Source organism: Pseudorasbora parva, chromosome 24, assembly GCF_024679245.1.
Source record: "Pseudorasbora parva isolate DD20220531a chromosome 24, ASM2467924v1, whole genome shotgun sequence".
NCBI classification, from domain to species: domain Eukaryota; kingdom Metazoa; phylum Chordata; class Actinopteri; order Cypriniformes; family Gobionidae; genus Pseudorasbora; species Pseudorasbora parva.
The window spans coordinates 4,279,632-4,399,799 of NC_090195.1; the positions used below are offsets into that span (position 1 = coordinate 4,279,632).

Consider the following 120,168-nt stretch of genomic DNA (forward strand, 5'->3'; position numbering starts at 1 on the left):
TTCATGCTGTATTGATTATTATTGAATAAGTATGGTTTCACTAATAATAAATGTACATTTGCATAAAGCATGCATATTTGTCCATGTTGATTAGAGTATTAAAAACTTAATTTAAACTTAATTTAAGACACATTTACAATTGCTAAAAAGGTGCGATTAAATTGCTGTTAATCGTGAGTTAACTCATGACAATCATGCAGTTAATCGCGATTCAATATTTTAATCGATTGACATCCCTACAGTGCCCTCCACAATTATTGGCACCCCTGTTTAAGATGTGGTCGCGGACTTCTAAAAATTCTCCTTTTTTTTTAAACAACATAGAACCAAAATGCAAAAAAAGAGAAAAATCCTACCTTTCGTTTAAGTACATTACTTAGGTGGTAAAAAAAAAATCACAGATTTGGAAAGGAAAAAAATATTTTGATATCGTATCGTGACGTATCGTATCGTATCGTAACCCTGGCATATCGAGGTGCATCGTATCGTGAGTTTAAGTGTATCTTCCCATCCCTAATTACTATATGTCGAAAAAATATTCAGACAACCTATAGTTACATGTTTATGACTTTTAGCTGTGTTTTATGTAATTTCAAAGGGTTTCCTGTAAAATGACACCAACATTTTGAACTTAGACCACTGTGTGTGTGTGTCGGGGGGGGGGGGGGGGGGGGGATTTCAATTTGGGTAGGACAAATGGTACCAGAGAAATTTAATGTAAATACATATTAATTTGTCTAAAAGAAATGCCAAAGTGATGCATATTTCCAGAAAGTAGAGACTCTAAGCTTTCAAATGGTAGCACATATCAGGTCAGAGCTGCTCCACAGACATTTAAAATTATCGCTCGTCTCTTTCTCTGCTGGAGTGTGTGTTCATTTGAGTGTGACGGAGGTTTTTGTACGACGCTTTCACTAGAATGAAGCACTGTGGTACACTTTCGGTGGAGGAACTAAACTGACGATCAGAAGTAAGTCGATCTTAAACTATCTGATATAAATGTGTGTGATCTGTGTGTGAAGCAGGTTTAAGAGCATTTGGAAACAATGTTCTGAATTTATTACAAACGTGTTATTGAAAAACTTTACTTACATTTCTTATTTATTGTCAAATTCTATTATATTTTACTCATCAATTGCATTAATTTGATCTGCTGTATTATGAATGTCATATCTGATGATATTCCATGTTTTTTTACATTCCAATCCATATTCATATTAATGTTTTACACACTGTAAAAAATTATATGTTCAATAAGTTATGACAACATATGATATTACATTTTTTTAACTCATCAATATAAGTTAAGAAATGTTAAACTTGTTTTTATTAGTTATACAATATGTAACTCATTTATAAAAGTCAGTTTAACATAATTTAAGTTGAAATAACTTAAACATCCAAGTTGATTGTACTGCAAAAGTTCAAAATTTGCCTTTTTTTACAGTGCATTAATAATGTCACACCTAATGTATGCTAATATTTAATTGTTTTTTAATCAATTGCAATATTTTCAACTATTTCTTAATATATTTGACACAAATGTTAGATAATGTATAACTAATAACTAAGTTTACTTATTTTTCTGTTTACAATGGCAGTGTCCTGTATAGGGATTATTTTAAAATACAAATAATATATTGAAATTATCAATTAAATTGGTTTCTTAAATCTTATAAAATATCACAATACAATGATCAAATCACGCTTGAGATGTTCTTGAGAATCAGTTTAAACACTTCATGCAGAACTGAACATCATCATTCTGAAGCTATATCACGATTGCTTCAGAGAACTGATGTATATTTATGCATATACCCTAAACTCAATACAATATACAAATGTGTAATTTTTATACGCCGAGAGAACAGCAGCTGTGTTTGCCTGTTCTTTTTACTTTAAATGTTACAGTATTTTACTGTAAAATGACATTACGTGTCCAGTTAGATCTATTACAGTTTTCACTGTATAGAGTAACAGAAAAAAAAGTTGACTAATTTACAGGTTTTTACCGTAGCATCTTTTCAGTATTTTACGTTAAACGTTTTTTTGTGCACTTGAATATTGATTTAATGGAGAATATTTTCAATCTAAACTCAGGATAGTGTGAAAGCAGTGAGGTGAAACTACAGTTAAGATGAAATGATTGTGCTTTTTACTGCATGACCATTTCTGACATCTAAATGATTCCTAAACTCTGAGCATCAGACAGACGTTAATGTTGTGTGTGTGTTGTGTGTGTGTGTTGTGTGTGTGTGTGTGTGTGTGTGTGTGTGTGCAGCCGGGCTCTCCGTGAAGCCCTCCGTGTCTCTGCTGCCTCCCTCTTCTCTGCAGATCTCTGGAGACTCAGCCGCTCTGCTCTGCCTGCTCAGCTCTTACTCTCCACAGGGGGCGACGGTGAGCTGGACGCTGGACGGGGGGGAGGTCACCGAGGGGGTTCAGACCAGCGCAGAGAGCGAGCGGGACGGACGCTACAGCCGCAGCAGCGTCCTGAGCCTCAGCAAAGCAAGCTGGGAAGCCACAAATGGCTTCGTCTGCAGAGTAACACATGACGGAGCTCATCACGAGGCCTCGTTCCTCAAGAGCTCCTGCTGATGTTTCTCCAGTGAAGACGAGCCGTATCTGAGCGTCCGGCAGGATTCACAGCAGTCATGTGATCTACAGCTCAATACTGAAGCCGTCTGTCAATGTGCTGCCATTGCTGTTCATTCAATAAAGCTTCTGAACGCCTTACATTTGTGTTGGACTGCATCATTGATCAGTGTGTGTCGTTCATTCAAAGTCCTGCGCTAAAGTTTCAGCTGCTTTTGATTGATTGTAATAGTTGAGAACAGCTGCATTTAGCAGGAAATGTCAAATGAAGCTCTTGGGGTTTGAACATGGTCACTGGAGACGGAGCTGCTCTATTCTGAGAGGATCACAATCACTAAACCTGCCAATGCAAATGAGATTTACACCTCAAACTCACAGTTTCACTCTTTGATTGGTTCAACGCTCTGAACTGGAACACTTTCACTTCTGCTCATGAGAAATGACTTATTATGAGATTAATAAATTCATAATCAGCTTGAGATGAAGGAGCTGCTTGAAAAACCTCTCAAAACATCTTTATGTTGCTGATACACAAAGCCGTTACTGTATAGTTTAATATCAAACAAAACAACATATGATACTATTATTGTTTGTTTGATTTCATATCAATTTAAATGTTACACCCTCTGTCTGATCTGATTCTGCAACATGACAGGACAGAGTCTAGAGCAGATTTCAGTCATAACTTAAGTCAGTTTTGAGATTGTGAAGCACCTGTGTGTGTGTGTGTGTGTGTGTGTGTGTGTGTGTGTGTGTGTGTGTGTGTGTGAGCATCTGCAGTTTCAGTTCAGTCACTGTGACTCTGACTGACGGAGGTTTTTGTACGACTCTTTATCACTGTGTGAACACATAGTTACTGTTGATGACGTGTAAACTCTGACAGTAATAATGTCCAGCATCTTCAGTCTGGACTCCACTGATGGTCAGAGTGAAATCACTGTTAGATCCACTGCCACTGAATCTAGATGGAGTTCCTGACTGGAGGCGGTTGGTCCAATAAATCAGGAGTTTAGGAGCTTCTCCAGGTTTCTGTGAGTACCAGCTGAGAAGGGGCTTTCCATCACCATAACAGCACTCTGGATCTCTGCTAGTTTTACAGCTCACAGCGACTGATTGTCCGGTTTGAGAGAGCAGATCTGAGGGTTGAGTCACTGTCACCTGCCCAACAGATTCTGACAAGAGAGAAAGATTAGAAATCACAAACACTTTTACAACCATAGATCTTCTCAACACACATAAAGATATCAAGTAAATAACGAATGTAATCTTGAGCGACACAAACCTCGACATAATACTGCCAGCGTCCAGATCAATATGGTGATGAAAGTCATGTTTGTTGGTTGTAGGTTCAGTTCTAGTGAAAAACAGTTGTTGATGATGTTTGATGTTTGACAGAGTTATAAACACACACACAGACTGAAGCGTGGCGCTCATGTAAAACACACTCTCTATGCAAATGTTCAGGCGACAGATTTAAGTTGGTTTAATGGGGGTCAAAATGACCATTTCCACCTGAGATTTGAAACTAAATTAGACAGGGTAAAATAACTTTACAAAGATGGCAGCATCATTTTATTTTTGCAGAGAGATTGGGTCTATTAGTTAAATCTTAGATTCTGGTTTTTAACAAACTTTCCTTTTAGCATCTTTATTTTAAATGCCCTCAAAGTTCAATCCCAGAGATATGGAGATCTTAACACGGCTCCACAAGTAAATTGTTCAAGTCAATAATAATGTGAAAACTAGAAATGTGTCTTTCTGTGTTTTTCTATTAACTGAATTTCATAGAACAACGGACCCGGCACATGACATGCAAGAAGAAAAGTTAAATAGTGCGCACAATTTACTATTTTATTCCCGCGATTTATAAATTGTGCGCACGATTTAGCAAATCGAGGGAACGAATTAGTAAAACTCGCGTGCTATTTATAAATCGAGGGAACGAATTAGTAAAACTCGCAAACTATTTATAAATCGAGGGAACGAATTAGTAAAACTCTCTCTATGCAAACGCTTCAGTCGACAGATTTAAGTTGGTTTAATGGGGGTCAAAATTAAAATTTCCACCTGAGATTTGAAACCAAATTAGACAGGGTAAAATAACTTTACAAAGATGGCAGCATCATTATTCAATTTTTACACAGATATTGTTAGGTCTATTAGTTAAATCTGTTGACTTTATCAATCTTTGTTTCATTATATGCCAACAGCGACAAAAAGCACATCTTGTGTTTTTTGCCCCAAGTTTGCACGCCTGTATTTCAAGAAGTGTTAAAGAGATCTTAATATCCTTTTAGATTCTGGTTTTTAATAAACTTTCCTTTGGCTTCTTTATTTTAAAGGCCCTCAAAGTTCAATCTCAGAGATGTGGAGATCTTAACACGGCTCCACAAGTAAATTGTTCAAGTCAAATTTAGGCCTACTACTATGGCCGTTCATGTCGAGTGCGACGAACTGCTTCCCGTTTAGAGCGTCTCTCTTCCAGAAATGACTTATAGGACTCCTGAGAGTCCCTACGGCCGTTGTTAATTGCTGCACGCCAGTTGGTTCTGTCAAATGCAAGTGCCTCCCAGTTGTCCAGGTTGATGGAGAAGGCCTGAAGATCCCTCTTAATGACGTCTTTGAAACGTAGATGGGGGCGACCACGTTTGCGGGGGGGCATTTGCCAGCTCGCCATACAGCATGATTTTTGGGAGGCGGGTGTCCTTCATTCGATAGATATGCCCAGTCCAACGGAGGTGACGTTCACGAAGGATGGTGTACAGGTCACTGGAGCCAGTTCTCTCAAGTATGACAGAGTTTGGCACTTGGTCTTTCCAGCATACACCCAGTATGGAGCGGAGGCAGCGAAAATGGAAGGCGTTGAGGCGATGTTCGTGCCTTCTGTAAGTTGTCCATGTCTCACTTGCATATAGCAAGGTGCTAAGTACACATGCATGATATACACGGACTTTGAGGAGCAATGAGAGGTTCTTGTTGTGCCAGACACGCTTGCTCACTTTTCCAAACACTGATGATGCCCTCCCAATGCGCATGTCAAGCTCTGCGTCAAGGTTATTGTTATTTGATACTGTGGAACCCAGGTAGGTGAATTTGTCTACCACAGATAGAGGTATGTTGTTAATGTATACTGTAGGGTTCAGGGTTGCAGGTTGGGCAAGGATAACTGTTTTTTTAAGACTGATCTGCAAACCAAACTCTAGATATGCAGCGGAAAAAGATGAGCAGAGTAGTTGTAGATCTGCCTCTGAGTGGGCAACAAAGGCAGCATCATCAGCATAAAGCAGCTCACGTACCAGAACATGGCGCACTTTAGTCTTCGCCCGCAATCTGGCCAGATTGAACAGTTTTCCTCAGCTGCGGGTGTGTAGCAGGATACCCGAGTCATCAGGGAAGGCACGGTGTAGTAGGGCAGAGAAGAAAATTCCAAAAAGAGTAGGAGCAAGGACACATCCCTGCTTTACTCCACACCTTATCTGGAACTCTTCAGAGCAAGTGCCTTCAGACTGTACAGTTGCCTTCATGCCCTCATGAAACTCCGTGATCACCTTCAGTAACTTTGGAGGGCAGCCAAGTCTTTGTAGGATGAGGAAAAGTCCAGATCGACTAACGTAGTCAAAAGCCTTGGTCAAGTCTACAAACACCAAGAACAGAGGTTTATGCTGTTCGATACACTTTTCCTGTAGTTGACGAACACAGAACACCATGTCTGCTATGGACCGGCCAGCACGGAAGCCGCACTGGCTTTCAGGGAGGATACGATCAGCAAGGATTTGTAGACGTGGTAAAATAGTGCGAGCAAATATCTTGCCAGCAAGACTGAGCAAAGATATTCCTCTGAAATTGTTACAATCTGCACGGTCCCCCTTGTTCTTGTAGATGGTGATGATGTTGGCATCTCTAAGGACATCTGGGAGATATCCACTCTTCCAGCACATCACAACCAGATGATGTAGAACAGAGGCAAGAACATCACCACCTGCCTTATAAGCCTCAGGGGGGAGGCCGTCAGCACCGGGAGACTTGTTATATTTCAATGCTTTAATTGCAGTTTTGACTTCCTCAATGGTAATATCTGCATCCAGATCAGAAATAGTAGGGAGCTCAGGAACAGCAGCATTTATTGCCAGTGTGTTGGCTGTGAGAGGCTGAGCATAGAGAAGGCTATAGTGCTCTGCCCATCTCGCCAATTGAGATTCCAAATCAGTCAGAAGGTCACCTGATAGGGAATAGAGTGGAGAAGATTTTTTAGGGACTGGGCCCAAGGCTTCTTTCAGGCCCTCAAAGACTCCTCGAATGTTTCCATTGGATGCACTTGACTCAATACGGTCACACAGTGTGGTCCAGTAAGCCTGCATGGCTGTGCGAGTGACCCGCTGGACATTGCGGCATGCCTGCTTCAAAGCTGCCTTACTTGAGCGAGTGTTATGCTGCAGGTAGGACAGTCTGGCTGAGCGCTTAGAGTCAATTTCAGGTAGGAGCAGGCTGGCATGGGTTTTGAACCAGTCAGGCTGGGATCTGGATTGCTTTCCAAAGATGGCAAATGCAGCCTTTGTGGTAGTAGAGTGGAAGTGCTGCCAGGCAGCCGTAATGTCTGCATGAGGAGGTGAGGAGTCAAAGCTGGAAGCAAGTAGTGCCTGGAACGCATGCTGCGATGCAGGCACATGGGTTGCAGAAACATCCAGACGAGGAGTAGGCTTTGGTTTGGCGTAATGAAACTTGTTTGGGACCATCCTTAGTTTGCAACGTAGGAGGGCGTGGTCAGTGTCACAATATGCTGAGTGTAGTGATCGGCAGTGTGTTACTTCCTTCAAGTGTTCACGCTTCACCAATACATGGTCAAGTTGGTGCCAGCGCTTAGAACGTGGATGACGCCAGGTGACCTTGGAGGAGCTTGAGCCCTGAAAGAATGAGGAGGGGACACAGAGTTTGTGGGTGCTACAAAATTCCAGTAAGCGCTGACCGTTGTCATTCATGTTGCCATATCCTTGGCTTCCCAGAATGTCAGGCCATGCACTAGAGTTGGCACCCACTCGGGCATTAAAGTCACCAAGGATCATCAAACGCTCAGTTGAGGGGATCTTCTGAACAATAGCGCTAAGTTGATTGTAGAAAGATTCCTTGACGTCTAGATCAGAAGTCAGTGTAGGGGCATAAGTGGCTATGATTGTAACTGGGCCACAGTTTGTGTGCAGGCTCAGTAAGGAGAGACGTGAGGAGATGGGCACAGGTTTTTCCACTGAGGAAAGTAGCTTGTTTTGGATTGCAAAGCCAACACCGTGCATTGGTCTTTCACCGTCTGGGTATCCATTCCAGAATAAAGTATAGTTTTTTCCCCGGACAGAACCAACACCGGTCAGCCAGGTTTCACTCAGGGCAGGGATGGAGATGTTAAGTCAGAGTAATTCTGCATCAATCAGGGCTGATTTACGAGGTGAGACGCAGTCCATGTCAGAACTAACACCAAGAGAGCGTACATTCCAGCATGCGATGGAGGTATATGCGACAGTTGCAGGATGACGGCCAGGTCGCGCCTGCCGTACACGCGAACCTTGCCGAGCAACGACAGCACTCTTAAGGACAGAGTGCTCCCGAGTTGCCAGTCGTGGAAGCTGAAAGTTTGCCGTCATAAAAGGAGAGATGAGATGCTCATAGTAGAGAGCGGCCGGTCAAAAATTTAAGTGAAAGCATGCATGCCCAGGTCAAACTTCCACCTCTGGACTCAGCACTACAAATTCCAACGGAACACAGGTGTGTGACGGTTGGTGTAGTTATGAGTTGCCCCGCAGTGACCTACTGACTAGGTCTATTGCCCCGTGACCTTTGGCGAGGTGCTCTTCTGCTTACCGGGCGACTGAGACAGACCGACTCAGGTGCTATGAAAGCAGACGCGCTCTGATACTCAGCATACCAGCCCCTGCTGCCGGGCTAGTAGGGTGGGGTGGACTGGGTTTCGTCTGGTCTCTCTTTGACCTGTCTGGCTTGCTTAAAGCTACCAGGGGTACAAATCCCCTGCCAGCTTAGCTCTCAGGGTCATTGGGACTCACAAGCTGTTCCGCCACGGCAAGGCACCAGTCCATGGAACAGAAAATTCCATGGACTAAATTTCAAATTTAGGCCTACATACTTCACAAACCAGATGTGGGTCCGTTTGCATACAGCAATACTTTTTTCTTTTAAAGAGGAATATCTAAAGAACAAATAATGTTAAAACTAGAAATGTGTCTTGAATTTTCTGTTAACTAAATTTCATAGAACATACCTGCCATATTCCTTTTCCAAAGCGTGCGTGTCTGTAACTCAGACGTATTTAATACAAAAATTTTAATACAAAAAGTATTCAAGATATCTAAATATCCTTCTTGATTCCCATTCTTACTAAACTTTCGTTTTAAAATATTAATTTTCAAGGCCCTACATAGTTCAGTCCCATAGATATGGGGATCTCAAAGCGGCTCCATGTTCAATTGTTGAATTGTACCCATATTCACAAAAAACAAAATTGGGTCACTTTGCACACAGCTGATACTTATTGCATTTAAAGAGGAATGTTTGAAGAATTAATAATGCTTAAGATAAAAATTGATCTTGTTTCACTCTTAAAAATAATTGCATTAAACCAACTCTCTGAGTACAAACTGAGTTCCACTGAAAAGAGTTAAATTGAGGCACATTAAGCTGCTCTCAAACATGTATAAGAATCTATAAGTTTCATAAGATTGACAATCTGAAATGACACTGAGATATCTTTAACACTTCTTGAATTAAAGACTTCAGAATTGTTTTTGTCAGCAGCTCCAGGCACTCCGATCTCATTGGTCGGCCAGTTTTTAACATGGCACATCAAACCAAGAAAACATGTATTACGCTTTTACACCTTCTGTTTTGCGTTTCGGTGTGCACACTCACATCAGTGACCTTAATTTAGTCACGGGGCGTTAAACGTCGGCGATAAACGTCCTGCTGTAAAAGTCAAAGTATCGGCTGTAGCTGTGCAAAGTGACCCACATTTGTTTTGTTTTCAAAATTAACCTTTTCTACGTGTTTTTATTCTTATTTTCAGTGTTTTCGGTAGGAAAATCATTGTAAAAATGCGTTCAGGAGCTTGTCCAGGTTTCTGTCAGACCAGCTGAATAAGTTTCTCCTGTTCCAGTTGCTCTCCATTAGATCAGAGGTTTGTTCATATTCATCAGTTTACACTGAGGTTTATCAGCTCATGTTATCGTCACACACCAGTTTGGACCTTCTCAGAGATTTATGAATACGTTTTTAATAAAAATTCAGTCAAAAGCACAAAATGTTTAATTCTTATCTTATCGGAGGCTTCTGATTGGTGCAGAGGGGGGAGAGGCGTGTCTAAACTGAACTGGTTGATCAGGGCTACAATTAAAACAAGCTAATATAAAACTCTTACTGTCTGCAGTCTATAGTACGAATACAGAGCATAGTATACAAAGGACATGTTAGGATGAGACACTCAGATGAAATAACCATGGAGTATTATGAGAATTATGGTATTATTAAAGGGGGGGTGAAATGCTGTTTCATGCATACTGAGCTTTTTACACCTTTAAAGACTTGGATTCCCATCCTAAACATAGACAAAGTTTCAAAAACTAATGTTGGACGTTTGATGGAGTATTTCTGTGTTAAAAATACTCCTTCCGGTTTCTCACAAGTTTCGGCGAGTTTTTTTCGAGTATGGGTCGACTTGACGTTAAATAGAGCGGAAGGTCCTTGTATGGGCTGTACGGGCTCTTCTCCCGGAAGGGTGCGCGCGCGCGTGACTAGAGGGAGAGAGAGGAAATGCACGCTGTAAACAGTCTCTCAGCTGCAGATCCAGTCGTCCGTGAACACTTATGTCGCGCCGCGCTCCACTTTATTCCTATGGGTGACGTCGAGCGACTTCAACGCTTCAGCACAGCATTCCGGGAAGGCAGCGCTGCATTTGAACCGATTTGAACGCAGAAATGACGGGAAGCTTCAAGGCATCGCTTCAGTCGCGTCGCAAAGTGGATTTCCACGGTCACTGCTGTCACAGGACTTCACCAAATCATACCAAAGAAGTGTGTTTTTGACAGAGCGGTCCTGCTTTGGAAGATGCCGGTGAGTAAATCAACTTCAAATGTCTCTGCTATTGGCTACCGTCGCATGAGTAAACATCAGTAAACGATACGATCGCGTGCTTCGTCATTCAAATGCGCTAACGGTTACTCCATTGTTGTTCTGTATAACGTTACACTATTCTGACTCTGACGTGCAAAACCGTTTTGCTTGCTACCTCTAAGGTCTAGTCACATACAATAGTCCATAAACCGAATCATGTCCTCATAAACTGCACACAAAGGCCTCTAAATACAGTACATACCACAGAGACGGACATCCTGATGTTGCCGTTTCTCCTGTTCAATTTATTTCAGCCTCAGATTTGATTGTGGATCATTATCTGTATTAGCTGAGATAGATGGGTTTCTCCACGCTTGAGGACGTCACCGCTTTGCGCGCTTGTCATTCTTTAGCTCCGCCCACACGATACGCCTCCAGGCGCTCGGTTTTTTCCGGAAAGACTCGGTACAGCCCATATTTCTTTTATAAATATGATAAAACTAAAGACTTTTCGGAGATTATAAAGGATGCAATACTACTCTATAGGTACTCAAGATTGACATGAGATTGACTGAAACTGAGTGTTTCACCCCCCCTTTAATAAAAGACGACAACTAGAGCAAACAGAAATCACTCAGATCTCAAACGTGTGACTGATCTATAAGAGCTCAAAATCTCTTTCTGACCTCTATAATTATTAAGAGTGGCAGCTTCATTTAGATGGTTTTATTTCAGATGCTCGTGTGACGATGATATTTCACATCCTCCTTTGAGCAGCTGCAGCTTCAGTTCAGTCACTGTGACTCTGACTGACAGAGGTTTTTGTACGACTCTTTATCACTGTGTGAACACTGGACCACTGTGGTAACTCTGACAGTAATAATGTCCAGCATCTTCAGTCTGGACTCCACTGATGGTCAGAGTGAAATCACTGTTAGATCCACTGCCACTGAATCTAGATGGAGTTCCTGACTGGAGAGTGCTTGCCAAATAAATCAGGAGTTTAGGAGCTTCTCCAGGTTTCTGTGAGTACCAGGCTAAAAGATGATAACCACTAGTGTAATACACATCTGTGCTGGTTTTACAGCTGATTTTGACAGTTTGTTCTGGTTGAGCTGTCATTGAGGGACTCTGAGTGACGCTGATCTGTCCTCTACACTCTGAAACACAACAAGAAGAAAATACACTCAAAACTTTGACAATATACTTGAAGAAATGAATTGATATCAAACTTGTGCTCCACAAACCTTGAGCAAACGCTGTGAGAGTCCAGATGAAGATGATGATGAAGGTCATGTTGATGAAGATTGTTGTGTGTGTCAGTGATGAAGTGTTAAACTCACAGCACTATAAACACTCTCACACACTGAAGCATCTGATCAATATGCAAACACACTCCAGATCATTTACCTGAAGACAGTCACTCATTAACACACACACACACACACACACACACACACACACACACACACACACACACACACACACACACACTATACTTACTGAAGTGAGAGTAAAATAATAATTTGATCTTCTAATAGTCAAAATGTTTTTAAAAAGGCATCATTTAATTGATTTGAATTCTGATTAAATTTCAAGACCAGCTTCAGTTTATTAATCTGAATCTCTGCTGTGAGATTTTGTGAATATGTTTTTCTGTAGTTGTGTGTGTGTGTGTGTGTGTGTGTGTGTGTGTGTGTGTGTGTGTGTGTGTGTGTGTGTCATTAGTCAGTTTGTTGTTAATCAGATGTCATGTTTATAAGAGTTCTGCCAGAAAGACTCGGGAGAATAAATACTGTGACAATAATCCATTTATTAACAATCCAGCAAGCAATAAAGTACTTTGGCATAGGCCCCGTCCGTAGCTCGCAATCAGAGGGTATGGACTCTGCATATCCTGCCTGAAGACGAAGGCAGAGGCGCAGCCGACCCCCCCGTGAGGTATGGAAGGGACCATCCTGGTGGTGGTGGTGGGGTGGAGTAGGGAAGGATTTGACTTGGAGGTGGTGGGGAGGATGGCGGTGAATTGGGGCGTCAGCATCTGCGAACTCAAACATGAGTAAGTACCGATCTTTTATACCCAAGTATTAGAATGTGATTGGATAGATAGAAGTTGAAGTGACGTAACAATTAAGTCTTCCTGGCAGAACTTATGCTAAAGCTTTCATTTCTGCCAGAAAGACTCGGGAGAATAAATACTGTGACAATAATCCATTTATTAACAATCCAGCAAGCAATAAAGTACTTTGGCATAGGCCCCGTCCGTAGCTCGCAATCAGAGGGTATGGACTCTGCATATCCTGCCTGAAGACGAAGGCAGAGGCGCAGCCGACCCCCAAAAATGAGGTGGAAGAATGCTTCCACCCGGACGGAGCCTATCCCCCAAAACAGTAAATAAAATAGACCCACCGGTCTTGTGTCCTGGAGTTCCTATAGAGAAGAAGAACAAGAGTTAACATGTGAAGCATGGACATGGAACGCCGTCTGCTGATGGTTAAACAGAACTTGAAATTATATTTTGTAGATGGGCCCTACACATGAGCAATAAATATCTGCTGCTGCGTAATTGTAACGTTTTTGGCCCTTGCTGATACTTCCAAAACTATTATTATATTTATTTATTTTATTTAATTTTTTAAAGCACACGTATAAACCACAGAGACAAGGCCGCAGGGCCACACGGAGACATGGCCGCAGGGCCACACGGAGACAAGGCCGCAGGGCCACACGGAGACTAGGCCGCAGGGCCACACGGAGACTAGGCCGCAGGGCCACACGGAGACTAGGCCGCAGGGCCACACGGAGACTAGGCCGCAGGGCCACACGGAGACTAGGCCGCAGGGCCACACGGAGACTAGGCCGCAGGGCCACACGGAGACTAGGCCGCAGGGCCACACGGAGACTAGGCCGCAGGGCCACACGGAGACTAGGCCGCAGGGCCACACGGCCTGTTAGACCACAGAGACAAGGCCGCAGGGCCACACGGCCTGTTAGGCCACAGAGACAAGGCCGCAGGGCCACACGGAGACAAGGCCGCAGGGCCACACGGTCTGCTAGACCACAGAGACAAGGCCGCAGGGCCACACGGAGACAAGGCCGCAGGGCCACACGGCCTGTTAGGCCACAGAGACAAGGCCGCAGGGCCACACGGAGACAAGGCCGCAGGGCCACACGGAGACAAGGCCGCAGGGCCACACGGCCTGTTAGGCCACAGAGACAAGGCCGCAGGGCCACACGGTCTGCTAGACCACAGAGACAAGGCCGCAGGGCCACACGGAGACAAGGCCGCAGGGCCACACGGCCTGTTAGGCCACAGAGACTAGGCCGCAGGGCCACACGGAGACTAGGCCGCAGGGCCACACGGAGACAAGGCCGCAGGGCCACACGGTCTGCTAGACCACAGAGACAAGGCCGCAGGGCCACACGGAGACAAGGCCGCAGGGCCACACGGCCTGTTAGGCCACAGAGACAAGGCCGCAGGGCCACACGGTCTGCTAGACCACAGAGACAAGGCCGCAGGGCCACACGGAGACAAGGCCGCAGGGCCACACGGCCTGTTAGGCCACAGAGACGAGGCCGCAGGGCCACACGGCCTGTTAGACCACAGAGACAAGGCCGCAGGGCCACACGGTCTGCTAGACCACAGAGACAAGGCCGCAGGGCCACACGGAGACAAGGCCGCAGGGCCACACGGTCTGCTAGACCACAGAGACAAGGCCGCAGGGCCACACGGAGACAAGGCCGCAGGGCCACACGGCCTGTTAGGCCACAGAGACAAGGCCGCAGGGCCACACGGTCTGCTAGACCACAGAGACAAGGCCGCAGGGCCACACGGTCTGCTAGACCACAGAGACAAGGCCGCAGGGCCACACGGAGACAAGGCCGCAGGGCCACACGGCCTGTTAGGCCACAGAGACGAGGCCGCAGGGCCACACGGTCTGCTAGACCACAGAGACGAGGCCGCAGGGCCACACGGTCTGCTAGACCACAGAGACAAGGCCGCAGGGCCACACGGTCTGCTAGACCACAGAGACAAGGCCGCAGGGCCACACGGCCTGTTAGGCCACTGAGACAAGGCCGCAGGGCCACACAGAGACAAGGCCGCAGGGCCACACAGAGACAAGGCCGCAGGGCCACACGGTCTGCTAGACCACAGAGACAAGGCCGCAGGGCCACATGGAGACAAGGCCGCAGGGCCACACGGTCTGCTAGACCACAGAGACAAGGCCGCAGGGCCACATGGAGACAAGGCCGCAGGGCCACACGGTCTGCTAGACCACAGAGACAAGGCTGCAGGGCCACACGGCCTGTTAGACCACAGAGACAAGGCCGCAGGGTCTTCTAGACCGCGTACACGTGTTTTTATTTTTATTTTTTATATACCACCACCACCAGTAGCGGCATAGGGATTTACCTGAACCATAACTGGAGCTTGCTGAGCTTCGAGGATGATTTTGGTCATCTTAAACGTGCAGTATGCAACTTTTGGCCACTAGGGGTCACTCATTCAAAATAATAACAACTGACGTACTTTGATGACGTCGGGAAAGTGCGTGGGCTCATGGGAGTTGTTGTCATTATTGCCACTGTCAACCAGCGAATCTGGCATCTCCAGCAGAAAACATGTTCACTGACAAGGTAATTGATTGTTATATTACATCTCTATTATTGTTAAGTTTAGTTACGGCTTTTCACTTTATGTAGTGTCAATCTAATGAAATAGCAGCAAGCTACCGTTACTTAACAAACTTATCAGTAACGTTAGATAATGTGCGAGACAGAATGTTGTGCGGGCGGTCGCTATGTCAACACTATGTATAAGACAACGCTATGTCGCTCCCCACGTTCATCAATCATTCTAATAAACATTTATTTTGGAACTCAGAGATATATGAATAAGTAGATCATTATTAAATCAATATTATATGTAGCTAGTATTAACATTTTAAGAGAGATTCAGCATCTCTCTGCAGTCCGAGCTTGTCACGAAGATTTCGCCATCTTTCAAAGGCTTCTCCAAGGTTTACACGTCTCTTGCTTCTTCTACTGTCCCAAAATCTTCTCGGGTCATTTTTTTTTCACCCTTACGTTTGCGCTTTGTTGAGCTGGCAAAACGTACAGGCAAAGAGTAGTCATGATCCATTATCATACAGACTTTTTTATACAGGGGTACCCCTTATACTGTCTGTCAGTGTTCCTCTTTGAGTTTGGCGGTTCCGCCGAGTTCCGCAGGAAGCAAGACGCAAACGTGGATATGACGTGAAAGACTGGCGACATAACGGAAATAAAGACACGGTCCGTGTCTTTGAATTAAAATATTAATTTCTCTGGATTTAGAAGTTAATTGGAACTGTCGGGATAATGTAAACACACAACTTTAAAAAATATATACATAGATATACTGCCGTGCAAAGGCAAAAGGCCGTAACTTCGTTTTTGGTCGAAAATGAGTTATTGACATTTTTGGGACTTTCAAGACCTCCTTTATCATGTGGATAAATATCGTTAGTCAATTATGTTGTTTTTTCGAGAAAATTATGGATTGTCTGAACAGTAACTTCCAAAAGCCCAGGAGAAACCAAGGCAGAACACCGTAACAGCAGTTACCGCTCTTTGCCTTGGTTTTAGAACGCTCAAACTGAGTTACGGTACTCTGCCTTTGTTTAGCCATGCGTCTAAATTAAGTTACGGTACCGACATGCAGTTATGGTGTCCCGCCTTTGTATTAATGTCTATTAAAGTTTGCCGCGTTTGAGTTACGGTGTAGCCTGTGTACTGTCATACATGTTTTCATAATGCAGAATATTCTCTCAGCGCGCTGTCAGGCAGTCTGGGGCTGCCCACTGCACGAGTGTGTGTAGGCTACTCGAATGCAGTGACAGCGTGCAATCACGCATACAATCAGTAGGCTAGTAACAGTTCGCAATTATATCCATATATCCTACCTTTTCTTGTAAACCCGATAAAATCCATGCCAATGAACGTCATCGGGGATGTTTAATCCACAAGCATTCTGAGAATTATTCCTGTCGTTCACATCAATCTAAAAGTTGTCCTTTTAGGCTTGGCGATTTTCATTCAAAGATGTAAAAGTATAAGCTATGTAGCCTATTGTATCTTTTTTTACTAGATAAAAACATTAAAAACATATTGCAATAAATAATTACTCTGTTTAGCCTATGAATGGGCAATCCGATCCAGTCAGCGCTGTCATTAGCCAAAATATAATAGCGTGATAGCCAAACTTAACCCTTGATTAACCAGCGGCACTGTTTGCTATTTGTCTTATTTATCACATGCATTTTTACAAGATTTTTTATTTGTTCTATTTTTTATATCTTTGCATTATATATGCAAATGTTTACTCATTAGAAATAATCTTATCTTGTTCATATAATTCAGTGTCACCTATCAACCTGTAAGTTTTGCTGCACACCAATGAAGATTCTCTTTACTAGAGGTATTGTGTCCTTAATAATAATAAGATGGCTATAATTAATTGTAAATCATCCAAAATAAATGCCATGATCATTAGATTTTCTAAAGGTGTTACTATATTGATTTTGCAAATGGTGATCAGCAACCAAATATTGATAATATGGAAGTTACTACCTTTTGCCTTGGCATGACTCCACATTTTTTGCAGACAATACAAAGGCAGAGTGCCGTAACTTCAAAATAGGGGTCAAAAGTCAAGTTTGAGTAAAAAAAAAGTGTATGTAGATAATTGTCATTACTAAAACATCTAAATGCCAGATTTCCAGTGTCCTACCTATAACTAATTTGGCTGGACAACAAAAAATCTTTAAAGTCATTTTTCTCAGTTCCACACTCCAGTGAGTTAAGGTCTTTTGCCTTTGTAGGGCAGTATAGTGATCTTTTATATTTTTAATGCTGAAACATTACATATTGTGCCTTTAAATGACATTTAGGTCTTATATAATTCTCCAATGCAGAAGAGAACAATCTGCCCAGGAACTTGATGGCTGCAGTAAAAATGCCACGTTCTGCAGCTGTGGGGGCTGCCCCGATCCTAAAGAAATGTCTGGTATAGAGGGAGGTGGAAAGACTGCATCTTATAGGACTGCAGGCAGACGAGAGGTGTGGGTCTGAACCCGCCTTAGAGAGAGGAGCGCCGTTGTGAAAAATAAATATAAGACTTAGCCAAACATTTAGATAATTAATCACGGAACTAAAGGTAGGATACATACCATATAAGATTAAAGGAGTTCACTGAAGTGTAGCTTACCTGACGCTTAAGAAACATGAGAATTCTTAGTATTACCTGTAGATTGGGCATACTATAGGATTAGAGTGCTGAAGATGATCATCTTGACCATCATAAAAACTTGTTTAGTAGTTGTTGTGGCTGAACATAATCCTGAAGAGTGTCCGTTATACAGATGAGCTGGTCAGCCGTACTGTAGGTCTTTCATAAGGTACATTTAAATTGCCTTCTTGATATGGGGACCCGTTAGAGAGTAGGAAAAGTGCAGAATGATTAGGGATACTGTGCTGAGAGATATTTCCTTTAACGAAAACAAAGCCCCACAGCTAACAGCAGTAGGCCTCATGGTGGAAAAGGCAAAAATAGAGATGGCGCACAATAGTCCACATTAGGCCATGGACAAGTTCATGAAAGCTCTAGATACTAATGAAAACAGGAACAATGAGCATTAGTAAAGACAAAGAGCATACCACCACCTGTGATTGCATGAAATTATGGCTTGAAGTTGAAGTGTTGAGCTATTTTGAGTCAGAACTTGCTTGTGCTAGAATACATATAGTGCCATGCACACAGCACCTTGATAGAGGAAGCAGATTCTGCGCATTTGAGCTGCATTTGTAGCAACCCGATCCATGAGAATGTCCTATACGTATACGAGTTGGAGAACTGCAGTTCTTTGCATCGGCAGTTGGAGAAGTTGAAACCATTGGTGTGACTTCTGCTTACAGCTTGATAAACTGCTAGCTATTGGACCCTGAAAAACATATGAAAAAGATAATTATGCAATTATCCTCGTTGATACCCTAATCCTGGTTCGTACTGTGCGATTGAGACAAATATCGGAATCCTGAAAACTCCTTTTACCCAAGCTAGCATGTCTTTGATAGTTATTTAGATTTTCTCACCGACAGCTGCTGGAGGTTTTTTTTTTTTTTTTTTTTTTTTGAGATTCGGAATGCAAAGTGCGTTATTAATAAAATATATTAATATTAATAAAGGGAGCACCATCCGCTCACTTACCGAATTTGTAAAAGATTTGAATATTGTTCCTGCACTGTGGTTTAGTTGCCATACAGGATGCAATCATTGTGAAGCAGTTAATTGAGCGCAGAATAAAATTAGTGCTGTATCACATATAGTTGAATGGTCCAGGTATCGTTCGTTCATTTGTTTTTGCTTTCACAAATGAAAACGAAAAAACGAGAAAACAACTCCTTTTTTCGTTTTTTCGTTTTTTTAGAAAAACGAAAAAACGACATTATGACTTGATTTTTGATTTTCCCGTTCTTGCACAGAAATCGGATTGGCAGGAAATGGATTCGTGTTTTTCAAAATAAGAGTTTTACCAAAACTGTATTTGTTTGCCTGTAAAATTAATGAGCTGAGCTGAGCTGTTTTGGGGCCCTTTAAAAGTTTTGCTCTGACATTTGTGCTTTTTATTACAATGTATTCAGCACAAACTGTGCTACCATAACTTGTGAACAATATGTAGCCTAAATGCTTGTATTTTTGAGAGAATAATGTTTGTGCATGGGTTTAAAAAAAAAAAAAAAAAAAAAAAAAATTAGGTCTCAAAACACACAATAGATATGCGGCCACAATACTTTAGTAGACTAATGGATGTGGTTGCCTATGTTTAATTAAAATCATAAGTTTAATTAATTTATACGCTACAAAACTAAGTAGGCTACATTACTACGTACCAATACATTACTTCGTTTGAATAGCCTAGTGGTCTTATATTAGCATCTGAGCAGACATTTGCAAACAAAAGCTTTATTGATATTTTACAATAAACAATAACTCCAAAACAGGGCAAATAAATCTTGTCTAAACCGTTGCGTCTATTACATTTCGTGTTACAGCTTTTTCTGAGGTAAATTATTCCACGATCATTCCTCACCGCGTCTCAAACTGATGTAAAGTGTTGATGTGTTTATTTGAGTTTATGTTGAGCTTATATCCCAGTAAACACAGAACGTTCCCCTAACGTTCCCATATGGTTCCTGTTTGGTTATTTTTGTGGGGCACCAAATACGAACGTTCTCTATTGGTTGTGTTTTTGTAACCTAAAGAGAACATTCCCAGAACGTTCCTTGCATGTTATTTTTGGGTTTTATTTTATAGCCTACAGAGAACCTTCACAGAACATTCCCCGCAGGTTATTATTTATTATTATTATTATTATTATTATTATTATTATTATTTTAATAATATATGTGCTGATCTGCACGCGCTTCTCCAGCACACTTTCTTCTGTCTTCTACCTTCTGCTCAGATTAGAAATATAAGACCACTAGGCTATTCAAACGAAATAATGTATTGGTACGTATAGTAATGTATACTTCGTTTTGTAGCGTATACATTAATTAAACTTATAATTTTAATTAAACATAGGCAACCACATCCATTAGTCTACTAAAATATTGTGGCCGCATAGGCTATTGTGTGTTTTGAGACCCACAATAAAAAGCAAAACTTTTAAAGGGCCCCAAAACAGCTCAGACTCCCGAGTGATAATTTTTTTAAATGGTTTCTAAATGTAAATTTGGCCCAAAGTAGGCTAATATGTGATAAACAGTAGCCATAGGCTATATGTTTCATCTGCTTTTATATTAGCCTAGACAAAATAATCCAACAATGATGTTTTTAGTAGGTATATCGATCGAATTCAAGATGTATAAGATCAATGAGGCTAATTTATGCCAGATAACCAGGAATTATAAAACGTATTTCCACTGTCTGGCCATGTGCGAGCGAGGTATAATCAGCCCAAAGTAGTGATTTGGCTATAGCCTTTGAGCGCTTAGAGTGCGCGGCTCCGCCGAACGCGTCTTTTCGCGATCACGGAGTAGTTTGAAAGCTAGTTTGAAAGGCGTAGGGGAGCACAGAATAAAAATACCCGGTCCTAAATATCCTCCGACTGAGCTTCAAGGCCATAATCAAACGGCGCAACCAGAATATTTCGCAAAGAATAGCACGCGTTGATCCGCATTAACTCCATCCGATCGGCTACTTTAAATCGCTTCAATTAGGCTTTTAGTCCAAAAGAGCGCACATTTAGAGAAATCTTAATAAATTCTCATATGTTCACGTCTCATTGCTTTACAGAGAATGATCATTTCTATAAATTTGTTCACTAAATTATGCTCTCAAGAGTTTTGAGCGCTCTCTCCACGGTCATCACAATATAGGAATAGGCATTGGCTACATGAAAAAAAGAAAGAAAGAAAAGAAAAAAAAACTTTTAGGCCTAACGAGTTCCCGTTTTATATGGTTATAACACGAACCTATGAGGCTGTGAGTTAGGCTATCACACCAGCAAGAGTGTTCCGAACATCTGCACAATCGCAAATGTGACATTATACAACAGTTCAATAAAGTTACTGAGTAGGCATTTTTTTTATAGATTAGCCTATCCAGAGTCGTTTGCTAGATTAAAAGATTTAGGATTTTTGAAAGACTCGTTTGAATAAAGGATTCAACTCTCTCTTTAAGATAGAGATTTGCTGCCACCTACTGGCGGTGTTAGTTTTATAGTTAAAAAAGTAGTCTCATTTCTAAATTACATTTTAAACATTCATCTCTTAACATAATTTATGCAATTATAATTTGTTGTGTAAATCCACATGCCATGTCAAAACAGCCTGTGTCAATCGAAAAAATTATTTTATTGATACCGACTTCCCTTTATTTGGTCATAATAGCCATACATGGTGTCTGGCTATTAGAGGACAGATAGCTATGACGATGATTTTAAAAATACAGTTTTCTCTTGGCTTTATTATTAGAGTTTGGATCTTCTCTCAACCGAGTGAGCACATCATGCATTATATTGTATTATAACGACGATGTAAATATTAGCCTGCCACCAAACTTTGACTAAAAGTATGTTGCATAGCCTTAATTGTTCTAGGAACCTGAAAGCATATTAATTATTTTTGTGTAAATTGTGCCACTCCATCATGATGTTTGTAGTGCAAACATAAACTGAAGCATTAACTTAATATTATATTATATTAATATAACAAAAAAAATATATTATTCATTGAAATTTAAGTTAATAAAAACATCTAAAACAAATAATAGGCTACATGTATTATTTACATTTTTATGATGACAACACTCAATGCTCAGTGAACATGTTTTACATTTAGGCTATTTCAATAGATTTTTTCAGTCAAAGAAGCCAAATAATTGGGTGACAAATAGCATGCATATAGACTATTAATTTTACAGGCAAACAAATACAGTTTTGGTAAAACTCTTATTTTGAAAAACACGAATCCATTTCCTGCCAATCCGATTTCTGTGCAAGAACGGGAAAATCAAAAATCAAGTCATAATGTCGTTTTTTCGTTTTTCTAAAAAAACGAAAAAACGAAAAAAGGAGTTGTTTTCTCGTTTTTTCGTTTTCATTTGTGAAAGCAAAAACAAATGAACGAACGATACCTGGACCTTGAATGCAAACCTGGCCAACCTTGGTGCTGTGAGTGAGCGAGAATTGCGTAGAGTTTAAATTGAAGCACTACCTCCAAGCACAGAAGGGCAGAGTGATACGCAACACTATAAAGTTTCTAAAAAAATAAATAATAATAATAGTATTGATAATACTAAAATACTCTACTACTACTAAAAAATACAGACATTTCCAGATATAGGTGAATAAAACGGAGCCAGAGTTAAATTACCAGAAGTAACAAAAGACAAAGCACGCAATTACAAATATGCGTGTTTGATTTGATTAACTAATTTATAATACATAATTAATAGATGCGCATGTTTAAGGCAATATGAAGCATCTTCAATGAGCACATTCGCAACACTTCTTCCTAGAAAGGAAGCCATGTAAATGATGAAGAGACGTTTTCAACACTGGGATCCACATAAATTTGATCAAAACATGTATGAATGAACTCTCCTGGATGACAGGCCCAAACTTTAAGCTCGATATTTTATCAGTTTAAATTATGTTGTATGGGGAACTCGCTGCTTGCAAAATAGCATTATTTAATGAGCCAACACACTGATGCTGGTGCTGTACTTTTAAGAACTACTCAGAGCACGTTAACATGTTAATTTACTTCAGCAATCTCATAATACTGAGCGGATCCGTGATTCAGCTTCGTTCAAGAGACGCCCCGATTAAAGGGTGCATGTTACTTTAAACCCCATGATTGCCTTGCATTCATGGGGAGAATGATAGAGGCAAATATGCTATACCGTCGGTTCTGTTCAAAACTATTGTCAGTGATAGCCCGTGCATAATATTTTCAAGGCATTGTGTGGTTACGACACAAACAAGCCACAAACAATGACTGATCGCTTTGCACGAGCAGGTGCTGCGTCCCAGACGCGTGCGACAGCTCTAAACACGCTTGCAAAGAAATGAGAGAAAAATACTACACCCAATCGTCATCGAAAAAGCATAACCATATCCATGCGATGAATGCTTGATGTAGTTATGACGCCAGATGGTGATGAAGAACGCAGCCGTACGTTTGATAATATGCCAGTCCTCCATTAAAGTGATTGACTGAATCTGAACTCGAGATTTTTTCGCACAAGCGACTTTTGCCGCGACAGCCCAAGGAACAAAATGATAGGCTGACATGGACTTAAACGCCACTGTATTGTACATTGTTACTTTATAGTAGGGCCGTCGATCAACCGCTACGAGACGTTAGGATCTTCAACTAACTGTAGCGTCAGCTCTGCACCGTGAGCGTCAGCATCTGCGAACTCAAATTATTGGCACTTATATTGATTTCGATTCAGTATGAACTGTAGCCTACATATAAGGAAAAAATATTTTGTTGAGTGTTAGCACCAGTGGCGGCTTGTGGAACATTTTCTAGTTGCAGCTGTTTTTAAGAAGAAAAAAAAGTTAACAGAGGGAAACCATATTAAGCCAGAACATATTTTGAAGGCTTGAAACGTATTTTAAATAAAGATTGTTGGATAATTGTTTAAGCTCAGGATTAAGTTTGATGATGATTCTCACACAACTGTATTTTCAGCAACCATTTTTTTTGGAGGTAAATTAAAAACATTTTTCATAGTTCACAATTAATGCATGCAGTGATCATGTACACAATTGATCATGTCTAAATATTTATTCAAATTCAAAACCTACAAACAAGTAAGCAGTTATGACCTGCAATAATCTTTTGAACAACCAGATTAGTAGACACATGAAGAGCCATTCAGGCACCTATAGTGGGTAAATCATGGCATCGCAAATAAAAAATGATTATTTTTGGTTCAAGGTTACCTCAGAATCGCCTCTTTGCATTGGAATACTAATGAAATTATAAAATGATTTAAAAAAAAATTGTGATCTAATGATTTCAAAAACAATTTAAAAACAGTACAAATATTAGAAGAAAAATATTTCAAGTGGCCATTAATGGACCATAATTATTGCACAAATAGTATTTAGTATCAAAAGATCTCCTCAAAATATTAAATTATTATTATTTAACTAAAATATAGAACAATAGGCCTAATTGAAAAATAGTCAAGGTACATGGTCACATTTGACCACAAGGAGTATGAGTGTGACCAAATAAGTAATATCTGAGGGTTTTAGATTCAAGAAAAGCATTAGCCTAACATTAATTGTAGACGCCATGTAAGGTGAAAGTCATGTGACCAAGAGGAGTGTCATTAATTAAGACACCTGTTGTGTTGTGTGAGAATGGAAGAATCCCCGGGTGAATGCAGGAGCACATCTGTGTTGACCGAGCAACCTGTAGAAATAAAACAAGATAAAAGCACTCAGCTCCTGCACTCAGCTCCTAGCGGTTTTGGATTGTGTTTATTGTGCCGCTACAATTTAGTCAACAGCATGTTTGTTCGTGAACGCTATGTTATGTATAAGTCAACTTTGGATTCAAGGAAGAGGCCCTCAAGCTTTAAACTAAAGGAAGCGCAGCGCTGACCAAGTATCGCCCTGCCGACGCTGGATTATTGCACAGTTGGACTTTCAAATCATCGGGACCGACGTCTTTGGATACGTTTGCTGTTGGTGAACCGGTAGGACATTGGGTTATGTCTTCACTTGTGTTTACCGGTGATTTGAAACGTGGTAAGGCTATTTGCTGTTTGTTTGCAGTTGGTGCAGCACAGCTGTTGTGTTTGGTGAATCGTTGTTTAGACCGCTGGGCTTTGGTGAAAGAAAGAACAAAATATTGGCGAGACGTGTCTGGGACATTCTACCAGAAACGTACATTATCTGTCCTTGAATTGTTTACAGGGAATTAAAAGTATTTTATCCAAAAATGTCTAAAACTGACTAATGGTTGATTTTCTGTGAATTGTTCTGTAAAGGAATATGTCATTCATTAGGTTTTCAGATGTTTTTTTCTTTATTAAAAACACTTTTTAAAATTACAAATCCTGTCCTTGTATTTGTCCTCAGCCGAATTGAAGCTGCAGCTTTCATAGTTTTGTTATGCAAAAAACTTTTGTTAGGAAAAAAACCTCCATCAATAAAAAGTTTTTATCAATCACATTAATTAATTAAAAACATTAAATTCTACATAAATTCTAAAAATAAATACTATTTTACAACTGTCCCCATGTTTTTGGTCAGTCCTGTCACGTTTACATAAAACTGGTGCTGCTGATATGCGGTATTTTGGATGGTGTTCTTTGTTTTGGGAAGTGTTTTAATTGCATGGTTGACGCGCTGAGGTGTGTGTGCTTCAGTCATGAGTGAGATTGAAGCTGGTGCTGATGTTGAACCTGAGCAGGACAACTGTAAAAGAAAAGTTCAACTCACAGCAAAGGCTTTGTTTTAATAAACTTGAGCAACTTCAGATAGAACAAAAAAATGACCGTAAACGTGATTAAAGACCGTATTCTGAAAAATGAGAACGTTTCAGCTGTACGTTTTGAACTTAAAACTTTGATACAACCTTGGAGACGGTCAAACTTCATGATTCTGTAATCCCATTATTGACTGCCGAGCAAATAAAACAGAACGAGTGGTTCTCAAACGTGTATAAAGTGATGCATTTATAAAAGCTAAAGCAATGGATAAATGGATTTGAGAGGTCAAGTGGTAATGACCAGGATCAACAGTTGAAAAAAGCAGCAGAATGTCCTTCAAATAATTCAAAGAACCAGAATTCTTTGAACCAACAAAACAACACGCTCACTAGTGTTTCTCAATAAGTCAATACTTTTCTACTTTTCACTGCTTGAAAAATATCTTTGTTTCTGGTAATACTACACAATGACTTTACAGTGTAGTTTAATGTACAAAAACAATACAGAATATGCAATTGTTGTTTATTGATTTGATTTACACTCTACTTTCTCTGATTCTTAGCATATTTGAGTCAAACCCGTCTGTCCCAGGACAGATCAAAGTCTAATAGAGCTGATTTCAGGTCAGTTTTTTTAGTGTGTGTGTGTGTGTGTGTGAGCAGCTGCAGCTTCAGTTCAGTCACTGTGACTCTGACTGACGGAGGTTTTTGTACGACTCTTTATCACTGTGTGAACACCCAGTTACTGTTGATGTAGTGGCAACTCTGACAGTAATAATGTCCAGCATCTTCAGTCTGGACTCCACTGATGGTCAGAGTGAAATCACTGTTAGATCCACTGCCACTGAATCTAGATGGAGTTCCTGACTGACGGTTGCCTACTCGATAAATGAGGAGTTTAGGAGCTTCTCCAGGTTTCTGGGAGTACCAGGCTAAAGAATAATATCTCCAATCAGGATTGTAATGCACATCTCTGCTGGTTTTACAGCTGATTTTGACAGTTTGTTCTGGTTGAGCTGTCATTTGAGGGACTCTGAGTGACGCTGATCTGTCCTCTACACTCTGAAACACAACAAGAAGAAAATCAGCAGAAGACATTAATGATCAAGTCCAAAGCAGTAAATGCAGTGAAAGTGAGTCTGACCGTTGAGGAGCAGCAGCAGAGAGCAGATGATCAGAGTGTGTCGTCATCTTTACTGGGAATGAGTGAAACTGAAGGACAGTGATGTTGGATTGACAGTCGGACTGACAGACGCTCTGATATTGAGCTCCGATCACAGGGGTGGGACACACATTCAAAGCCGTTTCCTCTCTAATGTGTCACAGTCACTCACAGCACAGCAGAAATATTAACAAATGAAATCTCTCATCAAATACTATTAGTGTGTTTCTCTGAGATATGAGTATTAGCAGCAAACTGTATGTTTACAAATAATTGTGACTTTTTTAGGCTTTTTTAATTGAAGGTGGAAACAGCTTGAATGTTTCTTTTGGACTGTTATTCATCTTTTCATCTGCTCTGTTTCATACAAGACTGTGCTTTATCATTCAGTCATGATTATATTATAATTCAGTCATATAGGCCTAAACAATATAAGGTAACTTTATGTCTTTGAGTCCTTCTGTGTCATTTTCATTTTAGTGATTAATTTCAGAGACACTTTTATTTCATAATTAAACTTCAGTCAATGGAGCATGAAAACACCTGCATCACGATGAAACAAGAACATGCGGTCAGATGATGATCACACATTTATAATGCTAGATTATTGAATATAAACATGGATAACAGACACGTATCACTCTTCTCTCGCTGTGTTTTATAGTATTGTAGTAAAGTTCGATATAAGGAGGAAGGAAGAGGACACGGGGTCGGCTGGACGGTTGATGCTGTCTCTTTATTTTCTCAATAACTTGTCAACACACACAGTAATGTGTGAAATCTCATAAACACGATCTCTCGATCACTTCCGGGTCGGCGCTTCCGGTTACTCAGTCTCTGAAAGGGGGGTTTCGCATCAACCGTCCGGGTTCTCTCTCTCCTCGATCTCCGGTTCCACTGCTGTTTTATCCCCTCTCCGCGCTCATTACTAGAACAAGAGACAGGTGTTATTAATCTGCTTCCAACCCACTCACGTACCGCTTGTCCCGCGGCTCTCTCTCCCGCTGCAGACCTCGCTGAACCACGCCCCCCTTGCCACATACCCCCACCGCCCGACTCAGGCCGGGGAGCCGTCCGGCCTGCAGCCCCCCCCCCCCCCCCCCCATTTCTGGAGAGGAAGTCGGCCACAGCCATCTGAGCACCCGGCCTGTGGACCACCTGGAACTTAAAAGGCTGAAGAGCTAGATACCAACGGGTGATCCGCGCGTTGGTATCCTTCATGCGGTGGAGCCACTGGAGAGGAGCGTGGTCCGAACAGAGGGTGAACTCCCGCCCCAGAAGGTAATAGCGGAGGGTGAGAACGGCCCACCTGATGGCAAGGCACGAATTGGTGCAATCCGAACGGCGTGGTGAAGGCTGTTTTTTCTTTGGACAATGGAGACAAGGGGATCTGCCAATAGCCCTTCGTTAAGTCCAATGTCGAATAAAATCGAGCCGTGCCCAGCCGATCAAGCAACTCGTCAACCCGCGGCATTGGATACGCGTCGAATTTCGACACTGCGTTCACCTTGCGGTAGTCCACACAGAACCTGACCGAGCCGTCGGTTTTAGGGACCAAAACGATCGGGCTCGCCCAGTCACTGTTGGACTCCTCTATTACTCCCATATCGAGCATTGCCCCTAATTCTTCCTGAACTACTTTTTTTTTGTGTTCAGGTAAACGATACGGCCGGCTGCGAACTACCACGCCCGGCTCGGTCTCGATATGGTGCTGAATTAAGTCGGTACGTCCCGGTAGGGGCGAGAACACGTCGGCGAATTCCGCCTGTAATTTTGAGAGATCAGTGAGTTGGGACGGTGAGAGGTGATCTCCCCCAGGGGCCAGTGCGACCGATTGTGCTTTGATGCTCGCCTCTGGCCCGAGATCATCCTCTCCCCCGATCACCGTCGCCAACAACACTGATTCGACCTCATTCCATTTCTTCAGGAGATTGAGGTGATATATTTGCCGTGCCCCGTTCCTATCGGACCGTATCACTTCATAATCGAGGTCTCCAACCTGTCGTGCGACCTCAAACGGCCCCTGCCACTTCGACATTAATTTAGAGCTCGATGTAGGGAGTAATACGAGCACTTTCTCTCCCGGTGTGAATTTGCGTAGTCTCGTACCCCTGTTATACGACCGGCTTTGGCGGTCCTGGGCTTGCAACAAATTCTCCCTAGATAGCCGCCCCAAGGTGTGGAGTTTTGTTCGCAAGTCCAGCACATATTGAATTTCGTTTTTGGCCAAAGAAGGCCCCTCCTCCCAAGTTTCTCATAGGACGTCCAGCACCCCCCGGGGCTGTCGTCCGTAGAGAAGCTCGAAGGGGGAAAACCCCGTGGAGGCTTGCGGGACCTCCCGCACAGCGAATAAGAGGGGTTCTAACCACCGATCCCAATTTTTGGCGTCTTCCTGTACGAATTTACGGATCATGGATTTAAGAGTGCGATTAAATCGTTCGACCAAGCCGTCTGTTTGTGGGTGATAGACGCTTGTCCGAATCGATTTGATGCCCAATAACCCGTATAATTCGCTTAACGTGCGTGACATAAACGCCGTGCCTTGATCAGTGAGGATTTCCTTCGGAATCCCCACTCGGGAGATTAAACGAAACAGTGCGTCCGCAACACTCTTCGCCGAGATGTTGCGGAGAGCCACTGCTTCCGGATATCGTGTTGCGTAGTCCACGATAACTAGCGCAAAACGATGTCCGCGTGCGGATCGCTCTAATGGCCCGATGAGGTCCATCGCAATTCTCTCGAAGGGGACCTGCATTAATGGAAGGGGGCGCAATGGCGCTTTTGGGGAGGCCAGGGGATTCACCAACTGACATTCAGGACAAGACGCGCACCACCTGCGCACATTGTCGTGAATGCCTGGCCAAAAAAATCTGGTCATTAAACGATTCAGCGTGGCCGCCTGTCCCAGGTGGCCCGCCATTGGGTTAGAGTGAGCCGCCTGGAAAAGCATTTCCCGGCGGCTCTTTGGTACTAACAACTGGGTTGTATCCACTTTTGTCTGAGCGTCTTGGGTCACTCGATACAACCTATCCTTAATTATGGCAAAATAAGGATACGTGACGGGCAAGGCGGGTTGAAGGGACTGACCGTCGATCGTGCGGACCTGTTGGAAAGCATGTTTTAGGGTATCGTCTTGAGACTGCTCCAGAGGGAAGTCATCGCGGTCCGAGAGAATCAGTCTCTCGACCCCGCTCGGTTCCTCTGAAGCAGTTCCCGAAGGTCCCGTATCAGTCTCGCCAACCTGCACTCGCACCGCCCCGTTCCTAGCCTTGTTCCCCCAAGCGGCATCCGCGCATATCGACCCCAATAACGCCGGAAAGGCGGGCCAATTCGTCCCCAGAATTAGCGGATGCCGGAGGTGGGGACTAACCGCCACCTCAACACTATGATTTTCTCCCCTAAACTGTATCGTGACTGGGACAACCGGATATTCCACCACATCCCCGTGCACACACCGCACCTTAACCATGCGGCTTGTATCCAATGCCCCAGGCTGCATCAGGCTTTGATGGATCGAGGTTTGGTTACAGCCCGAATCCACCAAGGCCTGATATGTACCCCCCTTGATACTCACAGGAACTTGGTACTCTCCTGCTTGATCAGGGGTGGTCCGCTGAACGTCCGGGACCCGGATCATTGTCCCGATGTCCATCATTGGACATCGGTCCACAAAATGGTCCGGGTCGCCGCACCGCCAGCAGGCCAGCCCGCCGCCCCTGCGGCGGGGAGTGGGTTGGAATATGAGCGTGGAGGGGGGGTGGAACCGGAACCGTTATCCCCGCCCGACCCCAGCAGCCCCGTCCCCCTGGGCGGGGCCCTCGAACTCCCGTACTGCCCTGGGCCCATTCCACCCCGACCTCTGGGGGGAATGCGAGGGGGCCCTGGAGGGCGGGACCTAGGGAGAGGGACAGGGTGAGAAGGAGAGACAGAGGGGGGAGAGAGAGAGGGAGAGGTTAGTCGGGGTTCGCCGACCCCCGGGCACGCCACCAGATGGTCCTCCGCCAGGTTGATGGCCGTCGTCAGCGACGTGGGCCGGTGGCACTGGACCCACTCGGCGGTCTTCTTAGGTAGCCGAGTGATGAACTGCTCCAGTACCACCAGATCGACGATGTGGTCCACGTCGCTTCCACCGGCCAATAGCCATTTGCGGCAGGCGTCCCGGAGCTGGTGGGCCATCGCGAAGGGCCGGCCGGTCTCCCCCCACTCCAGCGAGCGGAACCGCTGACGGTGCTGTTCGGGGGTCCGACCGACCCGCTGGATGATGGCCCTCTTCAGATCATCGTAATCCAGGAGGTTCGCCACCGGCAGTTGTTGGGCGGCCGCCTGGGCTTCTCCGGTGAGCAGTGGAATAAGGCGCACCGGCCACTGTGCCCGGGGCCACCCGCAGGCCTCCGCTGCTTTTTGAAACAGATCAATGAAGGCCTCGGGATCGTCTTGTGGCCCCATCTTGTGTAGGGGCACGTGGACCGGTGCGCTGGCGAGCCCGGCGGCTTCGGTGCGAACCTCCCGGTCTATCCAGCTCCGGAACCTCTCGCGGTCCTCTTGCTGGCCGCGGACGATGGCCTCGAATCGGCGCTCCTGGTCCGCCCGCAGCTCCAGCATGGACTGATGTTGTTCCTGGTGGAGGGCCGCGAGAGAGGTGATAATGTCCGCAAACGGCGTGGCGGAGGGCGTTGGTGTAGTCATGGCGGCGGCGCGGTCCTACTTCCTCCCGGGTTTCGGCACCACTGTAGTAAAGTTCGATATAAGGAGGAAGGAAGAGGACACGGGGTCGGCTGGACGGTTGATGCTGTCTCTTTATTTTCTCAATAACTTGTCAACACACACAGTAATGTGTGAAATCTCATAAACACGATCTCTCGATCACTTCCGGGTCGGCACTTCCGGCTTCCGGTTACTCAGTCTCTGAAAGGGGGGTTTCGCATCAACCGTCCGGGTTCTCTCTCTCCTCGATCTCCGGTTCCACTGCTGTTTTATCCCCTCTCCGCGCTCATTACTAGAACAAGAGACAGGTGTTATTAATCTGCTTCCAACCCACTCACGTACCGCTTGTCCCCCGGCTCTCTCTCCCGCTGCAGACCTCGCTGAACCACGCCCCCCTTGCCACAAGTATCTTCAGTGTTTCTGGTATTATAGGAAATACTACAGGACAAAGACCGTCTGCTCTATTCTAAAAGAAACACAATAACTGATGATGAAATATGAGTTAAACTCGCCAGTTTCTCTGTTTGACTGAAATGAGACGGTGGAGTTTGACTAATAGAGAAACAAGGTTTGTTCAGTTTCAGTAGTTTTACAGTTACTTCAGTTAACTTTAGTTAATACTTCAAAAATTCAGTTAAAGTGTAAATTAAAATTCTCATCTTGCTCATCAATTAAACTTAGTGTCAGTAAGTTAAATAAAACACAAAGTACATGCATGATTAAATCCATAAATAAAATTTAAAATAATTTATAGAATTATGCATAAATAACTGCACAAAAATCAAATCACAGAATAAAGGAATGAATAAATAAATGAATGCATAAATAAATAAAATATTCACTGCAGAAGTAGGCCTAACCTGTTCTCTGTGAATGTGTGAGACTTTGATTCATTATCCGCTATAGAGAAATAACCAGAAGAATAACAGAGAGAAGTGAACGGGAAAACTATCTGAGATACAAACCAGTGTGTTTATAAGTTAAGACTATACATTAAAATAATATGGTAAGATCCTAGTTTGCAATATCAAGCAGCAAGTTGGTTTGAGAAAAAATAACTGGAAGCGGATGAATATGAAAGCCAGACATGCTGAATTTAAGAAGGGCCGCTTCGCTTTGATGGCAAAAATAAGTCCCGCCACGCCCACATTCAACTACTCCAGAGTCCAGACCTATTTTTTTTATGGTCTATGGTCCAGAGTCCACACACATCGAAACGTCCACCATCTTGGAACGCATAACATGACACTGTTCCTGCGTTACCCTCTGTTTCGGTTTTATTCTGCAGAAACGCTTTACTCTCACTGCAGTGTAAAGTAACGCCATAACATAATTTTCAACACACTCAAATGTGTCTAATATGATCAACAGAGCTGCGTTACCTCGTACTCATGACCGGAAAAGGAGTAATGGCGACTGTGGCATAATAAAAGTCCCGCTGCTTGTGAGGCGTGTGTCACGTTCATCTTATTAACAATTGCTCCAGCGGCCGTGCTCAGCTCCTCAACACTCTGTCCTGCCCTGCTTCATACAGTAACGTTAATAATCGCATCCATGAACATGATTTCTGCCCGAGTCCTATCCCGATTCTTTTCCACCGGCTGCTGACACATCTCAATCCTGTCACTGGTCTACAAGAGCACAAAATCTTAAATCTGTTTAGTCATCAATCAGAGCATATTTTCCAGCACATTTGTATTCTCCTTAAAGAGAGTATGAATTGAATATTAAGAATGAATATGCTTAATTTAGATGGTTTTATTTCAGATGCTTGTGTGACGATGATATTTCACATCCTCCTTTGAGCAGCTGCAGTTTCAGTTCAGTCACTGACTCTGACTGACGGAGGTTTTTGTACGACTCTTTATCACTGTGTGAACACATAACCACTGTGGCGACTCTGACAGTAATAATGTCCAGCATCTTCAGTCTGGACTCCACTGATGGTCAGAGTGAAATCACTGTTAGATCCACTGCCACTAAATCTAGATGGAGTTCCTGACTGGAGGGTCTTTACATAACGAATCAGGAGTTTAGGAGCTTCTCCAGGTTTCTGTGAGTACCAGAATAAACCTTCATCCCCATCACTATATCTGTACACATCACTGCTGGTTTTACAGCTGATTTTGACCGTTTGTTCTGGTTGAGCTGTCATTGAGGGACTCTGAGTGACGCTGATCTGTCCTCTACACTCTGAAACACAACAAGAAGAAAATACACTCAAAACTTTGACAATATACTTGAAGAAATGAATTGATATCAAACTTGTGCTCCACAAACCTTGAGCAAACGCTGTGAGAGTCCAGATGAAGATGATGATGAAGGTCATGTTGATGAAGATTGTTGTGTGTGTCAGTGATGAAGTGTTAAACTCACAGCACTATAAACACTCTCACACACTGAAGCATCTGATCAATATGCAAACACACTCCAGATCATTTACCTGAAGACAGTCCCTCATTAACACACACGCGCACGCGCACGCGCACACACACACACACACACACACACACAAATCTTTTTCATAACATTCAATCTTACATATTCAAGACCAGCTTCAGTACACTGTAAAAAAAGTGTAAAAATAAGGCACAATGTACTGTATGAATATGAAGGAATTTTCCGTATTGGTTTTTTATATTTTTCCATTTAATCTGAATATCTGCTGGAAGATTTTGAGAATATTTTGTACTGTAGTTGAATTGAAACATCAAATTTGTTAATCCCCAAAATATGGTGATGTATATGCTGTCATTGATGGTGGGCAGCTCCTGTTGGGTAATCTGGCCTTTAATTAATTTATTTTTATTTTTTAATATGAATTATTATATTAAGTCTTAAGTTGAAGAATATGCATATAGATAATGTTAATATCTGCGTTATGAGGGATGAACAATATACTTATTAAACTGATCAAGCATGTTTATGATGCTGGTGATTCAGTTTAGAAAGAAGAATTAAAAATTAAATACAAAATTAAGAAAAATAAAAATGTGGTGAAGGATGGAAAAATATCCACTGAAGTGAAGATCAAAAGTGACTGAATTTCTACATAAGGATATAATGGATAACAGGAGACAAGACTTCTAAAAGATCAAAAACTGATGAAGATCATGTTCAAGAAGATCGCGAGTCGTTTCTTCACTGTTGTGTGTGTGTGTGTGTGTGTGTGTGTGTGTGTGTGTGTGTGCGTGCATCTGCAGTTTCAATTCAGTCACTGTGACTCTGACTGACGGAGGTTTTTGTACGACTCTTTATCACTGTGTGAACACATAACCACTGTGGTAACTCTGACAGTAATAATGTCCAGCATCTTCAGTCTGGACTCCACTGATGGTCAGAGTGAAATCTTTCCCACCTCGTGCTCCATTCCCACTGAATCGACTGAAACTGTTACCATAGCGATCATTTACTCCAGTAATGATGAGTTTAGGAGCTTCTCCGTGTTTCTGCTGATACCAAGCTAAACCCCAGCCATCTATCCCAGTATCAGTTTTACAGTCTATGGCGGCGTTTTGTCCTTCAGAAACCGTCACAGCTTCAGGCTGAGTCACAGTGATTCCTCTGGACGCTGTTGACAACAACATGAATGTGTTTCAGCAAATCAAATGAACATTAAAGACTCAAAGATGACCAGCTGTGACTTCTGTTACCTGGAATAAAAGCCGTCAGAATCCAGATGAAGCTGCTCAAGAGATTCATGGTGTTTGCTGGTTTTGTACCGCGGTCAACAGCAGTGTGTTATAAAGTGTGTGAGCCTGAACGCTATAAACACTCGGAGCGCTGAAGCACGTGCCGATGCAAAGTGACTCTGAGCAAAAACCCTCTGGAGGAAAACACACATGAAGATGACCACATGCAGAGGAAACGGATGATCCTGTGTGAGTGTGTGTGTGTGTGTGTGTGTGGGTGTGTGTGTTTAGAAATCATTTCTCTTTTACTCTGCGTGAGGCTCTGGTTCTGACTACAGGTTTCTGATGAATCAAATGTTGCATCACTAAAAGAAAGTATTTCACTGTGAACTCCATGAGAGGGCAAAGGTCATTCCAGAGGTCAAAGGTCATCAAAACTTAACTGCATGTTAATTTAGAAACTCCTTAGATGTGTTAAGATCAGCTCAGAGTCTTTCTGATTATATTTATTGAGATTTAATAGTTTTCATACATCAAGAGACATTTAGAGATGATGTGGCGGTTTATGTGAAAGTCACTTCAGTCCAGTAATCGTGTGTGTGTGTGTGTGTGTGTGTGTGTGTGTGTGTGTGTGTGTGTGTGTGTGTGTGATAAATAAAGACAATACATCTCACCAGCTTCAGATTAAACACATAAGAGCCTTAATTCTTAATCTTAGACAGACCCAAAGTGGACAGCACTGGACCGGCCTCAGATTACAAGGAAAACTTGCATTACTTCAATCTGCTGACCATTCAGTGTCTCATTCTGTCCTGACAAACCCCTCAATCTCAGAGGACATCTTAATATTCATGATTAAAGCAAGATTACAATGCCTCCCAACTAAGTATAATCTGGCAACATGGTATCCATCAAAGCATGAGCCTCACTGTATATTACACCCGACTCAGCAGGAGAACGAAACTGTTGCTCATATTCTAAACGGATGCCACAATTATAAAGGACTTTATGTGGCCAGACACGACCGTCTGGTTGATCTGGTCGCACAGGACTTGCAAAAGAGAAACTATGGACATGAGAGTAAGATTTACAAGCATAGCACCGTACAGGTGAACTGGTTTCATCAGAATACATCTGACAGTGACTATTTTAAAAACATTCCCAATACTCCTGACATCGTAATTGTAAAAGAGGTCATGAAGTGTGTATGCATTTTTGAAGTGGGTTGCTGTTTTGATTTGTATTTGGACACTTGTTACTATTCAAAACTATTGAAATATCAACCACTGGTAGATCTCATTCAAAGATTGGGCTATAGATGTATATTAATAACTCTGGTGTTTGGGAGTTTAGGCCATGTCCATAAGAATGTGGTTAGAGGGATGCAGTTGGGGGGACTGCAAAAAAAGGAGGCAAAAAGGCTTGCTAGATTTTGCTCCGTTTCAGCCACCATAGGGAGCATGCAGATATGGAGACGGAGATGTTTTGTTTATCCTTAACGTGTAAAGCATTATAAATGAAAGGCCTTGTAGAAGTGTGTGAGCTGTGAACTGTAGACCTGTCACCTTGTCATTGACTCTTTCCAGAGTATTTGGATCTTGTTATCTTGTGCAATGTCTATCAGATCCAAATAAAAGCATTCAAATGTGTGTGTGTGTGTGTGTGTGTGTGTGTGTGTCTCGTCTCTTTCTCTGCTGGAGTGTGTGTTCATTTGAGTGTGACGGAGGTTTTTGTACGACGCTTTCACTAGAATGAAGCACTGTGGTGGACTTTCGGTGGAGGAACTAAACTGACGATCGGTAAGACTTTCTCAAATTATAATCAAAAAATGAATGATGTGTTTTTAAAGAAAGAAAAGTTTAAGGATTGTGGCAAGGGGGGCATGGTTCAGCGAGGTCTGCAGCGGGAGAGAGGGCCGCGGGACGAGCGGTAAGTGAGTGGGTTGGACGCAGATTAATAACACCTGTCTCTTGTTCTAGTAATGAGCGCGGAGACGGGATAAAACACCAGCGGAACCGGAGACCAGGGAGAGAGAGAGTCGGACTGTTGATGCGACCCCCTGAGATATCCGGAACCCGGAAGTGCGTGACCCGGAAGCGAAACTGAGCATATACAGAGACAAACACACGCTGAAGCGTGCACGTTGTGATTTGAGTTATTGAGAAAATAAAGAGCATCAACAGTCCTGCCGACCCCCGTGTCCTCTTCCTTCCTCACTATATCGAACTTGTTACACTGGTGCCAAAACCCGGGAAGGAAGCAGGACAGAGCCGCCGCCATGACAACGCCCTCCGCCTCGCCATTTGCGGAGATCATCAACTCCCTCGCGGTCCTCCACCAGGAACACCATAAGGCATTGCTGGACCTTCGGACCGAACAGGAGCGCCGCTTCGAGGCCATCGTCCAAGGCCAGCAAGAGGACCGCGAGCGGTTCCGGAGCTGGATGGACCGGGAGGTTCGCGCCGAGGCCGCGGGGCGGGCCAGCGCACCGGTGCACGTGCCCCTACAGAAGATGGGGCCGGAAGACGACCCCGAGGCCTTCGTGGATCTGTTCCAAAAAGCCGCGGAGGCCTGCGGGTGGCCCCGGGCACAGTGGCCGGTGCGCCTCATCCCCCTTCTATCCGGCGAAGCCCAGGCGGCCGCGCAACATCTACCGGTCGCGAACCTCCTGGACTACGACGACCTGAAGCGGGCCATACTTCAGCGGGTCGGCCGGACCCCAGAACAACACCGCCAGCGTTTCCGCTCCCTGGAGTGGGGTGAGTCCGGTCGACCCTTCGCATTGGCCCAACAGCTCCGGGACGAGTGCCGCAGATGGCTGCTGGCCGGCGGCAGCGACGTGGACCATGTTGTCGATCTGGTGGTGCTGGAGCAGTTCATCACTCGGCTCCCCCGGAAGACCGCCGAGTGGGTCCAGTGCCACCGGCCCACGTCGCTGGAGACGGCCATCCACCTGGCGGAGGACCACCTGGTGGCGTGCCCGGGGGTCGGCGAACCCCCACTAACTTCTCCCTCTCTCTCTCCCCCCTCTCTCTCTCTCTCTCGACCTGTCCCTCTCCCCAGGTCCCGCCCTCCAGGCCCTCCTCGCGTCCCCCCCAGAGGCCGGGGTGGGATGGGCCTTGGACCGTCTGGGAGTTCGCGGGTCCCGCCCAGGGGGGCGGGGCCGCTGGGGGCTGGTGGTGACAATGGCTCTGGTTCCGCCCCCTTTCCGCGCTCATCCTCCAACCCACTCCCCGCCGCCGGGTAGGCCTGGGCTGGCCTGCTGGCGGTGCGGCGATCCGGATCATTTTGTGGACCGATGTCCGATGATGGACATCGGAACAATGATCCGGATCCCGGACGTCCAGCGGACCACCCCCGATCAAGCAGGAGAGTACCAAATTCCTGTAAGTATCAAGGGGGGTACATATCAGGCCTTGGTGGATTCAGGATGTAACCAAACCTCGATCCATCAAAGCCTGATGCAGCCTGGGGCATTGGATACAAGCCGCATGGTTAAGGTGCGGTGTGTGCACGGGGATGTGGTGGAATATCCGGTTGTCCCAGTCACGATACAGTTTAGGGGGAAAAAGCATAATGTTGAGGTGGCGGTTAGTCCCCACCTCCGGCATCCGCTAATTCTGGGGACGAATTGGCCCGCCTTTTCGGCGTTATTGGGGTCATTATGCGCGGATGCCGCTTGGGGAAACAAGGCTAGGAACTGGGCGGTGCGAGTGCAGGTTGGCGAGACTGATACGGGGCCCTTGGGAACAGCTTCAGGGGAACCGAGCGGGGTTGAGAGACTGATTCTCTCGGACCGCGATGACTTCCCTCTGGAGCAGTCCCAAGATGAGACTCTAAAACATGCGTTCCAACAGGTCCGCACTATCGACGGTCAGTCCCTCCAACCCGCATTGCCCGTCACGTATCCTTATTTTGCCATAGTTAAGGATAGGTTGTATCGAGTGACCCAAGACGCTCAGACAAAAGTGGATACAACCCAGTTGTTAGTACCAAAGAGCCGCCGGGAAATGCTTTTCCAGGCGGCTCACTCTAACCCGATGGCGGGCCACCTGGGACAGGCGGCCACGCTGAATCGTTTAATGACCCGATTTTTTTGGCCAGGCATTCATGACAATGTGCGCAGGTGGTGCGCGTCTTGTCCTGAATGTCAGTTGGTGAACCCACTGGCCGCCCCAAAAGCGCCATTGCGCCCCCTACCATTAATGCAGGTCCCCTTCGAGAGAATTGCGATGGACCTCATCGGGCCATTAGAGCGATCCGCACGCGGACATCGTTTTGCGCTAGTTATCGTGGACTACGCAACACGATATCCGGAAGCAGTGGCTCTCCGCAACATCTCGGCGAAGAGTGTGGCGGACGCACTGTTTCGTTTGATCTCCCGGGTGGGGATTCCGAAAGAAATCCTCACTGATCAAGGCACGGCGTTTATGTCACGCACGTTAAGCGAATTGTACGGATTATTGGGCATTAAATCCATTCGAACCAGCGTCTATCACCCACAAACAGACGGCTTGGTCGAACGATTTAATCGCACTCTTAAATCCATGATCCGTAAATTCGTACAGGAAGACGCCAAAAATTGGGATCGGTGGTTAGAACCCCTCTTATTTGCTGTGCGCGAGGTCCCGCAAGCCTCCACGGGGTTTTCCCCCTTCGAGCTTCTCTACGGGCGACAGCCACGGGGGGTGCTGGACGTCCTACGAGAAACTTGGGAGGAGGGGCCTTCGTTGGCTAAAAACGAAATTCAGTACGTCATGGACTTGCGAACAAAACTCCACACATTGGGGCGGCTATCTAGGGAGAATTTGTTGCAAGCCCAGGACCGCCAGAGCCGGTCATATAACAGGGGTACTAAACTACGCAAATTCACACCGGGAGAGAAAGTGCTCGTTCTACTCCCAACGTCGAGCTCAAAATTAATGTCAAAGTGGCAGGGGCCGTTTGAGGTCGCACGGCAGATAGGAGAGCTCGATTATGAAGTGATACGATCCGATAGGAACGGGGCACGTCAAATATACCACCTCAATCTGCTTAAAAAATGGAATGAGGTGGAATCGGTGTTGTTGGCAACGGTGATCGGGGGAGAGGATGATCTCGGGCCAGAGGCGAGCATTAAAGCGCAATCAGTCGCGTTGGCCCCTGGGGGAGATCACCTCTCACCGTTACAACTCGCTGATTTATCGAAATTACAGGCGGAGTTCGCTGACGTGTTCTCGCCCCTACCGGGACGTACCGACTTGATTCAGCACCATATCGAGACCGAGCCGGGCGTGGTAGTTCGCAGCCGGCCGTATCGCTTGCCTGAGCACAAGAAAAAAGTAGTTCAGGACGAATTAGGCGCAATGCTCGACATGGGAGTAATCGAGGAGTCCAACAGTGACTGGGCGAGCCCGATAGTTTTGGTCCCCAAAACAGACGGCTCGGTCAGGTTCTGTGTGGACTACCGCAAGGTGAACGCAGTGTCGAAGTTCGACGCGTATCCAATGCCACGGGTTGACGAACTGCTTGATCGGTTAGGCACGGCTCGATTTTATTCGACACTGGACTTAACAAAGGGCTATTGGCAGATCCCCTTGTCTCCATTGTCCAAAGAAAAAACAGCTTTCACCACGCCGTTTGGATTACACCAATTTGTCACGCTTCCTTTCGGCTTGTTCGGGGCGCCCGCAACCTTCCAGCGGCTCATGGATAGGATTTTGCGTCCCCATGCTGCATATGCTGCTGCGTACCTAGATGACATAGTGATTTATAGTCACGATTGGCAGCGGCATATGCAGCATGTGAGGGCGGTCCTGAGGTCGCTGAGGAGAGCGGGGCTCACGGCCAATCCGAAGAAGTGTGCGATTGGGCGGGTGGAAGTAAGGTATCTGGGCTTCCACTTGGGTCATGGACAGGTGCGTCCCCAAATTGATAAGACTGCCGCAATTGCAACCTGTCCAAGGCCCAAGACCAAAAAGAAGGTAAGACAGTTCTTGGGGCTGGCGGGATATTATAGACGGTTTATACCAAATTATTCGGACCTCACCAGCCCTTTGACTGATCTTACTAGAAAGGGGCTACCAGATACGGTCCAGTGGACGGAGCCGTGTCAACAGGCTTTTACCCAAGTAAAGGCTGCTCTATGTGGCGGGCCGCTGTTACACTCCCCTGACTTTTCTCTCCCTTTCTTGTTGCAGACTGACGCGTCGGACAGGGGGCTGGGCGCAGTCCTGGCCCAGGAGGTGGAGGGGGGAGAGCGGCCGGTGCTGTACATTAGCCGTAAGCTCTCCAAGAGGGAAGCTAAGTACAGCACCATAGAAAAGGAGTGTTTGGCCATCAGATGGGCCGTTCTCACCCTCCGCTATTACCTCCTGGGGCGGGAGTTCACTCTCTGTTCGGACCACGCTCCTCTCCAATGGCTCCACCGCATGAAGGATACCAACGCGCGGATCACCCGTTGGTATCTGGCTCTCCAGCTGTTTAAGTTCAAGGTGGTCCACAGGCCGGGTGCTCAGATGGCTGTGGCCGATTTCCTCTCCAGAAATGGGGGGGGGGGGGGGGGGGGGGGGGGGGGCTGCAGGCCGGACGGCTCCCCGGCCTGAGTCGGGCGGTGGGGGTATGTGGCAAGGGGGGCGTGGTTCAGCGAGGTCTGCAGCGGGAGAGAGGGCCGCGGGACGAGCGGTAAGTGAGTGGGTTGGACGCAGATTAATAACACCTGTCTCTTGTTCTAGTAATGAGCGCGGAGACGGGATAAAACACCAGCGGAACCGGAGACCAGGGAGAGAGAGAGTCGGACTGTTGATGCGACCCCCTGAGATATCCGGAACCCGGAAGTGCGTGACCCGGAAGCGAAACTGAGCATATACAGAGACAAACACACGCTGAAGCGTGCACGTTGTGATTTGAGTTATTGAGAAAATAAAGAGCATCAACAGTCCTGCCGACCCCCGTGTCCTCTTCCTTCCTCACTATATCGAACTTGTTACAAGGATATTTAAGAACATTTGTCTACAATAATCTTAATTCATTTTTAAAAAAGGATTGAAAAGCTGTATTATCATGTGTATCATATTTAATTTTATTGTATTAATAGTTTGCACCAACTAAATATTTTCGACTATATTATGAATGTAATATTTGCTGATATTCTGTTTCAAGGCATATTTCATATTAGCAGGCTTTTTAATGTTTTACATTACTAACTCACACTTAATGAATGCTAACATTTCATCGTATTTCACTTAAACACAATATTTTATGATATTTGCAATTATTTCTTAATATATTTTAGCATGACACAAACTGGATAAAATATACAAGATGAATTTAATTTCATCTGTCATCATCAAAAATAAATTCAGCTGATGTTAAACTGAATCATTTATCGAACTATTAAGTTCACTTATAATGAATGATTATATATTATGTTTATGAGGAAGTGTCCTGAATGATGATTATTCTCAGAACACAAATAATGGAAACGCTTTATAAACTCATTTGTTAACATTAGTTAATGTATTAACCAACATGAACTAAACATGAGCAGCACATTTGTTCCAGTATTTATTAATCTTTGTTAATGTTCGTTAATAAAAATCCAGCTGTTCATTGTTTGTTCATGTTAGTTCACAGCGCATTAACTAATGTTAACAAACACAACTTCTGATTTTAATAATGTATTAGTAAATGTTGAAATGAACATGAACTCAGATGAATAAATGCTGGAGAAGTTTTGTTCATTCTTAGTTCATGTTGACTAAAGTAGTTCTCTAATGTTAACTCATGAAACCTTATTGTAAAGTGTTCCCCAAATAATATTAAAATTGGTTTAAACATTTTACTCAATTCAGAAAAGAACAAATTCACATTAATTGTACAGTATATCACGTCTGCTTCAGATAACTGATTTATTTATTTGTACATATATATTGTACTTGATATATTTAGTAGCGGTGAATATTTTATTTTAATGGAGAATATTTTTTTTAAATGAATTTGGGATAGTTTGTCTGTGGTTTATGAATGAAAGCAGTGATGTGGAATTTCTGTACAGATGAAGTTATGATTTTTACTGCATTACCATCTCTGACCTCTAACACAGACGTTAATGTTGTGTGTGTGTGTGTGTGTGTGTGTGTGTGCAGCCGGGCTCTCCGTGAAGCCCTCCGTGTCTCTGCTGCCTCCCTCTTCTCTGCAGATCTCTGGAGACTCAGCCGCTCTGCTCTGCCTGCTCAGCTCTTACTCTCCACAGGGGGCGACGGTGAGCTGGGTGCTGGACGGGTCAGAGGTCACCGAGGGGGTTCAGACCAGCGCAGAGAGCGAGCGGGACGGACGCTACAGCCGCAGCAGCGTCCTGAGCCTCAGCAAAGCAAGCTGGGAAGCCACAAATGGCTTCGTCTGCAGAGTAACACATGACGGAGCTCATCACGAGGCCTCGTTCCTCAAGAGCTCCTGCTGATGTTTCTCCAGTGAAGACGAGCCGTATCTGAGCGTCCGGCAGGATTCACAGCAGTCACGTGATCTACAGCTCAATACTGAAGCCGTCTGTCAATGTGCTGCCATTGCTGTTCATTCAATAAAGCTTCTGAACGCCTTACATTTGTGTTGGACTGCATCATTGATCAGTGTGTGTCGGTCATTCAAAGTCCTGCGCTAAAGTTTCAGCTGCTTTTGATTGATTGTAATAGTTGAGAACAGCTACATTTAGCAGGAAATGTCAAATGAAGCTCTTGGGGTTTGAACATGGTCACTGGAGACGGAGCTGCTCTATTCTGAGAGGATCACAATCACTAAACCTGCCAATGCAAATGAGATTTACACCTCAAACTCACAGTTTCACTCTTTGATTGGTTCAACGCTCTGAACTGGAACACTTTCACTTCTGCTCATGAGAAATGACTTATTATGAGATTAATAAATTCACAATCAGCTTGAGATGAAGGAGCTGCTTGGAAAAACGCTCAAAACATCTTTATGTTGCTGATACACAAAGCCGTTACTGTATAGTTTAATATCAAAACAAAACAACATATGATACTATTATTGTTTGTTTGATTTCATATCAATTTACACACACTGTCTTCTGATTATGAGCATATTCAAAACCGTATGTCAGGACAGATCAGAGTCTAGAGCAGATTTCAGTCATAAGTCAGTTTTTAGATTGTGGAGCTCCTGTGTGTGTGTGTGTGTGTGTGTGTGTGTGTGTGTGTGTGTGTGTGTGTGTGTGTGTGTGTGTGTGTGTGTGTGTGTGTGTGTGTGTGTGTGTGTGTGTGTGTGTGAGAGCAGCTGCAGTTTCAGTTCAGTCACTGTGACTCTGACTGACGGAGGTTTTTGTACGACTCTTTATCACTGTGTGAACACCCAGTTACTGTTGATGATGTGGCGACTCTCACAGTAATAATGTCCAGCATCTTCAGTCTGGACTCCACTGATGGTCAGAGTGAAATCACTGTTAGATCCACTGCCACTGAATCTAGATGGAGTTCCTGACTGACGGCTGCTTATTCCATAAATCAGGAGTTTAGGAGCTTCTCCAGGTTTCTGTGAGTACCAGCTGAGAAGGGGCTTTCCATCACCATAACAGCAGTCTGGATCTCTGCTAGTTTTACAGCTCACAGCGACTGATTGTCCGGTTTGAGAGAGCAGATCTGAGGGTTGAGTCACTGTCACCTGCCCAACAGATTCTGACAAGAGAGAAAGATTAGAAATCACAAACACTTTTACAACCATAGATCTTCTCAACACACATAAAGATATCAAGTAAATAACGAATGTAATCTTGAGCGACACAAACCTCGACATAATACTGCCAGCGTCCAGATCAATATGGTGATGAAAGTCATGTTTGTTGGTTGTAGGTTCAGTTCTAGTGAAAAACAGTTGTTGATGATGTTTGATGTTTGACCGAGTTATAAACACACACACAGACTGAAGCGTGTCGCTCATGTAAAACACTCTCTATGCAAATGTTCAGTCGACAGATTTAAGTTGGTTTAATGGGGGTCAAAATGACCATTTCCACCTGAGATTTGAAACCAAATTAGACAGGGTAAAATAACTTTACAAAGATGGCAGCATCATTATTCAATTTTTACACAGATATTGTTAGCTCTATTAGTTAAATCTGTTGACTTTATCAATCTTTGTTTCATTATATGCCAACAGTGACAAAAAGCACATCTTGTGTTTTTTGCCCCAAGTTTGCACGCCTGTAACTCAAGAAGTGTTAAAGAGATCTTAATATCCTTTTAGATTCTGGTTTTTAATAAACTTTCCTTTGGCTTCTTTATTTTAAAGGCCCTCAAAGTTCAATCCCAGAGATATGGAGATCTTAACACGGCTCCACAAGTAAATTGTTCAAGTCAAATGTAGGCCTACATACTTCACAAACCAGATGTGGGTCCGTTTGCATACGGCTGATACTTTTTTCTTGTAAAGAGGAATATCTAAAGAACAAATAATGTTAAAACTAGAAACGTGTCTTGAATTTTCTGTTAACTAAATTTCATAGAACATACCTGCCATATTCCTTTTCCAAAGCGTGCGCGCCTGTAACTCAAAAAGTATTCAAGATATCTAAATATCCTTCTTGATTCCCATTCTTACTAAACTTTCGTTTTAAAATATTAATTTTCAAGGCCCTACATAGTTCAGTCCCATAGATATGGGGATCTCAAAGCGGCTCCATGTTCAATGGTTGAATTGTACCCATATTCACAAAAAACAAAATTGGGTCACTTTGCACACAGCTGATACTTATTGCATTTAAAGAGGAATGTTTGAAGAATCAATAATGCTTAAGATAGAAATTGATCTTGTTTCACTCTTAAAAATAATTGCATTAAACCAACTCTCTGAGTACAAACTGAGTTCCACTGAAAAGAGTTAAACTGAGGCACATTAAGCTGCTCTCAAACATGTATAAGAATCTATAAGTTTCATAAGATTGACAATCTGAAATGACACTGAGATATCTTTAACACTTCTTGAATTAAAGACTTGTAAACTTCAGAATTGTTTTTGTCAGCAGCTCCAGGCACGTGAACCAAAGGCTCGATCTCATTGGTCGGCCAGTTTTTAACATGGCACATCAAACCAAGAAAACATGTATTACGCTTTTACACCTTCTGTTTTGCGTTTCGGTGTGCACACTCACATCGGTGACCTTAATTTAGTCACGGGCCGTTAAACGTCGGTGATAAACGTCCTGCTGTAGAAGTCAAAGTATCGGCTGTAGCTGTGCAAAGTGACCCACGTTTGTTTTGTTTTCAAAATTAACCTTTTCTACGTGTTTTTATTCTTATTTTCAGTGTTTTTGGTAGGAAAATCATTGTAAAAAGTAATAAATCATGCGTTCAGGAGCTTGTCCAGGTTTCTGTCAGACCAGCTGAATAAGTTTCTCCTGTTCCAGTTGCTCTCCATTAGATCAGAGGTTTGTTCATATTCATCAGTTTACACTGAGGTTTATCAGCTCATGTTATCGTCACACACCAGTGCGGACCTTCTCAGAGATTTATGAATAAGTTTTCATTAAAAATTCAGTCAAAAGCACAAAATGTTTAATTCTTATCTTATCGGAGGCTTCTGATTGGTGCAGAGGAGGGAGAGGCGTGTCTAAACTGAACTGGTTGATCAGGGCTACGATTAAAACAAGCTAATATAAAACTCTTACTGTCTGCAGTCTATAGTACGAATACAGAGCATAGTATACAAAGGACATGTTATAATGGGACACTCAGATGAAATAACCATGGAGTATTATGAGAATTATGGTCTATTATTAATAAAAGGCGGCAACTAGAGCAAACTGAAATCACTCAGATCTCAAACGTGTGACTGATCTATAAGAGCTCAAAATCTCTTTCTGACCTCTATAATTATTAAGAGTGGCAGCTTCATTTAGATGGTTTTATTTCAGATGCTCGTGTGACGATGATATTTCACATCCTCCTTTGAGCAGCTGCAGTTTCAGTTCAGTCACTGTGACTCTGACTGACGGAGGTTTTTGTACGACTCTTTATCACTGTGTGAACACAGCTTTACTGTTAATGTAGTGGAAACTCTGACAGTAATAATGTCCAGCATCTTCAGTCTGGACTCCACTGATGGTCAGAGTGAAATCACTGTTAGATCCACTGCCACTGAATCTAGATGGAGTTCCTGACTGGAGAGTGCTTGCATAATAAATCAGGAGTTTAGGAGCTTCTCCAGGTTTCTGTGAGTACCAGGATAAAAGATGATAACCACTAGAGTAAAACACATCACTGCTGGTTTTACAGCTGATTTTGACAGTTTGTTCTGGTTGAGCTGTCATTGAGGGACTCTGAGTGACGCTGATCTGTCCTCTACACTCTGAAACACAACAAGAAGAAAATACACTCAAAACTTTGACAATATACTTGAAGAAATGAATTGATATCAAACTTGTGCTCCACAAACCTTGAGCAAACGCTGTGAGAGTCCAGATGAAGATGATGATGAAGGTCATGTTGATGAAGATTGTTGTGTGTGTCAGTGATGAAGTGTTAAACTCACAGCACTATAAACACTCTCACACACTGAAGCATCTGATCAATATGCAAACACACTCCAGATCATTTACCTGAAGACAGTCACTCATTAACACACACACACACACACACACACACACACACACACACACACACACACACACACACACACACACACACACACACACACACACACACACTATACTTACTGAAGTGAGAGTAAAATCAATCAATCAATCAACTTTATTTATATAGCGCTTTTACAATCACGATTGTGTCAAAGCAGCTTCACAGTGTCAAACAGGATAATATTGCGACAAAATTAGATTTGGCTGTACAGTCGTACTGGAGAAAACAGTGATGTTATCAGCTTAGTTTAATTTATCATATAGCAACAATGTTGGCAGATCAGTATTTAAGTTTATAGAATTAAATAAAACCTAATTCATACATTTTATTTGTATAATAAGTTGAATAACTTTAATCATATTTTTAGTGTCCCCAACTGAGCAAGCCAAGCCAAAGGCGACAGTGGCAAGGAACCAAAAGTCCATCGGGGCATGATGGAGAAAAATAAACCTTGGGAGAAACCAGACTCAGTCGGGGTGCCAGTTCTCCTCTGGCCTATTAACACACTGTGTAAGATTATTATTCTGGCAACCTTACAGGTCAGAAATCATATTAGAATATTAATATGAAAATATTAAATTATTATTATTTAACTAAAATATAGAACAATAGGCCGAATTGAAAAATAGTCAAGGTACATGGTCACATTTGTCCACCAAGGAGTATGAGTGTGACCAAATAAGTAATATCTGAGGGTTTTAGATTCAAGAAAAATAAGTATCGGACGGTTTTAAATTCAAGAAAAGCATTAGCCTAACATTAATTGTAGACGCCATGTAAGGTGAAAGTCATGTGACCAAGAGGAGTGTCATTAATTAAGACACCTGTTGTGTTGTGTGAGAATGGAAGAATCCCCGGGTGAATGCAGGAGCACATCTGTGTTGACCGAGCAACCTGTAGAAATAAAACAAGATAAAGGCTAAGGATTGGCGTCACATACGTTTTTCCTGCACTCAGCTCCTAGCGGTGATGGATTGTGTTTATTGTGCCGCTACAATTTAGTCAACAGCATGTTTGTTCGTGAACGCTATGTTATGTATAAGTCAACTTTGGATTCAAGGAAGAGGCCCTCAAGCTTTAAACTAAAGGAAGCGCAGCGCTGACCAAGTATCGCCCTGCCGACGCTGGATTATTGCACAGTTGGACTTTCAAATCATCAGGACCGACGTCTTTGGATACGTTTGCTGTTGGTGAACCGGTAGGACATTGGGTTATGTCTTCACTTGTGTTTACGGGTGATTTGAAACGCGGTAAGGCTATTTGCTGTTTGTTTGCGGCTGGTGCAGCACAGCTGTTGTGTTTGGTGAATCGTTGTTTAGACCGCTGGGCTTTGGTGAAAGAAAGAACAAAATATTGGCGAGACGTGTCTGCTGATATGCGGTATTTTGGATGGTGTTCTTTGTTTTGGGAAGTGTTTTAATTGTATGGTTGACGCGCTGAGGTGTGTGTGCTTCAGTCATGAGTGAGATTGAAGCTGGTGCAGGTGTTGAACCTGAGCAGGACAACTGTAAAAGAAACGTTCAACTCAAAGCAAAGCAAAGGCTTTGTTTTAATAAACTTGAGCAACTTCAGATAGAACAAAAAAATGACCGTAAACGTGATTAAAGACCGTATTCTGAAAAATGAGACCGTTTCATCTGTACGTTTTGAACTTAAAACTTTGATACAACCTTGGAGACGGTCAAGCTTCATGATTCTGTTGGACGAGCAAATAAAACAGAACCAGTGGTTCTCAAACATGTATAAAGTGATGCATTTATAAAAGCTAAAGCAATGGATAAATGGATTTGAGAGGTCAAGTGGAAATGACCAGGATCAACAGTTGAAAAAAGCAGCAGAATGTCCTTCAAATAATTCAAAGAACCAGAATATGTCTTTCCATGCATAATCAAGATGATATAAATCCAAGTGACAGTATTTCTAATGTTGGGAAGTTAAGGATAAAGTCATGATGATTGGCTGATTTTAAAATATCTAACTTATGGAAGTCAGATAATATTCCATTTCAGTCCCTCAGAAATGAATGTAGCCATAATCACCAGATGATTTTAATATTTATTTATACAGTCTCGTAATCTACACTGCCTCTGCACAAGTTCAGTTCGGGTAAAGAAGGAAGAAGACCGGGTCGGCTTTGAGGAGACTCAGTAAACTTTTATTTCTTTGAACCAACAAAACAACACGCTCACTAGCGTTTCTCAATAAGTCAATACGTTTCTACTTTTCACTGCTTGAAAAATATCTTTGTTTCTGGTAATACTACACAATGACTTTACAGTGTAGTTTAATGTACAAAAACGATACAGAATACACAATTGTTGTTTATTGATTTGATTAACACTCTACTTTCTCTGATTCTGAGCATATTTGAGTCAAACCCGTCTGTCCCAGGACAGATCAAAGTCTAATAGAGCTGATTTCAGGTCAGTTTTTTTAGTGTGTGTGTGTGTGTGTGTGTGTGTGTGTGTGTGTGTGTGTGTGTGTGTGTGTGTGTGAGCAGCTGCAGTTTCAGTCACTGTGACTCTGACTGACGGAGGTTTTTGTACGACTCTTTATCACTGTGTGAACACATTACCACTGTGTAAACTCTGACAGTAATAATGTCCAGCATCTTCAGTCTGGACTCCACTGATGGTCAGAGTGAAATCACTGTTAGATCCACTGCCACTGAATCTAGATGGAGTACCTGACTGGAGGAGGTTTGCTTTATAAATGAGGAGTTTAGGAGCTTCTCCAGGTTTCTGGGAGTACCAGGCTAAAGAATAATATCTCCAATCAGCGGGTTGACATCTCTGCTGGTTTTACAGCTGATTTTGACAGTTTGTTCTGGTTGAGCTGTCATTGAGGGACTCTGAGTGACGCTGATCTGTCCTCTACACTCTGAAACACAAGAAGAAAATCAGCAGAAGACATTAATGATCAAGTCCAAAGCAGTAAATGCAGTGAAAGTGAGTCTGACCGTTGAGGAGCAGCAGCAGAGAGCAGATGATCAGAGTGTGTGTCGTCATCTTTACTGGGAATGAGTGAAACTGAAGGACAGTGATGTTGGATTGACAGTCGGACTGACAGACGCTCTGATATTGAGCTCCGATCACAGGGGTGGGACACACATTCAAAGCCGTTTCCTCTCTAATGTGTCACAGTCACTCACAGCACAGCAGAAATATTAACAAATGAAATCTCTCATCAAATACTATTAGTGTGTTTCTCTGAGATACGAGTATAAGCAGCAAACTGTATGTTTACAAATAATTGTGACTTTTTTAGGCTTTTTTAATTGAAGGTGGAAACAGCTTGAATGTTTCTTTTGGACTGTTATTCATCTTTTCATCTGCTCTGTTTCATACAAGACTGTGCTTTATCATTCAGTCATGATTATATTATAATTCAGTCATATAGGCCTAAAAAATATAAGGTAACTTTATGTCTTTGAGTCCTTCTGTGTTATTTTCATTTTAGTGATTAATTTCAGAGACACTTTTATTTCATAATTAAACTGCAGTCAATGGAGCATGAAAACAGCTGCATCACGATGAAACAAGAACATGCGGTCAGATGATGATCACACATTTATAATGCTAGATTATTGAATATAAACATGGATAACAGACACGTATCACTCTTCTCTCGCTGTGTTTTATAGTATCTTCAGTGTTTCTGGTATTATAGGAAATATTACAGGACAAAGACCGTCTGCTCTATTCTAAGAGAAACACAATAACTGATGATGAAATATGAGTTAAACTCGCCAGTTTCTCTGTTTGACTGAAATGAGACGGTCGAGTTTGACTAATAGAGAAACAAGGTTTGTTCATTTTCAGTAGTTTTACAGTTACTTCAGTTAACTTTAGTTAATACTTCAAAAATTCAATTAAAGTGTAAATTAAAATTCTGATCTTGCTCATCAATTAAACTTAGTGTCAGTAAGTTAAATAAAACACAAAATACATGCATGATTAAATCCATAAATAAAATAAAAAATAATTTATAGAATTATGCATAAATAACTGCACAAAAATCAAATCACAGAATAAAGGAATGAATGAATAAATAAATGAATGCATAAATAAATAAAATATTCACTGCAGAAGTAGGCCTAACCTGTTCTCTGTGAATGTGTGAGACTTTGATTCATTATCCGCTATAGAGAAATAACCAGAAGAATAACAGAGAGAAGTGAACGGGAAAACTATCTGAGATACAAACCAGTGTGTTTATAAGTTAAGACTATACATTAGAATAATATGGTAAGATCCTAGTTTGCAATATCAAGCAGCAAGTTGGTTTGAGAAAAAATAACTGGAAGCGGATGATAACGAAAGCCAGACATGCTGAATTTAAGAAGGGCCGCTTCGCTTTGATGGCAAAAATAAGTCCCGCCACGCCCACATTCAACTACTCCAGAGTCCAGACCTATTTTTTTATGGTCTATGGTCCAGACACATCGAAACGTCCACCATCTTGGAACGCATAACATGACACAGTTCCTGCGTTACCCTCTGTTTCGGTTTTATTCTGCAGAAACGCTTTACTCTCACTGCAGTGTAAAGTAACGCCATAACATAATTTTCAACACACTCAAATGTGTCTAATATGATCAACAGAGCTGTTACCTCGTACTCATGACCGGAAAAGGAGTAATGGCGACTGTGGCATAATAAAAGTCCCGCTGCTTGTGAGGCGTCACGTTCATCTTATTAACAATTGCTCCAGCGGCCGTGCTCAGCTCCTCAACACTCTGTCCTGCCCTGCTTCATACAGTAACGTTAATAATCGCATCCATGAACATGATTTCTGCCCGAGTCCTATCCCGATTCTTTTCCACCGGCTGTGAGGTGAAGACCACGTCCCGAGATTCTGCGCTCAAACCTGGCGTCATCAAACTTGGCCTTTGTTTTGAATAGGCGACCTCTAGCGGACGGAAAAGTTACATAGTGCACCTTGAACTCTCGAGAGTTAACGGACCGGATTTGACTGATCCAATATGGCGGACAGATGACACAGATCTCAATCCTGTCACTGGTCTACAAGAGCACAAAATCTCAAATCTGTTTAGTCATCAATCAGAGCATATTTTCCAGCATATTTGTATTCTCCTTAAAGAGAGTATGAATGTAATATTAAGAATGAATATGCTTAATTTAGATGGTTTTATAGTGATGATGATATTTCACATCCTCCTTTGAGCAGCTGCAGTTTCAGTTCAGTCACTGTGACTCTGACTGATGGAGGTTTTTGTACGACTCTTTATCACTGTGTGAACACATAGTTACTGTTAATGTAGTGGAAACTCTGACAGTAATAATGTCCAGCATCTTCAGTCTGGACTCCACTGATGGTCAGAGTGAAATCACTGTTAGATCCACTGCCACTGAATCTAGATGGAGTTCCTGACTGGAGGCGGTTGGTCAAATAAATCAGGAGTTTAGGAGCTTCTCCAGGTTTCTGTGAGTACCAGGCTAAACGATCCACACCACTATATCTGTACACATCTCTGCTGGTTTTACAGCTGATTTTGACAGTTTGTTCTGGTTGAGCTGTCATTGAGGGACTCTGAGTGACGCTGATCTGTCCTCTACACTCTGAAACACAACAAGAAGAAAATACACTCAAAACTTTGACAATATACTTGAAGAAATGAATTGATATCAAACTTGTGCTCCACAAACCTTGAGCAAACGCTGTGAGAGTCCAGAGGAAGATGATGATGAAGGTCATGTTGATGAAGATTGTTGTGTGTGTCAGTGATGAAGTGTTAAACTCACAGCACTATAAACACTCTCACACACTGAAGCATCTGATCAATATGCAAACACACTCCAGATCATTTACCTGAAGACAGTCCCTCATTAACACACACACACACACACACACACATCTTTTTCATAACATTCAATCTTACATCTTCAAGACCAGCTTCAGTACACTGTAAAAATTGTAAAAATAAGGCACAATGTACTGTATGAATATGAAGGAATTTTCCGTATTGGTTTTTTATATTTTTCCGTGTAATCTGAATATCTGCTGGAAGATTTTGAGAATATTTTGTACTGTAGTTGAATTGAAACATCAAATTTGTTAATCCCCAAACGTGACACCAAACCGAGTTTGAGTGAGTCGTGTCACACATGACAGAAACATCTTCACTTTTATGAATCTTTATCAAATACATTAAAAAAATATGGTGATGTATATGCTGTCATTGATGGTGGGCAGCTCCTGTTGGGTAATCTGGCCTTTAATTTATTTATTTTTATTTTTTAATATGAATTATTATATTAAGTCTTAAGTTGAAGAATATGCATATAGATAATGTTAATATCTGCGTTATGAGGGATGAACAATAGACTTATTAAACTGATCAAGCATGTTTATGATGCTGGTGATTCAGTTTAGAAAGAAGAATTAAAAATTAAATACAAAATTAAGAAAATAAAAATGTGGTGAAGGATGGAAAAATATCCACTGAAGTGAAGATCAAAAGTGACTGAATTTCTACATAAGGATATAATGGATAACAGGAGACAAGACTTCTAAAAGATCAAAAACTGATGAAGATCATGTTCAAGAAGATCGCGAGTCGTTTCTTCACTGGTGTGTGTGTGTGTGTGTGTGTGCGTGTGCGCGCAGCTGCAGTTTCAGTTCAGTCACTGTGACTCTGACTGACGGAGGTTTTTGTACGACTCTTTATCACTGTGTGAACACCCAGTTACTGTTGATGTAGTGGCGACTCGTACAGTAATAATGTCCAGCATCTTCAGTCTGGACTCCACTGATGGTCAGAGTGAAATCTTTCCCACCTTGTGCTCCATTCCCACTGAATCGACTGAAACTGTTACCATAGCGATCATTTACATAATAAATGATGAGTTTAGGAGCTTCTCCGTGTTTCTGCTGATACCAAGCTAAACCCCAGCCATCTATCCCAGTATCAGTTTTACAGTCTATGGCGGCGTTTTGTCCTTCAGAAACCGTCACAGCTTCAGGCTGAGTCACAGTGATTCCTCTGGACGCTGTTGACAACAACATGAATGTGTTTCAGCAAATCAAATGAACATTAAAGACTCAAAGATGACCAGCTGTGACTTCTGTTACCTGGAATAAAAGCCGTCAGAATCCAGATGAAGCTGCTCAAGAGATTCATGGTGTTTGCTGGTTTTGTACCGCGGTCAACAGCAGTGTGTTATAAAGTGTGTGAGCCTGAACGCTATAAACACTCGGAGCGCTGAAGCACGTGCCGATGCAAAGTGACTCTGAGCAAAAACCCTCTGGAGGAAAACACACATGAAGATGATCCTGTGTGTGTGTGTGTGTGTGTGTGTGTTTAGAAATCATTTCTCTTTTACTCTGCGTGAGGCTCTGGTTCTGACTACAGGTTTCTGATGAATCAAATGTTGCATCACTAAAAGAAAGTATTTCACTGTGAACTCCATGAGAGGGCAAAGGTCATTCCAGAGGTCAAAGGTCATCAAAACTTACTAATAATGCTTTAATAAATACATGATCATTTAGAAACTCCTAATTTAGATGTGTAAAGATCAGCTCAGAGTCTTTCTGATTATATTTATTGAGATTTAATAGTTTTCGTACATCAAGAGACATTTAGAGATGATGAAGCTGCTTTAGTGAAAGTCACTTCAGTTCAATAATCGTGTGTGTGTGTGTGTGTCTCGTCTCTTTCTCTGCTGGAGTGTGTGTTCATTTGAGTGTGACGGAGGTTTTTGTACGACGCTTTCACTAGAATGAAGCACTGTGGTGGACTTTCGGTGGAGGAACTGAACTGATGATCAGAAGTAAGTCTTAAATTTTGTGACAGAAATGTGTGATGTGTGTGTTTTAAAAGGTTTAAGGTTATTTAAGAGCATTTGGCATCAATATTCTTAAATTATTTTAAAAATCTTTACCTTTTACATCTTTTTATTGTAAACATTTTATTTCATTTAAATGATTCATTGCACCAATTGATGTATTAAATTTTTATATTTTATCCAATTTTATGAAAAAGGCATTATTGGTAAAATGCCACGTTTTTTCCATGTCAAATTATAGTTCATTTTAATTAATTAATTAATTTTTATTTGCAATATTAATTATTTTTTATATTTTATATATTTTAATTAGTTGCAATTCCTTTTTTAATTAATTGCAATATTTTTGGATTTTTTGCTTATTTCTTAATATATTTAATTGTGTAGCCTATATGACACAAAAGCTCGATAAATATACAAAATAAATATATTTTCAAATGTGTCTTCATCAGGCAAAATGAAATTCAGATGATTAACATGTTAAAATATTCAAAATATTCATTTTACTTATAATTGTTTATGAGAAAATATGCTATTATATTGACATCATTTTTTTTTCTCCATAAAATATATATGACACTAAAATGATCAATTTGGCCTTGGACAGAGAAGTTTTTTTATAAAGTCTATTTGACTTAATTCAGGAAGAAACATATTCGCATTAATTTTACAGTATATCAGGTTTGCTTTAGAGAACTGATTTATATTTATACATATGCAGTATCCTATACTTCATACACTGTTTAAATCTGTAAAATATACAGTAAAACAGTTTATTAGTATTTAAGAGTTTTTACTGTTAAATTACATGATTTTATCTTTTAGATTTATGACACAATCTCTGTTAGTTTTTCTCTCTATATATAAGTATTTACTGTTAACTAATTACCAGGTGTTTATCGCAGCATTTGAAGTCTTTTCCCATTGAAGTAATGATACTTTTTTAAAGTGCAGTACATTTCTTAATTGTAAATATTAATTTATAATGGAGAATATTTTCAGACTTGACTCAGGATAGTGTCTGTAATGAATGAAGCAGCAATGTGGAATTACAGTGAAAATTAAATTATTGTGTTTTTACTGATGTACCATTGTCTGACATCTAATTCATCGTGTGTGTGTGTGTGTGTGTGTGTGTGTGTGTGTGTGTGCAGCCGGGCCCTCCGTGAAGCCCTCCGTGTCTCTGCTGCCTCCCTCTTCTCTGCAGATCTCTGGAGACTCAGCCGCTCTGCTCTGCCTGCTCAGCTCTTACTCTCCACAGGGGGCGACGGTGAGCTGGACGCTGGACGGGTCAGAGGTCACCGAGGGGGTTCAGACCAGCGCAGAGAGCGAGCGGGACGGACGCTACAGCCGCAGCAGCGTCCTGAGCCTCAGCAAAGCAAGCTGGGAAGCCGCAAATGGCTTCGTCTGCAGAGTAACACATGACGGAGCTCATCACGAGGCCTCGTTCCTCAAGAGCTCCTGCTGATGTTTCTCCAGTGAAGACGAGCCGTATCTGAGCGTCCGGCAGGATTCACAGCAGTCACGTGATCTACAGCTCAATACTGAAGCCGTCTGTCAATGTGCTGCCATTGCTGTTCATTCAATAAAGCTTCTGAACGCCTTACATTTGTGTTGGACTGCATCATTGATCAGTGTGTGTCGTTCATTCAAAGTCCTGCGCTAAAGTTTCAGCTGCTTTTGATTGATTGTAATAGTTGAGAACAGCTGCATTTAGCAGGAAATGTCAAATGAAGCTCTTGGGGTTTGAACATGGTCACTGGAGACGGAGCTGCTCTATTCTGAGAGGATCACAATCACTAAACCTGCCAATGCAAATGAGATTTACACCTCAAACTCACAGTTTCACTCTTTGATTGGTTCAACGCTCTGAACTGGAACACTTTCACTTCTGCTCATGAGAAATGACTTGTAATTGACTGTAATTCCTCAAATAAAGACCGGGGCCTTTATTTACCTGAACTGCCGATGGGAACCGGCTTTTATTTGAAGCAGGCTTTTATTAGGGGCAGGCCTGTATTTCTAATATTTCTGAAGACATCATCAGAGTAGTCCACATGAGACATCAGTGGGTTGATTAGAATCTCTTGAAGCATCAAAAATACATTTTGGTCCAAAAATATCAAAAACTATGAATTTATTCAGCACTGTCTTCTCTTCCGTGCTGCTCCAAAAAGATTCAAACGGTTCATAAATCAGTGAATCGATCAATGATTCGGGTCACCAATGTCACGTGATTTCAGAAGTTTGCAGGTTTGACGTGATCCGAAATGCTGAAATCACGTGACATTGGTGACCCGAATCATTGATCGATTCACGCTGTTTGAATCTTTTTGGAGGAACACGGAAGAGAAGACAATGCTGAATAAAATCATAATTTTTTATATTTTTGGACCAGAATGTATTTTGGATGCTTCAACAGATTCTAATTAACCCACTGTTGTCACATATGGACTACTTTAATGGTGTTTTTATTCCCTTTCTGGACATGGACAGTATAGTGGGCATAGACTGCATATGCTCTGGGACTATATAAAATATCTTAAACTGTGTTCTGAAGATGAACGGCGGTCTTACGGGTGTGGAACGACATTAGGGTGAGGAGTTAATGACATCAATTTCATTTTTGGGTGAACTAACCCTTTAAGACATAAAAGAGACGAGAGGCTAATATTAGGTGCGTTTTAATCAGCTCCCTAGTTCAGTAGTCAGGGCATCAGGATATACCGGTAAGTCAATGGGCTGATCCCTGATCAGTGCCCTGACTACTGACGGAGCAGGTTGAGGCGCACGCATTGTGAAGATCGATATCTGTAGCCTGCCTGACACGGCATTTTCACAGACGTCGCATCTCTCATAGACTACAGTAGCCTATTTAAAATGGCACATGCATCCATTATATTCTCAATTTAATTTACAAAAAAATCCCTGTAAAGTTTTTAGGTTTACTATAGAAGAGACCAGGATTAGTGTGTGTCGCACTGGCATGACTTGCATCGGGGCACGTGGCATCAGGATGGTTTCGCATTAAATTAACAGATCAAAGTCTAATAGAGCTGATTTCAGGTCAGTTTTGTCAGTTTTTTTAGTTCATGTGTTTGTGTGTGTGTCTGTGTGTGAGTTTATGTGGTTTATGAGGACACAAATTTGTATAACTACATGGGTATTACACTGGTATTACACTATAAAGGTGGTTTATGAGGACATATCAAATGTCCTCATAATTCAAATAGCTTTAAAAACATACTAAATGATGTTTTTTTGAGAAAGTAAAAATGCAGAATGTTTCCTGTGATGGGTAGGTTTAGGGGCAGGGGCAGTGTAAGGGGATAGAAAATACGGTTTGTACAGTATAAAAACCATTACGCCTATGGAGAGTCCCTGTAAACCACATAGACCAACATGTGTGTGTGTGTGTGTGTGTGTGTGTGTGTGTGTGCGTGCGTGCGTGTGCGTGTGCGTGTGCGTGTGCGTGTGTGTGTGATGGGTAGGTTTAGGGGCAGGGGCAGTGTAAGGGGATAGAAAATACGGTTTGTACAGTATAAAAACCATTACGCCTATGGAGAGTCCCTGTAAACCACATAGACCAACGTGTGTGTGTGTGTGTGTGTGTGTGTGTGTGTGTGTGCGTGTGTGCGTGTGTGCGTGTGTGCGTGTGTGCGTGTGTGCGTGTGTGCGTGTGTGCGTGTGTGCGTGTGTGCGTGTGTGCGTGTGTGCGTGTGTGCGTGTGTGCGTGAGTGTGAGTGAGAGAGAGAGAGAGAGCAGCTGCAGTTTCAGTTCAGTCACTGTGACTCTGACTGACGGAGGTTTTTGTACGACTCTTTATCACTGTGTAAACACTTCTTTACCGTTGATGTAGTGTAAACTCTGACAGTAATAATGTCCAGCATCTTCAGTCTGGAATCCACTGATGGTCAGAGTGAAATCACTCCCAGATGATGCACCTCCGATGAATCTAGATGGAGTTCCTGACTGGAGGCGGTTGGTCCAATAAATCAGAAATTTAGGAGCTTCTCCAGGTTTCTGTGAGTACCAGGCTAGACAATGATCCCGACCACTCAGGACCACATCTCTGCTGGTTTTACAGCTGATTTTGACAGTTTGTTCTGGTTGAGCTGTCATTGAGGGACTCTGAGTGACGCTGATCTGTCCTCTACACTCTGAAACACAACCAGAAGAAAATACACTCAACTCTGACAATATACTTGAAGAAATGAATTGATATCAAACTTGTGCTCCTCAAACCTTGAGCAAATGCTGTGAGAGTCCAGATGAAGATGATGATGAAGGTCATGTTGATGAAGATTGTTGTGTGTGTCAGTGATGAAGTGTTAAACTCACAGCACTATAAACACTCTCACACACTGAAGCATCTGATCAATATGCAAACACACTCCAGATCATTTACCTGAAGACAGTCAGTCATTAACACACCCTGGGGGGAAAAAAACAAATAAAAACAAAAGATATTTGAGAATATCTTTTACTGTAGTTGGACTGAAACATCACTGTTAATTCCCAAATTTGACACCAAGTGTGTGTTCCTGCAGTTTCTGATTTTATTATAATTCAGTGATTCAATAAAACATAATTGTAAAATGATGTCCTTGTGTCCTATTGTTTTGGGTCTTTCATTAGATCTGAGCTTAGGTCAAATTTTATAAATAAACTTCACTCAATGGAGCATGAAACCACCTGCAGACACATGATAAAACAAGACCTGCTCAATTCTCTGAGGAAAACGATCACAAATGTAATGCAAATATGAGTTTAACTCCACGCAGTTTCACTGTTTTACTTGTTTTTTCTGTGAAATGAGACTCCTGAGTTTGACTAATATAGGCTACATCAGAGGACAGGAATAATTAAATAAGAAAAAGTTGCTGTTCCTGAGGTTTCTCACTGAAGCTCACTGAGTGACTATAGCGCGAACCAATAACATTTAATTGTGGTTTGTGAAGGATAATTGAATTAGTCGACCTACTAAACGAACCCTTCGCTGACGAGTATTTTATATATATATATATATATATATATATATATATGAAGTAGAATCTCGTTTGTAAAACAAACGTGTGACAGGTGTTAGTGAACGAATTGCTTGTTCAACATTAGAAAGATGTGAGTCACTGTGTTGAATCAAAACACTCACTGAGATTAATCAAAACTCCCATAAATTAACGTTGAGTTTGTCAATATCCGTCAACAAGTCGAGTGCATATCGCTTGGAGATTTAGGGTGGTATTTCACAACTTAATGGCTTCAGAAGACTTGTAATATACCGCACGAATCGTGTTGACTGTTGTGATGATATTTTTTATGATACTTTATGTTTTGAAGCATGGCAGCCGTCACCACATTGTATGGAAAAGGGCTTGGACATTCTGCTAATTAAATAACTAATTTCATGATCCACAGAAGAAAGTAAATCAAATGGGTTGGCACCATAGACCGTAAAAAAATATGGACGACTCGACATCATCCGTTTCCGCTTGCAGATTTGAAGGTTTTAGGCAGCCTTGCACGGCGCTGACATCTTGGGATAGAGTCTGCGCAGTAGCGATTTCGGGACCGGAGTTGCGCAGTAGAGCGCAGGAAGTAGAGCAGGAAGTACAGCTGCGATATCAAAAGCCCGCCCACACTCTCGCAGATGCAGAACAATTAATTATGTTGGTGTGAAATAAACAGTTATGGAAATGTAGAAATTAAAGCTAAAGCTCCAATCTGCTCCCAAAAATTTCGAAAAAAGTCCGTTAGTGCCTCAGTGACACCTTCACTCAGAGAAGCCGTCAGTCTCAGCTGTCAATCATGACGTCACATCCCCCGTTTTTATAGCATCAAATAACTAACTCAAACTAAACTTATTTCAAAAACGAACACTTGAAATGAAATCATCGTGATGATAACTGCCTTCAGTGACATAAACTAACTTTGGGGAAAAAATATTTGAAGTGTAATTTTATTTAGTTTGCCTCGCGTCCATTAGAAAACACAGAGAGGCGGCTATACTGGGACCGGTCACCGGGGGCGATCGAGGCGCGAATGCTTCAGTAAATGAGAGGGAGACTGCAGGCTTGGTTGGCACTGGCAGCAGCACGAGGGTGAGTAGGCCTAAATGCTGACAACATTTCATTTTTTTCACAACTGGGTGAACATCTCGGCTCACTCGGTTATATTAAGATCAGTTTTAGATTTACATGTCAATTTAGACTGGTTTACCGTAAGTTTTGCATCCTTTGTCGCCATCTCTGTTTAAAACCTGCGATTGGAGTTATTTACGGAATTATCTTTTTTATGTGAGTTGTGCATTGGCAGCGGATGTTTTGAGGAGTGTGTCTGTCAGTCACCGCACCTCTGGATACTGTACGTTACTTCACAATCACAGGTTCCACTTTTGTTCTGATCTACTGAGGGAAAGAAAAGGCCTTACAATAAATCACACTACTAACAGTGATTAAATCTAATGATTGCTTAGCTCACATCACTGTGCAAATTATTGTTATACTTGTCTTTGTTCTCAAATTGGTAATGTTAAGAACAGGATTGTGTTATTAAATGTGTTTAGTGTGTATTAGATTTACCTGTAGATTTCAATTCCCGTACAGTCTAATCTTTTGCTTTCGACTCCAGTGTTCACTGATGATTGTCGTTTGGATCTTTCTGGATTACACTCTGCCATTAAAATGATGTTTAATTATTCCAGCTGCTGTGAGAAAAGGCTATAAATGAACCACACCTGCAGCATCCTCACATTCAGCCGGACTCCTCCTTTATGTGCACAGACGTGACGTAATGACGCAAAGACATGTTCGAATTTCCCGCGGAAATCCACCAGTACCACTCAAATTATAACATTATTAAGAGCTTACCGTGGTGAATCGGGCTAAGGTAAGAAGATAGTTGCTTAAATAGATTTTGGATAATTTTTAAACAAAAAAATATATGGACTGCAGCTTTAAATAAAATAAAACAAAACAAAAAAAATACATTAAAAAAAATGTTGGTAGGAAGCAGCAGCATTGTTTTTTAGGTTCAAACTTAAGATGGTTTAATTGGATAAAAAAAATAGCATCACATAACACTGCAATGAAATTACAAAGTTCTTTATTAAAATCAATAAACTTCTAATATGTTAATTAGGCACAATGAATATGACTTTTACCATAGACCATCTTGGATCAACATCTTTTATTGCTTCTGGGCCAAAATTCCTGTCAGACAAACAGTCAACCTTTAGCTAGAGAAAACTATAGAAACCTGCATATGGAAAAAAAAAAATCATGCTTTGGTAAATCATAATTATGATATACTAAACAGAAATTAGGACATAAAATGTCAAAACTGACATGTTATAATTATGATATTCCAAGTCATAAATATGACACTACATTGAAATAACATTAAAAAGTCAAAATTATGGCATGCTAAGGCATAAATATGACAAAAAAGGGTCATAATTCATTTTTATTTCTATTTTTTTTTTTTTTTTATTGGAAATGTGTTTAAGTCATCCCTAACCCTAAAATCGAACTGTTTATTATAGCAAAGATCCAGGAACACGTCCTACTTGGCAAAACCACAGAAAGCGTCTGAATTAATAAGCCACGGATGTGTTTAGCATATTAGACTATATAATTGGTCTCACAAACCACAACGTTGATAATTGATTAATGCTCATGTAGAAATGTAAGTAATGTTTTCAAGTCAATTAATAAACTCAAGAGTTTGTTTGCATTTAGAGGTATTATCTTGGTAGTCTGGAGATTTAATGTGCATGTATAAAAAGAACAAATTCTTCTCGTGACGGCTAAATTACATAAAATTGACCAGTGTTGAATCCGCAGTGTGACCCCTTCTCAACTAAAAGCACAGTTCATGGGGTTCACACGCAGTGCAGTTTTTGGCATCCCTAATCAGACGGGATGCTTTTCTTGGTGCAATGGCACACACAGATCAGCATGATTATATTCCATGAAGGATTGAAGCTGTTCTATCTACTTCTGATATTGTGTCTGACTATCTCTTTCTTTCACACTTTCTTCAGCCTCGCTCATATCTACAGACTGGTGCTGACCACGGTTATCCGCGGCCTGCAGTCCTGCACGTGATGGTTTATTACTGAGCTCTTCGTGACAGAGCTATACACTTTCTGCTCTTTCCCGCTCTTGCACGTGACATCACTTCCTGTTCGACTTGCGTTTTTTGTACTGTATTCCCCATTGACCTCAGTGTGAGACGGTCTAGACTCTTTTATGGTGAGGTTTAATTCATCTCCACTTGTTCGATCCCTCTGATTCTCATCAGCCTCTCCTGATCTGGGCGGGTTAAACTGGATTTCCTCATAGATGCACAGCTCTGGTTTGGATTGGTCAGAGCTGGACGTCAATTGATTGTCAGATGTGATTGGCTGAGCGTCTGGTGGTTGATCGGGCATTTCTTTGAGGTCAGTGTAGCTTTTTCCATTTGTTTGGCCAATATGTGCCATTTCGTATGTTGTTTTGGGACTTTGGCTCCGCCCACAGTCTCCTCCCACTGGTTTATCAGGTGTGTGATTGGTTCCCTGGTCTGATTGTTGATTTTCTACTGAAGAAAGGGATGCTGTGCCATGAACGTAGACCGGGACTATCTCACACCGCCGGTTATTTGACAGAAAGCACTCAGATTTCACGTTAGCGGAGACTGACATCTTGTGTCTGTCAGAACTTCTGTTCTTTTTATGAGGTTTGTGTGTTTGCTTGTTTCCCTGATGTCCCTTAAAGACTGTAAGAGTTGAAATATGATTGATGGAGTGGCTTTCTATGACGATGATGTCATTGGAGGATGATTGTTGTGCTGTTTTGTCCTTTATTTCACTGTGCACTTTTGCGTCATCACATTGTGGCGTTATTGTGTTATACTCTCTATTGTGGCTTTTAAATTTGCACCTATCACTGCTGTAGCCGTTGCTCAAGTGTACAACAGCAGAATCTGGAAAAGAGGAGAAACATGACTAGATTATTATTTTACACATCTATATGCATTAAAATTAAATTACTGTATTCTTTACAAATTGTGATTGTGCAGCATGTGGCTAATATGCATGTGTATTTAGTTTAATTAACACTAATTGTTTTTGGAAATTATATCTAAATATTTTATACCATAGTAAAATGCATATGAGCATGCATGACTGCATAATGCAAAAAAGATGCTGCATGTAACCTGGTGTGTATTTCTGGACATCTGTCTCTTTTTCATTGGCTGTAATAAGTTTCAAGGGATGAATGTCGTCTATGAAGTGCTCTCTGGCTGCACTGAAAGTAGAAGTAAGAGACATAATAACATAAGAGACATAGTGGCAATAAGACATAGCTAGTTTAAAACAACCCAGATTGAATTAGACACGGCGTAAAGCTTGAGATGTAAAGACATGCACAGCCCTAATGCGTGCACAACATACAGCGCTCAGAGAAATGAATGATTAGGTGCAAGTTTGAAACCATTCACAATCAAAGCATGTATTTGCATTCATGCAACTATATCTTCATTTACTCTTAATTTTTATTTTCATTTTGTCAGAATTTTTCACGGGTGTAGATGGTGTAAATATCCATACCTCATACTTCTGTCTCTTTTATCCGTTTGTCTGAGTTTAGTCTGGCGTTTCTGAGAGCTCATGGCAGCGTCGCAGTCAGACTCAGAGTTTGTAAGGCACAAGGCTTCAGGCTCGAGCTGTAACATGCATTCATGCACACATGCGTATGGTCATCCGTATGTATTGTGACTGCACTCAGATTCATAATTTTTAATTTAACTACATTTCCCAGCAGGCTGTGGGTTATTTCTACCACCAGACTCTGAACTCTTGATTAGATATTTTTACTAATATCACATGGAGGTTATCACTATGCAACAGAAAAAAAATTGGGTTGGGAAAGCGAATAGCATTTTAATATGAATTAAATAATTTCACCTCCTGCTGATGGTGTGTCCAGACCTTTCTATCAGCCAGTGCCTTCTCTCTGGGACTTTGAGGCAGTTTCTTTTGCGGCATCATCTCTTCCGGTCTGTCGGCCCAGTGTAAGTGTCTGTTCTTGTCGGCCTTCTCATGCATTGTTCTGCTGGGTTTCATCGCAGCGCTCCTCTGGCTGTTCCTCAGTCCTGACTGCAGGGGGATTTGCTCAGGCAACTCAGGATAGGGGTCGTCTACATAAATGCGCTCCGCGATTAGAGACGTAGGGAGGGTAGTCGTCATGACACGCGTCAGTCGTAGTGGTTCGTGTGGGACTTCGTGTTCAGTGCTCGTCCTGCTGTCATTGGCAGGGCTCTCTTGGGTCCATCTCTTATAACTCTGGTGAATCTTCATGTAGTCCTGCTGCTCTGCTTCAGTCACACACTCCTTTTACATGAGAGAAAGAGAAAGATGTTATGCTTAAATTGACAAAGCAGAGTGTCTATCCAACTGACACAGCGGATAAGATGGTTGATCCAAGGCAATTTGGTACACATTTTAGCAGTGTTTGTGTACTGGTTAAGACTGGCTGGTAAACGGTAGTTTTTTGGTTCAGTTCTTAGATTTAAATCACTAAGATTGTGAAAGTTAATTTTTGTTGAGAATTGGTTATTTAAGGTGACGTGAGATATGGAGACTGACCCTGTCCCAAATGACGCACTTCATGTGCACGGCTTGTGGACTTACAATGGCTGCTGCACCACAAAACCATAGGGTGTCCTATTTTGTCTTTCTTGGTATAGGCGATATGCGCCCTCGATGTGCACTTTTGAGAATGGAGGCGAGCATTGCAGCAGACCTCTACTCGTCAGTCAAAGCGGCTGTCACTAAAAGTGCAGACTAGAACGACCACAAGGGCTTATGGTTCCATTTTGGGACATGGCCGATGGAATTAAATTGTATTTAACTTCCTCATTTTAACTTTCTCATTACCATGTTGAAGCCTCCTAACTCGCCCTCAAAGCAGGAAACGGGTTTTGGCTGAGGAACTGAAGGACAGAAAGATAAATTATTTACAGCCTTTATGTATTTAAATAAATGCACATTGACACAGACTGACACATTTACTCACCCCCCTGCATCTGTAGACCCAGTAAGGCCATAAAACGGTTTTTGTTCACCCTCAAACCACACAAGATATCCTCCATCATCCAGAGCTGCCTCTGCGCCTGAATCTGCTCCTGGGGTTATATGGATTAAAAGGTTTTTTGCTTTTTTTTTAAATATCATTTAGCAATCTATAACTAGTCATTTGGAGTCTAAAGTCACTGTGCCAAACTGTAAATAAATCTGCAAGTTTACAGATGTTTTAGGTACGCTGATGGTGGCACCCACAGGAGCATTAATAGGAGCTCAAACGTGGCATTACCTGCGGCGTTCCGAAGTGCAGGATGTGTTGAAGATGAGAATGGAAAACGGACAGCTCGCTCTCCATCCGTTCATAATCACTCCACAACCTGTCCATCTCCTGATAAAGAGAAGTGTTGCTCGATTCTTAATGCATGAATAGGCTCTACCAAAGTGACAAACATAACTCCTTTTCAGCAAGAAAACCTAATTCCAATTTTATGATGATAAAAAGCCATTCAAAAAATCCAGGTTTGCTGTGCTTGTTTGTAGGGCTATTATACATCACTATGGCTTTGAAAAAATAATCATCATTATTACTAAAAAAAAATTACATTTTATTAAATATTTGTACAAAAAAAGATATCATAATTTAATATTATATAATACATTGCAAATGTAATATTTAATGGCTGTCTTAATTTGTTCATTCTCAATTAAAACATAAATCTATTTTGACTGAAAAAAACTGATTCTCTTTTGTTAAGTATGTGAATGTTACGGGTGAGGCTCCCTCTTCACTTCCTCCGGATCACCAGAGGGAGCTCTAACCACAATATTGACTGCTATAACTCCCACAGGGCCTCCCTCATACCTGGGACTGATTGCTCACCTGCAGTGTATCACACACACTCACTATTTAAGCACGCACGCTTTGCCTTCTCTATTGTCTCTGCTGTGTCTCGAACCTGTACTGTTTGATTCTGACCAAAATAAAGCTGCAGATGGATTCTCACTCAGATGACTCCGCGTTACAGTGAAGATGGCTGGGACATTTTGCGTTCACAAATGCACATTAAAGTTACTCAAACTTAGAGCAGATGCGATTGTTTACTGTGAGCCGAGACGCTGTAAGAACACACAGCCGCCCTTCACTCGAAACACACAGCGCATACATTTATTTAAAGAGTTAGTTCACCCAAAAAGTAAATTTATATAATTAATGACTCGCCAATGGCCAATGTTGCGTGAGTTCAACAGTTTGTAACGTGATCCGAATCATGAATCAATACGCTGATTAATAACCGTTTGAATCTTTATTTGAGGATTAAAAACAAACGCGGAAGAGAAGACTGCTGAATAAAGTCGTAGTGTTAGTTATTTTTAGACCCAAATGTATTTTCGGTACTTCAACCAACTGATGTCTCATATGGACTACTTTGATGATGTTTTTTATTCCCTTTCTGGACGTGGACAGTATAGTGTGCATTCACTTGCATACACTCTCGGACTAAATATAAAATATCTTAAACTGTGTGTGAAGATGAACGGAGGTCTTACGGGTGTGGAACGACATTAGGGTGAGGAGTTAATGACATAAATTTCATTTTTTGGGTGAACTAACCCTTTATTTAAATCAGGCAATTAATTGTACAACCATAGAGAACAGAGACACACACAATACTGTACCAATGATAAATCGCATATTCTGGCACGTAGTGTAACCAGCTCCTCCTGAAGCAAAGCCTTCTGGGATACTTCCTTCTCTCCAGGAAGTCCATCCTCCCTCCCCAGCCATTTGATTTCTAAAGCATACTCAACGCTTTTCTAAAGAAAGGGAAAAAGCAGGCAAGAATATTTTGTGACGTGTTTGTTTGTATGCGTGCATTATTTCAGTGTATGTGATCTTTGTGTGACAGACCTTATCTGCCTGTAACTGAGCCAGCTGCATAGAGATGGACTGCAGGAGTTTATCACAGCCACACAGACGAGTGAGAACCACCTGCAGGACAGGAGGAGGACGACAAGGCCTGAGAGAAGCTCAAGGAGCCGGATTCACTCAAATCTTCTTAAGTCAGACGGTAACAGGTTTGTTCAATTTCTTAAGTTCTCTTTTTAACTGTTGAGAATGTTTGATGTTACAAATGTAACAGTGATCCGATTGCAGTAGCTCTTGAGTCAACAGCACAGTCTATTTTCTAACTTTAGAATAAATTTAAGAATATTTTGTATACACATAAGAAACATACTTAAAGGGATACTTCACCCAAAACTATAAAGTTGGTAATTTACCTCAAGCTAAGTTAATTAATTTGAGGGTGAGTAAATAATGACATTTATTTATTTAGTGTGAACTATCCCTTTAAGAATGTTTTAATGACAACTTAAATTCCTAAAAAGAATGTTAAAGATAGGATGGCCTCCATCTTGTGTTACATACCCAAAGATAAAATGTTTTAGTTAAGGAACTATGCATTTCAGAACACTAGGTATGTAGAATAAAAATGTTATACAATAATACAGTGAAAACAATGATCTGTCATAAATTATGCCTGAATTCGAAATTCATTAACAACTCCACAAAATAAATCATTCTGAATTTTACAATTATATCAACAAGTCTGAAAAATCAGACTTTCTATTGTTAATGTAAAACCCATCTTTTTGTGCTGCCCGTAGATTATAATCATCATAAGCACGCACACAATTATGTCACGATTATACCACTAAAGATGAGGTCCCTGGCTATTTGAGCACATGCCTAGTAATAGATGCTAATATGCATTATATGGAGGTAGTGTCATGCTGTAATGCCTAATATTTGAAACAACCCACTACATTATTTTCAGGAATTCACATTTTGTTTTGGTCTTACAAACAATCTTACAAACAACGACAAGAAATTGTAAAGAAATGTTTTGGGAACACAAAATTCTTAACTTTATTCTTAAGTTAGAAAATAAGACTAAAAAGGAAGTTAAGAAGAATTTCATTCCTCAAAATTCCTCAATTCACTTTGTTGTCTCGACAGTGCAAGACATGAGTTTTCTCACACTCACACTCTCTCTCACACACACACACACACACACACACATTACGGTGCACTCACATCAGTATCGTTTTCCAGATCTCTGATTGGCTGTATTTCTCTCTCCATCAGGATGTCTGATTTACCTGCCTGGAGCAAAAATTAAATTAAATCTAATTTGCCATAACTACATGAATATTCAGAATGCAAAATTGCTTAGTTTTCCATGACCATTTTTCTCAATTTTTTGCGCGTGACATAAAAATGGCAAAAATGTTTTTAATTGAAGATGTTTAACATCTAACAGCTTGAAATAGGTGTGAAATCTGAAAAGCAATTTACTTTAGTACTTTTAGTCAAACAGCATATATCTTACAAACAAAACCTACTGGGGGAAATGTTTATAACAAAAATAGATTTTTATTTTATTTTTATAAATTGTTTCATTTAATATTTCATTAATGTAATATTTTACAGCATGTAATATGCCACACAGGGATGACAAAGACCATATGATGATGTGAAAGAATTGCTTTTTTGAACTGGTTCATTGAAATTCAATGTATTTTTGAACTATTTAAAAGAACCAAATAACCACCAGGCGAAGCTCAATCTTTTAAGATTGAACATTGGTCTGGAGTCTGCTCTGTATTTTCTCTTGCACAAGAGACGTGATCAGCGGGCATAGTTCAAATGACACTGTATGCAATTGGCTAATCCTTCAACCAATCAGAACAAAGACCAATCGCTTCTCTAGCAATCGTGTTAAACTCACCAATTGCGCGCCAGGTGGATAAGCCAGTTTGTGATTGATCCCGGCAGATTCGTTTACCGGGATCGGGATGGTTTACCCAGTCTACAGTTGTGCTGTATTACATGGAAGATTCCTTTTGAAAGATTCATAACATTACATATAACAGATTTGTCTTACCTTGCACATTGCCACGTGTTCACCCGTGTGGTAGTTGGAAGAGTAGCACACAGAACAGGGAAACTCAGGCTGAAAAGACTGAAACCCAGATAGACAGTTAAAGAAAGTGTGGATTTTGAATATGACCGTATTGGCACAATTGTGTAGATTCCTTATTTTCACCTGATCGGGCACATGTCCTCTCTCTGTGTAGATGTATGGTGACAGGGGAGAGCTTGAGCAGTTATCCAAGGGCCAAACTCTGCCCATGGTACCGTCACACTGCGACCCATACTGATCTCTGGGAAATGGAGGCTGCTTGAAGGCTGCTTTTGGATTAAGGAAGCAAAAAGGATCCTCATCTGCGTTTACCAAAGTTGGGGAGTGCTCAGTAGCTTCATCCGCACTGATCGAGTGAAAAGGAGAGCCGATCTTAACAATTTAAATGGCATTTCTGCATGGCTTGTTCTGAAAATGTGTCACAGTGTATTGCAGATATTGCAAAGAGGCTGTTACTGAAGAATGGGACGCAGCAAATGGAAGATTTACGTTATTAGTGGTTCGCAACTGGTTTTGCTTGATGGCCTAGATTTTGCTTTGGATATCAAGTGGTGTCCCAACACAATACCAACCAAAGAAAATGTCATTAAAATGAATTACTATTACTAGGAAGTGCATCGGCATAATAATGTGCAACAAGTCTCACTTAAGCCTGGTTGCATTTTATGAATTGCATTTTGCATTGTTTTCCGCTGCTGTGTACGGCCCATCAGAACAGACTTCTGATGCATCTTTTGCAACACTGATGTTGTACTAAGAGCTCTTATAAATACATTAGCAACAACAGGCTGTTTGATTCAGAAAGAGGTAGAAAACTAGTCATTTAACCCTTGTCAATTAAAAAACGTTACACATGTTGTCCATAGAGGACAAAAATATCCATGTCCAAAAACTCTCTTTAAAATGTAAAGACCCGTGGCAGATTAGTGTTGTAAAAAAGTTCAAAAAGTGGGTAAAAAATGTCTAGTTTATGAAAGTAATTTATGAACAGGTTTTTATATAAAATAATATTTTATGAAACGTGCTGAACTCTAAAACTGCTAGAAAATCAAAGCCATAAATCTACATAAATTGTTCCAAGTTTGAGGATCTTAAAAAAAAAAAAATTCTCATACCACATTCTTACCAACACACCCACATAATTATAGATGCATAATTTATCCAATATGCAAAAGCAGAAAATGGGAATAAATTGAGTATTTGCTTTTATAGGCCATACCTGAGAAATTTACATTTTGAAGCCTTGCCAACAAAGATTGCTTAATTTTATTGTTAAATAGTCCTAGAATTAAATATTTAAACGTTTAATGGGTTTCAGTGGGGAAATTTTTGTCCTTTAAGGTCCTGAGTGAAACTATTTTGTGTTATTATTGTACTAAATGAAATGGGAGTGAAATAGTAAAATTCCAATAAAAATACACACTTTTGCCAAAATTTATGCAGTTGGCAAAAACACAGGCAAAATAATAAATAAATAAAAAACACTGAAAAAGGCAAAAAATGGTCATAAGGTCACACAAGTGTTAAAACAACATTACGACCTTGTTTGACCTTGACAAACTTAAAAAATGCTAGAAGCGTGTAAGTTATGGTCAATTAATGAAGTAGAAATGGTCATCAATCATGCAGTATAATGGCGAAGTGTCTCGGATCATTTACATTGGTCTGCTCCCATGTCTTCCTCTCAGTTCTGGTGTCTTCATTTTAATCCCAGTCATCTCGTGATCCAGTAGCGTCGGTTCTGTCTGCACCCTGGTCAGCTTGGTTGCGGTCTGGGCGTTTCTTTCTGGAAACGGGGTCATGTGCTGGAGCTCCATCGTTTCAGAGTTATCTCCCATCTGAGTGAAGTCCTGAAAACTGGCACAGCGTCTAAAGATCAAGAGGTACGGTGAATTACAGAATCCATTAAAAAGACTTGAAATATAAAAGAAGTTTGATGTTCACCTGTTGATTATGTCATCAGCCTCCATGCTTGCTGATTGGCTGAGAGCCCTGACCCAGCCCAACATGTCCTCCTGTGTCTCAGCGCTCATGATGTACGGCCGCATACCCTGATGGACCACCTATGGGTACAGTGAGAATATGAGGAATGTACTGTACATTTAGGATTTTTAAGGAGACTTTTACTCTCACCTTGAATGCATATTTGCGGTTCCTGCACTCTCTAGGTGAGCAGTACAGGATCCTGTAGCTGGGAAGAGGAATACTGCCCAGAACCGACTCCTCACGGCTGTCTGGAGGAAGACATTTCAAGGAATAAGAAAAATGGTAATTTCAGTGTTTTTGAAATAAAAATGAATGCACTTAGATCTATTATAAAACAATAACATGGTTTTACCTTTATAATAATATAGGCAGTAATTAGAGAGAACAAACCATCTTCTTTTCCACAATTTCAGTCCAGTGCTGTCCTATAGAAATAGTTATGATTACTTACAAATGTTTGAAAAATATAATCCATTGATGTATTTAAAATGCAGTTACACTTCTAAGATGACGATGTTTTTAATTTATGAATCTATATTTTGTATAATTTTTTTTGTGGGTCTAAAAGTAAAAATTTTGTTGGTGGTATAACATAACGGATTGTCTATTTACTCCGTGCAAATAGCGTCTTGTTGGCAAGTACTATTTACAATAGCTCCACCTAACAAAACCTGTTTGAGGAAAAACAAGATTAAAAAACTTTCAACATTTTTAGATGCGTAGTCAGTAAAGAATAAGGCGTAAGGATCTAGGTTTTGACGCGATCGACCTGGGTTCGAATGTTTTTTTTTTTTTGCAGAGCTTGCTCTTCTCTCTTTTCCTATCACATCAGAAAGGCATTTACTTTTAATAAAAATTAAGAAAATCTATTAAAAATTTAAATAAAGTGCCTACTGAAATGTTTAATAATAATAAAAGCATTTATTGAATAGGGGTCGGTGTAGGAAGGGCTTTTTTGTCCCATTAATGTGGCATCCAATTTGTTATAAATATAATAATGTACACTGTTATTATTGCATCCTGTTTGTACAACAATACTGAGATGCAAATAGTATGCAGGTGTAATTACTATTTACACATATTTGTAATAACTACAAATTATTGCAAATAACTACTTTTGTAAATAGAATATATCACTATTTTCACTTAGTAAATAGCATCTACAGCTATTTCCACTTAGTGTAAATATCATCTATCACTAAGAAAGTGTTATTTCCACTTAGTGTGAATAGAATCTAAATGCAATTTACACTTGTGCAATTAGCCGCTGTCATTACATAAAACAAGGTCAGATAATTTGATCTTTTTATACTTTAAAAATAAGTGATGTTTTCTAAAAATCAGTTATTTTAGTTTAAATGTTTTTAACTTTATTTTTTATATAGCTTTATTTTTTATTACAGTCCTAGTTTGTCATTTTAATGCTACATTAATAAACTTTTTTTTTTGAGTTGATATATGATATTTATATTGTATTTTATTTCAGCTTTATTTCAATTCCCAACTGTGTCACCAAACATTTTAGTTTACGATAACACATTTACACTCAGATATATCAGAGTCTGTACAAGTAGTTTACTTTATAATGTCGGAAATCAATGTAAATACAAAGATCACATTTAAAAGAACTCTGTATTTAAAGTAAAAACATGTTTTAAGATATCTGTAAAGTATTTCTCTGAGATCTTTATTTGTGATGATCTGGGTGATGCTGCAGAGTCAGTATTGTGTTAAAACGTAAAGTTACCCTCTTGTACAGCCATCCTCTGATCACCACAGGGCAGTTGGGGTCTCTTTTTGCCGCTTGACATCTCTTTCCAAACGCCTGCACTTTTTCATGACTCTGTACATATATAATCACACAAATGGTGTCATTGGGTTTGAACGTGCACCTGTGTTTGTGTAAAAATGCATAAAGATATGTGTAATGACTTGCCTTGTCTCTGATTGGCAGAAAGGACACAGTGGCGCTGCTGGAGGCCTGACTGACCCTGTCCTGATCCTCCATCCTAAAGAGACGATCGAGATGGACACACAATTAATCATCAATAACCGTCAAGCTGTTCAGGTTAGCCGACTTTGCTATTAAACCATAGGGTTGGATTTAAAGGACACATACATTTTTATTCATTGAGGTATTAGTTATGTCAGTCCGTCATTTGCTCAATATCAGGTTTAGGAAGGCTTGCCCTGAATGCAGAGGTTCTGGGATGCAATCCAGATTTTGTAAGGCCACAGCCTAAGACTTACTCCATCCAACCACCAGAGGGAGCCCTCTCCTGAATATTGACATCACTCCATTCCTTCTACAGATACTTCCTTTTTGTAGGTTTAAAAGCAATAGGCTGCATCCAAAATCACATAGAATGGGAACGTTGTAATCAAGAAGAGACTGGAACATTTGATACTGAAATGTCGAAATGAAGTTTGACATGACAAACATATTGCAAAAGAACTCGTAAGGTGAATGTATAGATTTTTTAATGCTATGTCTGAAAAGGATAAAAGATAAAAGAATGGTATTTAGGTATAGGTATTTAGAAAAGGTTCTTTGCAATCTTGATCCACACCCCTAACCAGCAGGTGGCGGTAATGCACCTTGAAGTTGTATGCCAACCACCATTAAAATCAAGAAGAAGAAATTTTACACTTTCCTTCTACATAGCAAGGGGGTAATCTAGCGCTCGGAAAGCGTTCCACCCATAGGGGCGGCCATTGTAAACCAAGCCATCACCTGCTGTTAGCATCCCATTGACTCCCATTCATTTTTGAGTCACTTTGACAGTGAATAACTTTACATCTGAGGCGTTTAAAGACTCCATTTGTCCATTGTTTATTTCTAAAGAAACACGACAATGTATAAAAGGCTTCATTACCTTGTATCTTACACTATCGCCCCGTAGAAGCGTTTTTTGTGAAAAAATAGGCTAACGATTGCGTCATAACCAACGCAACTCTGTCGCACAGTTGAGAAATTACCGTATAGACAGGAGGAGACACTCGGGGGCGATCTTTTACTGTCTTTTACAATCTTACAATCTTTCGGGGGGACGTGGAGACATAAAGTCAAGGGGGAAGAATGGGGAGAAGCCGATAGTGAACCAAAAGCAACGGGACAAAACATTTAAACAACGTGATTCAGATTTCACTTTCCACAAGTACTAGAAGACCTACAACTGTCCGACAGGTTGCTCACATCACATCTACGTCGTCAAGCTCAGTCTGAGCCTGCACAGTTCGCTCAGCCATCAGGAAGTGAGTGGAAGTCTATGGGGTCGCTGTGTCCATTTCTTTTACTGTCTATGGTATACAGTAGGCGAAAAACAGTATGTGACAAAAGAAGTATGTCTGAATTCACTCATAAAAGAGTAGGCAAAAAGTCCCCGGATGACCTACTTAATCTGGCAAAAGTCTGAAGTGTGCATTGCCTATGGTGGACACTTTACCATCGCATATGAGGCCACGGGAGATGAAAGGCGGTGAAACAAAGCAAATGATGCTGGTAGGTCACATGATAAGGGCAATATGGCGAATGTAGTACGTCCAGATTGCATTCATATTACACTCAGATTTTTAACGGCTGCAAAGTAAGTACCTACTCGAGAGTATGCGATTTTTGGACACAGCCATATGCTTTTTTCTGCCCATTGTGAAGTATTGGCAGTTCACCACCTGCCTTACCGAATGTTTCTCCATTGTACTTACTTCACAGAATATATGATTAGTCAGTCTCTGCAAGATCCTCTAAATCAGTACATACCCATTTAAACAATTCCCAATTGGTACATTTAAAACACCCCATAACCTCTTTTTTTTTAGACCTGTTTATAAACGGGCCAAAAAGGGGATCGCAAGGATGACTTAACCAGATATTTTCCACATCTGGTAGGACAATACACATATTGCTCAATTTCTCATTGTTAAATGTTTGAGGTGTCAGGAGAGATGCTTTGCAACCGATGCACTTATGTTTTACATAAGAGGTCAGACAGGGTGGATGTCTGCAACAGAGATGAATATTTGTAGAAACAAATATTGCAGGGCAAGTAAAAGAGGCAAAGTTATACCGACAACCGTTCATTATCGGGACTGCACACGGATTCTCTCAGAATCACAGACTTGCACCAATGTTGGTTAAAGTAGAGACGCCTCCACCCAATGATTTCGTATCATTTTTGCTGCATTAGTAATCGAATACTTCTATTAAGTATGCAAAAAACAGTATGACACTTTACTCTTCCAGTAGGCCACAGTTTTATGAATGACAGTGCAGCTGACGCTAGTAGTAACAACATGACGGATATAGTCCATCTGAATTCATTTATAGTAACCATATTCATACTATATAGATTAGAGCATAGAACCGAGGCAATATGCAATTTCAGACGCAGTGCTAGCCTTGCCTTATGTTATGCTCTTCTGCATGTTTACATTACTGGATTATTATTTCTGTCTTGCTGGCCTGTTGGACTTCTGCCTGTTTTTCTGACCACTTTGTGCTTATTGTTTAGAGTTGTTCATTAACTCGAAATGGATATTTTTTCACATATAAACATCAATTATAAAACAGAAAATGTACTGTAATTATTGGGGCCGGGACTTTAACGCGTTAATTAAGATTAATTAATTACGGGACTTTAACGCATTCATTAAAATTAATTACGCACAAAATAAATAACATAATTTTAACCACACTTATTTTTGCACCGCGGAACATTTTTCAATGAATGAGTTTCGACGGACCAATTATACTGGAACACCAACTAGCGCTCCGGAGTCACGACAACAACAAATCATAGTGAACATGAATGAAGAAGCTGATGAGACCGCTTTGCTTGGCCCCGTGGATTGGAAATTTTGTTTTAAAAAACGAAAGGATGGAAGCGTCGACGAGAGCATGGTTGTGTGCAAGCTATACAACAGGGTATTTGCGTATAACCGCAGCACAACGAGCCTCAAATATCACAAATATGCTTTTGGACTGAAATAAATAAACAATATTTTGTTGATTAAGCTTATGTATTCAGTCATTATTCAATGGTATACTAAAAATCCATATGAAAAATTACTTCTCACTGTTCTCAGGTCAAATATTTATATGCAATTAAAATGTGATTAATTTTGATTAATTAATTACTCTGATTAATTAGATTAATTTTTTTAATCGAGTCCCGGCCCTAGTAATTATTCTTTTGACAGTCCTGTAAGACTGTAAAAAATAAACAAAACAAATATATGTATAGTTTTGTGAAATATAAAGTATGAAATGTAAATGCCTTTGGAAACATTTAACTTTAAAAAATATATATTTTTATGATTCATGATATTTTTATTATATTTTTTATTTTTATATTAATATTCATATTATATATTTCATATAGATTTTATTGGAATTAGATTTAAAAATAGAAGGTCATTGATATTTAAAAAGTAAAATAAAAAAGGTTTTACATTTGCTTTGTGAAACGCGCATCTTCTCACAGTTCTCTTGCTGTTATTGTGCACATACACCTCATCCATACTGACCTCTGTCCTCTCTAACTCTGAAAACTATTGCTGACATCACTGGACACGACTGTTGGGAAAGTCCAGTCCATTTTGTTCCTCTCTTCATTCCTTTATGCCCACTGACATTCTTTACTCATTTATCAGAACACCAGAACTATTGTTCTGATGCAAACTATATTTTTACATTTGAAGAATTTTAGTGGTGCTTAGCTGTGCAATACTCACTGCTGGGGTCTTCTGAGTGTTTTAAATGGGTTGCTACTAGAGGGTTCTGAGTAATTCTTAGCGTGTTGCTATGCAGTTGTTGAGGTGTTCTGAGTAATTCTTAGCGTGTTGCTATGCAGTTGTTGAGGTGTTCTGAGTAATTCTTAGCGTGTTGCTATGCAGTTGTTGAGGTGTTCTGAGTGGTTGTTAGCGTGTTGCTATGCAGTTGTTGAGGTGTTCTGAGTGGTTGTTAGTGTGTTGCTATGTGGTTGCTGGGGTGGTTTTGAGAGGTTGTGAGTGTGTTGCTATGGTCATTTAAAAGACTCTACCCCTAACTCTAATCAATCTCACTTGCAGGTGAAAATCGTAGCAACAATCATCTTTCCTCAACATTAGGGACACTGCGCGCGCACACACACACACACACACACGCACACACACACACACTGTTCAGTTCTTATGGTTAGGGGCTTGTTCTAGTCATGAACCCTTTGAGAAATAGTAATAGTGTTAGTCGACTTGGCAAACACTACTAACAGAAAAGTACATTCTCATTCAAAGAACAAAGTAATCACAAGTAATATGGTGTTAGTTCAGAAACTCACTACATGCACACAAGTTTCACAATCTGCGGATGAAGTACTAACCCAGCTCAAGGATTTCAGGTAGTAAAGCTCTCCAGATAAGATCGATATCCTTACAAAGTTTATAGACCGACTCAAGAAGTCTTGCAGGAGTCGTCGGTCCTCATGCTATTCTGGGTTCTGCTGCTGGCTCTTAACTTAGAGTGACACATAACAGCTGTTTTGCCCTGACTGACCACTGGATGGGTTCACGGAGTGCGTGAACGAGAGAGAGTAGAATTAGAAGAATGAAGGATCACAGTTGTTGCTGCTCTGCAGGAGCAGCTGTGGTTGCCAGAAATTCACTTAAAGATATGGCAACAATGTTTCAGGCATTACAGGAGGCATTTTAGTAATGCAGTTTTAAACAGACAAATGTACATAACCAATAAAAAAACACCACAAAATAGAAAGGTATTCTAACATTTGATCAAATAAATCTTACAGTATTTTACAGTAAAAATTGTATTGGTAAAACTATTTAACAATGTCAGGCCTGTTTGGTTGCTGGAGTGACTGTTTGTTAGTCTGTTGCTATGCTGTTACTGGGGTGTTCATAGTGTGTTGTATAGTTGCTGGGGTGTTTTAAGTGGTTGTTAGTCTGTTGCTATGCTGTTGCTGGGGTGTTCAGAGTGTGTTGTATAGTTGCTGGGGTGTTCTAAGTGGTTGTTAGTCTGTTGCTATGCTGTTGCTGGGGTGTTCAGAGTGTGTTGTATAGTTGCTGGGGTTTTCTAAGTGGTTGTTAGAACACCCCAGCAACAGCATAGCAACAGACTAACAACCACTTAGAAAACCCCAGCAACTATACAACACACTCTGAACACCCCAGCAACAGCATAGCAACAGACTAACAACCACTTAGAACACCCCAGCAACAGCATAGCAACAGACTAAGTGGTTGTTAGTCTGTTGCTATGTTGTTGCTGGGGTGTTCAGAGTGTGTTGTATAGTTGCTGGGGTTTTCTAAGTGGTTGTTAGTCTGTTGCTATGCTGTTGCTGGGGTGTTCTAAGTGGTTGTTAGTTTGTTGCTATGTTGTTGCTGGGGTGTTCAGAGTGTGTTGTATAGTTGCCGGGGTGTTCTAAGTGGTTGTTAGTCTGTTGCTATGCTGTTGCTGTGGTGTTCTGAGTGTGTTGAGATATGGTTGCTGGGGTGTTCTAAGTGCTTGTTAGTCTGTTGCTATGCTGTTGCTGTGGTGTTCTGAGTGTGTTGAGATATGGTTGCTGGGGTGTTCTAAGTGATTGTTAGTCTGTTGCTGTTGCTGGGGTGTTCTGAGTGTGTTGAGATATGGTTGCTGGGGTGTTCTAAGTGGTTGTTAGTCTGTTGCTATGCTGTTGCTGGGGTGTTCTAAGTTTGTTGAGATATGGTTGCTGGGGTGTTCTAAGTGGTTGTTAGTCTGTTGCTATGCTGTTGCTGGGGTGTTCTAAGTTTGTTGAGATATGGTTGCTGGGGTGTTTTGAGTGGTTGTTATTGTGTAATGCTGTTGCTGGGATGTTTTGAGTGGTTCCGAGTGTTGCTATGTGGTTGCCAGGGTGTTTGGAGTGGTTGTTAGGGTGTGGATCCACTTGTCCTTGCGGTACTTCTGTTGCTCCGCACTCTACTTTATTCCTATGGGTGACGTCAAAAGCAAAACATCCCATTCTATTTGAAAAAATGCCGATGCCCATCTTTATGCAAATTAATCCGTTGAACGTGCTGCGACTATCCAATAGAAGTAGAGCACATGGAGACTGTTGGAAGTTTCTCGTGGGTCCTTTGTTTTTCATTCCCGTCTGGCTCAAAACCACGCCCATAGCGGTAAACTTGAGGAACGGCCATCAACATACAAATGAGGGGGAAGCGTCGCAAACCCAATGCTTCACTCGTGTTGCAGAAGTGGATCCGTACCGTCAGTGTGTTGCTATGCTGTTGCTGGGGTGTTCTGAGTGTGTTGAGATATGGTTGCTAGGGTGTTTTGTGTTCTGAGTGGTTGTGTGTATGTTGCTTTGCAGTGTCTGGGATGTATTAAGTGGTTTTTTGTGTTGCTATGTGGTTGTTGGGGTGTTCTGGGAGGTTGTTAATGTTTTTCTCTGCAGTTGCTTTGGTGAGTGTGTTGCCATGTGTTTGCTTCTTACTTTTACAATTAACAGGTTTACAGTAGCACAGTAGCATTTTTATTCTTAAATATTTTGTAAAGTAAAAAAAAAATGCAAGAATGCCTAAATACATGTGGGCACTGAGTATTCGAGGTGTAGGAGTGTGTATGAGTGTCTGAGAAATGGTTGCATAATGTCTGTTGTGCGGCACACATACAAATAGAGTCTGTGCAAAACAAAGCATGAACTGTTAGAGGCCTGATGAACAAAACAACAGTCACTTATTGAGAAACGCTCACTGCTTATCTGGACAAGATGATCACAATATTTTAAAATATGTATGAAAGATAAGAGTTCTTTAGAAAGGTTTGTGCTAAAGATTATTATTGCACATTGTCATGTCATAACCATGTCATAATCCACGAAACATTCTTAAGAATAAAATTCATCCGAACTGCAATTTTCTAATTTAAGAATAAATATAAGAATATTTTGTATTGCCAAAACATTCCTTTAAAATGTAATCTTTTTCTTAACATCGTTCTAAAGACAAAACTTTAAAACAATTTAAATTCCCAAAAGATAATGTTCTTAAAATGATCTCTAATTACCTCTTAAAATTTGGAAAACCTTCAACTGGTCTTGATAATGTTTAGTGAATCATCAGACAACATATGAATCAATGTCATTACTGTACACATTCATGTGTCTGAAACCACTCGCGCTTTCTCTCATATACATACTGAATTCAACATCTTTCAAAAAAGCCAACAACCCCAAACTTTTGAATGGTTGTGTTCCTGAATTCACTCTTTTACACTACCATTCAAAATTTTGGGGTTGTTATATTTCTGAAAGAAGTATCTTCTTCGTATTGCTCACCATGACTTCATTTTATTTGATCAAAAATGCAGTACTTCAGTCCTCAGTGTCACATGATCCTTCAGAAATCATTCTAATATGATTAAGAAACATTATTCTAAACTAAAAGTGATGTATATCAAGCGTTTTATAAAACAAATAAATAATAATAATGATGGGATGTTCAGATTGAAGCCACAAAGACTGCTGTACTATCATAAATGAGATGATGTATTTTCTTTAACAGTGTTTCAACAAAACAATACCCAAGTGTTGTAGAAGAAAGAATAAAGGGATTTCTTGTACCTGGTCTGTTTTCGGTACCCGACAGCAACTTCCAGCGCCATGGTGTTTTCAGCATCTCTCGCTCTGAGAGACAAACGCTCAACACAGTCGCACAGACGCTGCGGAGGCTCAATCCCTCTTTCATCCCTTTAACACTGAATCCTCTGTTTCATTTCCCCGGTTCACTCTCCGCTCACACTCTCTTTTTCTTCTGATGACTGTAAAGTGACATTTAGCTTCATCTCTGCTGGACAGAGAAATCACAAATCAAATCGAATTTACTCTTAAATCTTCTCCTGGGCAGCAATGAGATGGAGAGCAAATCAAGTTTGCTGCTTCTGAGTTTTTTTTGTTTTTTGTTTTTTTATAAAAAAAATTCTATAAGGATTATTGGTAACACTTTATTTTACTGTGTCATTGTTAGATATGTTAATTGTAGTTATTTTAGTAATAACTATAAATTATGCATAATTATATGCAACTAAATAAATAAATAAAACAAACCAAGCCCTATTCCTAACCCTACTATAGCAAGTATATGAAGTTACTTAGTATTACTCAATACTTATATGTTTAATTAGTGTAACAAAGACACGTTAAAATAAAGTGTAACCAGATTTTTTTTTGGTAACACGTTACATTATATTTTACAGTACATGCACTTGCATGTACTTACCTAAGAAAAGTACTGTGTAGTATAAGGGGTTACACTTTATTTTAAGATATAATATTAGTAACTACATGTACTTAAAGGTAGGGTAGGTAGGAATTGGTTAAACAACTTTTTTTTCCAAACTTGTTTAAACTTTCTTTATATATCAATACATAATTAAAATGTAAGTACTCTGAAAAAGAAAGTATAAAAATTGAGTGTCTGTAGACCTCTCATGACTGTTTTATAGACAGCTCATTATTTCCATTCACTCCATCTTCTCCCTTCATGGCTTTTTCCAAAGCCACGCCCCCAAAACACATGAACACGCCTCACCGACCAATCAGCTGGAAGATGCATTATTGACCTCAGACGAGCATGTAGTGACAGTAAAGTATGTAGTGACTGCATGTAGTGACAATGTCAGAATCACATGTAATAAAAAAATCAAACTTTATCAGTATGAATATAAACAAATAAGTCTTTTAGTACTCACTATCAAGCTAGAATGGTAAAGTTTAAAATATATTTTTGTTTGATTTGGTAACGAGCTCGTTATATTTATAAGGCAAAGAAAACGGGTAGCATCATGTTTTTTTCAATAACATCAGTTATACTGTGATGAAGATGAATTTCGTGTTGAAGATTCATAACATATACTGTGTTTTGCATGTAAGAGTTTCCATAATGAAAGCATTGTTGATTAGTAGCTAAAGCTAACTTAGCTCTAAAAAAAGTTCCTTGATGCGGTGTACTAGCTTTTACACATGCATTTTGTTATCTAAAGTTGAATTTTGCGAAAATCAACACAACAGCGATCAACTTGAGCTAAGCATATTGAGTATTTATCATCTCTACTAATGGCTAAGTGTATAACATCGTTACTTTATGCTAAGTAATGTTGTGCTATATTAGGCAGCTTCATGTGCTCTTGATACATGCTTCATGAAAACATAAACCAAAAAAATGTATAATCAAAATGAAAGATGACCTGTCCAGCAGAAATACAGCCAGCAATGAGTCGTTTTTCAGGTCCCTCAGTTCTCACCATCGTTGAAAAGTCACGCAGATATTTGCTCGCGTTTGATTTCTTTGTTTAGCCAAAGACTTTCTGTTTATTGCCTTTACTCGTACTGTCTTCCTTTTTTTGCATTGTTTGCCTTCGCTGTCTGCAAAACCCTACACTGTGAATTTTGAATGCTCTTTCTCTGCCATTATTTCGCCTAGGTTTCTTGCCTCTTTACTATGTACCTATTGTAGCAATGACACTAATAGGGTAATAAGGTACTAACCATGAACCTTAAATGACTCCATGTAGTTACTGTACACTATTCAATACTTTTAGCAAGTACATTTGAAAGTGCACGCTCTGTAAAATAAAGTGCACATTTGCCTCCTCTAGTTGCAGAAGAGATCTCAAAAATGTCTCGAACTAAATTAATTTGATATCTCTCTCTTTGCTATGAAAAGTATTTGTCATAAAACATGATTGTATTGATCTGGTGAGTATGAGTCATTACAGGGAAATGCTAGCATTATAATGTCAAAAACACCAAAGCTTTTAGGTTAAAAATGATGTCAATACACAATGAAAGTGTGTATTTCTGAAATGCTATTTGTCTATTTGTTTGTCATCATTTAAATGACCTTCTAATGACCTTCTAGCTCTTCTGCAGTCCTATGGGGTTATTTTATAGTATAAATAGTGTTCATGCTCCATATTGTCTCATTTAAATGAATGACTGTATTCTGAAAACTACATACAGTAATTGCAAAACTGCATGCAGTGTCACTGCCAGACACGCTAACTTCCCTTTTTACAGGTTAAACAAAAAAAAAGGATGACTGGGAGGCTTGTACGTGAATCTAGGCTCAACCCAATCTGCGAATAAATACTTGAGACACTTGTAGTCACGACCATCTGAGAGACAAACATCTGACCTGAACTGATCTTCTCTGATAACACCTGTTGAACATCGTAAGTATTTGAGATTGAACCTTTTGTGATGGGGTTAATATTAAGAATGTGGAGTAATTTTCTTTTGCACTTTTCAGACCTGCAACAAGATGTTGGTTTTATTTTTCTGTCTGCTATCTCTGACAGCAGCGACGTCTAAAGGTACCACATCAACATTTGATATGTTTCATGGATTGGTTTGAGCAGGATTTTGTGTGTCTTAGTGAAATATGGTTTGTTTTGTCTTGCAGTGGGTCTTGATGGTAAAGTGCTTCTGTTTCCTTACAAGACTGCTTCAAGTTTTGTTAAAGTCACTCCTGAAAAGCAACTGTGGCTGTCAGCATTTACCCTCTGCATGCGTGTTGCGATGGAGCACCAGAGTGGGAGGGATATCATTTTGTTCATTTTGTTCTGAGGCTGTGTCCTCTCTCTGTGGAGACGAGAGTTCCAGAATGTCGTCCCATTAACAGGTATATTACAAACTACAATCCACATTACAGACAGTGGTTGATCCGCGGAATTAGTAGTTTGTTTCAACAGTGCAAATATGGATTCAAAGCTCCAGCATGCCAGCGGGTAAATCGTCATATACTGAATACTGAATATTTAGCTGACAGTTTGTCACTCTTTAACTTCTGTAAAATAGATTTCCAAATTATAATCCATTTTACGAGTTAATACTAGTATCTATAACATACGTCATATTTATGATATTTTATTTAGAGCATATTAATCGTATACACAATAAAAAAAAGGTAATACAGGCTATGAGTTGTATCATATGGAGGGATTTTTCAGTCAGATTATAAACTAAAAGTCTAAAACTAAAAGTCTTAAACCAAAACTAAAAATCTAAATTTGAAACTTAAAGTCCAAGTCGAAAATGAATTTGGTATTTAGGATTGGGCATTTGGTATTTAGGATTGGGCATTTTCTATTTAGGATTGGGCATTTTCTATTTAGGATTGGGCATTTTCTATTTAGGGTTGGGCATTTGGTCATTTAGCCATTTAGGATTGAGGATTTGAGGATTTAGGATTGGGAATTTGGTATTTAGGATTGGGCATTTAATCATTTAGCCATTTAGGATTGGGCATTTGAGGATTGAGGATTGGGGAGTGTATGCAAATTAGGAGGCGTGGCCCAAATACTGGAGGCTGGGTTTGAAATGGCTGGTGCGCAGATGCACCTTATGGACAGCAGAGGGAGCTCCCAGTGCTAAGGAGCACACTTTAATGAAACCAAACGGAGCGAGTGAGCGGCTTGAGCGAGGACTGTGCGATAACTTCAACTTAATGACAGCTTTGTAACATTTGTGGCCTCAAACACAAAGTCACCAGTGAAAGGAGTGCTATCGGTCTGACGACGAGAAAGCAGCAGACAGTGCAGCAGGTAAGATGCTAACATTAGCTACTAGTTATATAAGCTGATATTGCTAATATGCTTTAGTAGGGAATTATTATATTGGGACATGCTGCCTTGTTTTTTAAACTGCGGTTAACCCCTCTGACATTAGTAGATACACTCCTTTCCCATTGCCACTAGATGGTCTTGTTTATGTTTTTTTCTTTTTTGCTATATAGCCTATATACATTTTATTAAGATTGTGAGAGAAAAGAAATTAGGCTTGTTCGACTTGAACGCTGCACACTGCAAGACCTATCGGTTTATGACATCAAAGTACTGCGATGCAAAAGCATAAGGAGCGTCTACTCTCTTTGATGTCATATGTTGTGTGTGTATGTATGTATATACATACACACACAATATGTATATACAATATAATAATTCCCTACTAAAGCATATTAGCAATATCAGCTTATATAACTAGTAGCTAATGTTAGCATCTTACCTGCTGCACTGTCTGCTGCTTTCTCGTCGTCAGACCGATAGCACTCCTTTCACTGGTGACTTTGTGTTTGAGGCCACAAATGTTACAAAGCTGTCATTAAGTTGAAGTTATCGCACAGTCCTCGCTCAAGCCGCTCACTCGCTCCGTTTGGTTTCATTAAAGTGTGCTCCTTAGCACTGGGAGCTCCCTCTGCTGTCCATAAGGTGCATCTGCGCACCAGCCATTTCAAACCCAGCCTCCAGTATTTGGGCCACGCCTCCTAATTTGCATACACTCCCCAATCCTCAATCCTCAAATGCCCAATCCTAAATCCCCAATCCTCAATCCTAAATGGCTAAATGATTAAATGCCCAATCCTAAATACCCAAATTCCTAATCCTAAATCCCCAAATCCCCAATCCTCAATCCTAAATGGCTAAATGACCAAATGCCCAACCCTAAATAGAAAATGCCCAATCCTAAATAGAAAATGCCCAATCCTAAATAGAAAATGCCCAATCCTAAATACCAAATGCCCAATCCTAAATACCAAATTCATTTTCGACTTGGACTTTAAGTTTCAAATTTAGATTTTAAGTTTTGGTTTAAGACTTTTAGTTTTAGACTTTTAGTTTATAATCTGACTGAAAAATCCCTCTATCCCAATACTCCCTCTCAAAAATCCCTCTATCCCATACTATCCCAAAATAGTATGAGGGTACAATGGGGCAAAAGCACACCCTAATAATAACAAATGCATAAGAAAAACAAATGCTTTTTCTTATGCATTTGTTATCCCTATTTTAATTCCTTTCTATGTAAAGCACTTTGAATTGCCACTGTGTATGAAATGTGCTATATAAATAAACTTAACTATAATAATAATGGCAACTTTTTCAAAAAAAGTTCATACTTGTGCAAAAAATCTCTAGCAACGTTTGCAGCATTTTCTGTTTATTTTGATGAATAAAATAATGAATTATTATTCAGTAAATATTAAAATGTTAATATAAAAATATTTTTAAAATACAGACACAAATGTTTAAGTAAATAATCTGAAAACATTGAATGTATGAGATCCCATAATAATTTAATAAAGTTTTATCGTTGTAACAACTAAATATATTTGTATTATATCATATGATTATCATATTTTTATTATAAATATGATGTAACCTCTAAGATGGACATCCAACTTAAGATATTTACCAGCTGAATCTTAACCATGATCATATTTAACATGATAATAAACAGTCAGCTGTTTATTATCATGTTAAATATGCCTTTTACCCCAAATACCATACTTTTACATATTCTTTTATTAAAAAAATGTTGCCTATGATTTACAAAAATCATAAACAAGACCTTTGACTCAAAATATATTTAATAATTTTAGTGATTCTCATTTGCTACTTAAATCTCCAATAAAAAATAAAAATAGAAAAGAGATCAAATTAGCACAGAATCGACTTTTTGGAAGAATAATTAGAACAACATAAATTTAATTAACACGAAAGCCTAACAATTGTATTTACAGTATGATTGTAAAAGGTTTGTTATTCATTCTCTATATTAAGATGATACTCAACTCCTTTATAGTGCCCCTTTTTTTTGGGTTTGGGCCACTGCCCCTCAAAATGTCTGTGCACGGCCCTGCTGTACTTAACTAGGAGATACATTTTTGTGTATATCAATATTTACCAGTAAAATTATAAAAAATTCCTTTAGAGACCTGCTACAAGATGTTGGCAGTGGTTTTAGTTTGCTGTCTGCTTCAGGTTTACTGAAGGTGAAGTGCTTCTGTTGCCTTATGAGAATGATTTCTGCTTTGTTAAACCCACTCTTGAAAAGCCACTGGACCTTTTCAGCATTTACCCTCTGCAGGGCGAGAGGGAGATTGTTCTCTTTGCCTACCACACACCTGATACTGAGTGGTGTGTAAGATAACTGTCAATGCGAAGTTTAGTCGATCGAGTCCATCAATACCCCTAATGCTTTCACAGTTCTATAGCTTGTTCTGGGTCACGGTTTCATTCAGTAGGCAGTTTTGATTTATATGCTGTATAATATTGATGATCACATTATTTATATGGATCTGCTTACATATGATCGCTTGTTTTTTTGCGTCATCTTCACATCTCTAGTCTAGTGTTTAACAGTGAAAACAGAAACCTGGAAAATTCTGTGTTTGGCGGGGAAGCGTTTTCTCATAAATAACTGGAACATTCTGGGGAAAGAGTTAATGCTTCAGCATACCAAGACATTCTGGACAATTTCATGCTCCCTTACTGTTCCAACAGCATGAGCGAGTTTGATGTGGAGGAACTTGACTGGCCTGAACAGTGCTCTGCGAGTCAGAATTGTGGGCCGGCAGTGGCTCAGTGGTTCATGTAGATTGTCTACATACCGGAAGGTTGGTGGTTCGATCCCCGATTCCACCTGACCAAGTGTCGAAGTGTCCTTGAGCAGGACACCTAACCCCAGCTGCTCCCGACGAGCTGGATGGCGCCTTACATGGCAGACATCGCCGTCGGTGTATGAATGGGTGAATGTGAGGCAAAATGTAAAGCGCTTTGGATGGCCATAGGGTCTGTTAAAAGCGCTATATAAATGCAGTCCATTATTAAATGGTAAATGGACTGCATTTATATAGCAATTACCTTATTTTATTTTTTATATTTTTTATTCTGCGGCAGAGACCAGCTTCAAAACCAGTAAATTGACAAGCATAAAGTTTAATAAATAACATTGCGTGATTCATTTTAATACTTTCCTATAAATTGTGTCTAAAAGAGAAACCCTTACAAATACATATGCAATATAACTCAGGAACTTCAGGTTTCAGCCTCTCCACCTTTTTTTTCTCTTTCTTTTTTTCAGTTTAACATCTAAAAGGGAAGTTAATGTCTCCTGTAGACAGTGACATTCAGTGCGTGCAGTTTTTATAGAAACATTGGCCACTTTTACTAACAGCTTGTGCGACTGTGCAATCCCTCCTTTGGCATTGAAAAAATACTGTCAGGATTTAGTAAAGACACATATAGTGAAAAATAACATGGAAAGAGTTATTTTTACGGCTGACCTTACACACACACACAAAAAAAGGTATGGCACTAGAAGTGGTTCTTGCTCACAATCATAGGGGAACAACTTTTGGTGCTATATAGCACCATATCTTAACAGGTTCTGTATATGGTAGAGGTGCTCTATAGTACCTCAGTCATTAAAGAACCGGTAAAAACCACTGAAGCACCAAAATTTGGTGCTATACAGCACCTAAAGTGGTTCCCGTATGAGCCAAACTTACTTGATTACGAGCCAAATAACCACATTTAATGCAATATAGCACCATTTTTTAGTGTAAGGTCAGTCGCAAAAATAACTCTTTCCCTGCTGTTTTTTCACTATATGTGTCTTTACTAAATCCTGACAGTAGTTTTTTAATGCCAAAGGAGGGCATGTACAGTGGCACGATGTTAGTAAAAGTGGCCAATGTTTCTATAAAAACTGCATGCACTGAATGTCACTGTCTACAGGAGACATTAACTTCCCTTTTACATGTTAAACTGAAAAAAAGTTGGGAAGGCTCAAACCTGAATTCATGTCAGTCCATTATGCAAATAAATTCTGGTCAACAGGAGAACACAAACAACTGAGCTGAACAGATCTTCTCTCAGATAACACCTGCAGAACATTGTAAGTATTCTTATTCTGAACCGGTTGGTTTTCCTTCTTTTACTTTTAAGATTATAAGTACATGTGATTTAATATTAACAACAATAAAGTGGTGAGGAACTGTGATCTACTAAACTAGGAGAAATGTTTTTGTAACTTCACAGAATTACCAGCTAGAGGATGACATTTTTTATTTTATTAACCTATTTTCTACTTTCTGACAACATATTTAAAAATGTAGGCCTGCTTTTATACACAGGTTTATATTAAGCCAGGATTAGGCCTTATAAGCGTGCCTCAGAAAAACGAAACAAAAAAACATTACTGGTGTGCATCTTGAGACAGAACGATAGCACTGACATATGTTTAGATGTCAGTGCAGGTTGCTTTCGGTTAAAACCGCTCAAGCATGCATTTAAGTCTGGGACTAGCTTAAGCCTTGTCTGTGAAACCTGGGGTTAGTGTTTAGTGACCCTAGACCACAAAACATCTCACAGGTTCCAGATTTTTAAATAGTTATATTTTGGTCAAATTTTGCCTTATCCTAACAAACCATACATCAATTGAAAGGTTATTTTTATATATATATCAGTTTCATTAACACTTTTGACTGATTTTGTGGTGCGTGACAGGGCTGAAGGACAATTGTGGTATCTCAAACTTTTCTCACTTCCAAGCCATCAAAAACTGACGCAATCAAATGTATACACTCTCTCTATGTGATCATTATATGTCACCCACAACATGTAAAGAAAAAGGCATGATATACTAGCTTGCCTTTTCTAACATTTCTATTCTGAACTTTTGCCTTTATATTGATTAGATTCACTCTTTGGTCTGCCGCCTTGAACTTGAGCACACAGGTGCATGGCCGCTGTTCAGTTTATGAGAATGACTTGATTTGGGCTTTTATACAGTGCATGCCATTGTATAAAACTGCAAGTCTATCCCTCACAGCCTTGTTTTTTCTCCACGTTAAATTCAGTAATCTGAGGTCCATACCTCTCCAAAGAAATGGAAGGTGGATTCAGAATGATGTGTATTTCGAAAAATTGACAACAGTGCATTTCCCAGAAGCATTGTTAGCCAACTACGGTCAAAAGTTCCATTGGACTATATTGGTAACAAGATAACTTGACCATAGCTTTGGGAAACACACCCCAGAATAATTCTGGGAAATCAGTTTGTTTAATTTGTCCTTGGCACAAATATTCACTCTGATGTTGAAATACAGGGACTTAATCTAATGCCTTGTATACTTCTTCAATAAAATGTATCTGATAACCTCACTTTCCCAACTGTGCATCTGCTGCTGTCTCAGTTTTCCTTAAAGGTGCACAGTGGAGTATTTTTGCAGTAAAATATCCAAAAATTACTAGGCCAGTGTTATATATTTTGTTCAGTTGAGTACTTACAATATCCCAAATGTTTCCAAATATTTGTAAATTGTGAGAAAATTGCTATTTCAAGGAGCTGGGACGTCTGAGGGAGTCGCCTGCCAATGGCGTCATATCTGCATTAGCCTAGGTTACTCTCAGTTTCTGGTTTTATTCTGTAGAAGCGCTTTACTCTTAACAGTGTGAACATGTCACAGCAGCTGCTGAGCAAACGCACAGAGTAACGTTATAACAATTTTAAACACACTTAAATGGATCTAATATGATAAACAGAGCTGCGTTACCTTTTACTCATGACCAGAAAAGTGGAAATGGCGCCGGCGACTGCGTCCCGTCTTGTCATAATAAAAGTCCCTCTACTCGCGAGTCGTGTTTGTACTTTCATGCTTTGTTAATTACTGTAAGCATAAATTAATATAACAACGAAGCAGAGACAAATTAATCTACTGAACCAGGAGTAATGTTTTTGATCATTTCTTCATTGCATAAATTACATCCTGTCCTATTTGCTGACTAACTTATTTAAATAACAGTTAAACAGTGCACTCATTTTATTATTTTTCAGACCTGTAGCAAGATGTTGGTGCCGGTGGTTTGAATTTTCTGTCTGTTCTCTCTGACATCAGCAGATACTAAAGGTAGGCCACAACATTGTTCATTAATAGATAACATGGATTATTGTTATTATTATTATTTTCCTCATCCTTGGTTTTATTCATGGTTTATTTTGGTTGTCTTGCAGTGGGTCTTGGTGGTAAAGTGCTTCTGTTTCCTACCAAGACTGATTCGAGTTTTGTTAAAGTCACTCCTGAAAAGCAACTGAGTCTGTCAGCATTTACCCTCTGCATGTGTGTTGCGATGGAGCACCAGGTTGAGAGGGAGATCATTTTGTTCGCCTACCGTACACCCGACATTGACGAGCTGAATGTGTGGAGAGAGAAAAGCGGCCGCTTGTCCTTGTATATTCAGTCTAGTAAAGATGCCGCGTTTTTCCGCCTGCCTCCTCTCTCCATCTTTCAAACTCACCTGTGCGTCACCTGGGAATCTGCGACTGGTCTTACTGCCTTTTGGGTGGATGGACGGCGCAGTTTGTTCCAGTTCTATAGAAGAGGCCTCTCAGTTCGTCCTGGTGGAACCGTCCTGCTCGGCCAGGACCCTGATGAATTTGAAGGGAAGTTTGACTTAGAGCAGAGCTTTGTAGGTGAAATTGCAGATGTGAACATGTGGGATTATGTTCTCTCCAGCAGTCAGATTAAAGCGTTATATTTAAACCAGGAAAGGCCAAAGGGAAATGTTTTTGATTGGAACACCAGCAAATATGAGATTACTGGGAATGTGCTAGTGGCTGAAAATTAACTGATTCTGCTCCGTTGTAAATTCACACACATGGTCACCCACACAGTGTCCATCATTAAAAATCTTTTAATCTGTTTTAATGAGTTATAAAACTTTAAGGGCTAACAAATAAACTTTTCTCGGTATTAGAAAAATGCCTGTGCATAATTTGGAAGAAAGAGTTGAATGTTAAAAAAAAGGATTCTACTGTTTTATATCTTAAATGTTATGTTCCCCTCCGAGTCTAGTAGTCAGAAGGGTATAGGAAAATAAAATAATTAAAAATGACATAGACACGTAAAAATACATGGAGAACACACTTCAGCCTCAGTCTCCCAGTGAAAACATATCACGATCTTAAGGAAAATATGTATTTTCTTCATATACCAACTGTTTAACAAAAATACAGGAATATATCTTCATTTGCAAGATTGGCCTATAAAATAAACAAAACAGAAGCTAACTAAGGTTTAGAGGAGCTACCTACTACTACTCCACATAAAAACAAAGATGAAAATCTTCCCTGAGATTCCTCTTCAACAGAGAACAGGAGAAAAAGTTATACACAAAATAATAACGCACTCTCTCGCTAAACTAACACACCATAAGCTATTAAACCAAGGTAGTGAGAAGTAATATAATACATTTTAACAAGGATAAACTGGTAAGCAAAACTACACACTCACACACACAATTAAATGCTGTTTCATGCACACTGAGCTTTTTACACTGTTAAAGACTTGGATTCCCATCCTAAACATAGACAAAGTTTCAAAAGGACGTTTGATGGAGTATTTCTTTGTTAAAAATACTCCTTCCGGTTTCTCACAAGTTTCGGAGAGTTTTTTTCGAGTATGGGTCTACTTGACGTGAACAGAGCGGAAGGTCTTTGTATGGGCCGTACGTGCTCTTCTCCCGGTAGCGTGCATGCGTGACTAGAGCGAGAGAGGAAATGCACGGCCGTAAACACTCCGCGCCGCGCTCCACTTTATTCCTCTGGGTGACGTCGAGCGACTTTAACGCTTCAGCACAGCATTCCGGGAAGGCAGCGCTGCATTTGAACCGATTTGAACGCAGAAATGACGGGAAGCTTCACAACATCGTTTCAGTCACGTCTCAAAATGGATCTCTACAGTCACTGCTGTCAGGACTTCACCAAATCATACCAAAGAAGTGTGTTTTTGACGGAGCGGTCCCAGCGATAAAGGTTCGGTCCTGCTTTGGAAGCAGCCGGTGAGTAAAACTGCTTCAAATGTCTGTGCTGTCGGCTACCGTCGCGTGAGTAAACATCAGTAAACGACACGATCGCGTGCTTCGTCATTCAAATGCGCTAACGTTACTCCATTGTTGTTCTATGTATAACGTTACACTAGTCTGACGTGTAAAACCGTTTTGCTGGCTACTGCTAAGGTTTAGTCGCATACAATAGTCCACAAACCGAATCATGTCCTCATAAACTGCGAGTAAAGACACACAAATGTTGACAGGCCCCTAAATACAGTACATACCACAGAGACGGACGTCCTGCTGTTGCTGTTTCTCCTGTTCAATTTATTTCTGCCTCCGAATGATTCTGGATCATTATCTGTGATAGCTGAGATCGATAGCCATGGGTTTCTCCACGCTTGAGGACGTCACCTTTGCGCTCTCGTCATTCTTTAGCTCCGCCCACTCGATACGCCTCCAGGCGCTCGGTTTTCTCCAGAAAGACTCGGTACAGCCTATATTTCTTTATAAATATAAAACTAAAGACTTTTCGGAGTTTTTTTACCCCCCCTTTAAATATCAGATCAAGAGAGTGAACATAGCACATCAAGAAAGGAATGTTATTTCACTGTTTAACCCTTGATTGGTCCTTGGGGTCCAGCTGGACTTTTTCATAATTCTTTTCTAAAGTGTTCCCTTCATCTCAGAGGCATGAGACTGGGTCTTTTCCTAAATAATCTATCTAAACACACACAAATTCTGGACTTGATTTGGTTGTTCTAGAGGTGTTTACTTTTTTTTTAACGTTTAAGTCCCTCGGGCTCGGGGTCAGATTGAACCTTACGTTGAAAATGAATGGGCAAATTAAATTTACATTTTTACATTTTGTTTGTAAAAAATAAATAAAAACTCTAATATATCTAGTATAAATTTGAACATTTCTACATTTAAATCAAGGTCTGGTCCTAGAGCATGAACACAGAAAGTTCGTTCCACTTTCTATCTCATAAAAACACACACACGCACGTATTTTTTTATAGAAATTGGCAAATAAAACCAACAAAACAAAACTGGCAAAAATCAGAAAAATTTCCAAAATACATAAATAAAGGAGAAGGACTAAGGTCTATACATGCTACTGCTCCACAGACAACACTTTAGTTACTCAATTACACACCTCAGAGGAGTCAGAGCACTTTCTCATCACTCTTCTTATCACAGAGCATGAGCACACCCTAGACTACAACCCCAACAAAACAACTACACAAAGTAATCTTTTTCTTTAGAAACTATAGTTTCAGAAGAGATCTCAATTTCTCAAACTAATTAATTAATTTAATATCTCTGTATGCTATGAAAGATATGTTATAAAACATAATTGTTTTGATCTGGTAAGTATGAGTCTGGGAAATGCTGTATAATGTCAAAAACACCAAATCTGAGATTTATGTGAAAATGTGAATATACAACGAAGTTGTGTATCTTTAAATTGCTACTTCTGTTTTTCATCATTTAAATGACCTTCTAGCCTTTGTGCACTCCTGTGATGTTATTTTATACACTGTAAAAAAAATCTTTGAAAATACAGTAATGGACCGTAATTGATAGACCCGTATTTTGAATTACGCATTGCATTGTGGGAACAAGCGAAATAAGCGAGACGCAAGCGCCATGACACACGGAGAAATCGATTTCGGCCAAAGTTTCAAAAGTCGGATTTGTGGAAGCAGTTCTAACACTTCTGTGGTAAAAAGTGAGAATTATATTTTGTTAAATGTCAAATAGGCTGTTTTCGTAACGTTATTTAGTTGTCATTTTGGCTTGTTTGGGAAATGAATGCGGGAGCCGTTGCAGTTATCATTTTACAATTTATCACCAGGGCTCTCAAGTCTCACGCATTGGGCGTGAGACACACGCATTTCAACCCGTTCACACGCTCACACGCCACACCTTGTATTTCTCACGCAGAGAAATCGCCAGGGTAACACACACTAAAGTTGCGCGCTATTAGAGGAATCAAGCGAGTTCGCTGACGGCCCAGCCATGCACCAGTTAATCTAATAAAAATAGAGACCGAACAGCCAATCATAAAATAGATTTGCTGTATCTGGGTAAGATATAGATAGTCCCTCCATCCAAGAACGTTTACGTTCTGATTCCAACGTCACATTCTGTGATTCACGCCACGGCCTCGCTCACTGAATCAAATGCTCGCTGAAGTACCGTTAGTTGGCAACTAGAAGCCCCGATGACAGATGCACAAAGATAACGGTGTTAAGTTAAGTTTCTGACAGCACTTTGTGTTTTCTGTTCTTAATCCCTCAACAAAACTTAAAGGACGCTCAATCATGATTTGCATGAATTGCATTTTGCTATCGTATGTTATTGCGCTCTCACTCAGTGAACATCTGTGCTCTTCTGCACTCGTGAATGCGGTGATGGACAGCTGTCCTCATCGACTGGTGTTTGGATGGGATTTTTTTTTTTTAACTCACTTTCATTAATTAATTTATTAAAAGTAACTCCATTTTGTAAGACCATTTTCATCTTATTTATAAGATTTATAATGGATTTAGGCCACTGCATTTAGGCCAGTGAAGCAATAGCCTATAGTAAAATTTCAATTTCATTTTTATTTTTCGAATATTAATTACAAATCGAATATATTCATGCTCACCCCTATTTTTGGGAGCTGAAGTGTAGCGATATAACATTTGCAATGCAATATGCAAAATGGCAATGCATTTCAGTATTAAAATTTACATTTTCCATACCATGTGTGCAACATTTGGAACAAAATGATAATTCAAATTGAATAATATAATTTACATTTGCTATTTCCTACACTAGTTTTAACATATAATTTAAACATAAATTGTATATTGTAATACGTTATATAAGTTGCAAAATTTAAATGAAAAGGTATTACAGAAATAATTAGATGTGTTTAACATGTTCAAGCAAAAATTGTAGCAAAATGATCTTTTAAATGTTATTTTTCTAAATTGCATTTAAACTTCCATTTAAGATACTTGCGATTGCATTTTGATTATATATCCCGCAATGAATGTAGCAAAACTCAATGTGGAATTGAAAATCCAAAACTCCATCTCGCCTAGGGCAACCAAAGAGCTAGAGCCGGACCTGCCGCTGTCATAAAGAGAGGAAAAAGTGATATAGCAAACAATAATCATAGGCAGCTTGTCTAAGATTATTTGAGAGTAAAATAATCTCTGTTGTAAACCACAGCTCACTTCAGCGCGACTGTGCTCATGTTAAGGTGCCACCAACCTCTGGGCTGAAGGCCTCAAAAACCTGCTACCAACACCAATAAACAACACTAACCTCTCTCTCTCTGTCTCTCTCTCTCTCTCTCTCTCTCTCTCTCTCTCTCTCTCTCTCTCTCTCTCTCTCTCTCTCTCTCTCTCTCTCTCTCTCTCTCTCTCTCTCTCTCTCTCACACACACACACACACACACACACACACACACACACACACACACACACACACACACACACACACACACACACACACACACACACACACACACACACACACACACACACACACACACACACACACACACACACACACACACACACACTAATTAAATGCATTTTTTTTTTTATTTGTACGAATGTGTAATTTTTCATATCAGACCCCCGTACCCAGCCAAACCCCGTTGCTGCCGCCACGGCCGAAATCTCACTCTGAACTCTGTTCAAAACTTGAGAGCCCTGTATCACACATTGAAAGATTTACGTTAGTTCATACTCGTGCATGTTCACTGATAGTATAAGTGTTAGAGTGGCTTTATTTGTAACGTTAAATGTGTTTTAACTTTTGTTTGTTGGTGATGCGTTTAATGTCGTTCTGACGAGTGTATCTCAAGCATCCAGGTGTAATGTTAACCAGTTGTGGTAAATTGCCGTGGCGTTAGGTTTATAGTGTGTTTAGTAATGCTGTCGTACAAAAGCTACCAGAGGAATTGTCAAGAAAAGAAAAGGCCGTTTTCAGACTTGATTTGAAACGGTTGGAGATGCAACGTGAAGTGAAAAATATATCATTCATGAAGATCCAGTACAATGGATTTCTAGCACTGCGAAAGGAAAACATCATCACCTTTTCTGTAAGAAGTCATTCTTTACCAGATCCCTCGTTAGATGAATTCATTGTGTGTCTGTTATTTTCTTTTCTGTTGACAGGACTTAACAGCAAAAATACAAACTTTTGGGTTTGTATTTAGTTTTATTGGTAACACTTTAGAATAATGGTCATCAACGTTAGTTAACATGAACTAATAATGAACTGCACTTATTAAGCATGTATTTATCTTTGTTAATGTTAATTTCAACATTAACTAATACATGATTAATATCTTGTTAACATTAGATAATGCAATGTGAACTAACATGATCAAACTATGAACAACTGGATTTTTATTAACTAATGTTAACAAAGATAAACTAATACATTAGCACATGTAGTGCTCATGGTTAGTTCATGTTATTTAATACATTAACTAATGTTAGCTAATGCCCATTATTCTAAAGTGTTACCATTTTATTGACAGTTTTTAATATTAATTGTGAGATTTAAATGTTGGCAAAAACACATTTGAATTTAAAGTCTGGGGAAATGTTGATTGGAAAAGATGGTTGCTGAAAACCCCTTCAAATATGTTAATGCGTAATGTTATATGGACAGTAGAAAACAAATTGTGTAGGGAAGATAACATCTATGTTTGGAGCAGTTTTCTGATCATGTAATGTTTTTTCTTTTTTAATTATCTTATTTAAGTTGATGGGAATTCAAGATTGCTGTCATTAAAGAGGTTATTAGTGACCACATCTCCTCCATTGTGGCAGTGAGCTACAAAATACCAGACTTATCCTGGAGGTCATACGAAGGTAAGCAAAACATTTTTAAAGGGGGGGTGAAATGCTGTTTCATGCATACTGAGCTTTTTACACCTTTAAAGACTTGGATTCCCATCCTAAACATAGACAAAGTTTCAAAAACTAATGTTGGACGTTTGATGGAGTATTTCTGTGTTAAAAATACTCCTTCCGGTTTCTGACAAGTTTCGGCGAGTTTTTTTCGAGTATGGGTCTACTTGACGTTAAATAGAGCGGAAGGTCCTTGTATGGGCCGTACGGGCTCTTCTCCCGGAAGGGTGCGCGCGCGCGTGACTAGAGGGAGAGAGAGGAAATGCACGCTGTAAACAGTCTCTCAGGTGCAGATCCAGTCGTCCGTGAACACTTATGTGGCGCCGCGCTCCACTTTATTCCTATGGGTGACGTCGAGCGACTTCAACGCTTCAGCACAGCATTCCGGGAAGGCAGCGCTGCATTTGAACCGATTTGAACGCAGAAATGACGGGAAGCTTCAAGGCATCGCTTCAGTCGCGTCGCAAAGTGGATTTCCACGGTCACTGCTGTCAGGACTTCACCAAATCATACCAAAGAAGTGTGTTTTTGACAGAGCGGTCCTGCTTTGGAAGATGCCGGTGAGTAAATCAACTTCAAATGTCTCTGCTATTGGCTACCGTCGCATGAGTAAACATCAGTAAACGATACGATCGCGTGCTTCGTCATTCAAATGCGCTAACGGTTACTCCATTGTTGTTCTGTATAACGTTACACTATTCTGACTCTGACGTGCAAAACCGTTTTGCTTGCTACCTCTAAGGTCTAGTCACATACAATAGTCCATAAACCGAATCATGTCCTCATAAACTGCACACAAAGGCCCCTAAATACAGTACATACCACAGAGACGGACGTCCTGATGTTGCCGTTTCTCCTGTTCAATTTATTTCAGCCTCAGATTTGATTGTGGATCATTATCTGTATTAGCTGAGATAGATGGGTTTCTCCACGCTTGAGGACGTCACCGCTTTGCGCGCTCATCATTCTTTAGCTCCGCCCACACGATACGCCTCCAGGCGCTCTGTTTTTTCCGGGAAGACTCGGTACAGCCCATATTTCTTTTATAAATATGATAAAACTAAAGACTTTTCGGAGATATGAAGGATGCAATGCTACTCTATAGGTACTCAAGATTGACATGAGATTGACTGAAACTGAGTGTTTCACCCCCCCTTTAAATCAATTGTGTATAAATCATTTTGATGTGTTTCGGTTTATTTAGTTGAAAATAATGAAACCACCATTGGAGTCCATTGGAAACACAAAGTTATAAACAATGTTTGAATTGGAAAGTATTATGGATTAAAGGTGCACTATGTAGTATTTTTGCAGTAAAATATCCAAAAACCACTAGGCCGGTGTTATATATTTTGTTCAGTTGAGTACCTACAATATCCCAAATGTTTCCAACTATTTGTAAATTGTGAGAAAATTGCTATTTTAAATAAGGACCGGGACGTTTCAGCATAGCATCTGAGGGAGTCGCCTGTCAATCGTGTCATATCTGCGTTACCCTCGGTTTTATTCTGCAGAAGCGGTTTTCTCTTAGCAGTGTGAACATGTCACAGCAGCGCCAAACGAACGCACAGAGGAACGCCATAACATCATTTTAAACACACTTAAATGTATCTAATATGATGAACAGAGCTGCTTTACTTTATAATCATGACCGGAAAAAGCCGAAGTGCAGGCGCCCCCGGGGACTGTGTCCCGTCACGTCATAATAAAAGTCCTGGTACTCGCGAGCCATGTGTTTGTATAACAGGAGTGTCAAACTCAGTTCCTGGAGGGCCACAGCCCTGCAGAGTTTAGCTCCAACTCTGTTCCAACACACATACCTCTAGTTTTCAAATAAGCCAGAAGGACTTGATTATCCGGATCAGATGTGTTTAATTAGGGTTAAAGCTAAACCCTACAGAGCTGTGGCCCTCCAGGAACTGAGTTTGACACCTATGTTGTATAACAATTGCTCCAGTGGTCGTGCTCCGCTCCACAACACTCGGTCCTGCTCTACTTTACACTACAGTAACGTTAATAACCGCATCCATGAACATGATTTCTGCCCGAGTCCTTTTTCCCACCGGCTCTGAGGTGAAGACCACATGTCCCAAAATGCTGCGCTCACACTTGGCGTCATCAACTACGCCTTTGTTTAGAATAGGCGCTCTCCAGTGGACGGAAAGTTGCATGGTGCACCTTTAATGAACTTAAAATACTGTTTAATTGATATGGTTTTCAACCTCAGCTTGGTCTGCATTTTACACTGTAGTTGTTTCATTCGTTTCATGTGTTACTAAAACAATATATGTTTCTCTAAATAAACATATTTATTTAAGTTTCTAAGATGTTAAGTCTAAGTTTCTCTTTCCTGTGCAGAAATCCTGAATGAGGGTCGACAAGGCTGTGATGAAGAAACTAAATGGCTACACATTTCTCTCAGACTGCTGAATATCCTGTATGCTCAACTTTGAAAATCCATGTCAGATTTTAGTTTTTTCAAATCACATAATAGAACTTTAATCTATTAACTTGCAAAATATAGTCAGTAATTTTATTGATTCTTGGTTGCAACATACATCTGCAACATTTTAAAAACCATGAAAAATTAGTGCTGAATCAACTTTGCACAGCTTTCCACAATCGTTTCAATGATCAGACAAGTTCCCAAGTCCATCATCAAAAGCAGTTGATATGAAAAGTGAATTTGTGTCATCTAGTGGATTAAAATAGAATATAGTCAAGTGTGCTTTTTTAGCCTGAGCCCTTAGCCTAGCCTGAGTTGTGTAGAAATAAATAGGACTCGACTTCTGTGTAGCGCAGCGTCACCACTGAGCCTTAACCAGAAACATGGAGAATAATTCTTCTCATGAACATCAGGACAGGGTTATGCCCATTTAGCTGTAATCTGTGCTAATACAAAATATGTTTCTAACAAATATTCTTCGCTTGCAGAAAGACACACAAAAGGGAGGAAAGGCCGTGCTTGTTTAGAGACAGTAGGACAGGATTCTTGTGTGACTTCTGTGTAGCACGGCATCAGCACTAAAGTCACAATCATTGAGCTTTAATCAGTGATGTTTATAATCTATCTTTCTGTCTTTTCCCAGAGAACCCGTGGGCACAGGACACTCAGTCTGCCTGGTATAAAAAGGTCTTTTCAAGGAAACTTTTCAGGTAATATTAATTTTGATTTTTGTTAATTTATTGTGTTTCTGGTTTTAGTTGTAATCCTCAACTGATACAGTCACAAGCAGCTGCAGCTGGAGTTCAGTCTCGTGTGTCATTAACATGTTTTTTTACTAGAAGATCAGGCAGCCAAAAAGTACGTTGCTTTTTCTTTTGTTTTCTTCTGTGAACTTTGAAACTGTAAACACTGATGTTTATGGCAGGACTCAATCAAAAAGTGTTTAACCCTCTGATCCTCTGCGGTCAAAAATGACCAAAGCAGTTTACGTTTTGACATTTAAAATGTTTTGCTTCATTGGAATGAGATGACACTTTGACTTTTGTCGCATTAGTTATGTGAACACAAAAAAAATCATGGAGATGATTATTAGAGGTCGACCGATAGCTAGGTTGGACCACTTTTGCCGATAACCGATTAATCGACCGATAGTTTTTAAAAAGCTTCTAGATTAAAATAAAAATAATAACAAATTAATCATATTTACATATGCAATTATATGAATATATTAAAAAATGACAAGTTCTAACAGAAAAAAAAACTACAGAAAATAACTAAAAGATTAAAATATTACAAATAAATGTTTCTTTAGCTATAACCTAGAAACATGTAAGTGAATGTCAGGTACATACCTGCAAACTTGTCGCTTTTCGGCGACAATCGCCGTTTTCTTGGTCAATTGGGTCATTTACGTGAATCGAGTAGAACCGAAGAGTTTTTTTTTTGTGGGGTGGGGGGTCTACAGTTCTGTAGACTAGACATGCGAAACACTATTGGATAATTCTTATAACTGACATTTCTCTGGGCCAATCGTTTACTGGGTCGACCCGCTCCAAGCGGGATATGAACCGGCGTTACCTGCGCGAGGGCGGGCAAGTTAACAGGGACGCTAAAGAGAGATTTCTCTACCTCGATTGCGCGCTTCTTGAGGTCACAATCAATACATGAATACATGATAAATAAATACAGATTTAAATTCAGAGACAAAAAAATAATCTGCATGACCTGTCATTTTATTCGTATCTAAATATGAGGAGGGCGCTCTCACAGAAAGTCCAAAAGCGGATTTGTAGAAACTTTGTCACTGGAGCTGCAGCTGAAGGAAAACAATCGTTATGAGTGAGGAAACGTGACGACGACAATCAGACGAGTGCGACAATATATATGCTTTATGTGTGTTTTTCAAGCCATCTCAATGTAGGCTATTTATTGAGAGCTAACTGACAGCTTTTGAAATGTTTATCTTCTGCTCACCAAAGCTGCATTTATTTAATCAAAAATACAGTTAAAACAGTAATATTGTGAAATACCATTACAAATGAATGCAGCCTTTTTCTATGTGAATACAGTAAAGTGTGATTTATTCCTGTTATTATCAAAGCTGAATTTATCTCATATGAGGATTTCATAATCAAGAAACATTTTTGATTATTATCTGTTGAAAACAGTTGTGCTGCTTAAAAATGTTGTGGAAACCATGATACATTTTATGTTTCAGGATTCTTTGATGAGAAGGTTCAATGGATAGCATTTATTAAATAAATGATCTTTTTGTAATATTAAAAATATCACTTGTGATCAATTTAATGTCTGATCAACAAAAGTATTAATTTCTCTCTTTTTTAATTTTACCACAAATGTTTGAATGGTATGGTGGTTTCTGCAAAAATGAAGCAGCATGATCATGAGCAACAAAATTATCAGTTTTCAACACTGATAATAATCATAAATGTTTGTTGAGCATCAAATCCTAATATGAGAATGATTAGTGACACTGAAGACTGGAGAAATGATGATAAATTCAGCTGTTTGATAAATGACACTTTACTATATATTCATTTAGCGAACAGATGATGTACATCAGAATATTATTTCATTGTATTACGTTTTTTACTGCATTTTTAATTAAATAAATGCTATATATAGTCTATGATATATATATATATATATATCATATCATATATACATATATATCATATATCCCCCCCCCAAGGATTTATCTTATTTAGCTAGCTTACATGAATGATATGCATATACATTTTATACCGTGTAATAATAGTTGAGCAATACAATTGAATCTTAATCATTCATGTTAGTTCATAGTGTATAAAAAAGGTCAACAGATAAAATTAACAATGAATAATACTTCTACAGCATTTATTAACCTTACTTAATGTTACAAATGGAATATTGGATATAATGTAATATAATGGATTACTGTATTATATTAAGTGTTATTTCATATAAAACCAGTTTGCTTTTTTAGAACACTTGATGGTTTTCTTATCAAAATAACAAAATATGTATTGAAATCAAAAGCGTTTCTGATGTGTTTATATTTCAGTCGGATGCATGACCATACAGTTCGGTTTCTTACAATCACTAGTTGTTACATCGCTTTAACTGCTTGAGGTAAATGTTACTGCTAATGTTAGCGTCCTCTCAGCCTCGACGACAAAGCAAAGTACATCCATACTGCTGTTCTTTCGCTGCTAAAGATTCTAGTCACCAAAAAAAAAATACTTTATAAAGAATTGGCAACATGTACTGAAGTGTTCTGTATTCATACCTGTTTTAAACGCGCATCAGATGTGTCAGCGCGCTCTGTGCAGCATTCGGTGAAGCGCGCGGCCTCCCTCAGGTGTTAATGTAAACAATCAGTGATAGTTTTTCATTTGGCCTCTAGAGGCCGCTCTCGTGCTATATAATGCCAGCAGACCCTTCTCAGAGCTCTCGTAGGCTACTGTGTAATGACAGCACCCTTCTCAGCCGCTCCCGCAATGGACGCAAACCGGAAAAACTATCGGTATTGATTTTTGATGGCAACCGATTGTTCCACCAATCAGTTATCGGTGCCGATTAATCGGCAAATCCGATGAATCGGTCGACCTCTAATGATTATGTTAAAAGATCGTTTAAAAAAAAGTCTCACAAAAATAGCCGACTCATGGAACATTTTGGTCATACAAACCACAATGAGTCATGATGCAGAAAAAAGTGCACAGCAATGTCGGGGTGACACTCTAAAATATCAAGAGCACAAACAGACACACACTCATGTAAACAACCTTGCAGACACACGCAAACCACAATATTGTATGCATACAAATTAACTGGTGTGGTTGTATCAATGTGGTTAAATTGGGCCAAAATTCTCGTAAAAGGTTAAAATCAGATCTATTATGCTGTGATGAAACGCATCATATATATTTTTGTTACATTTTTATTGAATGTTGATGTTATGTTCAAAAAATGTCTGGTCGGGTTTGAATGTAGTAAAATTAATGCAAAATTGGCACTTCAAATCAATATAAAAAAATCTAAACCTTGACAAAAAGTAGCCTTTGAGAATGTCTAAGTATAAATCCAAATCCACTCAAACGCATTACATCAGTTTTTCTCTCTTTTTTTTTGCTGCTACCAGATGGCACTAATCTACCTTGAAAAAAAAAAGGATTTTGAATGCCTCATCTTTATTTTAACATATAATATTGCTTTAATTGAAAAGTCATTTAAAAATATATTGCGAAGGTTGTTTTTGAATGGGAAAAATAGCCATGAAGAAGTCAAGTGTGACCCAAACGAAGAGGACCAGAGGGTTAAAAGATGTTAAGGCTATAGATGACCATGTTCATAATTTTTGCAAATGGTTTTCAGTAAACTGATCCTTTTTTGTTTATTTTTTTAAGGTTTTCATCAAATGTATTCAAAAGAAAACCTTTGACTCTTGATAAATCATCAGAAGACGTAAGTTTTCAAGACTTTATTCCTCATGGAATTATTTAAAACTGGTTTAAATTCGGTGTAGATGGTATGAGAGATTAGACAACCAGAGCATAAAGTTCATTGCTTTCATCTTTAATTTCCCTCACTTTTTAGACTCTTTTCTTTAAGCATTCCGGGACATGTGTATGGATCTATGTCTGAGGACGAAAGTGCAAACAAAGCCACCTTCCAACAAAATCATAGTGATATGAATGGCATTGCATGAAAGACTTAATAGGGCTTGGGCGTCATGACGTCATTACTTGGCGTGGCGGCCATGTTGATGGCATCCTTTACTGCTACTCGGACTACTGTGCACTGTTTATAGACGTACTCCCTCTCAGTCGTGCGTCTTAATTTGATTATTTTGGCGTTATTTCAACTATGGTAAACCGTTGCTGCATTTTGGGGTGTAACAGCGCAACACATAATGACCATGGGAAATGTCGAAAATGGATTAACTTTCCACCGCTTTCATGCTTGGAGGCGCAACCACGGACAAGAAGTAATAACAGTACGATGTGCAAAAAGCAAGAATTGTCACACAATCAGATGTTTTTTAGTGTTTATTTGCAAGTAGTGCAACCTGAGAACACAGAAATGTGGAATGCTTCAAGGTAAAAGGTTACAAATAAAAAATGAACACAGAAAACGGAGTGCAAGTTGTTGCACTTTATATAACGGAGTGCACTTTATATAACAATAATAAATACACTTTTTTTTAAAATAAATTATTTCAATACTATATAAGCAAATAAATAGGTATCTATAAAATAACAACAAAAGATACAGAAATGGAGGAAGTGCAAATTATAAATATAGTAAACAATAACATTGCAATAACAAATAAAAACGGAGGCAGAGCAATTTCTTATATAACAAAAATAATAATAATAATATATACGTTTCGGTTAGACTTTATTTCGATTGTCCACTTTAAACATTCTACTACCTATGTACGTTTTCAACAGCATGTCAACTAACACTAATTAGAGTATTAACTGTACTGTTAGTAGACTGGTAGGTTATGGTTATATGTGTTGGGGTTCAGGTTAGTAGAATAAGTTGAATTGTAGTTGCAAAGTTACTTATAGTCAGTAGACTGTCTGTTGGGGACCAACAAAATAAAGTTTTCGTCGTCGTCGGTGCTCCGCTCTTTCTTTGGAAATTCATGTGGATCCAAAACTTTAATAGTTCCGATTTTGTCTCTATAGCGGTCCCTGCCTTCCCTATTTAACGTATCCCGGTAAATTCCACATCCCTTTCAGAATTTTAACATGTTTTTTCTTTCTCCCAACTCTGCTTCTCCTCATTCGACTTGCTGTATGTTTACATTCGCAAGGCCATCAACATGGCCGCGACGTCCCAGAATGCAACGCGGTGCCCAAGCCCTATTTTGGAGAATCCACTGTGCCTTTGAGTTCCTTAACCCTTTAAAACTGGATGTGTTGTCGATGACACATCTAACCAAGCTGTATTCATGTTAATGTAACTCTTCAACCATTTGCATTATCAAAATCATTCAAATAGCCCCTGATAGTTAACATTGCGCGCTTTCCGCCATTATACAGCTTATCAAGGTAATGTCAGGGTTTCCATCAGAAAATCACTTCTTTCAGGGGGAGCAGATTTGAAGGATGATATGGAACGTGAAGTTTTAGAGGATATTTAGAGTACAAGACATAATAAAAAAAATGGCAAAAACAGATTATACAAGAGAGGATGCGATTGAGTTTGTTTTTGATGACACTTGGGAGGAAGATGAGCGGGACTCTTCAGACCCGCAGTCTGTATATTCTGACTTTGAGGATGGGTTTGCTGCTGGCCTTGATCCAGACATGGATTGGTAAGTGAAGCTTGTCTTTTTTCTGATGAAGCTGTGAGGAATGTCGATAAAATATGCATAGATTCAGTTTCAGCATCTTCGTGTTTTTGGACGGCCGTGCATGTGTGCGTATGGATTGCATGTGTAAGAAACACCAGGCTTTATTTAAAGTATTTTTTTATTAATTGTTATTGTGTTGTTGCATTTATAACTTAGTTCTACAGTCGAAAAAACAGCATGTGTGTGATATGGGTGTATATAAATATGTTGGTGTGTGTAAGTAACTGCAGGCGTTGTATTTATAACTTATTCTTATTTTATATAATTTAGCTTCTACTAATTTGTTTTGTAATGGAAAATACATTTATAAATATACAGCGAGTTTGTAACAAGCTTGTTTTTTGTTTTTTTCAGTGTGGCTTCTACAGAATTAATAGAGCCATCCACTCCACCTCAGAGAAGCCGTAAGCGCTTTCGTAGCCGTGAGGAATTGCGTAGCCTCTCACCAGTGATGCAAGGTGAAAGACTGGTATATGGTGGCAGACCCTGATATAATGCCCAATGTCCAAAGGTTTACTCCTAGAAAAACACCTGGAGTGCAGTCTCCACTCATATTTAGGAAAAATGTCTCCTCTGGACATTTTCACTCATAATTTTGATGAAGATCTTGTGTGAAATAACAAATAAGAATGCAGTGATCTGCAGAGGGGTAGAAAATGTACATGGACTGATATATGCCCTGAAGAAATGATGAAGTACTTAGGTCTGTTTCTCTAGATGGATGTAATGGATCTGCCAAAAGTGAGAGACTTCTGGCGAAAGGAAGACTTTTTCATGGTCTCTTTCCCGCTACTGTGTAATGTCTAATGACTGGATTCTAACAATCTCAGCCTCTTCAGCTACAGGGGAAGAATTGTTCCTTTACTGCAGTGATCCACAAATTTAGAGCATTTCTAGCATCAAGAAGTGCACACAAGACTCCACCCACCATCTACTACTGACCAATATTAGCAAGTTCTCACTACAACCAATCAGGGCAGTCTGTTGGGTATGTTAGAGGTGTCAGCAGTGTTTTGGGAGTTAATCGGTTCAGGGGTTCCTTTGGAGTATAATTCGGGTAATAGTATCCTATGCAAGAAATGGCTTGCCTCTGATACAGCCACCTCTCTGGATGCAGTTGCACCTAAAATCCATCTTTTCATCTGTTCCTGTAAAACAATATATCCAGTGTTTAGTGAAAACATCAATGAACTGTAGTAAATAAGTCATCAGTGTTCAGAAAGCCAAAGTTGATGAGAGTATTTGACAGATGAGTATCATTATGATGAACATGCAGTGATGTAGTGTATCACTGAGTTGCAGCATAGTTAATTCTTCAATCAGGTGCTCATCTTCGATGTAATCTTTCGAGGTGATGGAACGATGGTCGTATTCCATGATTAGGATGGATTTATTTTCCATGTTGAGCCAATCCTACAGCTTTGACATTCGCTGAAGTCTTCTCGGTTTGTGGTTTCAACATCACACGTGCCTCTTCAAATATTGGTCTGGAAACAAAAAGTTAGTTTAACAGATGAAAGCAGAACTCACCACATTAATGGGGGGTAAGTGCACGTAAATAAATTTGATGGGCACCTAAAAAAAAAAAAGTTTTATATGTTTGTGAATTTGAACATATTTCTTTACATTCTTTTAAAGATGTTTTGATCAACACCGTAAACACTGATGGTTAATCAACATACTTGTTTGTCATCCCATCTTCTAATTCTGGAATGGACACAACCATAGCTTCCTCTTCCATTCCTCACTTCGTAAAGAGATTTAATGGATCTGAAAAACCCATCATCATGTTAATACAGCATGAGACTCAAGCAAAATATATAAATTGTTTTATTAACCATTTATTTTTAAAAATTTGTTACATTTTTTCACCAATACATCCAACAGCATTCTTTTATCTTAGTTCCTGTTAATTTCACCATTTACAGATGCAATATTAAAAGTTGTATCTGTTAATATTATTTAATGGACCTGAGCTGACATGAAATAATGAACAGTTGTAACTTTATTGACTAATATTAATAATACCTACTGTAAAAATGTTTAGTTAATACATTAACAAACATGACCCAATGTGACCTTATTGTAAAGTGTGTCCAACTGGTTCTTCTGTATTTCTCATGTGTAAGTATCTGTTATGTGCTTGACAAATAATGTATGCTTAATCAACATGGTTTAAAGATTATTGGTATCCAATTTTTTTGGCACTCAAATGATCACAATTTTTGAACACCCTACAACCCTTAATTTTGTGACCCGTAATTATGAAACCGTGCATACGTTTTTTATATATATATGGACCGTCAACCTTAAAGGTTCCATCTGTAAAAAAAAAAATAATAATTCCAAAAAATGACCTACACGCATTAAAAGAATGAGAAGAAAATGTCAAGTTAGTGCTGCAGAGATATCAACCTTAATTAGCAGTAGCATTACTAGCCCCGCCCCAACAGGTGTCGTAATACCAGTCTTGGCCATGGGAGGCGGTATGTGGGCAACATAACCACCAGCCAACCTGGCGTACTTGAACCTGATGTCAATCGTGTGGAAAGTACAGCCCACTACTTCAGTTCAGGGAAGAGAGTGGACAGATGGTCGAAGCCCTTGGCCCATTAAATGTATCTGATATGATAAAAATAGCTGTTTTACCTTACGGAAAAAGCGGAAGTGCGGGCGACTGTGTCCTGTCCCGTCATAATAAAAGTCCCGGTACTCGCGAGCCGTTTAGAATAGGCGCCCTCCAGTGGACGAAAAGTTGCATAGTGCACCTTTAACGCATGCGATTAATTTAAAGTCGTTAGTTAACGCAAATAAATTAAAGAAGTACGTACGTGAAACTGCGACATTAACGTAATTTGCATCACACAGTCGATCATAGAAGTTTATCAATCACACTGAGCACCTGTAACCTGGTAAGAGGAAAATTCCATTCTACCTATTTAACCCGATTCTCTGTTTGAGTTTAAGCCATTAAACTCTGGGAAAGTGTTCAGTGATCCAGTAATCGAATTCAAACAGTCCAAAAAAGTGATAATGTAAAGAAGGCCAAGCTGATTAGACTACATCAGAGAGAATAGACACTCGCAGGGCGTTTTTAGTGTATTGTTCATTTCAGTGTGTGCTTTGCTTTTAAACACAAGCTCTGACGTATTCTGCAATAGCTTCTGAAGAGCGCAATTTTGGTGTATTACAGTAAGCGTGTGAGAGTTTATATTGATGCAGAGAGAATGTGTGCGCACTCTCGATCACTGATCTCTCGCATCATTCATGTGCACGCACCTAAAGGATTATTAGGAACACCTATTCAATTTCTCATTAATGCAATTGTCTAATCAACCAATCACATGTAGGCATGGGTCTCGGGAGGGGGGGGTCTGATTATAGTTTCACCAACAGTAATTCTGGATTGCCTCCACCAAACAGTAAATATGAGCTAAGTAAATCAGAACACTGAGCGCTAATGAGCGCGGGTGAACCGCTAGTGTTTCTTCTGGCTGAGCCTCTTTTAATGTCTGTGGTATCTGCCACTGCAACAGTTCTCCCTGAGACCAGAGTTCGTTTAGGGGTGTGGTCCTGGTCAAGACAATCTCCTGAACTCCAAACTGAATGTCAGAATGGGAAAGAAAGGTGATTTAAGCACAACCATTTCTAGGGTTTACAAAGAATGGTGTGAAAAGGGAGAAACATCCAGTATGCAGCACTCCTGGGGGTGAAAATGCCTTGTTGATGCGAGAGGTCAGAGGAGAATGGGCCGACTGATTCAAGCTGATAGAAGAGCAACTTTGACTGAAATAACCACTCATTACAACCGAGGTATGCAGCAAAGCATTTGTGAAGCCACAACACGCACAACCTTGAGGCGGATGGGCTACAACAGCAGAAGACCCCACCGGGTACCACTCATCTCCACTACAAATAGGAAAAAGAGGCTACAATTTGCATGAGGATAATGCACCATGTCACAAAGCTCGAATCATTTCAAATTGGTTTCTTGAACATGACAGAGTTCACTGTACTAAAATGGCCCCACAGTCACCAGATCTCAACCCAATCGATCATCTTTGGGATGTGGTGGAACGGGAGCTTCGTGCCCTGGATGTGCATCCCCACAAATCTCCATCAACTGCAAGATGCTCTCCTTTCAATATGGGCCAACATTTCTAAAGAATGCTTTCAGCAGCTTGTTGAATCAATGCCATGTAGAATTAAGGCAGTTCTGAAGGCAAAGGGGTCAAACACAGTATTAGTATGGTGCTCCTAATAATCCTCTATAATGAGCACAGAGATATATACTGAGCATGCGTGCAGCGGAGGAAACGACGTGGTTGTGTTTAGTAATCGTATGTTTTTGCAGTCAAATCGGTTGATTTAAGAGTTTTTTGGGCGTTTTGTGTGGTTCTGTTTGATATCACAGCTTGAGAGGTCTACATTTAGATTACATAAAATATCTCAAATGAAATCAATGTCTTTGTTGTTTCTCTGTACACATACTATACACTGTGATGAAAGCTGTAAAGGTTCTTTAGTAATGTTTTTTTTTTTTCATGGGTGCTTAGGTGTGTACAAATTTATTAGAATTATATGGACTCCTAATATTTGGTTTTCTTTTGGAGTCTCCAATGATCCTTGAAGCTTGCAAAAAATACAGTTTTGTGAGAATCACCCTTCAATCTGATTGTTTACTTTGGTTAGAGCAAATTATGACAAAATTAATGTGTTTAATAAGATAAATGGCTACTGCTTAATTTAACAATAAGTATGAGATTAATCGTGATTTAAAAAAAAGAATCTATTGACAGCCCTATATATATATATATATATATATATATATATAATTTTGTTATGTTGTGTTTTTGGAGGTAGGGACTAACAACTTCAATCTGATATGAATCCGAGAGGTAATAACTGAAGACTCACCGTTCTCTCTCAGCGCACCAGTGTTGGCTGTCGGCTTTGCACTGGATGAATCTGCGAGGTCATTGTCCTGTACCATCTGGAAACCAGCAAAGGTGTTCTTCCCTTTTGTGGATTCTTCTGCAAACAACAAATATCGATTAGAGACATCTGACGGTTTTATTAGGACAGATTACAGCTAAATGATTCACAAGTAAAACTGTCCTAATGTAAAGCTGCTTTATGCTGCTAGTTCATGAAAATAATTAGTAGGGTGTTATGCACTTGTTAGTATTTTGAGGGTTTTTTCATTTGTTTGGCAATTTTACATTGTGACCTCATGCTGAGGACCGGTTAAATGATGTGTTTCCAAGTATAGAGTGCACGTTTATAATAACATTAAAGAAATGACTTAAAAGTATAAGCAATGAATGCCTCAAGTATACAAATTTCCTTTAGATGTAACTTTTTAAGTATCTTATTTTTAACATAAATAGGGCTTTTGTGTTTAAGACATGCGAAACTCACTGGCGCCATCTTCTGAACCCATTACCCATTACATTTAGAAAGGGGCCAGATTGGATGTTGAGGACACACCTGGGGACCGGTTCCTTTTACTTTTATGTGCATAATTTGAGAAAAGAGTAACTGTTTAAAGTTTTTACTGAATTCCACCTGTATAGCTATAATTATCAGTTATGCTGATATTTTGATGAATATTTTGTCTTGGGGAAAATAATTACAATGAAGAAAACGCTGTCATTTGATTATCTTTTTGCTCCTCAGACACATGTACAATAACAGCACAGATCTATAAAGGAACATTTCACCCATTTGAAAAGAGCTTCATTGGTTAATATCTCAGATAGTTGGGGTCTTTTTCACACCAGCACTTGTGGTGCGCACCCGGGTTCGATTGACGTCAGAGTTTGGTTTGTGTGTCTTCTGAACTCAGGTACACACCTGCGAACCATACCCCGGTCTGCTCAAAAAGGTGGTCTGGGGTTCGGGTCGCAGCTGATGTGACCACAATCGTACTAAATCGCGGAAGTGAACCGCTATAAAAGATGTATGATTTGATTTTAAAAAAGTCCTGACGTGCGTGACTGACATACTGCAAGCAGAGAGCTTAAGATCTCATTTCCGTTCTTTAAAGCATTTGCAGTACATTCACGTCATATAGATGCAAGTGCTGTATATGTACTGAAGCTGTGGTAACACAAGCAACGGTTCAAAAACAGAAATATAAAAGTGAGGTGAGCAACGCTATGCATTTTGCCACCTTTTCGCTTGCAGTCGATACCAAGTGACGGGGTAAACAGCTGCTGCTTTGATGACGGCGAGTGCAACCATTCTACGTCATCAACCTAGAACGCAAACAAAATGGCGCCGCCCATGGTCCAAATATAAAATCGATTTTTAAATATTGTTTATCTTCCATGGGTTTTCTACTACATATTTCAGTAAGAGCCATAATTTATGTTATATTAAGCCATACAAGTTTTAACACCAGTGGCCTGTTGCACAAAGCTGGTTTCAGTTGTTACCCAGGTAAGTTCATGATTAGTTTGAGCAAACTGTTCGGGCTAGAGAAGGTGGATTGGTTTTTAGCAGTGTTCATCACCATGGTAACTTACACTACACAGCTAACCTACTCTGGAGCAGGTTTTATTCTGGGTTAGAGATCGCAAACACAAACTGCACCAATCAGCTGCAAGCAAAGAGGCTTCTAACCCTAACTGATGGAGTGTGTAGCTTTTCATTTCTTGACCATAAAAGACACATCACGGCCATGTTCCAGGATGACCATGAATGACCATTCCAGGATTATATAGGCATGCAGTGTCACACACTGTATTATCTAGCTTATTTCCCTTACTCGAGTTTCCCTTACTCCAACCTCAGAAAACCTTCACTTCTACTGATGTGGCTGTATATGATGTTCACGGTTCATAAGGGAAATTCATCTGATACTCTGCTGCTGTCTGGTGGTCACAAACAGGCAGTGCATCATGGGAAACACCGTCTCATGGCTTAAAGGGTTACTTCAGCGATTAGCATATGGCTTTGTATCAGTAGAAACCCTGGAGTATAATCAAGTGATTGTGCTTTCCCCACTCATATCCCCCTGAGACGAGAGATTTATGCATTTTATTTCTGGAAAAATTCCTCCCGTGACGCAAATTGACTATATTTGCATCATCTTTGGGATGTTTGGCCAGAGAGAGGCTAAAGACTACAGCCAGCAGAGGGAGCCATTTCCTCATCGCACTCACAGCACAGCGCGCAGCTGCAGGCATGAATTTAAACAGAGCTATGGTGAGCAATGTAAGGTGTTTTAACTTCTCAAATTAATTTCTATGAAAGTTAAGCTTCCAAAGGCATGGTCTGAAAACACACCAGACTGAACACGCATTGTAAATGTGGTCGCGATTTCCTCAGCTCTCATCACGAGAGCTCATCAGCTCATTTATGACATTAAATGTAATCTGACTCCTAATCTGAGTTAGTGCTGTGAGACTTACGCGGCAACTCGATCATTATATTGAACAGACACGTTCAGTATTTAATAGAAGTGTCTGTCCTCTAACTCAGTCACTGTAATCCAGTAGCGGTGGCTTTGGGAGTGGCCTCACAGGGTAGCAAAGCATTCTGGGAATTGTAGTCTTTCATCCCCATGAGACAAAAATACATTTTCTGTCTTTTCTCAGTCTAGAAAGCACCAAATTCAAAAATAATTTCACATTTCTACTACATTAATGACCCAGTTTAAATACAGATTCATCTTTCCAGTGCTGAAGTACTCCTTTAAGTAATGGACCATGTGCGTCCAAACATCTACATCACATTATTAAATCACAAACCTATGGAAACAACACTATCTGAAAACCATTAAACAAATTCCAAGAATTTTTGCTGATATATTTTGATATTTGATCACAATTTCATGAAATTTTGACATTGACAGCTCCTGATATTGAAAAGCAAAATACTGGGAGGGAAAAAAAACACCTGACAACAATGGTATCAGACGTTTTGCTGTCACAAATCGCATTAAAAAGAGTATTGTTGTATTTTGCAAAAGGTTATGTATTGTCTCCAAATCATTTTGTAAATTCATGTGATTGTTTGCCAATTGAGTGCATCTGTCTGTTTGACTGATAGAGAGAGAAATACAGGGGAAGAGACATTTGAGAACGCCTTTGTGTCTGTGTTTGGTCTCATGATTGTGTGCTTCACAGCATCTATTGTAGGTTTGTGTGAGGTGATGTCATCACGGTGCAAGGAGGGAAGCGGCTCAGCAGCGACCCGTTACTCCAACACTCTTCTGCTACGCAGTAAGTACTCTGAAGCTCATTATTTCATTTATATATTAATGAAAAAATTATGTTTTTATACTTTCTGATGAGTTGGTAATGCATTAATTATGCCTTGTAATTCACTGTATGGTCTAAAGAATAATTGTAACCTCAGTTATAATACATTATAATGTGTATATATTCATTGAACAAACCTTTATAAAGTATAATGCATTAAAAAACATGGCAGTCAACCAATTTCAAAGGCTACAAGAAATCTGCAAATATTATAATGCATTTTAACTGGTTACATTTATATATGACACAATGTAATGCATCATGAATAATTTTATAATGCATTACACATCAATGCTTTAAGTGTTATCGAAATATTAAGTTAATAATAATGCATCTCGATTATAATATTGCACACATTTTGATTGACAAAGGTTAGGGATAATGAAATGACATATCAACACAATTATAAAAAACTAATCATTTTTTCATGCATAGTGACAATTTTGCTTTTATTTTTAGTATAAATGATATAATAAAACTGTACTTTAAATGTTCTTCACTTCACCTCAGTATTTTGGGATAATATGTTTGTCATAACAATAATGTCACAAAGCAAAAAAAAAGGATTTCTTTTGATTTAATTTTGGGATGAAATATGTCATTTTTTGACACTTGTGATTCAGCCATAGATCGTTTACATGATTATAGAATGAAAGCACTAATTGGCCTGTGTCAAATTCTATCAGACAATCATTTGAAGTCTTTCATTATTGTCCGGTTTCCCTCAGACCGGCAGCATGATGTCTGTGGCAGTGGTGTTACTGTCCTGCCTGCTCTCTCTGACACCGGCGGCTGCTGAAGGTATGTGTTTATTTAACAGTCGGAGGTCGTGCTTGTTTTATGTGTGTGTGTGTTTCAGTCGTCTGTTTTTTGTCTCGCAGTGGGTCTTGGTGGTAAAGTGCTTCTGTTCCCGTACGAGACTGATTTCAGCTTTGTTAAACTCACGCCTAAAAAGCCACTGGGCCTTACAGCCTTCACCCTCTGCATGCGCGTGGCGACGGAGCTCCAGGGCGAGCGGCAGGTCATTCTGTTCGCCTACCGCACGCCCGACTTCGACGAACTCAACGTGTGGAGAGAGAAGGACGGCCGCTTGTCCTTCTACCTCAGCGGTGACGGAGCGTTCTTCCACCTGCCTCCTCTCTCCACCTTCCGGACGCACCTGTGCCTGACCTGGTCCTCTCACACCGGCCTCACGGCCTTCTGGGTGGACGGCCGGCGCAGCGCGTTTCAGCTTTATAAACCGGGCCACAGCATCCGTCCGCAGGGCACCACTATACTCGGCCAGGACGCAGACAAACACGTGGGGGACTTCGAGACGGTGCAGAGCTTCGCCGGCGAGCTCACGGACCTGAACATGTGGGACTACGTCCTCACCGGAAACCAGATTAAAGCGCTGTATTTCAACCAGCCGCAGCGCGTGCCGAAGGGGAACGTGTTCGATTGGAGCACCATTGAATATGAGATCAAGGGAAACGTGCTGGTCGTGCAAGATGACTGATTATAGTTTTCTACATGCTAATATTACAAAATAGTTTGTGGATTTTAACACGTTTTTGTTGAATTTGATAGTTTCGTTTGGAGTGATGACGAGTAAATTGATGGCTCATAATAGTTTTTAAAAGCGAATTAATAAATTGATAAATCATAACTCACAAATACATACGTTTTTTTAAAGGGAAAGTTTACCCAAAAATGTTATCATTACACACCACACAAAAGAAGATATTTTAAAGGATGTTGTTATCGAGCTGACGGCACACATCCATAACAATACTAGGAAAACAATACAATGGAAGTCAATGGCTACCATCAACTGGTTACCAACACTCCTCAAAATATCTTCTTTGTGTTCAACAGAAGAAAGAAACTCACACAAGTTTGGAACAACATAAACATGAATGTGAGAAAATTATGACAGAATTGTAATTTTTTGGGTGACCTGTCCCTTTAAGAAGAGAGCATGGCTGTAGGCGAGACCGGGTATGGTTGTAACACTTTTTGTTCACTGAATTTGAGGTAGAGTGCTTAAACTGTTACACAACGTGCACACATCTGTTTACTACAAAATGAACCAATTCAAACCTCTGCAATAATATCACAACCCTTATGAGCCACATTAGGCAATATGCTTTAAAAACAGGTTTATTAAAACGATCCAAAAGAAAAATATGCCTCTCTTTCTGTGACTGACCACAGCCCAAATCTACTTACTGTTTGACTCAGGAGTGTGTGTGTGTGTGTGTGTGTGTGTGTGTGTAAATGAGTATACTAGAACAAACAGTGTTTATGCTTAATGAGCCCTCGACTGCAGTGCATCTGTGTAAGAACATGTAGATCTAAAAAAAAAAACTGTTTGTGTGTGTGTGTGTTTGTGTGAATTTATAACCATTCATATGGGGTCTGGGAGGAAGTGGGTATAATGAAAAGATCATATGACTCCTAGCTTATCCCTGATTGGTGGAATTGGTGGTGTAACAACCATACCCAGTCTCTACTGTAGGCCCGCTTATAATATTGAAGATATCACAGTAACAGTTTGCTTTATTTTTAACTACTCAAATAACTGACACTCTTATCAGTAACTAAAGCATCTGCTAAGCACTTTAATTAAATGTAGATCACTGGACAGTTTGTTTGTATTTTAAAATGATGTAATAAATGATATATGGATCTGTCACTGTGGGATACTGCTGCATTACCTCCATATGACCACAAGAGAGCAGCACAAGCTGAGTCATTAGAGGAATACGTGAATGATTAACATTTTAAAAAGCAAGACGCTGCAAGAGATGCAAGACTCGAGCGCAACGGTCAAACACGTCCATATAGTGCATGTTTACATCGAAAAATAATGGAAAAGAAGTGCGTTCTGTGTGATTCACAATGACATAAAATTCATATTACCTGCCATGTAAACCATCATTCTTCTGCCGTCCCTCATGATGGCCGCTGAATCTCGTTGGTCTTTTGAAGATCTTCACACACACATCACGACACTGCAGCTGTATGAAAGCGCACGCACCCTCACGTCATCTACACCTGTGTGCGTGTGATCGTCTTTATTCTGTGGAAGACAAAAGAAGAAATACTATAGACAGAGGGCTCCAAACAGACATGAAGCCATAGAATTCAAAGTGAAACCCAGTTAGCCAGCAGTTTTATTTCTGTAATGTTTCAGAAAGAGCAGCTCAGACAGTCTTGAGTGAAACCCGTATGTATGCAGTTAAATAAATCACTGCATACATACGGGTTTGGGACAACATGACGTTGATATTTTGTTCCATTCCTTTAATGAAGAGTTTCTCAGACTGGAGTTTGTGAGTGGATGAACATGAAAATGTAATATTAAATTATCGACATGTTAAATGAAACAAACAAGTTTGGGAATCCCTGCTTTAAAGAATTAAAAGTGAAATTTTCTAATTTATTTATAAAATATGACAAAGCATGCCAGAATGTACACATTTGCATATTTTTTGATATATATATATATATATGTTATTTGATATGCATGTCTTCTGAGGATGCGAGACAGTCCGACCGACAGACAGACAGACAGACAGTGGGAGTGGGGGTTATTCTGGGCATGTGTCTGCGTGTGTGTGCTGGTAAAAAGTTTTCCACATGACGGACGAGAGGCGGCACAGGGCAGGCCGCTGGGGCAGACAGCAGGAGTGTGTGTGTGTGTGTGAGACAGCAGGACAACATTCTGGACCCCTTCAAGCAACTCCAAATAGATTTCAAGGCAAAAAATATTTGCATAAGTAAGACAGGGCTAAAAGCCACGGTGGAGCGGCTCGTGTTCACTGAACAGATGGAGATCTCTCTGGGCCCTCCTGCAGAAATTACAACT

At 40.3% G+C, this 120,168-nt stretch overlaps 4 protein-coding genes, 5 long non-coding RNA genes and 6 gene segments (V, D, J or C); 8 read left to right on the top strand and 7 right to left on the bottom strand.

The window, feature by feature from the left end:
- Window positions 1–3,419: 3,419 nt before the first annotated feature.
- On the bottom strand, window positions 3,420–4,188 carry LOC137064137 (immunoglobulin kappa variable 4-1-like). The segment is given in 2 exon segments: window positions 3,420–3,764; window positions 3,875–4,188. Coding segments are annotated over 2 exon segments (387 nt in total).
- Window positions 4,189–11,527: 7,339 nt separating this feature from the next.
- Window positions 11,528–12,162, bottom strand: LOC137063832 (immunoglobulin kappa variable 1-27-like). The segment is given in 2 exon segments: window positions 11,528–11,858; window positions 11,946–12,162. Coding segments are annotated over 2 exon segments (372 nt in total).
- A 12,586-nt stretch (window positions 12,163–24,748) lies between these two features.
- LOC137064101 (uncharacterized) lies at window positions 24,749–43,777 on the top strand. The gene is made up of 3 exons (XR_010901494.1): window positions 24,749–24,964; window positions 36,900–36,998; window positions 43,326–43,777. It is a non-coding gene; the product is annotated as an uncharacterized lncRNA (long non-coding RNA).
- Window positions 37,088–42,154, top strand: LOC137063571 (zinc finger and SCAN domain-containing protein 29-like). 2 transcript variants are annotated; one of them, XM_067434809.1, is made up of 3 exons: window positions 37,088–38,512; window positions 38,543–38,585; window positions 41,913–42,154. In XM_067434809.1, the coding sequence occupies exon 1, from the start codon at window positions 37,478–37,480 to the stop codon at window positions 38,444–38,446; it is 969 nt and encodes a 322-aa protein (XP_067290910.1). In that variant the 5' UTR covers window positions 37,088–37,477; the 3' UTR covers window positions 38,447–38,512; window positions 38,543–38,585; window positions 41,913–42,154. The 2 variants fall into 2 exon arrangements, with proteins under 2 accessions (XP_067290910.1, XP_067290909.1); XM_067434808.1 differs by having other exon boundaries at window positions 37,088–38,585.
- Window positions 43,778–44,529: 752 nt separating the features above from the next.
- Window positions 44,530–45,072, bottom strand: LOC137064230 (Ig kappa chain V-III region PC 7183-like). The segment is given in 2 exon segments: window positions 44,530–44,867; window positions 44,978–45,072. Coding segments are annotated over 2 exon segments (387 nt in total).
- Window positions 45,073–46,428: 1,356 nt separating this feature from the next.
- Window positions 46,429–47,837, bottom strand: LOC137063785 (immunoglobulin kappa variable 4-1-like). The segment is given in 2 exon segments: window positions 46,429–47,535; window positions 47,623–47,837. Coding segments are annotated over 2 exon segments (381 nt in total).
- An 827-nt stretch (window positions 47,838–48,664) lies between these two features.
- LOC137064102 (uncharacterized) lies at window positions 48,665–57,236 on the top strand. 2 transcript variants are annotated; one of them, XR_010901496.1, is made up of 3 exons: window positions 48,665–49,020; window positions 55,514–55,615; window positions 56,785–57,236. It is a non-coding gene; the product is annotated as an uncharacterized lncRNA (long non-coding RNA). The 2 variants fall into 2 exon arrangements; XR_010901495.1 differs by lacking the exon at window positions 48,665–49,020 and having other exon boundaries at window positions 55,165–55,615.
- LOC137063750 (Ig kappa chain V region 3547-like) lies at window positions 53,073–53,657 on the bottom strand. The segment is given in 2 exon segments: window positions 53,073–53,404; window positions 53,492–53,657. Coding segments are annotated over 2 exon segments (381 nt in total).
- A 2,219-nt stretch (window positions 57,237–59,455) lies between the features above and the next one.
- On the bottom strand, window positions 59,456–60,041 carry LOC137064286 (immunoglobulin kappa variable 4-1-like). The segment is given in 2 exon segments: window positions 59,456–59,790; window positions 59,876–60,041. Coding segments are annotated over 2 exon segments (384 nt in total).
- A 2,676-nt stretch (window positions 60,042–62,717) lies between these two features.
- On the bottom strand, window positions 62,718–82,485 carry si:ch211-234p6.5 (pleckstrin homology domain-containing family A member 5). Of its 2 annotated transcripts, none has more exons than XM_067434559.1 (19): window positions 82,249–82,485; window positions 74,610–74,682; window positions 74,421–74,516; window positions 73,026–73,098; window positions 72,821–72,921; window positions 72,632–72,750; window positions 72,347–72,556; window positions 70,811–71,033; window positions 70,649–70,726; window positions 69,799–69,867; window positions 68,611–68,691; window positions 68,379–68,516; window positions 66,991–67,089; window positions 66,694–66,802; window positions 66,555–66,610; window positions 65,583–66,008; window positions 65,226–65,341; window positions 64,832–64,923; window positions 62,718–64,597 (listed from the first exon to the last, which is right to left on the bottom strand). In XM_067434559.1, exons 1-19 carry the CDS (start codon window positions 82,287–82,289, stop codon window positions 63,687–63,689), a joined length of 3,111 nt encoding a protein of 1,036 aa, XP_067290660.1. In that variant the 5' UTR covers window positions 82,290–82,485; the 3' UTR covers window positions 62,718–63,686. The 2 variants fall into 2 exon arrangements, with proteins under 2 accessions (XP_067290660.1, XP_067290661.1); XM_067434560.1 differs by lacking the exon at window positions 82,249–82,485 and adding an exon at window positions 79,033–79,212.
- LOC137063449 (uncharacterized) lies at window positions 72,854–74,745 on the top strand. The gene is made up of 2 exons (XR_010901386.1): window positions 72,854–72,955; window positions 74,628–74,745. It is a non-coding gene; the product is annotated as an uncharacterized lncRNA (long non-coding RNA).
- Window positions 82,486–84,715: 2,230 nt separating the features above from the next.
- Window positions 84,716–85,233, top strand: LOC137063448 (uncharacterized). The gene is made up of 3 exons (XR_010901385.1): window positions 84,716–84,857; window positions 84,935–84,998; window positions 85,088–85,233. It is a non-coding gene; the product is annotated as an uncharacterized lncRNA (long non-coding RNA).
- Window positions 85,234–92,316: 7,083 nt separating this feature from the next.
- LOC137063447 (C-reactive protein-like) lies at window positions 92,317–93,170 on the top strand. Its single transcript, XM_067434568.1, is given in 2 exon segments — window positions 92,317–92,377; window positions 92,482–93,170. Coding segments are annotated over 2 exon segments (675 nt in total). The 3' UTR covers window positions 93,096–93,170.
- A 5,996-nt stretch (window positions 93,171–99,166) lies between these two features.
- Window positions 99,167–106,385, top strand: LOC137064029 (uncharacterized). 2 transcript variants are annotated; one of them, XR_010901472.1, is made up of 5 exons: window positions 99,167–99,190; window positions 101,588–101,690; window positions 102,319–102,352; window positions 102,434–102,533; window positions 106,085–106,385. It is a non-coding gene; the product is annotated as an uncharacterized lncRNA (long non-coding RNA). The 2 variants fall into 2 exon arrangements; XR_010901471.1 differs by lacking the exons at window positions 99,167–99,190; window positions 101,588–101,690 and having other exon boundaries at window positions 101,697–102,352.
- Window positions 106,386–107,559: 1,174 nt separating this feature from the next.
- Window positions 107,560–118,992, top strand: LOC137063445 (C-reactive protein-like). 3 transcript variants are annotated; one of them, XM_067434566.1, is made up of 6 exons: window positions 107,560–108,006; window positions 108,400–108,503; window positions 112,976–113,054; window positions 116,181–116,276; window positions 117,044–117,116; window positions 117,197–118,992. In XM_067434566.1, the coding sequence occupies exons 5-6, from the start codon at window positions 117,053–117,055 to the stop codon at window positions 117,811–117,813; spliced, it is 681 nt and encodes a 226-aa protein (XP_067290667.1). In that variant the 5' UTR covers window positions 107,560–108,006; window positions 108,400–108,503; window positions 112,976–113,054; window positions 116,181–116,276; window positions 117,044–117,052; the 3' UTR covers window positions 117,814–118,992. The 3 variants fall into 3 exon arrangements, with proteins under 3 accessions (XP_067290667.1, XP_067290668.1, XP_067290666.1); XM_067434567.1 differs by lacking the exon at window positions 112,976–113,054; XM_067434565.1 differs by lacking the exon at window positions 112,976–113,054 and having other exon boundaries at window positions 107,560–108,503.
- Window positions 118,993–120,168: the final 1,176 nt, after the last annotated feature.

Excerpts from the sequence above, each read along its gene's own strand:
- LOC137063571 (XM_067434808.1), top strand. The coding sequence starts at position 37,478 with ATGACAACGCCCTCCGCCTCGCCATTTGCGGAGATCATCAACTCCCTC.
- LOC137063445 (XM_067434565.1), top strand. The coding sequence starts at position 117,053 with ATGATGTCTGTGGCAGTGGTGTTACTGTCCTGCCTGCTCTCTCTGACA. Across the intron at positions 117,117-117,196 it reads GACACCGGCGGCTGCTGAAG|TGGGTCTTGGTGGTAAAGTG; the intron begins GTATGTGTTTAT and ends TTTGTCTCGCAG.
- si:ch211-234p6.5 (XM_067434559.1), bottom strand. The coding sequence starts at position 82,289 with ATGGCGCTGGAAGTTGCTGTCGGGTACCGAAAACAGACCAG. Across the intron at positions 74,517-74,609 it reads TTCTGCCAATCAGAGACAAG|AGTCATGAAAAAGTGCAGGC; the intron begins GCAAGTCATTAC and ends ATATATGTACAG. Across the intron at positions 70,727-70,810 it reads GAGGACATGTGCCCGATCAG|TCTTTTCAGCCTGAGTTTCC; the intron begins GTGAAAATAAGG and ends TCTGGGTTTCAG.